Source organism: Telopea speciosissima, chromosome 8 (assembly GCF_018873765.1).
Source record: "Telopea speciosissima isolate NSW1024214 ecotype Mountain lineage chromosome 8, Tspe_v1, whole genome shotgun sequence".
Taxonomy (NCBI): Eukaryota; Viridiplantae; Streptophyta; class Magnoliopsida; order Proteales; family Proteaceae; genus Telopea; species Telopea speciosissima.
In genome coordinates, this window is record NC_057923.1 from 17,978,721 (window position 1) to 18,122,899 (window position 144,179).

Genomic DNA, 144,179 nt, shown 5'->3' on the forward strand with positions numbered 1-144,179 from the left:
AATGAATATGAATTTAATGGCCGGATAGGTTAAATTATTAAGACCTGCTTAAAGAGTTGGCTTAGACCAAAACTAATAAAGGTTGTTGGTTCTCAAATGAGGACTGATTTGGACTTTCCCCTGTGGAATGATTGTGTAGTAGGTTTAAAGGTTGTGAAAGCTGAAACTGAAGGATGTAACAAGACCTTCTCCAACGACAAATATGAATGGGGTAATGGATCACCAAATACGTTCCCTCCGTATTGGGAGTGAACAATAGGAGATTCCATCAATTTTCAAAATCATTCTAAAGTTGGGTTAGGTAATGAGACAACCATATGTGAAAGCCTTCAGAATGTAAACCCTATGTTGGGCCATGGACAGGTTAAATCCTGTAACCTAAGAATGACCAGAGTAGTGAAGGCTAGAGTGGTATCACCTGATCTGGAAGATCTAGACAACCTTTGTTCCTTGAGACTTAACTTAGTAGTTGGAACCCTATTTTCCTAGGGTTATTATGAACCACACCCTTGTGGTAATATGACATTGTAAGGAAAAGAGAATTGTGGAACCTGACTTGCTGTGACATGTAGGCATTGCCTCATCTTGACCCGACGGACTTAGTTTAAGATGTGGGTGACTTGGGATGTTGTTATCCAACAACCCTTATCACTTGAGACCCTAGCTGTCTCAAATTTCGGGGATGAAATTTCTTGTAAGGTGGGGAGGATGTTATACCCGCACCCTAGATCATAATTAATTATTATTTCTTCCTCATGATGTGTAGATACCGCTGCCATATATACTGGTGACCTGTTCTCACTGGTGGTCAAACCCAACTACAAAATTATTGACCACAGTACGGGTTTGCCTGTGAAGAAACTATTCGGGGTCATAGGGGACAAACCATGACGGCTAAGAAGTAAGTTCTAGCATTTAATTTTATTTATCTATCCTTTTCCTCAATGCCCTCGAAGTACGGACCAAGATTTGGACCGCCCAAGCTATTTTAGTTGAGTTGGGAATATTTTATTTATGGGTTCCACTTATCTCGAGAAACGTGTGAGAAACTTGTGTTCTATTATTACGTGGACCCCACCCTTTAATAGACTCCTTTGATAGACTTCTTTCCTATTTAGAACTAATTGGTTGACCCATTTAACTTAAGGTACCCAGTTAACTTGGGTGACCCATTTAACTTAGAGTACCCATTTAACTTAAAGTACCCATTTGGCTTAATGACCCATTTAACTTGGATCGATCCATTTAGCTCTTGACCCATTTAACTTAAAGGACCCAAAGCCCATTTTCTATAAATAAGACTAAAAGGGGCGAAACATTCATTTCTCTTTACTTCTCCCATTTAACCTAAATCGTGGAGAAGAGAAAGAGGGGAGAAAGGAGAAAGAAGAAAGAATAAAGAAGAAAAGAGGAAAGAAGAAAGAAGGAAGGAGAAAAGGAGGAAGAAGGGTGGAGAATCTTGGTTGGAGGCTTGAAGATCACTTCTTGGAGCCCTCAACGTGGAGCACCACTTCGTTGGGGTAGGTAAGCCATTAAAACCCACCTCTCTTCTTCTATTTTGGGTTTTGGGGTTTGAAAAATGGGAAAGACTTGACCTAGGGTTCTCTTGGAACCTAAGGAATCGATGGAATCTCTAAGCCTTGGTTATTGTGGAGTTATTTTACTCCATGGCTTGCTTTAAAGCTCTCAATCTCATTCCAATTGAAAGACTTAGGATTTCTACCCTATTATGTCCTAAATTAGGTTATCTTTGCTTTTTCTCTTGAATCCTTGGGATACATGGACCTAATGAGGTCTTAGGACCCTACTGGACCTAGGAGGAAGCTTTCTTGAAGCCTCCTTACTTTTAAACCCCTTGGAAAAGGAACCCCTGGTGAGAAATCTTTCAATTTTTGGTTCAGCAGGTATGTAGTTTTACATGTGGTTTCAAGACCTACGAGAAATCACCCTTGCAATCACCCCCTGAATAAGCCCCTGTTAAAGTCGGTTTTAGGTGCGGTTTCATGTTCTGAGACAAACCACCAGTAAAAGAGACCTTCCTAAGCCCCTGGTTAGCTAGGATTTACATGTGGTTGCAGGAATTGGGCATGAGACCACCCATAAAATCACCCTGTCTCTGAAACCTTATACTTAAATGATTTATGGGATACCTTTTAGGGATCCTTCCCTTTACTTATTAAACCTTATTCTCACTCTTTCTTTAGGTTTAAATTCCCATCTTGTGACGTGTTACTTAATCGTGGTGACAACTTGTAACATCGAGGCATAACATATACTGTGAGTGGATTTGGTTTGTTTGGGCTTGCTATTATTAATTACATATGTACTATGCTATTAGTATATTTTATTAAGCATGATTGTGCATTTTGCATATTTATAATGATGATGATATGATGATGTTATGGTTGCTTTCTTTTTCCTTATTGGGTTACGTGTCGGTGAATGTCGGTACTGGAACCCCAGATTATATATAATATTTTGATTGAATGCCATATTGAACTGTATGCGCCGTGTCGTGCTGGTAACCGGGCACTAAACCAGATGAAAAGTTGATGCGCCCGGATTACCTCTCGGGACGATAGGAATTGCATGTAGTATATCTATGGTCAGGACCTGCACCGTTATACTACGACCCTTACCAACAGGGATTTAGGTGTTGGATAATCAGTACACTGGATTCTGTGGAGGTGGGAGAGGCCAGTCATGGTAGTATTGGTTATCGGGGTCTGCCCCTGGGTGATTTTGGTGGCTTCGACCGGCGTAGGCCCCCTAGTGATAATTGAGGTTCATTGTGGCGATAAGTTAAGTGACCCACAGTGTTTTCTGAATTATCACAGTAGCATATACCTCTGACTTAGTTGTGATGTTAGGCATAAAATTTATTTAACATATGCATGCATCATTGGACTATGTGAATTGTGTGTTTATGTATCCCCATCCCCTCAGTGGCTCAGTGGAGCTAACCCCCTCGTGTACACATTTTTTTTTTAGATTATGATACAGGTACGGAGGAGCCGGAAGCTGTGTTAGAGGAACATGGTAGCGGGTGTCCTTATGACGATTGCACCTATGGTGTGAGGATACTTGGGACTTGGTCCCTTTTTTGATTATTTTAGGGCTTAAAGCCCATGTATAAACATTTACTGTTATACCCTTGTTGATAGTTATTAGATGGTAATGAAAAATGTATTAATTACAATATTTATCATCTAGTCTTTGAACATCTTGTAACTATTTGATTTTATACGCTTCCGTAAAATTATTGATCTTTTGGAATGTAATATTCTCTTTTCGCACTCTGCTATTATATATTACTTTAATATTGGTTATGACTGTGCGTTGGGACACTGTGTCAGTGATCCTGGCAGCTTAATAGGATGACACATGTCGTCCTAGTCACCCCTTGTATTGTATTATATTCCTTGTCTGGAATAGGGGCGTGACAAACACTCCTATGGGTCAATCTCTCTCCTCTCTATATGAAATGATACATTTGCCCCCTTATTTTGAAGAGGAGAGAGATAGACACATGAGAGTGCTGGCGTAGGCCACACTCCCGGACTGAGAACTACTTCCCAAAATAAAAATATAAAAAATGGAATGAAAAATGTGGCGGCTTAAGTTGGGTTAAAGAGAAAGATAAAGGGAAAAAGAGTGTTGAAAACAAAAACCCTATTATTGCATAAAAATTAAAAAAGAAATAAACATTAATCAACTAATGTTAATCCTGTAGGAGAATAAGTAATATTATAATTTTCGATTGAATCTTTGCCCTATACAATGAATCACTACAATACTATAAAATACAATGACATACCGTTCACCGTCGAGTCATTAGTTGCGACGAAACTTGATGAAGCCATTGCAGCGGTTTGATGAGAAGAATATCAAAACAAAAAGAGAAGGACTTCTTCTCTCAATCCTTCTATATGCAATTCTTTCAATGGGTAAAGCGTTGCTTGTGCGTAGATTAGGGGAGGGACCTTCTCCTCCTTAAATAGTCATAATCTGTCAATCTCCCATAAAGATTTAACAGTTAGACTAGAGGATTAATACTCCCATAATGTAGCCTAGTAATGGAACATGAATGATCAAGTTTAATGGAACCCATAACGGGAACCATTGAATAGGGATGGAGTTGGTCAATTGACCAATAAAAAATTTCCTATAAGCTTCCACTTGGACCATATGACCAAACTTATAACCTCCCAATTCATAACAATAATACTTGGATCCCATCAAAATATCCCATACAAAGCTTACACAATATAATACCTTGAATGAATAGTCTTATCAATGCGAATCATGGCGGTTATATGTCATTTATATCGACATAATATCTTCCATAATTACAACACCAATAAATCCATCCAAATAGGTCCTTAAGTAGGGAAACAAATAATAAACAGTCCAAAAGAAAAAAAAAATTGTAATATCTCACTCATATCGCAATAAATGTATACACAAAGATAGAGATGAAAAATGTTCAGGAACATCCATAAATATGATCATATTAAATAATAGAAGGTGTCTATAACAAAATGTGACCAATACATCAAGCTCTAGTAAGACCCATATCAAATACAAGATCTACAAAGAGCTTAGGCGCCAATGCCTTGGTCAACGGATCTGCAATCATCAGACTTGTTTTTATATGAGATACAGATACCTTCTGTTCCTGAACAACTTCCTTCACAAAGTTGTACTTCACTCCAATATGCTTAGCTCTGCTAGAATGCTTGTCATTCTTGGAGTAGTACACAACGACGACATTGTCACAATAAAGTCTTAGCGGCTTCATAATGGAGTCAACAACCCGAAGCCCTGAGATATAATTCCGCAATCAAATCACCATTGATGTGGCCTCAAAGCATGCCACGAATTCCGTTTCCATGGTGGAAGTGGAGACACAAGTCAGTTTCTTGGACTTCCAAGAAATTGCCCCACCAGCCAATAGAAAGACATAACCAGACGTAGACTTCCTACTGTCGAGGCAACTGGAAAAATCAGAGTCCGAATAACCAATCACTTCCAACTGATTAGTTGCTCTGTAAGTAAGCATGTAATCTTTCGTTCCTTGTAAATAATGCATCACCTTCTTGGCAGTCACCCAGTGATCCATATCAGGATTACTTACGTATCTGCCTAACATCCCAACTGCATAGCTAATAGCTGAACGAGTACAAATCATGACATACATAAGACTTCCCATAGTTGAAGAATAGGGAATGTCTTTCATCCGTTCTCGCTCTAGATCATTCTGCGGACACTGGTTCAAACTAAACTTATCACCCTTAATCATAGGAGCAACACTGGGTCTGTAGGTTTTCATACCATATCTCTCAAGAACTTTATCAGTGTAAGTTCTTTATGATAGCCCAAGTAGTCGGCAAGATCTATCTCGAAATATCTCTATGCCGATAACGTAAGATGCCAAACCTATATCTTTCATTTCAAAATTCTTAGAGAGAAATGCTTTTGTATCCTTTAACAAACCAAGATCATTGCTGGCAAGCAAGATATCATCTACATACAAGACCAGAAATATACACTTGCTCCCACTGACTTTTAGATATATACACTTGTCAAAAGTATTTTCTACAAATCCGAAAGACACGATGATGTGATCGAACTTTAAATACCACTGTCTAGAACCTTGTTTAAGTCCATAAATTGATTTATTTAATTTATATACTAGACTTTCCTTTTCTTGAATCCTAAACCCTTCTGGTTGATTCATGTAGACTTCTTCCTCTAAATCCCCATTCAAGAATGTCGTCTTCACATCCATCTGGTGAAGCTCCAAGTCATAATGAGCCACCAATGCTAAAATGATCCTAAGTGAGTCCTTCTTAGAAATAAGAGAGAAGGTCTCATGGTAATCAATGCCTTCCTTCTGAGTGAAACCCTTCTCGACTAATCTGGCTTTATGTCGTTCAACTTTACCCTTCGAGTCACGCTTGGTCTTAAATACCCACTTACAACCAATCGCTTTAGACCCTAAAGGTAGTTCAACAAGCTCCCAGACATCATTGTCGCTCATGGACTTCATCTCATTTTTCATGGCATATACCCATTTACTAAAATCATTATCATTCATAGCCTATGAAAAACTTAAAGGGTCATCCTTAATTCCTATATCAAATTCAGACTCCTGAAAATATACTATGTAGTCATCCAAAATGGCAGGCCTCCTCATTCTCTGAGGTCTACCCTGTACTTTCGACTGAGGTAGAGGTAAATCCACAGTGTTCTCAGTGACAACATCTTTATGGAGTGGTACATCCTCTGTAATTTATTATTCCATAGGATTATCATTAATGATGACTTGTGGAAGAACAACGCTATCATGATATACGGGAGTTGGAAGTGTAACCTGGAGCTCCTCAAATATCACATTATGTGGTTTATCACTCCCATTAATGTCGCCATCCTCTAGGAATCTAGCAGTTGAAGTTTCCACAATCCTGGTACTATGATTAGGTGCATAAAATCTAAATTCCTTTGACCATTGGCAGTAACCAATAAAGTAACAACTAATTGTTCGAGGGTCGAGTTTTCTTTTATATGGATTATACAATCTAGCTTCAGCTGGACAACCCCATATGTGTAAGTGTATCAAACTAGGCTTCTTTTCTGTCCATAACTTATAAGGAGTTTTAGGAACTGACTTACTGGGAACCTGATTAGAGATATACATAGCTATTTTCAAAGCTTCGCCCCACATAAACTCAGACAACGACGAGTTGTTTATCATACTACGAATCATATCCTTAAGGGTACGATTACGTCTTTCCGCAACTCCATTTTGTTTAGGTGTACCAGGAAGTGTATATTGGGGAGTGATCCCCTTCGATTTGAGGAGCCGGGCAAATGGTCCCTTAACTTGCCCTAGGTCTGTATGTCTACCGTAATACTCACCCCCTCTATCAGATCTCACGGTCTTGATCTTTCTGTCCAACTTATTTTTGACTTTAGCACAAAATATCTCGAAAATATTTATGCTTTCAGACTTTTCCTTCAACAAGTAGACGTAACAATACCGTGAGTAATCATTAATAAAGGTGATGAAATACGTCTCACCAATAATGCAGGGGTCAAATGGTCCACAAATATCTGTGAATTAATTCTAACAGTGCATCACTTCTTGTGGCAACAACTTTATTTGTCCTAGATTGTTTACCTTTTATGCAATCTATACGAATTCCGAAGTCACTGAAGTCTAAATTAGGTAATACACCTTCCTTCACTAATCTCTCCATCCTAGGTCTGAAGATATGACCTAGACGTTTGTGCCACAAGGTTGAGGAAACATTATTGTTGGATTTACGTTTAGTTCCAACATTCACATGCGGGGTAAGCAAAGAGTTTTCATAATCGGAGTCTAAATAAAATCTATAAAGACCATCGCATAAAATCCAGTAAATACTAGATTATTATCTTTATAAACTTTTAAAATATTGTTCCCAAATATAGAGTCAAAACCCTCAACATCAAGTTTAGACAAAGAAATAAGATTTCTGGAAATAGAGGGGACATAAAGGGTGTCCGATAAGTCGAGCTGGTATCTGGTATCCATAATAAGTCTGTAAGTGCCGATCGCTCGAACTTCAAACTCCATCCGATTTTCCATGTAGACGACACTCTCACTAGGACTTGGGCTCTGGGTTGAAAGGAATCTCTGTACAGAATTCGTAACAGTTGCACCAGAATTAATCCACCATGTATTACAAGGAACATCAACGAGATTGGTTTGAAAACAAACTATGATAGAATCATTACCCTTCTTTTCAAATCATGCTTGACGCTTCTGACAGTCCTTTCGAAGGTGTCTGGTCTTCTTGCAGAAGAAGCACTTCATTTTGTCAGACTTTTTCTTGTTCCGCTCCTATGGATTGTCGGTCTTCTTCTTTGTTGCATTGTTGCTCTTCTTTCCTCTCTTATGCTTATGTGACACCAAGTTCGCCACTTGCCCTCCTACTTGCTTCAGTTTCTGTTCCTCCTGAACACACTTGCTCTGAAGCTCATTCAAATCCCACTCATCTTTGTTAGTGTTGTAATGGATCTTGAATGGCTCAAACTTAGAAGGAAGAGATTGAAGGATCAACCCAACAAGAAAAGGTTCATTCAATTTCTGGTCCAACTTATCCAGCTGTGCAGCTAAGTTTGCCATCTCACAGATGTGATCCCCTATGCCACTGCTGCCATTGTATTTCAGGTTGACTAATTTGGACATAAGAGTGCTTGCAAGAGATTTATCTGCTGAAGAAAATTACCTTTTAACAGAGGCTAAATAGGTCTTTGCATCATCAGAGGCAGAGATTGAACCTTTGATAGTCTTGTTAATAGTCTTCTTAATGAACAAGTGGCACAACTGGTTTGATCGAGTCCACTTCTCATGAAAAGTTATCTCAGTCGGTGTACTCTTATTAGTAAGATTAGCTGGCTTCTCAGTGCGAAAGCAATAATCATGATTAACGGTAGTCAAGTAGTATATCAACTCCTCATGCCAATCCGAATAGTTTGAGCCAGTGAGGATAGGGATAGAATTAGGAACAGCCATAGGGGATGGTCCTATTAAAAGGAAACAGAAATACATGCTTACTTATCTATAATGCTTTGAATTTCAATAATACTAGAACTATAATTATAGAGGGAGCAACCTATTGCATCATTACAATCTATCCTTCGGGATTGAGAATGTAATAGGCTATTGATTCACTCGATGGATGTTGGAAGTCACCTCTTAGGGCTAAAAATCTATCTGCACAGTCAAGCAGAGTTGTGTGCCTTTGGACACTCCAACCCAACTATGAGACTAATGATTTATCATAATGCCATATTTTACCTTTAATTTGATGTTGTTACATTTATGTCTAGGGTTAACAGTTATGGCCATCATAACCATGATGAAGCGTGCACCTTTGGATACTCTCATTCAATCTAAATTGCATGACCTAATACCCTAAACTAGTTGCATTATATTTGGGATGATTTGTCATTTATATCTAGGGTTAATCAAATTAGGCAAGTAAAGATGTGTGTTTGCAGAAAGTAGTGCAAGGAGCAGCCATCATACTACTCCAGAGTGATTAGTATGATTCACCTGGTGAGGTGCAACAAGGATCACCCTCGTAGTATGATTACACTTTACACAACATAATAACATTTCCACCCAACTCGACTATGTGATAAACACTTATATCCTAAATTGGCTTATTATGATGTCTTTTCATTAATGATGGTTGGTTCAGTTATTTCAAGTTTAATTACCTTGAATTTTCATGACCGATCCGCTTCAGCGGTAATCAAATCACTATATATATTTTTTTAATCCTTGAAAATCCCAACATCTAGTCACATATGACATCAATAATTTATTATTTTATTTTTTTAAAATTAATACAACTAAGTTCATCAATAATTTTTTATCTTAAGATTTTTCTAAAATAACAAACATAAGAGAAGACGAAATTATAATTGGGTTTAAAATGAAGACAGAATGACAGCGGAAGCGGTTATGTAACAGTTCTGTCATACATTAATTTTTGTCGCTAAAGGTTTTGTTTCTGTTGCTAATAACAAGTTTCTGATGCTAATAATTTCTGTTACTAATAATAAGAAATAAACAGAAACTAATAGAAATAGAACATGTTTGTTTTTTAGAAATATAAATAAACAAGAATAAAATTCATAATACATATAATAGAATTCATAAACAGAAACAAACCAATTTCTATTTATAATATAAACAAAAAAGAAACAGAAAAAAAAAATTTAAACAAAATATTTTCTTTTATAAACATAAACAAAAAACAGAAATAACTATAAGTAGAAATTAATTCCAGAAACTTAAACAAATTAATTTCTGATTTCTGTTTTGTTTGGTTGATTCAATTATCGGACCATGTGGTCCGTTCATGGGCAATCTTAATGGGTCAATACACAATAAATTAGGGTCCATTTCTTCAATTAAAACCATCACATGGGACTTAAGCCCATGACTTCTTTTATTAAAGAAATGCCCAACAGAGATTTTGAAAATAATAATAATAATAATAATAATAATAATATAATAGTATAATACCCATTATGACCATTTCTTCAACTTTAGGACAGTTAAGAACAAAACATGCTTGTAATGGCAGTCACATGACACGACGACTAGGCTCCAAATCTCTGACGAACACTAAAATTGGTACGACGAACATTATGCCGATGACCATTGTCGGTAGAATCGAACCTAAATCCCATTTATAGAAGCTGGTATAAAATCCAAAATCCCTCTTTAATGGTTGATTCCAATGTCTCAACCCCCTTTTATTTAATGAATTAAATAACATACATCAAACCATCATTAATCTGATGATTTATTCTAGAGTTCCTTTTTCCATTAATTGATTTCAAATCCAAAGAAACAAACTACAAAACTCTTTGGTATTTAAAAAAAAAAAGTTTGGCATCCTCTTTATTAATATATATATTTTTTAAGCAATTATTTGGCAAAAGGAGTTCCATAGAAAGGAAATCAATAATGTGATTTAAAGCATGAGGGCTATAACCTTGGCTCTGATGCCACTGTAGGAGAATAAGTAATATTATAATTCTCGATTGAATCTTTGTCCTATACAATGAATCACTACAATACTATAAAATACAATGACATACCGTTCACCGTTGAGTCATTAGTTGCGGCGGAACTTGATGAAGCCATTGCAGCGGTTTGATAAGAAGAATATCAAAATAAAAAGAGAAGGACTTCTTCCCTCAATCCTTCTATATGCAATTCTTTCAATGGGTAAAGCGTTGTTTGTGCGTAGATGAGGGGAGGGACCTTCTCCTCCTTAAATAGTCATAATCTGTCAATCTCCCATAAAGATTTGACAGTTAGGCTAGAGGATTAATACTCCCATAATGAAACCTAATAATGGAACATAAATGATCAAGTTTAATGGAACCCATAACGGGAACCATTGAATGGGGATGGAGTTGGTCAATTGGCCAATCAAAAATTTCCTACAAATCCATTTAATTGACTAATGCGAATTAAAAAGAGATTAATTAATGGATTAAAGAAAACTAATTAAATAATTTAGTTACTTGAACTAATTAAATAATCTAGCTACTTGGATCCATTTGGGGTCCTCTCCGATGTTTGATCATGTAGAAATATTTTTCTATGTTGTATTATTTACCTTAAGATTGGTTTCAACCATCAAATAAACTTCTTTAAAGCCTTCTTTTGACTTGAAATTCAATTATTCATATATTGCTTGTAAATATATAACCATATTTTATTTAGAGAAACCGTATTGAACACATACTAAATGCGTACCGTATCATTGTCATCTGCGTTTTATTCAGCCGGATATTTATAAAGTATTATTGCTGTCTAGTTCGTTTAATTGTCGTACGTATCTGTACCCGTTCAATTGTCATTCTCAAACTTACTTACTATGGTTTTGACACGTTTAGATAGGCCCAAGCTAATCCTAGAGACCAAGACCATAGCTAGAATAGGATTAAACACCGGCTAAAACCCATCCCTTGACCATAACGAGGCCAACGCTGGTGTTGCTAGTTTACCCTAGCGAGCACCCTTCGTTTTGGATGTATCTTCATTAGGGGTGTCAATTCCAGACCCGGCCCGACAAAACCGACCAGCCCGTCCAATTAAAGCCTGGCCCGACCCGGCCCGACACATTTAGTAAGCAGACGGTCCCAATGTGGGGTTTTAGCCCGTCGGGCTCCCGATCGGACCGATCGATTCCAGGCCCGACCTAGCTTGCTCGGTTACAACCCGATCTAGCCCGACCCTTTAACTTTAACTACTAATTGGTTTTCTTTCTACTGTAAGTTACAGATTGCAGATGATATGAGACGGATCTTTATCCCCTCAATTTGTCTGTCCCTCAATTTCCTCAATTTCATCTAATAGGAGGTAGAAATGACCACCCTACCCCCTGCTCGGGTGGGGTCCACCTCACTCTATTAGAGAGAATTGAGGAAATTGACGGGCAGGCAAATTGAGGTGATAATTTTCCCTCTATCCAAGATCATTCCCAAATGGAAAATCATCCCAACCCAAGATATAATTGACCTCGCCATTAAAGAACAAGAAAGGAGAGATGAGGTAGTAAATACATCTGAACAGATAAATAAAATCTCAGTTTTTTTTTTCCTGCTTTCTTTACAGTAAATTAATCAATAAATAACCAACTTAAGGGGTTTATGGTATTTGGTTTATTAATAATTTGTTGACTCCTTCTTTCAAGTTCGCTCAAACCCCTTGTGTTACAAGTGAAAGCCACGCCTAAAAAGTGGTTTTGAGTTTCTCAGGGTCAGCTTAGACTTGGAAAAGAATCTTTACCAGGTCAGTTTTCACTTACCCAGTTAGTTTGATACTTTCAATCTTTACATTTTATATTTTTTTCCTATCTTGATTTAAAGTATTGTTTAGTAATCAAATTAATGTCTCATTACCATATGACAATTATCATATATAAACTATCCTTATATAAAGTTTAAAGTAAGTTTTTATTTTGATTTAACGGTCAGCTTTTTTCTTCAGCTCTATGTGGCTGCACCGTTTAGAGCCCGATTAAGGCTCGTTTAGAGTTAAACATACCCACAATCCGGTTATGACCCGATTATAACAGCCTGTTTATAGCCCGAAGCCCGAGTTAATCCGACCGAGCCCGACCAAGCCCGGCCCAAAAACTTAAACGGGAGGTCACGGTGCATGCTTTTAGTACCATGAGACCCAGCTAGGCCTGACCGAACCCAACCGAGGCCGACCGGTTGACACCCCTAATCTTCATCGTCCAATTACTCATGATAAGTCACTTTCTAATTACATACTGTTATGCTGCCCGATTAAAACCAGAACAATGTTTTGCTGATTGAACTTTTAATTAGCATCTAGTGTGACTTGACCACAACTACGACGTTTCAAAGGGGCGCATCATACAAGTGCAGATTTGCTGCCGGAAGCCAAAGGCTGTTCTATCTTGGAGCAACTTTTGAATTAAAATCCGTTTGCACCAAAGGGGGCAAATACTGACTTTAGGGGAATGTCAAGTGACATGTCTCAGCCTAAATCAACATCTTGGAACGTCAATTACGGTTCAATACACTCTCCTACCGTGTCAACACAATAGATAAGTCATCTCATATAAAGTTCTTACTCCATTTTTGTTACAAAAATCCATTTCCCTCCATCTTAAACTTGAAAGAGAAATACTAAGATAATGCTTAAATCCTAATTATAATGAAATTTTCTGGTAGATCCATTATTTGAAAGAGATTGCTTAGGTAAACTGTATTTGGACATGAAAATCTTTCATAAAGAGAGAAAATCCAAAGTAGCGAGTAAGACATGCATTAATGCCCCATAGAAATCATAAAAGGGGTAGTGGGGGTATGAGGATCTAGATAAATATGAGGTAACGTCTAGAATGCTTGGTTTGATTTCATCATATTTGCCTCTTGTCATTTGCCTTTTTATTTTTAGGTAATAACCCATCCAAAAAAAAAAAAAAAATACAAGTTCACATCCTAAGCCCAACTAATAATACGATGATCCGGATCCTCTACTTCTGAGCTGCCCCTACTGCCATGCGCCCCAAACATAGCAAGGTGGTAAAGAACAACTTACCCCCGCTTGGGCAGAGGTAGGGTGGTCTTTTCGCCGCCTTGCTGTGTCTGGGACGCACACGGCAGTAGGGGCAGCTCGGCAGTAGAGGACCCTGACGCTACATCTGTGCAGAAAAAAGAAATACTAGATGAAGGCTAAAAAAAGTGCAAAATGAGATTGAAGTCATGCACTAAAGCTTCATGCGTGCCTAATGGAGAAATCATATCTTCCACTAGGCCTTCTGATGATTAAAGCAAGAAACTCTTGTGCAAGCAGGATGGATTGGATAGTAGGAAAGGGGTCCTATGGCAAAAGGAAGGGACCCAACAAAAGATTTGAGGATGTTTTTTGATACTGGTTTGTGGGTTGTTGAGTTTGCTGGGATAAGGCTTTATATATTGAGTTGAGTTAGAGTTTGTGGATGAGGGGAGTGAGGATTTCTAAGGACAAATGATATCTTAGACCAAACTTAAATTTCTTATCGTTATTCTGAAATTTTATGCTTCCCTTCGTTGACAATTTCCGAGAGCAGCATAATCTTTTTCTTTAGCTGCTTCTCCTTGATGGGGGGAGTCTCTCATTATTCATGTTCAGATAACCAGTTACCTGAATAAAGCTCTGACTATCCACCTTTGGATCAAGTTAGACAAATACTAAGACACATTTGGAGTCCCTTTGATTTAATCTTAATAGAAAATGATCTCATCCCTAAGTCCAGATAGGATGACAGGAAAACAATGATTTCTTTTTTCCAGAGAAGATCAAGAATAGGGAAAATGAGAAAACACTAGGTTGATTCAGAAGAAAGAAAAGTTCTTACTTGATTCCTCCTCTTCAAGCCCCATAAAACTAGCTATGCGCTTTCTATAAAGTTCAGGAGTCGTCTCGACTACATGTTTGGAGCAACACTGCCCCCTTTCAAGTCTACCAGGAAGCCCTCCCCTTCTTTTTCTGGATCTGATATTTTGTATTGAGAATGGATAATTCCAAATCAACCCCCATCCCCAAAAGGAAAGGAAGTGAAGAAGAGAGAGAAGATAAGATTTAGACCAGTTGCCAAGTATGAACAATGCACATTAGGTATTAAAACAAAATGAACAAGAACCATGGCCTCTGGAAAAAAGAATAAGTCAAAATCATCACACAAACAAGAAAACCTTCAAATTTTTTCATTCAAGCCTCCTCACCTCAGTTGAGCTCTCTTCTTACTCCCTTGCAGTTTACACAAGATTGTAAGATTCACTCCACTGTCAACTTAACCTTTTTTTTTTTCCTTTTAGTTTACTATACAAAATCAACATATGGTTGATGATGAAAACATCTTTTGGAACTCAATCAGTAGAAGGTTTGCCATCTTGTAAGGAAATTACGGTTTCAAATGCACCCACCAATGCCTTGACCTTACTCTTCCTGGTCTCGACGAGCTTGCTTGCAGTCTCTTCAATTACATTGTTAAACAAACCTTGAGCATCTTTCTTTCCCTGCACATCTTGGTGTCTCAGAATTACCTTTTCAGATACAGGTTCAGTACTATATGTGTCACCATGAGTTACTTCTCTCCTCTTTAAGCTTTTCCTTGCAATGTCAACCTTACCATCATTCTCCCCTATCACTCTTCCTCGCCTGAATCTGAGTCTTCTTGGGCTATTGTTATCAGATTGAAGGTTAACTACCTGTCCTTTGTTGAAATTTAACTTTCGAGGCAGGCAATCTGTATTCTCAGGGCAACTAGATCCCCTTCTGGGCTTCTTATCTTCCACATTTGAAGTCTCAACTTGGTTCTCATCTTCAGTTTCATCATATTCAGAAATGGGGTCATCTGCTTCACTAAGCATAGACTCCGATTCCTCATTTTCAGCTTCATCAAATTCAGAAATGGGGTCATCTGTTTCAATAAGCACTGACAGCAATGGAGAGGACTGAAAGGATAAAGAGTTTAATGGAGATGACAATGATGATGAAGACGAAGATGGCAATGATTGATTTGTATGACTTCCATTTTGGGCCGGTTCCAAGCTTTTGCTTTCAGGCTGTTCAATGACATACAATGTCTTTTCTTGGACTTCGATGGATAGCATGGGATCAACTTTCTTAACCTTGTTCTGACTCTTCAGAGGAGAAACTGCTTTAATATTCCTATATGTCCTTGTATTTAAGACAGAAGGTTTAGGAGACACAGAAGCCATTGGTGTTCTCAACATTTTTTTTTCATCTATTCTGGAAGTCCCCATTTTCTTCACTGTCTTGAGATCACCATTTCTTTTACCTCCAATGCCGCCTGAAAATCCTGAGGGGGAAGATGGCTTTGCCACTATAAACTTTGGTTCCGAAGAACCTTCAGGATTTGCAGAAGCATTACTTCTCTTAGCAGGAGACACATTTTGTTTTGTAGAGGCTTCAAATTTCTTGGCAGGTAACAGAACTTGTTTTGGACAAACCTCTATTTTCTTGGCAGGTGACAGGGCTTGCTTCCGAGAGACCTCAATTTTCTTGGCTGGTGACAGAGCTTGTTTTGGACAGACCTCTATTTTCTTGGCAGGTGACAGAGCTTGCTTCTGAGAGACCTCAATTTTCTTGGCAAGTGACGGAGCTTGTTTCGAAGAGGCCTCTATTTTCTTGTCAGGTGACAGAGCTTGCTTCTGAGAGACCTCAATTTTCTTGGCAAGTGACAGAGCTTGCTTCCGAAAGACCTCAATTTTCCTGGCAGGTGACACAGCTTGTTTTGGAGAGACCTCTATTTTCTTGGCAGGTGACACAGCTTGTTTTGGAGAGACCTCTTTTGGAGAGACCTCTATTTTCTTGGCAGGTGACAGAGCTTGTTTTGGAGAGACCTCTATTTTCTTGGCAGATGCGGAAGCTTGTCTGAGAGAGACATCTATTTGTTTGGCAGGTGACCAAACTTGTTTTGGAGAGACCTCCTTTTTCTTGCCAGATGATGGAGCTTCTTGCTTGATTATTTCAGAATTTATTTCAGAATTGTTGGGTGACTGGGTTTTCGAATAAAGAAAAGGCCTGAGCTTGGTGGCGGTTTTCTTCTTTCTTTCTGATACAATAGCACTATTTACTGAATCTTCACCTTTGGCCATGGTGGTTGTAACTCTTCTTGGAATGTAATGTTTCCCCTTAGCTTCAACAGCATGTTTTCTTCCATATTTACAGAAATCATGGCAGGAACCAGTAGAAGCTCTGAGATAATGAGGGGGAAGGATCTTTTTGCGATTAATTGATGTACTGGTTTTCCCTGTTGAGTTCCTTATATTACTATTGTCTAACATGGTTCTTTCAGAGGTCACCAGGATCTCGATCCTCTCCTCAGCCATATATTTGGAATGGAGAAAATACTGCAAAAGAAATTAAGCGAATTCAGAATCATGCAAACCAAAAGTATTATCCAAAATGAGCATGTGTTGAGATAAGGGGAGGGAGGGAGGTTGAGAAGGGCACAAGACTAGAAAATTTTGGCCTTAAAAACTTTATGAGGACCAAGCAAGATATAAATTGGCTCACTTGAACTCATTTAAAAAACAGGTTCACTAATGACCACCTAATTTCCAGAAACCAATTATAAAGAAGAGAGAAAAATTAAACAGGATCTAGTACTTGGGATCTACAGAGGATTCATGTCTCTCACATGGATTTATATTTATAGCAAAGGAAAACACCTACCATCACGTTGAAGAAATACGAGACCAATACACTAAAACCAAAAGAAAGGGGGGGGGGGGGAGAACTGACAAACTTTTCAAGATACAAGAACTGATTTTCCTAGCTTAAAAAATTGAGACTTAAAGCAGTTGATCAGCATCTCAGTATCACAACTTGCTACAATAGAAAGAAGAGAAGACAACCAAAACTGAATGGCACCAATAGATATCATAAGCTTATAGAAAACATGAAATGTATGTCAAAATTCCTAGCCTATCTGTAAAATTTCCTTTAAAAAGCAGTCAAACCCTATCCTACCAGCAAACTATCAATGGAAAAAGGAAAGAGAAAAAGTTTAAAAGTATGAACAAAATCCCCTGTTTTCAGTTTTCTTTCACCCAACTTTCCCTTCCAATCCAGCACCCCCCCCCCCCAAAAAAAAAACCCCTTGCGGTTATAGCAGATCCATTAAATACTTTAACTTCTCCAGATATTATTTATTTGATATTCCCACAAATATCGAATTAAAAAAAAAAAAAGAAAGCACTTGTTTATGAAAAATTAATCAATAAAGGACGAATCAGTCAGAGGCTGTGGAGGCCAGGCAGGGCATGCCTCACCAGGCTGATTATACATTGTATTTTTAGTTTTGTACTTGTTTGCTAATAAGCCATATCTTCCTTTCTTTCCCAGGAGGGACTCGGAGGGGGACATAAAGATGCAAAACTTCTTCCCCATATATTTCATTACATATAAGGAAAACAGAAGAAAATACAACAAACACAAACAAAGAAGTAAACTAACAGATCTTGAGAGTTAGATAACATAGTTGCATAAGTACAAAACAATTACTTAATAGTTATTAGAAGGGAAAATGACCTCAATTATTTGATTTTCCAATAAAAGCCTCTTTACTACTTCCCCCAAAATAAAAAGAAGCTATCTTTCTAGTCAGATAACATTAATCAAACTATGCCCATTCATGCAGTTCCTTCTAGTTAATGTCATGAGTTCCATAAAATTTGTACAATTCAGCAATCAGTTGAAGTGAAAGCCATGGTAGGAAAATGCAATTGGAATGATTACAGCTGAGTAAAGAAGAAGATTCATATTTTGTACCTACTTTCTATCCTAAAATTCGCAATCAATTTATCAGTATGAAAGTTCGTTAAAATGAACAAATGATCTTTAAACACAAACTGAACCTATAACTTCTTGATAGTCCTCTGTGACACTAATTGATTAAAAAGGATGAAGACCATTTGACTGAAAGTTAGAGATGAAGGACTATGTATATCAATGATAAAGAGATGAAAGACTATGTATATATATCCATGATCATGACCCATTTGCCACTCTTCTTTTAAGGATAGAAATTGAAAGAATCTGTCCACTTCCCCCCCCCCCCAACTCCCCCTCTTCTGGTAAATAAAATAGAATAACTAAAAACAAACCCAAAACAGAGAGAGACAGAGAGAGAGGGAGAGGGGAAGAAGAAGAAGAAACTACTTTTTTCCTAATTCCCCAGCGACTCAAAGATCATTAAACTTAATAAACATAAATTAGTTAGATCTTTCATTCTGCAATCATATCAACAAAAAAATAAAAAAGAACAAGCCGATTATAAGTTTAATACAAAGATTTCATTTTTATTGAACAGAATCTGAAAATTAGAGAATCAAAACCAATTCTTTCCATCATCACAGCATCAAAAAATGTAGGACAAAATAAGCCTTCAAAATTATTTTAAAGAAATTCACAGTTAAAGAACATAGGATTTAAAACAAAAAAAAAAAAAAAAAAAAAGCACCTCTTTCAACAATTTCCGTTCACCGAAAAAAGATCACAAAAAAGCCGTTCCAGTTGCAACCCATGTCGAAGAATCAATTTAACCACCCAAAAATCACCAAACAGACATCAAGATCAAGATCCCATCTTCCTGCAATTCCTACATTCATACACAAATTACACAGTAATGGAAGTGATTCATTCAACACCCCATTTCAAGGGTTGAACAGGGATTCGAATAAACCCAGAATAATGGGAAATCGTTATTAGAATCAAACTTCCTAACGTACCTTTCTGCAACTTTCTTAAGACAGAAAGTGAAGGAAAAGCAACCCACAGAGGTCGAGCAGGTGAGGTATCTTTGAGAAAGAAAAAGCCCACTTTTGCTTTAGAGATCGTGCAAGCACGTATAGTAGCAGTTTCGGGTTTGGTTCCTTTCGTCAATTCGTTGGAGGGTAGGAGATTGCTTGTTCGTTATAGAGATAAAACCAAAAAAATATCGCACCATTCGAATCTCCGATATCAGAGGCCAAGAGAGAGAAGACATATAGGGAGTTGGGAACTAGAATTGGGCGACGGATTAAAGCATTGTAGCAGAATGACGAACGAAAGACCCCACCAAAAGAAAAAGGTCCGAAAGGAAATCAGCTATATTCTTGGAGGGAAACAGGTTTCTCCTTGGAGGGCATCGCCCAATGAGGCATCCAAAGATTGGGCTGTGCCATGACACATATTCCCATGGCTGATTCGGCATGCACTAGGATGTGTGCGGTACAATCCAACCATTAAATGCCTCATTGGGCACTTATTGGGCGATGCCCTCTAAGGAGAGGAACCCAATCCTGTATATATCTTAATCCTCTTTAATTCCCTAAATTATGTAGTGCGGTAGGGAAGGAGATTTTGACATGTGGTAATTCGAACATCCAATAGTCAAACTCATTGACTTTCATTTTATTTCTTTATTTTTGTTGAGCTTGGCATTGTTGGATGTTTGAGTTGCCACGTGTCGGCATCTCCACCCTGAACTACCGCACTGCACAATTTTAGGGAATTGGAGAAGATTATTTTTCCTCTTCTCCTCAAAACAAGGAGGCAGAGTTGTCTTTTCATATGGGGAGGAGAGAGATAGACTCTTGGGAGTGTTGGCGCCAACAGTCCCAGATAGAGTTCTTTTTCCATTCTGTCATTTACTCCCATGGGTCTATCTCTCTCCTCCCCATAAGAAAAGACATCTATACCCCCTTATTTTGAAGAGCAAAGAGATAGACACATGAAAGTGCTGGGGTTGGCCACACTCTGGGACAGAAAACGACTTCCCTTCTTTTTACTAACTGAAAAAGAGTTGCTTCTGTCACCACGTACGATCATTTTTTCTAAAGTGCATCAACATTTAGGCCAGCTTTGTTCGCCAAAAAATGAATAGGAAAGTAAAGTATATGAACCCGTTTGGTAACGCTTCTGTTTGCAGAACAAGTGTTTTTGACCTTTATCATTTTTTTTTATTTCTGTGTTAGAAACATGTTTCTGGGCTCTAAAATGGTGTTTGGTAAACTAATTCCAGAAACGTTTTTAGAACAAAAAAACAACACAATTCTGTTTGATAAAACCTGTTCTGAAATACCTTTGAATTATTACAGAAATGCCATTACTTGACTAAATTTATTTAAAATTAAGATGAAAACATCCACCATGATCATGTCATGTATGACTAACCAAAAAAGATCTTGGAGGATTTGAACCACCTTCCCCTTAGAACATGATTTAGACATGCTCATGTTCCAAGTGCTCTACCAATTTGGGCTAAAGACCCAACAAGTAGAGTATGAAGTTTACAAGTAACCCAATTCTTGTTATTCATTGCATTCAATTTACTTCTACAACTACATCTTAAGGAGACCATGGTTTTTTTTACGATCATAAATGAACATCTCTGTATGTTGTGCTCGGGTGTTTGAGTGTGTGGGCAGCAAGGGGTGTAGGTGACTGTGTGAGTGTTTGTATGGGCAGTTCAAGACTCGTCATCTCTCTGAGCTTACTGAGGTATTCAATCAAGGATATTTAACCACTATTATATAATCTCTCCTTAATCCTTCATAAAATTCTGGACCAAATGCTTCCACTTCTATTTCCAACAGTTCTACATAAGCTGCACGACTGGACAGAGTCCTTCACAAATTGGTTGATTCATTGACTTTGTCTATATGCAGCTCTATGAAGCCATGGAAGTTCTCTTGGTTATGGATTTTCAACCTCTCTCTTGGTTAATTTTTTTATCAACCTTTCCTTGGGAATTTTCTGTTGCCTTTCCTTTTCCTATTTTTCTATTCTGTAAATTGGAATTTTATTCTCAAGTCTGAAAGAGTAATCAGCAATAAATTTCTATACTAAGCAACTTCAAAGTTCAAAATTCAGATGCAAGTACACTCCTGCTTTGTGATCAAAAGACTGCCTAGGATGGGCTTTGGGAGAGAGGTTTTTGTGAAGCTTGGGGAGTTAAATATCGCAAGAAGCAGTTCGATGGGATGACAATTCTGTTTTTATTTCTAGAATTCCAACCCTCAGTTTAATTGTAGGCTTGTGTTCGTAGGTGAAGCATTGTAAGGGGTTTCACAGAGAAGATCTAAAGAGTATCAAGTTGACGGGTGAAGTTGCTGCAGGCAGAGGCAGGGGCAGCCTGTAGTTGCCAAGAATGGGCCATTAAGTACAAACTGAAGTTTAGGAGGGAGGATTTACATGCGAGCATCATAAAGAAGGAAGCATTCAGTAAAAAAAGCAGAGAACCCATAAATCTGTCCAACAACCAAATATCCATTAGTAGTAACCAAATTTTATTCCGTTTTGCTTTTCGCTCTCAGCAATTTGAATAGATAAATAGTCTAGAAAGTGGATTTGAGCCTCTCTGTGTTCAAACTCACACACTCACCCCCACCCCTTGCTGTCCCTACACACAGTCACACACTCACCCACCCCTTGCTGCCCCTACACAGTCCCTTGTTCTTCCATTTTTTTCCCAATTCTTCCATTAAGCAACACAATACAACTCAATCAAACAGATCAAGAACAAACATAATACAACTCGGTCAGATAGTAAAATTCTAAAAATAATCGCAGAAGAGAGCAATCAAAATTCAAACATGAGCCAAAACCCAGATCTAGAAGCAAATTAAAACCAACTTCGAGCTGAAAAAATCATAGAGCAAGCTAGAAACAACAAGCTGACCTGAGGAAGTCTCTGCTAATCACATGAAAGGGTTCTCTTGAATACCACGCCCATCATCAAAACCATCTGGCCCTTCTTTTCCTTTCACCGAAATAAATTGACCTAAGGTAAGTAGTATCTCTGTATACTCTAAACTAAAATCCTAAAAAAGAAACAAATGAAAACGAAAAATTCCTACAAATATCGACACCTTGGTAAAGAAAAACATCGAAGGAAAAGCAAAGAATGAAGCAGACGGAGTAACCCTTGAAATTTTAAATTTCTAGGGTTATCTCCGAATGCAGAGGGAAATTGCCAGATTCTTACACGCTCACATATGTACAGAGAGAGAGAGAGAGAGAGATTTGATGAGGCTGAGTTTTCATTTTGAAAGAAGGAAATAGAAAAAGAAGAAGAAGCAGAGGAAGAAGAAGAAGAAGATGAGGAAGTAGAAGTAGACATAGGGCCTTCACCTGAGTTCGCCGATGGTAAAGAAGAAGCAGAGAAAGCAGGAGTAGCATCAATGGGGGTTCGATCGGCCTTGCTGATGGCTTCGCTGGGTCTCGTTGGTAAGACGATGGCTGTGAGCTTTAGGAGAGGAGTGAGCTTTTGGAGACGAGAGCTTGAAAATATCGGGCACAAGTTTTTCTTTTTTCCCCCTTGTTTCATTTGAAGTGCTTCAAAAGTGAAAAAACAAGGTAACTCTTGTTTCGTCAAATCATGTTTTTTGTGTTTTTTTTACCCGGTTTGTTTCACTAACACATAAAAACAGACCAATGGACCCAAATGGTAGATTCCGTTTTTCTATGCCAATAGCACAGAAAAACGCCAAAAACAAGAAATATAAGAGCCCGTTTGGTAACACTTCTGTTCCAGAATAGGTGTTCTTGACCTTTATCATTTTTCTCTGTTTCTATGCTGAAAACATGTTTCTGAGCTCTAAAATAGTGTTTGGTAAACTTGTCCCAGAAACATTTTTAGAACAAAAAAAACAACACAAATCCGTTTGGTATAACCTGTTCTGAAACACCTTTTACCAAATTAAGGAATTATTATAGAAATACCATTACTTGACTAAACTTACTTAAAATTAAGATGAAAACATCCACCATGATCATGTCATGTATGACTAACCAAAAAGGATCTTGGAGGATTCGAACCACCTTCCCCTTAGAACATGCTTGAGACATGCTCATGTTCCAAGTGCTCTACCAATTTGAGCTAAAGACCCAACAAATAGAGTTTGAAGTTTACAAGTAACCCAATTCTTGTTATTCATTGCATTCAATTTACTTCTACAACTACATCTTAAGGAGACCATGGTTTTTTTTACGATCATAAATGAACATCTCTGCATGTTGTGCTCGGGTGTTTGAGTGTGTGGGCAGCAAGGGGTTTGGGTCAATGTGTGAGTGTTTGTATGGGCAGTTCAAGACTCGTCATCTCTCTGAGCTTACTGAGGTATTCAATCAAGGAAATTTAACCACTATTATATAATCTCTCCTTAATCCTTCATAAAATTCTGGACCAAATGCTTCCACTTCTATTTCCAATAGTTCTACATAAGCTGCACAGCTGGACAGAGTCCTTCACAAATTGGTTGATTCATTGACTTTGTCTATATGCAGCTCTGTGAAGCCAGTGGAAGTTCTCTTGGTTATGGATTTTCAACCTTTCTCTTGGTTAATTTTTTTATCAACCTTTCCTTGGGAATTTTCTGTTGCCTTTCCTTTTCCTCTTTTTCTATTCTGTAAATTGGAATTTTATTCTCAAATCTGAAAGAGTAATCAGCAATAAATTTCAATACTAAGCAACTTCAAAGTTCAAAATTCAGATGCAAGTACACTCCTGCTTTGTGATCAAAAGACTGCCTAGATGGGCTTTGGGAGAGAGGTTTTTGTGAAGCTTGGGGAGTTAAATATCGCAAGAAGCAGTTCAATGGGATGACAATTCTGTTTTTAGTTCTAGAATTCCAACCCTCAGTTTTATTGTAGGCTTGTGTTCGTAGGTGAAGCATTGAAGGGGTTTTGTAGAGAAGATCTAAAGAGTATCAAGTTGATGGGTGGAGTTGCTACAGGCAGAGGTAGGGGCAGCCTGTAGTTGCCAAGAATGGGCCATTAAGTACAAACTGATGTTTAGGAGGGAGGATTTACATGCGAGCATCATAAAGAAGGAAGCATTCAGTAAAAGAAGCAGAGAAAACCCATAAATCTGTCCAGCAACCAAATATCCATTACTAGTGACCAAATTTTATTCCTTTTTGCTTTTCGCTCTCAGCAATTTGAATAGAATGCAAGGTCTTAAATAGTCTAGAAAGTGGATTTGAGCCTCTCTGTGTTCAAACTCACACACTCACCCCCACCCCTTGCTGCCCCTACACAGTCCCCTGTTCTTCCATTTTTTTCCCAATTCTTCCATTGAGCAACATAATACAACTCGATCAAACAGATCAAGAACAAACATAATACAACTCGATCAGATAGTAGAATTATAATAATAATCGCAGAAGCGAGCAATCAAAATTCAAACATGAGCCAAAACCCATATCTAGAAGCAAAATAAAACCAACTTCGAGCTGAAAAAATCATAGATCAAGCTAGAAACAAGAAGCTGACCTGAGGAAGTCTCTGCTAATCACATGAAAGGGTTCTCTCGAATACCACGTCCAGCATCAAATCCATCTGGCCCTTCTTTTCCTTTCACCGAAATAAATTGACCTAAGGTAAGTAGTATCACTGTATACTCTAAACTAAAATCCTAAAAAAGAAACAAATGAAAACAAAAAATTCCTACAAATATCGACACCTTGGTAAAGAAAAACATCGAAGGAAAAGCAAAGAATGAAGCAGACGGAGTAACCCTTGAAATTTAAATTTCTAGGGTTATCTCCGAATGCAGAGTGAAATTGCCAGATTCTTACACGCTCACATATGTGCAGAGAGAGAGAGATTTGATGAGGCTGAGTTTTCATTTTGAAAGAAGGAAATAGAAGAAGAAGAAGAAGAAGAAGATAGGAAGTAGGAGTAGACATAGGGCTTTCACCTGAGTTTGCCGATGGTAAAGAAGAAGCAGAGGAAGCAGGAGTAGCATCAATGGGGGTTCGATCGGCCTTGCTGATGGCTTCGCTGGGTCTCGTTGGGAAGATGATGGCTGTGAGCTTTTGGAGAGGAGAGCTTGAAAATATCGGGCACAAGTTTTTCTTTTTTTTCCTTTGTTTCATTTGAAGCGTTTCAAAAGTGAAAAAACAAGGTAACTCTTGTTTCGTCAAATCGTGTTTTTTGTATTTTTTTTTACCCGGTTTGTTTCACTAGCACATAAAAACAGACCAGTGGACTTAAACAGTAGATTCCGTTTTTCTGTGTCAATAGGACAGAAAAATATCAAAAACAAGAAACAGAAGTGTTACCAAACGGGCTCAAAAAATATTCTCTTTCCGAGAGTGTGGCCTACGCCAGCACTCTCATGTGTCTATCTCTCTCCTCAAAACAAGGGGGCATAAGTGCCTTTTCATATAGAGAAGAGAGAGATAGACTCATGGGAGTGCTGGCATAGGCCATACTCCCGGAAAGAGAACTTTCTCCCTTGTTTGTTTATTAAGGAAAAAAATATTAGTTTCTTAAATTTGAAATCAACTTGGGAGTGGTGAAAATTGCTTTCCTTATATTCTCATAAAGTTTCTTTAATGAAAAAGTAATTATTCTTCAAAATTTGAAATCACCTTGGGAATAGTGAAAATTGTTTTTTTTTTTTTTTTTTTTTTTAATATTCATAAAGTTTCCTTCTAAAATTGTAAGATCTACAATAGAATTTTATTTTAATTTTTTTCTTATTAATTTCTTGCCAAACAAGCACAATCTTTTTGTTTTTCCCTGTAGGGAATGGAAGTGAAAAGCTCCCTCATTTGGACATGTTTTTGGACCGAGTTTCCCTCCACCCACGGTGAATAGGGTCATATAATATCAATATGAAAAAAAAATCAAATTTCAAACCTTCTTACACGTATATTTTTTTACATATTGATATTATGTGACAAAAAAAACACAGAACAACTTTTATTGACACCCCCTCAAGGTGTCAAATAATTTGTAATCTTAAAATTTTTTTTCCATTTTGGTATGACATACAATTTTTTTTACCAATGAGAGTAATTGTATCATTTCACATGCATGCTCATACAAAATGTGCACACCTTTTGGTATAATGACATAATGATATATCAATTTCAATTTATTTTTGAAAATCCTTTTATACCCTTATCTTAATTTTGAGAGTAAGACAAAGGACAATTAAAAAAAGGTGTCAAGTTCTAAATACATTTATAAAGGTGTCATTCAAATACTCCCTCATTCATCCCTCGCATGAATGATGCCTAATTATTACATGTGGTCGCATATTGAAAAAAAAAGTGTTCCACTCCATGAAAAGTAGAAAACCTCATATAGTTCATATAACTATTTGTATCATGTGAAAGAATGATGTGACAATTCTAATTATTGTATATGTAAAAATGTCTTGGATATTCTCCTTATCAAGTTCTAGACAAGGGGCGATTAAAAGAAGGTGCAAAGTTCTAAATACACCTATAAAGGTATCGTTCGGATACTCCCTTACATGAATGATGCCTGATTATTACATGTGGTGGCATATTGAATAAAAAGAAGGGGGGTTCTCTATAAAAAATAGAAAACTTTATTTATTTCATATACATATTTGCATCATGTGAGAGAATGATGTGACAATTGTTAATTACGAGCAGCCAAATGCAAAGCCATTGCATGAACCATGCAATGTGTAGGGAGTATTGCAATCACAAGTGGTTACTCAAGTATTATAATAGATAGTTATTTTAACTTTAATAGGAGCTAAATTATCATGTAGTAAGTGACGAGTATGGAGGTCAATAGTTTTCATCATTAGTTATTTTAAAGGCAATCAGTGTTTTATGCTATTTAAACTATTGTAATGAGAAGGGAGGTAAGATTTGAATCCTATAAAAGTTCTCGAAAGAGTAGAGGTCAGCTACCTTCCAATAGGCCAAAACGCACTAATTTCGTTTGTAAATCCAATTATCCTTAATTTATCTCTTCTTTACTCTCTTCCTATCTTCTTTCCCTATTTTATCTCAACTCTTTCTCTTGTTCGTATTAATTTTGCCATTACTTCCTGTTGCTTAGTTGTGTTCACACTACCCTCTTCACGGTTGTGTCACAGAACCATCTTCACAATAGGTAGACGAGGACAATCGGTGCACACATCATAATTCTAACTATTGGATATGCCACCTATCAAGTTCTAGACAAGGGAGAATTAAAAGGTGTGAAGTTCTAGATACACACTCCTCCTCTGCCCTTGGGGCCACCCCGCCTGAGAGGAAACTCCCTGGTGAATATGGGGCCCTAGTTTCTCCCGGTTCATGTGTGTTGCGGGGTTGTACACGAGCCTGGGGGGATTAGTTGGCCAAAGGCCATATACTTCCTGTTCCAAAAAAAAAAAAATTTCTAAATACACCTATAAAGGTGTCATTCAGACACTCCTTTACATGAATGATGCCTAATTATTACATGTGACCGCATATTGAAAAAGAAAGAGGGTTTCTATTCCATGAAAAGCAAAAACTTTATGTAATTTACAAAACTATTTGCATCATGTGAAAGAATGGCGTGGCAATTCTAACGATTGGATACGTAGAAATGTCTTGGGGATGCCACCTGTAAAATACCCTTCCTATGTGTGTCAACGCATCATAGTATCATTTGGTGGTCTATTTATTGGAATGCATCATTTGGATTTTGATCTTTTCCAATTCCTAAAAGTGTGCAATGCAATAGTTCAGGGTGGAGATGTCGACACCTGGCAGCTCGAACATCCAACAGTCTGAGCTCATTGACTTCTGTTTTTATTTTTCTTCTCGAGCTCGGCACCATTGGATGTCCGAACTGCCGCACCGCACTCTTGTAGGGAATTGGAGAGGATTATTTTCCGTATCATTTTGGCACTTGACCAGTTATATTTATCCTAAAACTTGACATGTGCATAGGGAACCTTGGGGCCTATTTGTCAACAAAATTTCAACATCTAACTTGCTACGTGGCAAGAAATGTATTCATTGTTAGTACTTATTTTTGGGGCCTATGGGAACCCCACTTCCATCAGACTTACTGGGCTGGAGGAACTGGAGACAGTGGACTTACTGGGCCTGATCAGAGAATTCATGTTGCAGAGAATGGGCCGATCCAAAGCCCCAGCTGCAGCCCCAATGCTTGATCTGAAATTAGAGGTCCAGCCCATAGAGCCCACTGCAAGCATTCTCGAAGAGTCTAGAATTTTCTATTGCAGCAGGCTTTGTGGGCTCCCACGTATCCACCAAAAATGGATTAAGGGTGTCAACTCATACTGCATACCATATGCCAACATCGAAATCGTACTGTTTATATTCGGTATAAGATACCTGTACCAAGTCGGTATTTGATATGGTATCGATATGGAAAAAACAGTAAAAAATGAATCATGCCGTATTAATACTATACGAAATACCTGTGTCGAATAGATACAATATGGTATCTGTATGAAATACATGTATCGATCAGAGTTTGATATGGTATTAGTATGAGATAAATGTATAGTATATCATACCAAATACCGGATACTATAGCGATTGACACCCTTATTAACTTGATTGATTCAGAAACTGGCCATTAACAGTCATGGAAGTACCCATCGGAGACCGAAATTCTATTAAGTTTCCTCACCATCTCTTCAGCATTGGTGATCAGAATAACTTTCTGTACTTGACCTATTACAATTTTACAAGTTTTTCCCCAGTTTAAAGTGTAGAATTTAAGCTTAGTGGACGGCCAAGTGATTTTTATAGTAATTGCTTAACCTCTTTAATGGGTAATGATTTTCGTAGTACCATTCTATTTCCCCCTTTTATGTGGGTCTCAAATTCTTTTGCCCGTTTGAACATTGATCTGCTTCCACATTTTATGTGTCTTGAATTCTTCGTACTATTCTATTTTTTCTTGTACATGTTTTTGTGTCTTGTTGTGTAAGCAAGTGAAACAAGTAAGATTTAGAGATTTTCAAGTTAGGGTTTCTGGGTGAGAGTTCTAACTCTCGTTTGTCATCTTTGTTTCCTCTATTTTGTTTGTTTGTGGTGTTTGTTTTAACACTCCCTTCCCCCGATTATCTCTTTATAAGTTCTTAATTATATTCCTCGTCTAAGATTGACAAATCTCTTTACAATTTCTTTTTTGGGGGAATTAAAGAGTGAGTTTTAATCTCCTTTTAAGCTCAAGTTTTTCTTCCTCTCTCCATCCAGATAAACTCTTTATAGATAACCATATGGTTCTTACTTTGTAATCATATCATTCTAATGGACAAATGGTACGGACACCCTGGTGGTTGTGCCCTAAGTGTCCTTTCCAAGGCCGAGGACAACGTGTCGGTATCAAGTCCTCCTCCCCCACAAAGTAGTGTTGGTCCCTTGGTTGCCACTAAGGGTGTTAAGATGAAATCGAAACTGGGAAACCATTTTAATAAAAGGAAAATTACATTGCTATCTACTGAGGTTTGTATTAAATACAGAACGACCCCTGTATTTCTAAATTATATAACTACACCCCCTGAGCGGTTGAGTGGACGGTGTTAAATAATATATTTTAAATATCAACTTTACCCTCAATTAAAATAATTCTATTCTAATTTTTTAATTTTCTAACATAAAAAAGTAGGACCCACCACTATTTCTTCCTCTTCTTCTTCCTTCTTCTTCTTCAACCACCGCCCCACCACCACTGCAACCTTCATCCCACACCTTACGATCTAGGGTTTCTAGTGCATTTCTAACGATTGAGAAGATCCAAAAGGCCTGGTAGTCATGCAATCGGCCAACAATGTCGATGGCATGCTCAAAGGTGGAGGTAGAATGTTTGTAGTTTGGGAGGCGATCAAGGGACTCAAAGAACTGAAGAGCCTTAGGGCCATCATTCCAGAGGTGTTTCAGGACTCGATCAACAATATCAGGGGACCATTGTACATCGATCACATTTTTCTAGGGATTTGGTTAGGGTTTCTAGTTTGCTTTTCAAGATGAGGTTAGTAATGTGGAGAAGGGAATCTTGTGATGGTGACAAAGGGGTTCTGATTGCTTGGTGGTAATATGAACATTTGATGGTGAGGGGGGCTTGGGTGGATTCACTGGGTTGAGAAAGTAGCAATGGTGAGGGGAGCTTGGGTGGATTCACTGGGTTGAGAAAGTAGCAATGGCAGCAAAACAAAACGGTTGCTTCTGTTTGGGAAAGTTGGCTTGCAGGGATGGAACATTTAAATACATTTTGCTTCATTTATGGTTGAGAAAGTAGCAATGGCAGCAAAACAAAACGGTTGCTTCTGTTTGGGAAAGTTGGCTTGCAGGGATGGAACATTTAAATACATTTTGCTTCATTCATAAATGAATAATAAAATTGGGACCTGCAAGTCTTGACATTATGAAAAGCGAACACATGGGAAGCATTTGACTTGCTCCAAATGAAGCAGTTACATTACTTACATGTGTCTTCGAGGAACCACTAGTCTCCATGATCCATGTGTCTTCAGTAATCATCCAGCCTCTATCATGTGATCTATTTGTTCCGTTGCTTTTATGATGCCTGAAAACTAGTCTCAAACTTCACATCAGTTCGTCTTCAACCCAAGAAGATAGTCCAGAGACTCGTTGGTTGCCGTTGGAATCAAATGAGATTATAGGAATGAAGACTCGCCGCTACAATCAACTTGGAATGTAGACGGAGAAGCGGAAGGAGGCAGGGGGCTCAAAACACTTACGGTTTCCCCTTTCTTTAATTCTGAATTTTCACAGAGAATGAAATGGGTTCGGTTCAGATGGCATGTGAAAAATGGAACTCATTGATTTTCCATCAAATGGTTTCCCCTTTCTTTAATTCTGAATTTTCACAGAGAATGAAATGGGTTCGGTTCAGATGGCATGTGAGTTTGATTTTTTTCCCACCTATTGTCTGCTCTTCCCTTTTCAAGCCCTTGTTCCTCTTCTTCTTAATAACGAATCCCATATCAGAATTCCTGTTTCTGCAGTAGGATCCTGAGGTGAGATGTGTACAGCGTGGGAGCTAGGGAGATGAGAAGAAAAACTCTGAAAACAATGAGAGTAGAGTGTGGGATTGAGAGGAAGAAGAGGGGGTGGGGTGGTGGTGGTGGTGGCGGCGGCGGTGGGAGGCAAAATGTGTTTTAGAAGAAGGAGAAGAAGAAGAAGAAGAAGAAAGAAGAAGAAGAATTTAAAAATAAAAAAAAGGATTAAATAAAGAAACAAAACCGAGGGTAGGTTTGAATAAAAAATTTTAAAACTGATGAGATAGGAATCGGTTAAGGGTATATTTGTCATTTTAAGGCATCAATGGCCAACATGTCAGCAACCAACGGGACTGCTCTAATAGAGTGGGGTTGAATATAACAAATACCCTAAATTCAGGGAGTTGGAGTATATATTTTGAAAACACAGGGGGTTGCACTGTATTTAATACAAATCTCAGGGGATATAATTTATTCTTTAATAAATGGTTGAATTATAATTTTAAAATTGAGATCGTTTAATTAGTTTAATTAAACAGTTTAAATCAAAACAAGACCATTTAACCAAAATAGAACCGTTTGACACCATTGGTTGCCACTGTGCCCCTTACCACCCCCACCCCTTACACACTCCGCCATGTAAGCCGCCCCTTGGGTGCCACTTAGTGGCCTGTGGACCCTTATGTGGAAGGATCAAGAATTAAAAAACAAAAGGACAAATGATTTTTTTTTTTGCCCTTTCTTTGCCACATTTGGAAAAGTTTCGTTTCCCGATTGGGGGTGGGGGTGCTGTTTGGAAGGATAAGGTAACACCAGCTCCCTTCCATCCCCCACCTCCCACCTCCCACCTTTTTCAATAATGTCAGTGATTTTTTAGGGTGTGAGCATCATGCCGTAGCTAAAGCAACCAAACAAAATTTGGTACAATTGATTAATCTAAAAATAAAATAAAAAAAAGAAAGAAAGAAAGAAATGTACCTTGGATTCTCTCCCCAATTTATAATTGAGATCAAAATAAATAATTCTCTCCCAATCATCTCTCTTTTTGAGAATGATTAGTTAAGTGGGTGACCCTTCAACCAAAAAGGCAAACTAACATATAAAATAAGGTCACCATTGTTTTTTGGGTTTTTTGCAAAATTTATGTTGTGTTTGATATGCATTATATGAATGCATCTTAGGTCGATTTCGCTTCTCGAACATTAAAAACAACCATTTTTATCATCCGAGAATGTATACTAAACGTTGTCTTAAATTTTTTTTTATACTAATTGAATTGTCCCGTATGCGGTATACCATGATAACTAATGGAAATTTTCGTCAATTTGAAAAATGCATGTAGGGCAATTAGAAGACCTGGACGGCCTGACCAACTGTTTTCTTTCTCCCACCAACTCTCTAACCACAATTCAGATCCTCTATGGCGTGCTGCCCGTAGCAGCCTGAGCGGCGCAGACTGAGCTGCGCATGCAATGACCGCCTTACCCCTGCCCAAACGCCTTGCCCAAGCAAAGGTAAAACGGTCATTACGTGGGCAGCTCAGTCTGCACCGTACAGACCGCTACAGGCAGCATGTCATAGAAGATCTAGATCCCTCTAACCATCGAGAATACAAGGCAAGGCATACAAGGCATTTTGATGATAATTAACTTGCACTAGGAATCCTAGCCGTTGGCTTCGAATGCTATGCTCCACTGAGGCACTGAGACAATAGCTTGGTATCCCCACCATTTGTTTGATCATTATGGACTTGATGATACAGTCATTAGTGCACTCAAACTTACTAGGTGTCATCAATTGGTATTGTGTTACTCTTTTTCACCCTTTTCCAATGTCAACCATAGTATAGTGTGAAGCTTTCTTATAATAAAGTAGGTAGGAAATCATAACAAGGGTACTTCAGCACTTTTTAGCTCTTCATGAAAGTTTTCTTCCTTATTGTCGGAAAGAGATGCATGAAAAAGTGAGCTTCAAGTACCTCTGAGTTGTCGATCCAAGGCTTGCCCTGGTGGTTTGCTACTCTCTTAGGAGAATTGAGTCAGGAGCTTGATTGGTGGTTCAAGTCTCCTTAGTGACACCGAGTCCACATTTACTTGTTTTCAAAAAAGTGGAGCCCATTTGGGAACCATATTGATCCCTTGTAGGTCTTCTCTTGCCTCCTTGAGGGGCCTTGATAGCCAATAGGCCCTTAACAACTGCACCAAAAAAATACAAAAAAGTACCTCTGAGAATTGTCTACTTTATTATTGTCTGAAATAAAAATAAAAATCAACAAAAATGAAACGATTTATTCCCAAAGATTGAACTTCAGTTATGCTAACCCAAACTTTATTTAGTGTGTGTGCTTTACCCTACTTCAAGTTGGGCTTGGATTGAGGTTTCAAATAATAACTTAGTAAAGATTGGCTGCATGGGCCCACCCACCAAACTTGGCTAACCTAATTGTCACACTTAGCACATCAGATAGAACTGAAATTTGGTGAACAGCTAGACCCCAAGGGAGTCTGGATCTCGTTGTGGGGACGGGGGCAGATCTCATACCCTCCATGGTGTAGGATTCACTAGTGCGTAGGACCCATAGGCCATGTAGGATCCGGATTTCGTCCCCATATGGGGACTGAGGACAGATCTCACGACCTCTATGGTGTAGGATCCACCTCTCATGCGTAGGACCCACACCCCATGAAGGGTTTGGATCTCGTCCCCACATGATGACGGGCGACAGATCTCACACCCTCTATGGAGTGTAGGACCAAACTCTCTAACCAAACCATATGGAATCATATAGCCTTTTCCACTTACCCTGGATGGAGCTACATTCATTGGGTCCTAGGTTCGAATCCTATGTGACGACTCATTTTATTCTAATACATATGTGAAATGATTTTAAACCCTCATTTTGATGGTATGATCCCAAACACCCCGCCGCCAAGGGATACTGAAAGCTCTCAAACTACCGCCTACACGGCGGATTGAACCCCACTTCGGAGGTCGTGGTACCCACAATTGCCACCCCCCCCCCCCCAAACAAAAAAAAGAATAAAAACTACCTTATTGTTGCATTCAAATTCCTCCCCGCCCCCACCCCAAGGTTTCGGCAATTTTTGTGGCCAAAACCAAAAAAATGCAAACCGAGGCCTTTCGTAGTGCGATCTCCACTCTGGTTATAAAACCACACTTCAAAGTATCAAGTGCCAACCCTTGAATTAAGTGAAGTAATATATTTTTCCTAAATTTTTTTTTATGAATGAAAATATATTAAAGAAAAAGAGCAGAATACAACGCAAGCAACATAGGGATCTTCAAGTGTAGGGAATGTTCACGTACATGAGCGTTCGTGAACAACTCACAGCCGATTAAATAGAATCTATTCTGTGGAAATGTTTCATCTGAAGAGCTGTGAGTTGTTCACATACGCTCACATACGTGAACATTCACCCCCTCAGGATCTCCAACTATCTAAAAGAAAACAAACAAAATTAAAGGATGACATAGCCAAAAAAAAAACAAAAAAAACCCAGAATATCAAAAGAATGATTTTCTTTTAATGCAAGTGCTTTGAGAATCTATATTTATAATTACATTGTCTTTATTGGGCGTGTCCCTTGTTTCCTTCTTAATTACTGCTAATGACAATGATAATTAAGATTCTAAGATATTGCAACACTTGCATATGGAGCCACATATAGTTCATATAGTAGTGAAAGGGCTCTATCTTTGTTTTGTGATAAAAAGTTGATTATTGAGCCCCTAAAGTCTAAGGGCTTAGCGACAACAGAATCAACTTAATGTTGGCCTTCTAATTAAGCCATCAATCAATCCAAATGGCTAAATATCAAATTATAGTTACATTGTTATTATTGGGTAGTGTCTCTTTAGAGATAAACCTTCTCATCTTTTTGCTTCTTAGTGCTAATTGTAATGACAATAATAGTATGCGCAAGAGATCTCTACTTGGTCGCATGGTCTCTACATAAGTGTTTGGGCCAATGGGTGAGCACACCTGGGTATCTACCCAGGGGTAGAGGAGTCATCTCATGGTGTCTTGTGAGAGGGCAGGGCGTAGGAAACACCACCAAATAGATATCTTTTCCTAAGGGCCCGTTTGTTTGCCGGATAAAAGTGGGATAGGCAAAAGGGGTGGAAAAAGTGTATTATATCCCTCACAAATTACCAAGGATGTGTGTGTTTGAATACACGGGGTGGGAAACTTCCAAACAAGTTCTTTAAATGCATTTATTCTTGTCTGGTGAAGTGATACCCCTCTTTTTCCCACCTCATTCACTTTCAAAATCCTACCAAAATTGGTTGGTAGGACTTTGGTACTATTCATGGAAAAATTACTTTTGAGTCCATCGCTCTCCTCATCTTATTTCCTTTCTTTCTCGTGGAATCCCATTCCATGTCTATTTCTTCTCTCTCTCACTAAATCCTACTCCACTACAAAATGCATATTCCATTATCTTCTTTCCTTTGCTTTCCTTGTTAACCCAACCCACAACATGTGAGTCCCACCTTTATAAATTTTCCACCCCTTTTTATCTGGCAAACAAACAGGACCTAATAGTATATAAAATGCAACACTTGTGTGTGTTTGGAACCACATCGTAACAAAAGGATTATCTTTTGTTTGGAGATAGACATGTCACTATATAGCCAAAGGCTCCGGACTCTGCAACTACAACTTGCATCTAACAATTCTTGATGGTTCATTAGAGATTAATTATAGTGTCAATATCTAACCACACACTACAAAATCTCCAAATAAGAGACTAATCATGGATATCAATATCTAACCAAGTTGTCTTGAAAGGTACCATTTATAGTTTTATTTTTTTATTTTTAAGTAGTCCCCAAAATGATCAACCAAGTTGTCTTGAAAGGTACCATTTATAGTTTTTTTGTTTTAAATTTAAATTTTTTTTTTTTAAAGTAGTCCCCAACACGGTTCTATGGATGTAGCAGATTGAAGCAATCGGCAGATCAAAGCAATCACCCAGATCGGATTGGTATCGATGTAGAGCAATTCTATAGTGATCCAATATCGTGGATCGATATGGACCGAGTGTAAAAAGGTAAAAAATTTATTTTTTTAAAAAAAATCAGGGGTAAACAACAGGTTTTGGGGTCACGGGTTTCAAACGGGAGCAAAGTGTGAGCGTGGATAGGTTGAGGTGCATGAGCACAAGTGCTCTGGTCACAGGTCGTGGATGATCACAATTGCAGGGGAAAGAGGACATTAATGTCATTTTACCTTATCAAAGTTATATTGGTCTTGAAATTTCTAAAACACACCTACTGTTTGTCACTACCGGGAACAACTATCCGACTAGATTAACTTATTCAATATTTTGAAAAGTAAGAGAGGTACATGTAAATAGTGAAACATCATGAATGCATCGATAATTAATCAATACCTCAACAGAGGCATGTGTAAATTTCCTAATAATAATTGAAAGTTCTACTAATTTATGTTTGATGTTTTAATATTTTGACTAATATTTCCTATAGTCCATTCCTAGATTAGATTTTTTTTTTTTTTTTGGTAACTTCCTAGATTAGATATTAAACATAAGCCAAAAATTCTTGTGAAACAGGGATTGTTACAATAGTGAGGATGAAAAGAGAGACATTATTGAATGTGTCTCCTAGTCTGTGACACCCACTACATACTATGACTAGTACGGTCTCATGTCATATTTTATGACTTTAGCAAAATCATATCTTATTCAACATCACACATCATTTCTTAATATGAATCCAAATATGTACCCATTAAAAAGGTTTGGTGTAGGCCAGGAGTTCTTCTTTATTGTTCTATATGATTCCTTGCCTTTTTGTCTATTTTGTCACACAGGATCTCTTCTGATCCGCTCAAGCATATTCATTTGGTATGTATTTCAAGTTAATTTCGTATTCTTGAATGATGAAAATAATTGTTTTAATCATTTGAAATGCGAAATTGACTTGGAATGCATACCAAATACAGTCTTAGTTTCATCAAACACATTGATACGATTTACATAGCCAAATGAACAACAATGCGAGTCAGGAGTCAGGACTCATGATTGGGTTTTGGTGAACATAAGGGGCATCCGAGTGGAAAAGCCATCTTGATGAACAAAGTAATGTAAGTCCTTATTGGACTCTTAATCAATCGGTCCTGGTCGGGTGGCCGTCGGGCTGGACCTTTGCATCAGGAATGACCAAACAATTCGATTTGGGTTTGAGTTCGATACGTTTAACAAATTGGTCAGGCCGGTTTCAAATTTTCCCGGTCGATCTTGATCCGGCCTGGAATTGACTCCCCTAGTGAAATGTAAGTAAAAATATTGATTGGAAAAATGGGGAAAAAAAACATGCTAAAGAGCGGGTACAGCTGTTTCAATGAAATATTTTTTTTTATTTCTCATGTTTTTCTGATGGGTAGAATATTCAAGGATATGCCCTTCTTTCTTTCTTCTTCTTTTACTCCCATTTTCTCAGCTTTAACCAATGGAAGAGGGTTTCCTACATAGGCATTACATGGCATTGTAAGAAGACAATCTATACACTACAATCAATGAAGGGTTGGAACATGGTATCATACATATGGGGCCTACAATCTGGCTTTGCTGGCTTTCTTATGGCTTTTCCGCCTAGTCGCCAGAGATAAGTAACATTTAATGATAATACTTAGCATGTCGAAAACCTATAGATGGGCGGGGGAGTGAGTTCAAAACCAAAGAAAGCCAGAGCATCTCTTCCTTTTCACCTTACCTCGAGGGTTTACGGGTCTGTGGGCACAGTTGAACAAGGCTCGTATTCAGATACTACACCTGAAGAAGAGGTTGAAAAAGGCCAGACCAAATTAAAAAATCTATTTGTTCGTAACTCCCGTTTGATACCCGATAAAGCAAATCTTGGTTTTTGTTTCACCCGTATGATCAATAAGAAAAAGATACATTAGTACTGATCCCATTGTTTATTATACGAGTACATAAAAGAATCTGTACAAGGGTAGTTGAATAATCTTCTTCCCTTGACCAATAATTGGAAGAGCAACAGAATTTTTTTTTAATAATATTCTCAACAATCAGATAGAGCTTATTATTAATGTGAAGTGCTGGCATGACCCATGGGAATGGGAGAATGAAATTTTCTAAAGACAATTCCTATGTGTGTGGTTGAAAGTGAGCTCATCATTTTCTATTTGTATATCTTGGAGATCACCAATAGCTATTCAATAAAGTTACCTCATTTGAAGAGGACTTATCTCTATAATCCATTTTTCAGCATGAGCATTATTGGTGGAAAATGATTTAGAGACGGCTGGGCATGTCCCATCGAGGTTCCACAATAAAACTTCCCCATCACCCAAACGCAATTTCCCTCACATAAGTCTTGTTTTTTTTTTTTTATATATTATTTTTTGTCTCCTATTCTGAATATGTGGGTCCTATGTACTTGGACAATCCATTCCCTTTTTTTTATTAAAAAAAAAAAAAATTTCTTGTCAAGCTGTGCATAGGGCACCAAGACACAGGACCACACGAAATGACCATCCCAATCCACCTACTCACCCCCGCCTGAAATGAAAACATCCCACACACATTGATGCCTTGTGTGCGCTCTCAATGGCCCCCCACCCATGTGCAAGGGCCACGCAGCTTGACAATGATCTTTTGCCCAACATTTTATAATTTGGGAAAAGTGTCCTCTAACCTAAAATGCTTCCTATACCTATCGCATAAAAGTTTTATACTAGTTTTTTTTTTCTCTCCTTAAAAAATGAATATAAAACTACATTGTGAGAGATTGTAGAAAATGTCGTACGTTTAGAAAACCCTTCCCCTTGTAGTTTTTTTAAGAAACTGCTGTGCACACTTTGGTAATATATATTACTAAAGTGACCGATGGTGTTCTCTACAAGGACAACAATTGCTGTCCTGACTCCTGAGACGTTGGTTAAGAAACATGTGGCAAACCATTCACCATTAATCTCTTCACAGTGTCCATCATTGGGTTGCATCTTACAAAAGGAGGAGAAGAATTGAAGTAGGTCGATCTGTTCGAAGAAGAATGATGAGGATGAAATGTTGAATAAAAAATTAATTAAATAAAAAAATTGAAGAAAAAACAAAAACAAAAAATCGAATGGAGTTAAAAACGAAAGAGAAAATAAGTGGATGGGTGCTTTGTTTTTTTATTATTTTAATGACAAAAATAGTAAAAACTAGAATAAGAATGGTAGGTTAAATAGATTAGCAGTTTACTAGGTGAAAAGGACGGACAAACTGAGGAGTTCGGTTTCTTTGCACGTACAAACAGGTGAACGTACATGTGAGAGCCAACCACCTGTCCTATTTTTGTCATTTATAAAGGAGGAGGGATAATTATGGAAATAAAATTAAAATGTGGTTGGCTCTGAGATCTACGTTCCCTGTTTGTACGTGTAGATGATCCATTTTTCAATGTGAATATTTAAAAACAAGAGAATAAAAGGAGATGTAAAAATTTAAAAACAAAGGAGAATCAGAAAAGAGGTTTAAGATAACGTAGTTTTATCTTATACGATTTCTTGATCGATACGGTTCCCTCGTGCCTCTCACAAGAGGAGGATAGACCCAATCCGGGCAGATCGTTCGATCAGGTACCCCGATTGGATCCCACCCTCTATTGTAAGAAGCACTAGGGACCGCTCCGTCAGAAAACCGTAGATGATAACAATTCTAGTTATAGTAAATTAATATAGTCAAGAAACTGTCAAATCAATTTCTTTCAATTTTTTACGTGGAGAAAGAAACGTGAGTACGTTGTTACATAGGGTGGAGGGGACCCCCTGTACAGATGTACGTTGTCCAACTGGCCGTACGCTGTGGGAAGGAAGAAGAACAGCAAGGTTATTAGGTCTGAATTAAGGCAACACCACCGATCTCAATCTATTTATGTACGATTAAAAGATAGAAATTCTCTCTCTCTCTCTCTCTCTCTCTCTCTCTCTCTCTCTCTCTCTGTGTCTTTGCCCGTGGGGGGTGATGGCAACATGAGCAGAGTGTAATAGAAGGGCGAAAGGGAGACTATGATGATGAGTTAATTTTGTTAGGTAGAATGGTTCCATCAGTTGTGGCGTATGTGTATGTCTTTTCTTGACCGACAAAGGGTTGAAATTTTTCATTAATTAAGGGTGCAACAGGGTTGAGTTGGGTTGGGCTGGGCTTTTTAAAACTCCAGGCAAACCCTAAGTTTCCTTAATTAGGTTTAAGCACAACTTGGTCCTAATTCAAGGGTTTGAAAAATTCAACCCTGACCTGCTAGGGTTGGGCTGGGCTGACCTTTACTGGCCTTGACAATGAACAACCTTAAGCATGAGAAGTACTAATCTAGGCCCTCTGAACTAGCTCAGTCGCCAGATTTTTTGGTTGATTAGAACTCACTAACTCAATAAAAGATTTATCAATTACAAATAAAAAAAATATTGGCACTCAAACATCTGCTAAACTGATCTACGCACCTCATGCTCACCCTTGGGATTAAAAATACGTATAAAACATCATAGACTTTGATATATCATATTAGAATTCAACAAGAACAATTGAAATTGAAATTAAAAGCCACTAGCATTATGCATGGCAAGGGTGCAAGATGAAATATGAATTTCTGGTCCAACTCTTTTAGGAAAGGAGGAAGAGAGATGCAAGGACTGGACTAGGCCGAGAAGAAGAAGGCTCAACCCAAGGCCTCAACTCTGGCCTAGCTTGGCCCTAACTCAGGACTAGAAAGTCTTGGCCCTGACCCACCCTTGGGGCTAGGGTGTTTCAGCCCAGGCCTTGTTCAGGTTCAGGGCAAGCTCAGGCCAACAGGGCCAAACTTGCACCCCTACGTGTCATCTATTTTCATCCTATGCTTCATTTACACTTTACGGTTTTCTTACCTGTCACTATGCGTAGTGAAGTATAACGCTTCACTATTTGTCACATGGCAATACATGATTAGTCCATGCAAGAGACGATTAAGCAAACATCTCATTGGTGCAATTTCAACTTAAAATGACCATAGGAAGTAGCTTAAAATTACAAAAGATTCTATTTTGTATTTTATATTCATCTCCATTTGATGGCATTTTGGTAAATTTACTAAAATTTTGAATTAGAGTTTGGGCAACTTTCCAATTTTACTTTATACTAAACTTCGGCTATTGAGATGTATGTGATGTCTTCTATCACATAGACTAATTCATGTACTACCAAATAACAAATAGTGAAATATTATACTTCGGCATGCCTAATGACGCTTAGAAGGATCCCTTTTTGGTCATATTTCATCAAAGAGTTTTTATTCCTATTAAAAAAAAATCATGATTTTCTTTGCTATATAATAAAAATTTCCTTTTACTGAAAACAACAAAAAAGGAAAAAGCTAGGAAATAGCCCGAAAAGGAAAGATTCGACACAAGGTTGGATATGAATCTCCGTACATTTAAGTATTTCTTAACTCTTACGCTAAGACTACTTGAATAATATTAGCAACCACTGAATAACCCATGAATAAGTATTTTTGTTTAACAATTATTAAGATTCCAATCCAATCAATTCATATGGCTAATAACTAAAATTTAGCTTACAATCGATGTGCTGTCAAGGTTGTTAAAATGTCAATCACACAGATCGATAATTCAAGAACACAACATATTAAAATTGGTAGTTAACCAAAATTGGCAGGATCATCTCTTTTTAAGCACACATTGTGTAATAAAAGCTTTTTTTTCATTAATAGTATTTTGGAAAGTTGATTTTGAGTTAGGTGGTATATACTTAAAGTATAAATCCCTCCATTTAAGAATCCTAGTCCCCCCACCCTCACACTAATCCACTTGGGCTCAAGCCTATATCGAATACTATTCAGTCATTCTCGGTGCAGAGGTCCAGCTCAATGGTCATCCGACTGGACCAATCGATTAAGAACCCGATAGTTCGACACGTTTAAAGTCCTTTTACTCAGCACGACAAGTTTAAATCCCATTTATAGATAAATGATTCAGTACCTCGTTTAAGGTTTAGCTTAGCGGGATCATTGATAGTCCGATTACAAACTAGTACCCGAGTGACCATTTATAAATCAAACTATTATGCAAGCCCAAATACTTATTCAGGTGATCATGGTGAAGGGGAAAAATGATGATGCCAATTAGATTCGACTGGTTGACACCCATTGGTGGAATCTAGCTCATTACAGCATTGAGTGTGAATTTTTATCTTCTCAAGTGCAATGCATTATCTAATGCATCTTTAAAATGTATCAGACAGTATGTAGTGGCTACCTTTCAATGCACTTTTAAGAATGCGCTGCACTTGAGATGATGAAAATCTAATGTTTTATGTAACTGCACCTTTCTTTCTTTCGAACTGATAGAACTTCTCAGGTTCCAGAATCTTTGTACTGGAAAGAGGGAATCAGATCTTCTCAGATCCTCTCCCACGTGGGTGCTTCTCCAGTGTACATCCGATGGCTGAGCTGGCATGATGTGCAGTCTGACATACATCCCGATGCACATCATACCAGCGCAGTCGTCGGAAGAGTGTTGAAGTGAAAAGAGAACGGTGAAATAAATTTACACGAGGAAATGAAATGACAGGAGTTAATAATCGGCGATGAGTTAAGAATTTAGGTATTAACGTTACGATGCAGTAGCATTTAATAGTGTTCCGTTAACACCTTGTCGTCGTTACGATACCGACACGAGACACATTCATGTGCTACGTGACAGAAGCAGTCAATAACCACAAACCATAAACTTCTCTCTTTTTCTCTCTTTCTCTCTATAAGGTATATTACATCACCTTCCTCTCTTCCTTTTTCTCTCATGCTCAAGCTTTCTGCTACTTTCCCATGGTTCGAATTCCACACTCCCAAACATGCCCTTACTTCCGGAACTCCAAATCTCCCTGCCAAGGTGGATTGGTATATTCCGATGGTGGGTGCAAGACGACAGTAAGAACCAGTCGGAAGATGGCAGAGGAGAAGAGGAAACAATTACAGAGAGCCCCAAGTCGCCGAATTCACCAGTGGAGTGTTACGCATGCACGCAAGTCGGTGTTCCCGCCTTCCACTCAACCAGTTGTGACCGAGTCGATTCGCCTGATCAATGGGAAGCTTGTGCCGGGTCATCCCTGATCCCGATGGGAAGCCGTGGGGGAAGCGCCTCCGCCGCCGCTTCGGGGTCGGAATCGAAACGAACAAGGCAGTCGTTGAGGTTGAAGGGGCCGTTAGGGCGGGTGTTGGACCCTAGGAGCAAGCGCGTGCAGAGATGGAACAGGACGTTACTGATAGCGCGTGGGATGGCGTTGGCCATAGACCCGTTGTTCTTCTACGCGCTGTCTATTGGGATAGGGAAGGAGTATAGTGCCCCCTGCCTATACATGGATGGTGGGTTGGCCGCCATATTGACGCTGCTGCGGACGGTGGTTGATGCGGTGCACCTCTGCCACTTATGGCTACAGCTCCGCCTCGCTTATGTCTCTAGAGAATCCCTTGTCGTTGGCTGCGGCAAGCTCGTCTGGGACCCACGTGCCATTGCCTCTCATTACCTTCGCTCCTTCAAGGGCTTCTGGTTCGACGCCTTCGTCATTCTCCCCGTCCCTCAGGTAAGCTTTTTCTCTCTCTTCAAATAAACGGTTGACACGAGGTTGGAAGATTCCTGAGTCACTCCTGACTTACCCGGATCTCTGAAGGAGGATTAATGGGTTAACCTACGCCAGACACAAGGGTGGCGAAATGACCATTCTGCCCCATGTTGATTTCATGAGTGTACGCACCCATTGACCTTACACTGACGCAAGGGTCATGACTAAGCAGACTCGGCTTAGGGTCATGAGAACATTCTCGTACTCCTGCAAGCCATCCAGGTGGAATCCGCTCTTCTTTTGGAATCCATCTGGATGACTTGCCAGCATTCTCGTACGGTCTCAATGAACCTGAGCCGGATTCTGATCAAGTAGCATTCTCTTTTCCATTAATTAATTACTTAGGTTGTCCTGATACATTCGTTTTGGGGCAATGACATCTGGCAAGGGTATAAATGGATGTTTACTTGGGAAGGAACATCTATGACCTCATTGTCGAGAAGGATGGCTGGGAAATGAGCGGACGACATGATGCATTTGGATGTCAATCATTTAGGAGGGATGATGAGAGGGTCCACTACCACGTATCCATATTTTAATATTTGGTAGTCATGTAGCACCTACACGATCAGTTTTGCTAGTCATCGATTTTGATACTGTATCGATAACATATAGGAGAAACGGTACGAATAAGGAAAAAAACAGTAAAAAAAAAAACCCCGATTTTAAGAAAATATCAAAGGTAAATTTGTCCGATATGATCGATCTATGCCAATACCGTATTGATAGTGTATCGATTTTGCAAGTTACGTGCACTAAAACCATGGTGCGGGAGGCAATAAGAACATGGACAAGGACATCAACATATGGGGTTTTTTATTTTATAAGGGGTGGAAAACAATTTCGCATGCTTCTATGTCAAGGCTTAGGGGTCACACAATCAGTTAGCAATCTTTTTCTTTTAATATTTATACTTTACAACTACTATAAATTGAAAAGTAGGATAGGGTTAAATAGGACATCCCAAACATATGATTTGGTGGGAAAAAAAACCAACTAGGGTTATTTATGTAGATGAGTAAATCTAAACACTAATAAGGATGGTTTCCTTTAGAATATTAATATGCACACGTGGGCTTTGTAAAAAGGGTTTCATAATTTGAGTAGGGGTCCCAGAAATGCGTCTTGTAAGGATAATCGATGCATTCCACTTTTTAGGTTTAAGGAAAAGAAAAAATAAAAAAATTTCATACAAAAAAATAAATAAATAAAATCAAAAAGGTATTTTGGTTGCTTTTCCATGGAGATTGAAAGTTACACTGAGAGCTGGATTAATGTATTTAAACTTAAAATATGATGACACATGATCAGTCTCCATCATTTCTGATTTAATTCGGAGTTGATTCATCACCAATAATCGATTGAAATTGGTTAGACTTGGGTTGAACTGGTTGGATTGACATTGATTTGGTCTAACTCAGTGATGGAATCGATCTGAATCGGTGTTCAAATTCAAAAATAAAGATTTTCTAGGATTTTGGATGTGAATTAATTGTGTTGGATCGGTGGAAATCTGAGATCGGACACGGCGGAATCATCGATCCGATTCTCCATTTTTAAAACCATGGGAATGAAGAAAACACAGATCTTTATACTCTCAGGTTCCCCTTGCCCGGTACAGTTCGTCCGATTCCTCTTATGAGGGTGACAATGACTATCTTATCTCCTGCTCGAACACACTGCCCGGGTGGGATCCATCCCTCTTTTATTAGAGGCATTAGAGAACTGTACCGGACAGAAAACCCTTAGAGGATAATTTTTCGAGGACACAGTAGGAACTTTGTGTGTGTACGAATTGAGGATACTCAAAGATATGGGTGATTTTGAATCGGTCGATCATTGATGGATGGAAAAGAATAGAAAATTCAATTGGATGGGCTCTAATTCAAATAAATAGTAGGTATGGGGTTCAATGTTCTGGTAGAAGAGTGGGGACTACATCTATCCACGCTTTGTTGTCTACAAATCAAAAGGGTTAGAAGTAGGGGTGATAGAGGGCTGGGTTGGGCCGGGTTTTTAAATTCCCAATCCAATTCTGAGTCTTCTTAGCTCAGCCCAAGCCCATCGAGGTTGGCCCAATCCTGTTGGGCTCAGTCCAGCGTAGCCCTATGCTGATTGACCCTGATTGAGCCGGATTGGTCCTCATTGTCCCTGATTTTTGCTAGGGCTAGGTTGGCTTGATTGATCCTAACTGGCTTTGCTCTTTCGCCATTTGCGTCCTCCTACGCATTAAAAAAAAGGGAAAATTTCTTAGATCTACTAGATTAAAAAAAGAATTACAAAATAAGTATATTTTAAATTAGTTTTACACCCATAAAGTTATATTTTAAAAAGATTTACCCAATCCCCAAATCAGTTAATCTCTGTCTCGTTCAAACTTGAAACTTCCTAATATACCCTTTGACTCAATTTTTTCCCTAAAAAAAAGCTAAAGATAATGTCTTAACAGTGTAACCGTTTGCATTAAAAGGCACAAAAAAAGAAAAACCAAACCGTTTGCATTTAAAAATAAATAAAACCACCGTTTGCATAACTTATTGAATTTCCTTTTCTATAGAGAAACTTGCAAGATTAATAGAAGTCGGTTAGATGCTTATTTATCTCTATTTTCTTATCCTTCTTTCACTAATCATCTTCACTTATCTCTATCTTGTTATCCTTCTTCCACTCGTTAATCATCTTCACTGGTCCCGGTGAGTATTGGCTCTCTTTCACTTTCTTTGTACCTGTTGCAATTTTTTTTTTTTTCTCTTCGTTGTAGAGGTTTGCAGGGAGAGGGATGGAGTCATAGACAACTAAAGATAAGAAGAAGAGGAGTCCATGAAAAACACAACTAGAGATAACACGTAGAGGAGTCCATGAAGAACACACTGCACACCTGATAGACACATATTTGCCACATGGATGTTTGGTTTTTTTTTTTTTCTTTTTAAAATGCAAACGGTTACACTATTAAGGCATTATCTTTAGCTTTTTTAAGGGATAAAATTGAATCAAAGGGTATATTAGGAAGTTTGAAGTTTGAACGGGATGAAAACTAACTGATTTGGGGATTGGGTAAATCTTTTTAAAATATAACTTTATGGATGTAAAATTAATTTAAAATATACTTATTTTGTAATTCTTTTATTAATCTAGTAGATCTAAGAAATTTTCCCTAAAAAAAATGAGACACATATGATTGGGAATTGGTTTGTTCTATAATTAATTGACTATTAAATTTTTCTTTAAGTTAAAAAAACTTAATCCAAAACTTAAAATTTTTGTTCAATAAATAATTAGATACTAAACAAAAATTGTAAACTGTAAACACTACATAAATAAAGCATAATCAAACACATGGTCGGCTGGGAGTGAACTGTAGTTAATTTTAATTGGCCATCTTTCTACTACTAAAGTTAGTTATTTTCTTCAATAGCCTTTATTTATGATCAAATGCTTTGTTTTGTGATTATATTGATTGGTATATGGCATGACTAAGGAGTTTGTCCTCCATATAGCGTGGGGCTCCTCTATAACGTGACACAGCATGTAGCGTACATCCGACAGTCTGCAGTATACGGGCACACAGTCCAACAACCCACTTGTGTGTTGGGCTGCATGCTCATGCACTGCAAACCGTCGGATGGTGCGCTACAGGCTGTGTCGCTCTACAAAGGACCCAAATCCCTCCATATATACTTCAAATTCCAAGTTCCAAGAGCGTGGGATATGGATCAAACAAGGATGCCATCAATGAGCTCATGCAATTTGGGCTTGGTATTGAGGTGTAAGGGTGTCAAATTGGAATCGAAACCGAAAATCAGAATCAGATCAAATAAGTCAAAGTGAATATAATCCAGATCTGAAATGTAAGAATCGAATCGATTCAATTAGATTCTGATTCTAATATAGGAACCATCGGTTCGAACCGAACCAAATTTAAATACTAATATACTATATTACTAATATTATAACCCTATATACTGTTGGAATGGGTTGAGGCTCTCAAAGCTTGTTTCGTCAATTCTGGGTCTATTTCATATGATGGGTGGGGGAGACTCCTAAGAGTGTTAAAATGGAATCGGAACCGATCATTTATGATCAAACCAAATCGGACCGCAAAGAAATTACTCGATTCTGATTTCATAAGTTACTATTTGTATCCAATTGTTAATATGTGGCAGGCGGTATTCTGGTTGGTGGTGCCCAAATTGATAAGAGAAGAGAAGATAAGGTTGATGATGACAATCCTTCTACTAATCTTCTTATTCCAGTTCCTCCCAAAGGTCTTTCACAGCATTTGTATCATGAGGAGAATGCAAAAGGTTACTGGTTACATCTTTGGCACTATTTGGTGGGGCTTTGGCCTTAATCTCATTGCCTACTTCATTGCTTCCAATGTAAGTGTCTCCCTCATTGCATATTAGGTCAACTTAGTTCAAATCTTTTTGTACTTAAAGTTGGTTAAAAAGAAGTTATAACCTTACTTTTTTTGATCGAGTTTCCCTCCACCCATAATGAATGAGATCCTATTCACCGTGGGGCGGGAGAAGGTGGGAGGGGTATTGGGAGGGCATTTTGGGAATATACTAAAATTCGATAGGGGTTTGTGAACCCTAAAATGGTGGGTGAATTGTCTTTTATGGGCATAGGGAAACTTAGTCCTACTTTTTTTTTAGTCCTAGTAAATTCCATATATACTAAGGTTAAAATCTTGTCATTTCACATGTACTCGAAAAACTTACAAGCCAATGATAGCTCTTGAAAACGACATAATAGTAAGTCACTTTCTAATTATTTTGAGGAAAAACAATTGTTACACTACCATTGAAAAGATTCCTTTATACCCTCCTCACATAATAAACAGTGGGATCCACACTGATATTTCTCTCTCCTATTGTGATCATGTAGGCCCCATGTAGGTCCCCATATGGATTATACCATTTTCCATCCTTTCATTGGTTGTAACGTGTAAATTCCTTCTTACATGCATATTGCCCTTGTAGGAAACCCCTCTCCCTTATTTTGGAAATCCTCTTTTACTAATGATTTAAAAGAACTTTTGAGAATAAGAAAAGAGACAATCAAAAGAAAGTTAAAAATTTTCAATTCACCACTTTGGTTACAACAAGATGCACCCTTTAGTTTTATAAAGATAATGCCAGTTAATCGCGTGAGGCTTACCACTAATACAAACATATGCTTCTTGTGTTAAATTTCAGGTGGCTGGGGGTTGCTGGTATGTCCTTGCAATCCACCGAGTGGCTGCGTGCCTCCAACAACGATGTGATGATAGAGGTAACAAGTGCAGAATATCTTTGTCTTGTGCAAATGAGATCTGCTACCAGCTTCCACTACCACTGGATATGATCAAGAAGAATCCATGTAGTATCAATTCAATGACAATGCTAACTGAGACTCAGAATGTGCCAGTTTGCTTAGATGGCAATGGACCTTACCGTTTTGGAATCTATAACTCGGCTCTCCCCATCGTTTCCAGCAATTCTGTTGTGGTTAAGATCCTTTACCCAATATTTTGGGGCTTAATGACCCTCAGGTACATTGTTGAAACCATACAGATCTTAACCATCTATAGTTTTGTTGAATCCATTAACCTAATTTTGATTTTCATTCTTGGATTACAGTACATTTGGTAATGATCTTGGACCTACAAGTCATTGGCTAGAAGTGATATTCAGTATAATTATGGTGCTCTGTGGCTTGATGCTTTTCACTCTATTGATTGGGAATATTCAGGTCAGTTATCTAAATTTTGTTCTTTGAAGAAAACCTCCATATTATGATAGTAAGACATTGAAGGAAATTGACATTGTTGTATAGGTATTTCTGCACGCAGTCATGGCAAAGAAAAAGAAAATGCAATTGAGGTGTAGAGACTTGGAGTGGTGGATGAGAAGACGACAATTACCGTCGCGTTTGAGACAAAGAGTACGCAATTTTGAAAGATACAGATGGGCTACCATGGGTGGAGAAGAAGAGATGGAATTGATCAAAGACTTGCCTGAGGGACTCAGGCGGGACATTAAGCGCTACCTGTGCTTGGATCTCATCAAGAAGGTAAAGAATGGATATTAAGTGCAGGCAGCTCTACTTAATAATCCCACAATGCACACAAGGATTTACGTGGTTTGGCAAGATTGTCTACGCCCATGGTGAGATGAGATCTGTTTCACTATCAATAGAAAATAGGGTTACAACCACTCATCCTCACACCTCTCTCAGATTGCATTATAGAGAAAGAATCCTCGCTACAAATTTATAGCAAAACCTTTGTTGATATACCCATACAGTCTTACGGCCTCTTAATGGCCGTTGGAATCAACCCATAAATCCAAGCGACAAAATACGAAACATCTTACCCACCCCCACCCCCCCCCCCCACACTAACTAATGTCAACAATGTTTTCTATCTAGGTTCCTCTGTTCCACAACTTGGATGATCTGATCCTGGACAACATTTGTGACAGGGTTAGACCACTAATCTTCTCTAAGGATGAAAAGGTACACAACTAAGACATCAGAGGCACAAGTAGTAGTATAGTTTTGATATTTGAAGTAGATTTTTCTTAATTGCTTCATGTTTAAATGGTCATAGATAATCAGAGAAGGAGACCCAGTGCAAAGAATGGTATTTGTGGTGAGTGGTCAATTGCAGAGTAGCCAAACACTAAGCAAAGGCATGGTAGCAACATGCAAGCTAGGCCCTGGTAGTTTCCTTGGGGATGAACTCCTTTCATGGTGCCTTCGCCGCCCATTCATTGATCGCCTTCCTGCATCTTCCGCGACTTTTGTTTGTGTTGAAGCAACAGAAGGATTCGGCTTAGATGCACAACATCTTCGATTCATCACCGAGCACTTCAGATACAAATTTGCTAATGAAAGCCTTAAGAGGACAGCCAGGTACTACTCTTCCAACTGGAGAACATGGGCTGCTGTGAACATACAATTGGCCTGGCGCCTCTATTTGAAGAGGACAAGGGGCCCTATAATTCAGGCACCGGAAAATGGCAATGGCAATAGTGATCGTTTGCTTATGCGTTGTGCTGCATTGTTCTTGTCTCTTAAACCGCATGACCACCTTGAATAAGTGCCCAAGCTGCCTTCATTTGTTGGTTGGGATTTGGGTTTAAGGTCAAGCTAATGTCCTTCATGTTGGATTTATACATCCTTCAAACCCAATTTAAAGAGTTAATTTAATTATTAATTTGCATTATTTTATTTTGGGCGATCTGTGTCCTACTTCATTGCCTTCCATGTAAGTGTCTATCTCATTGCACATTGGGTCAAATCTTGTTGTAATTAAAATTGATTAAAAAGAAGTAATAACCTTATTTTTTTGGATCGAGTTTCCCTCCACCCACAGTGAATGGGATCCCATTCACCATGGGTTGGGAGAAGGCGGGAGAGGGTATCAGGAGGGCATTTTGAGAACATACTAAAACACTATAGGGGTTTGTGAACTGTAATCTATGGTGGAGGGAAACTTAGTCCTGTTTCTTTTTAGTCCTTCTAGTATTACATACTAAGGTTAAAATCCTTTCATTTCACATGTACTTGGAAAAACTTAACAAGACAATGACAGAACTTGAAAACGGAAATTTATCCTCTCAATGGCAGTGCACCACACTTAAGAATCCACCCGTCCACCCAACACTTAAGAAGATGAAAAGACGCTACTGCCCATGTTTTTACGGTTGGATTCTTAAGTGTGGTGCACTGGGCAGTGCACCGCATGTGAGAGGATGAAAATCCCTTGAAAACAACATAATTGTAAATTACTTTCTAATTATTTTGAGAAAAAAATATTACTACACTACCATTGAAAAGATTCCTTTATATCCTCCTCACATAATAAATAGAAGGACCCACACTAACATTTCTCTCTCTTGGTTCTGGAAATGTGGGCCTCATGTACACCCCCCATATGGATGATACCATTTTTCACCCCCACATTGTTTGTAACATGTAGATTCCTTCTGACATGCATTGCCCTTGTAAGAAAGCCATCTCCTTTATTTTGGAACTCCTCTTTTACCGGCCACGACTTAAAAGAACTTTTGGGAATAAGAAAAGATACAAACAAAATAAAGTTATAAATTCTCAATTCACCACTTTGGTTACAACAAGATGCACCTTTTAGTTTATACAAGTAGTGCTAGTTAATCTCATGAGGCTTGACACTAATACAAGATGCACCCTTCTTGTGTTAAATTTAAGGTGGCCGGGGGTTGCTAGTATGTCCTTGCAATCCACCAAGTGGCCGGTTTCATGCCTCCGACATCAATGTGATAGAGGTAACAAGTGCAGAATATCTTTGTCTTGTGCAACGGAGAACTGCTGCCAGCTTCCATTACCACTAGATATGATCAAGAAGAATCCATGTGGTATCAATTCGATGACAATGCCAATTGAGATTCAGAATGTGCCAGTTTGCTTAGATGGAAATGGACCTTACCCTTATAGAATCTATAAATGGGCTCTCCCAGTTGTTTCCAGCCATTTTGTTGTGGTTAAGATCTTTTATCCAATATTTTGGTGCTTGATGACCCTCAGGTAGTTTCGTGGTGTTTGTTCTAACACAGGACATATCATGATTCTTGGGATGATCATAAACTCCTTCAAGTTGCTCGTTAAAGCCCTCATTTCACCCAACTCAGTTCTGATGCCTTTGATCAGTGAAGGCCATTACTAATAAAACAAATTTCACGATAATTCGACAATTTTAAAAAATATATATATAAGAGAAAAAAGATGAGCGTTAGAACACTTGCAATCTTTTGGTCAAGTTCAATTTTGTAATTCATTTCATATAGTTCCCATAGATTTTGAATGGCTACATATCATTCATTACTCTTTTTTGGTAAAACTACATATCATTACTATGACACATTTTAGTTTCTCTGTATTTGTGGGGTTTTTTTTTATTTTTTGTTATGCTACTCATTTATAAGGACTAATTTAAGTGTTGGGAAGGCCCATGACCAAGTTTGTATGATTTTATAGAGGATTATCATTAAGGCACTTGTAGTACCAATATAATTAGGAGTCACTTAGATCAGGCCTGTTAGTGGTGAAGCCTGATCTCAATTATTGGTGGCTAGGGGTTTGGGGTGGAAGCCCCAACTCAAATTTTTTAGAGTCGCTTATGTTGAAGGGTAATCTTGTACTTTTGGGAATTAGGGTTTCTCTATATTGTTACACATCAAAATGCAATATATAGGGTGTTACCTCGTAAAGAGGTGAAATTTATGATTTTTATAATTTTTTCATCGAAATAGTGGAATCTCTAGTTTTATTGCTCGACCGTGAGCATAGCCCGTTTTGTGTGAACCACGTAAGTCTTTGTATTCTGTATCTTTTTCATTTTTTGTATGTTTGTTGCATTGTTAATTCCTAACAAGGCCAAGAAAAATGAGTATGGACCCAAATCTATGCTTTCTTGGGCCCAAAGAGGTGCTTTCTTGACGGGAAAATGTCAGTTAGTGGTTCGCAAGTGCTCAAAATTTAATCGAGGTTGAGAAGAGAGAGAGAGAGAGAGATCCTTAATTACATTAAGGGAAAAAGTTCGCTAACCGGTCGCGCGACCCGTTGTGTACCTGTGCCCAGACATAGCCAGAGAGATTTTAATATCCTTAATTACACAAAGGGAAAAGGAACGCTAACCAGTCGTGCAGCGCATCGTGTACCTACGCCCAGACACAGTCGCACGCAAAATGACCGGTGCACCCCTGGTCCTTTTCGCCTTTCAGGGGGTGCGTCGATCATTTCACGCTCGGCTACGCCCAAACACAGTCATATGCAAAATGACCGGGGCACCCCTGGTCCTTTTTGCATTTCTAGGGGGTGCGCTGGTCAATTTTATGTGTGGTTGTGTGGGTACAGTAGACACCACACTGTGCAATCAATTAGCATTCTTTATCGCTTATATTAATTGAAAGAAGTGGGTTCTCCAAAAACCGGCATGGCCATGTGCAGATCGAGGCCAATAAAAGCGTGCGAGGCAGCATCGACTGAACGATTATTACTAGTCCAGATCTGCTCCCCCACTTGGGGACTGTAGACACTGAATTTTGCCACCCCCCGGTGATGATGACAACAGGACACGGACAGACATCGGTATCTCTCTCAAGAAGAACTCTTGTCCCTACATCTAAGCCAAATCATCCTAACATCCCTAAAATGACTTATAAGACCATTTTACCAAATGCTGAAAGAGGTACTGCTCACCTTCTCCAACCACGGCGGTCCCAAAAAGAGCAAAGAAGTCCATTTAAAGCCCAAAAGTGTGGGGAGTGACATATTCTAACCAAGGCACCATGGAAGCCTCCTCCGACGGCGTGGCAAAAAACCACACTGCCGTGGGAGGCTGCAACGTCATCAGGATGGCATCGCCCATTGCACCGTAGAGGACCCATCCGGCGCCGTGGAAGTGGGACACCCCCTATAAATAAGAGGATCCCCCTTCCCCCATTTTCATGGATTTCAAGCCTAGGGAGACCCTCCCGATCCGATTTTTGCTCTCTTTCAAGTCTTTGTAAGTGAGTTTTGAGTAATATTCCGAGTTGTGGGTAGATCCATCGATTACCCGCTTGAGTGAAAAGCGCTCACCTTCTAGTCAAGATGTTATTTCGTTCGCATACGGATAATAAAAGCCTCCTTTTATAGCCATTACTTTTTTGCATATAGATAACGAAGAACAACCCCCAGTAAGCCGCTATTCTGCTCGAAGAACCGATGAAGATTCATCTATCCGTCTCCACCTGAACCGTGGGACATCGTATATTTTGCATTTGATACATTTTTCATTTATTTCTTTTATTTCTTGACAGGTATTTGTCTCTTTCCTTTTTATTATTTTGGCATAATGTAGATAATTAAAGTAACTCGCTTGAGTGTATATAGTAAATGATTTTTCTTTCTTTGTCTTGATTAGTGCATCATAATTTAACCTTGCATATTAGTATAGGATATATTATTAAGGGGGAATATTCGAAAACAAGCATCTAGTAGAAAGACCGGTTTACCCGGACGAGGTGGGTGTCTAACACCTTCCCACTCTTGTAACCTGACTAATTACCCTGAATCTCTAACCAGACCGTATGGAATCACGTAGCCCTTTCCGCTAATCTCGGATGGAGCTGCACCCACTGGGTCCTAGGCCCTAACCCTAGGTGGCGACTCCATTTTTTATGAAGTGTGATCCCAATCCCCATGATGATATATCAGAATGATACGTCGTATTCATCAAAGGCTTCCTTGTCGCCATAAGGTTGAAGAACCTTCGTCCCAAGGATTGCGGTACTTACAGGGACAACGGGAATAGATCTGAACCCTCCATGAGGCATGGGTCCCACAGCCCATGGAGGGTTGGGATCTATCCCCACTGCTCCCAATGTGGATAGCTGATCCCAACTCTTGGTCATTACCACGCTTCAATCCTTCAAGAAGTGGGGCGGTCATTCCTTCCCCAGCCCCCCCCCCCCAAAGCCGTTTTATCCACTGTTGTGCCATCATGCGGCGCAGCAACGGCCATGTATGCACAACAGGCCCCACTATGCACACATGACCGTTGCTGCGCCGCACGATGGCACAGCAGCGGATAAAGGTCCCCACACTCCCTTTCGGAGTACTTTTTCCTCTTTAATTAAAAGTAGTGGTGGTTAACGGTTGGGAGTCTATAATCTTTGGCCATGGACATTGGACAAAAAGATCCTTTTTGAGTGGCCAAGGTGATTTTTGAGGAATGACGACTGGAGACCGTTATATCAGAGTGTATAGCTAAAAACGGATATAACGGTTTTTTGAAGTTTCCAACTCCCGTGAGCGCGAAAGCCCCCCCTGTCCACTAAGTCTGTCCTTTCGCTAATGGGGCATGATCTCATTTGATACCAATCTGACGGTCGAATTTGCCCTCATTAAGAATGGAATCCGAATGGAGCGTGGTAACTAAAGTTCCATTCCCTCCATTTACAAAGCCACAAAAGACTATTTGTTCCGTTTGCTTCGGCTATTTCTTCTCTAAAGTTAGGGTTGAAAAATGGAGCTAAAACTCCCTCCAAATTTAGCAGTGAACGAATTTAAAGTCGTTTTAATTCTGTCAATCGGAACATGGATATGGCTTCCTCGTACCTCTGAGGTGGCCAATTGCTTTGTACTGAGAGATTTCAAGCGCTTTCTAGGGTTCCCTTGCTCGGTTCTTCCCAATTTCTGATTTTGGTTCTTAGAGCAAACAAGTACCCTAGAAATCACGCTTTTTCTATGCAAAGGAGGAGTAATCGTCTTTCTTTCTTGTTTTTCTGCACCGGATTCTATGTTCAGCTCTTCTGGTATGTTTTTAACCCTCCAAAAACCCTTTACCTCTTATTTTCTTATCAAATTTGGATCTTTATATAGCTTGTTTAATGGGTGATGAATTAAGTTGTTTGGATAAATGGGTACGTGCAGAAGTGACCTTTTTATGCTGATTCTCTACAGAGTTCACAGCTATTGTTAGAAGAACTTTGGAGCCTGGAACTCTAATTTTTGGATGCTTTTTTTTTTTTTTTGGTGTGTGTGTTCTCTTCATAATTCGAGTTTTAATCATAGCTATGCACTCACAAAATTTGGAATAAGGAATAATGTTGTCTTTCTGTATGCTCTGAATCACTCAAGGCAATTATCAAACTAAGCAATGAAATATTTTAAAATATCAAAACTGTCTCTGGTTCCTTCAGTTACACACTTCTGAATTCCCAATAGCTGAAATCCATACAATATTGCAAGCAATGATTTTCCACAATAAGGATAATCAGTATATGGAATTCAACAGTCGTGAATAGAAGTGCGATAACTATTGTTTTCCACTCTGTGGAATTTGATGGAAAAGGCATGCATAAATTTTCTAAATTCATTCAGGCAAATATCTGAAGAATTTCTTAAACTGAAGATCAGAATATAAAATCTGAAAATGTTTTCCATTCTCGTCATATGGACAAGGTCATTTCCTTACTCTAAATTGACTTTGTGTGAAGAGAAAATGGAAGGAACGAGGAAAATTTTATTCTGAAGTATGAGTGAGGGGTATCTCTAAACTCCATGAATTGTTTGGAAAATGGTATCTATAACCAATTTCTGATTCTATGATCATGATAATCAACGGGGACATAATTCTCAAGGTGTCGCCTAGGCGTCCATACAGATTCTTTGGGGGTATAGGGGACTATCGCCTTAATGGTATCGAACCAGGTTTGGCCCTTGTTTATGCCAAATATCATTTAAGTAAATGATTTATTTCATTTACTTAAGGTATTATTCATAAATAATCAAACTCTTCCTATTTGAATCCAATAAAAATAAATTCTAAAAAGATAAAAAAAAAAAACCAACCCCCAGTTCAAAAACAAAAAGCTAGATTTTCGGTAGTGGTGAAATTTTCACCTTTCTAATATTGGGGTTTTTTCTCAAATCTGAAAATTTCATAAATCTTAGTATGGTAAAACATTGCTAAAAAAACAAAAGTGGTAAAATATTCATTTGTTTTGATATCTAAAAAATATATTTTCATTCAGAGCAATTTGACAGCATTCGCGCATACCAAATAAGGTTTGACCGGAACATAACTCCTTCAATATAAATCAGATTTAAGCAATATAGGATTTGTTGGAAAGCTGGTTTTGTGCTCTACCTAATACAAAAAGTCTCATGTAAAAATAAAGTCATTTGACCAGTTGAACTTCTTAAAGAACAAGGACATTTCTCAAAATTGAGAGCAATTTAATTACTTATAGATAAGATCATATTTTCTAAGAACAGTATAAACCAAATGTGAGACTAGGTACACCAGGACGATGACCAATTCCAAGAACAGCATAAACCGAATGTATGTTTTGTTTGTTTCAAACTTCCAATAGTTTGCTTCTTCAGTTCTGTTGTCTTCTAGTTTTATGTTGATATTTGATGACTTAATGTGGCTTAATGTTGATTTTTGATGATATAAGGTATATATTGTAGCATACTAAATAATGTTAGAAAAGAGGGGAAATAAGAAATAACACTTGGGTGCCTTGGTTGCCTAGGAAATGCTTAGGTAGCCGCCTTGTCGCCTAAGCGGTTAGGCACCCCTCCACCTTGGGTCGCCTAGCCGCCTTGACAACTATGAACGGGGCACATGGGAAGCAAATTTAAAGCTCTAGAACCTAAGCACAAGTGAAACTTGGTACATTGAAATGCTTTCTTTCTTTTTGACAAGCAATTTCCGGACTCTAAAATTTGCAAAGATAAGAAGACCAACTAGCCTTTTTCCTACTTTTTTTTCAACAACAACAACATAGCCTTATCCCAACTAAATGGGGTCGGCCACATGGATCCTTGATCTCTAATCAGCACTATTCGAAGTCATACATGATACGAGCCTAAGCTAAGCATGTCTTTCCTCACCACTTCTCCTATGGTCATTTTAGCCTGCCCTTGACTTTTAGTTCCTTCAATCTGAATCAAGCCACACCTCCATACTGGAACATGGTCATGCCACCTCAAACGACTCTCTTGAAGCTTATCATGAATCGGAGCTACTCCCAACCCGGTCTTGTTTTTTTTAAAGGAGCATAATATTGGGATCTTCAAAAATTTTATAATCTAATGATTCAAACCCTGAAAATCTGAAGTTTCGGTCCTTTCCCATTACTTTTCTGTAGGTAATCTTTCAAAGCAGCCAAAATGGGATTGAGAATATCAAAGCAAGTGCCACCAAAAGTTGCTGATGTGGGGGTGCTCAATGGCCATTATCATATTCTCAATTTTCTCAGCAGAAGTTTTTGCCTTCGTCATCTGGTCTCTAAGAAAAGGAGACGAATGCTTGTTGGAGGCTACGACCTCGACATGTCATATATCACAGATCGCATATTGGCAATGTCATTCCCTGCAGAACGCATGCGGGCAATGTACCGGAATCCTCTTTGGCAAGTCAAGGATGTGCTAGAAATGAGACATCTAGGACATTACAAGGTATGTGCCACCATGACTCTCTCCCATGTATCCGGTTTTTCCTTCCATGTTTATTATACTGTCAATTTGTTATATTATATAAAATCATGTTAAATTATTACGTGCCTGTAAGCAGTTCTCTCAGGGTAACATTGAGTCATAAATAGGTAAACAATATCATGGTCCTCAAATCTAGTTGCTCGGAGCCCAATTTACAATTTTATGGTGGTGGTGTACTAAGCGTATCAGACTTATCTATTTAAGCCCACATCAGTCCTCTTTGGTGAACTTCACATTTTATGTATCAACAAATGAAATCCATAGTCAAAATTTGGTTCCTTTGGTTTTGTTGTTATGAATTAATATAGGGTCCTTCTTGGCGTCACCATGCCTAGTGAAGCAGTTTACTTCACCGAGGGTTTTTTACCCTTACAAATGCTTTTGCTGAGTTGGAGTGCAGGATAATTCTTGTAAAATCCCCTTTAAAGGACCACTATACCAAATTCCTTTCCTCCTTTCTCTCTGTCTCCGGTGCCGGCTTCTTCCGTCTCCTGTGTCCCCTCCCCCTCCTTCTCCCTCGCCCCGTCCTCCCTCTGGGTCTCCCTCCCCCATCCCCTCCAGCTCTCTCTTCCCCTCTCTTTCCAGCTCCGGCTACCCCTTCCCTTCTCTTTCTCCTCTGGTTCCCCCTCTCCCCTTACCTCTTCCTCGCCCTCTCTGTCTCTCTCCCCCGCACCCTCCCCCGCACTCTCTGTCTCCCCCACTCCCTGCAACACCCCCTCCCCTGCCACCTGCTGTGTCCTCCCCCACTGCATCATGTTCACTCTGGGGTTATTGCGCTCAAAGATCCTGAAAGCGTTGACCATGGACTGTTGGAGCATTGAGAGCAAAATCCTTTGCCATGTTGATAAGAGAGGAGATGTACAGCTGCTCGGCGAACCAACTTCTATAACAAATCTTTTCTCTGCTGAGTTCAAAAGAACTCCCATTAGACCAGCGGCAGTGCACATTGCTCTGTTGCTCATGCAAGCCTTAAGTATTGCAACCAATCCTTTAACCATATGTGTCCTAGGCAACATAAAATCTGCAAAGTCACTTTCCCAAGGAAGCCAAGGAATCAGCTCTCCTGCTACAATGGCAGACCTGGAATTTAGCATCACACTAGGAGGGTTGTTGTCTTCATTATCATCAAAACATTCTACACCACCCATCGTGGCAATAAGTGAGTCTACTACAAAAACGGAATGCAATCAATTTCTTCTCCCCTCCCAAAAATCTCTTTACCACACACAACAGCCTTCAGTTTTTCCAAGCTTTCAGGTTTCCCCATGATAGCAGAATCCACAAGGTGCAGTTCTGGGGATACGTTTGGCTAACAGGTTGAGGCCGAGGTATTATGGATGATGCAACAGGGGAAGGATACCCAGCTTCTCCACAGAAACCAGAGGACGAATCGAAACTAGCAGCAGATGAAGATTGCTTGAGGCCAGGCCCATCTGATTTCTGTGAGGCAGCACTCTAACAAGGTTGATCTTGCATGTCAACAGCTAGATAAGTGTCCGATGCTTCTGCTTTTCCGGTATAACATTCTGAGGCCTCCTCATTTGCAGATGAATGCCTCCAATTATCTGAATTAGAAGATCGGATGGACTCCACACTGCCCTGAAAATCTAGCATACTCTTCTCTGTCTATCAAAGACATTGGCTCAAACTGGTACTCTCTGTCCCCTGTTCTGCTCCAATCTTCAAAAGCTGTGACTTACTATACTCATGGACTTAATCCTTGCAAAACGGGGTCATTTTCCAGCTCAGCCCCATCATCAGTTATGATATGCTCAAAGGGAAATTCTCTTCCTCTTTCACTTACACCACCGCCTCCAGGAACATCCACTTCCCTCTCAGAGCCTTTTCCAGAGAGAGAGAGAGAGAGAGAGAGAAAACTGGGGGGAGGGAGATGCAGAGGGAGGATGGACTGGGGATGGGGGGAGGAGTGAAAGGAAGCTGGAACCGGAGAGGGAGGAGGAAAGGGATCAGGTACAGTGATTCTTTAATAGTGATTTTACAAGTATTACCTCTCCAATCCCAACAGCAAAAGCATCATGAAGGTGAAAAAGTCAGTGTGAAGTGAACTGCTTCACTAGGCATAGTGATGCGAACGATTACTCATTAATATAAATAGCAAATATTCTCTATTTTTTACCAAAGAGAGTTTTGAAATTGTTGACTTATTTGGTGGAATTAAATTCTGAGATAAAATGTCATTATATTTCTATCCGAGTATGTCATCAAACCTTTTTCAAGTCCTATTTTTAACAGAGCAGACCTGTCCATTTATCCGGTTCCCAAAATTATTTTGTCCAATACCTCTTGACTGTGTCTGTCAATAACAGGCATGTATTAGTTTTATTTTTATCTCTTACATGATGTGCAACAGTTTGATTTTATTTCTGTCTCTGTAGATTTATAACTTATGTATAGAAGAAAATTATGATCCATCACATTTCCATGGGCGTGTGGAGGTTTTTCCATTTGATGACAACCATGTCCCATCTCTCCAAATGATCAAGCTCTTCTGTGAAAGTGTACATGAATGGCTTTCTGTTGATCCACAGAATGTTGCAGTCATACATTGCATGGTAAATTTGAAATATCTTGCTTTTCATATTTTAAGTTGTTCCCAGAAGTAATTTGTTAGACCATTTACGTGCCTCAGTACATATTTTACCATTTGAGGCTTTTGTTAGCGTATCTTTATTGTCTACACTAGACTTGTCTCATCCACGTGTGTTTCAGAATCACGAAACATTAATGTCTGCTTTTTACTTTTTGACTGACCTCTGATTCAAGTTTTCAACTGTCATTTTGGTATGGGCTGGACCAGCTTATTGTTTCTGAATCAGCTCAAGTTAAACGGGTTTCAGTCCCATAAAATAGACTTAAATCACAATTTATCAAGCAGCTACTAGAATTTGGGGAACTCAAATCAGCTTCCAATACCGACAAATTTGATCTTCCTCTGTAATCATCTCTTATATTTACAAGTTTCTGTACACTTTCAATAATAATATTTTGAAAATAAAATAGTTGATAATTCCTTAACTTTGGGTAATTAATTACTTAATTACTTTTGCAGTTTCAACTTAGTTATGATGTTTGTGCAACTTATCTTTTTGCAGGCGGGCAAAGGTCGGACTGGCTTAATGCTATGTGCTTACCTAGTTTACAGTGGCATGTCAGCAGAAGAAGCTTTTCAGTTGTACGCACATAAACGAACCACCAATAATGAAGGCGTAAGTATTTTAACGCACATGCAACCATGCCTTAGCAAATTGCCATGGTAGCATGTATGTTTGTTGCATAGAGTTTGCATAGGATGGTAGATTGGTGGTAGAGGTTTGAATTTGAATAAGTAGAGGTTTGAAGAATTTGGTAGGATTGGCATGTTGGGCTGAATTAGAATGAAACTTGGATAACAGGAAACTGATTTTTGTGATGAACCTTGATTGTTGAAAATCTGACAAGTTGGATGATTCTTAGGCCAAGATGGATGGTCTGTATGGAAAGTTAGCTTTCCTGTGTATCTAGATCATGGTCATCTCTATTTTTTTCATTATTATAACTTTATAATGTTCAATTACAAGAACAAATTCAATGAAAAAATAGCAGAGGTGAATGGGATCTCTTTTAAGTGGGTAAGTCAGAGTTCAGTAGGTCTACCATCTTTAATATCAACAAAAGAATTTCATCAAAACTGAACAAGCATATTGTTACTTTTAGTTGCTGTTTATTCATAAGTATATTCATTCTTTCCTTCAACAGGTTTCAATAGCAAGTCAGCGTCGTTATGTTGGGTACTGGTCTAAAATAGTGTCTTTTCCAAGGGGAATTGATAACAGACCTCCTGAAGTGAACTTACCTCAACCATGTAGCCGGGAATTACGGCGAATCCGACTTTATGACACAGTTAACACTAATTCAGTTTTCTTTGTGGTCACAGAGTTGCAGGAAGTAAGTTTGTCTCGGACTTTCTTAGTCAGTTATCTATTTTCTTTCTTCTTCTTTGTTGGGGTGGGTGGGGGGAGAGGGGGGAAGGGATGAAATAAATAGCAACATACTTCAGACTAGTAGAGGTTCTAAAGGTTTTGTGACTTGAAAAAACAGAATAACTTGGTCAAGCACTTGATTGCATTTATATGGTTCAAGCTCCTAAGCATTGTGTGACTTCTGTTTTTCCATAAGACAAAGGTCCCTTTGTGTTTCATGTGTCCGAGCTTGGCTGGTAGATCTATTTCCTCCGATGTCAAGGGTTTGTGTTGCCATTCTTGATCATTGGATGGAAATGGGATCCTCTGAATTAGACACATGTCAAATTTGTGCCACATAATAATATGGCACACCATGTATTGGGCTTTTCCCCTTATACTATCATCAGCCCAACCTATCAAAATATTGACTTTTTGATCATTTTCCAAAGCTTTAGTTGACATTTAAAAATGAATAATGTGGGCTATATGCCTGCAAATTTTTTGTGCCAATTGCCACATAGCGGGAAATAGATCCATCCAGCCAAGCTTAGATGCATGTAAACCCACCGAACTATGCCCTTTGTCATGTAATGGTAATAAGTTTAATGCTTACTCAATACATTTTGTAATCAGTCTAGTTCTTTTTTCTTTCTTATTTTTTTATCTTAGTACTTTCTTGCATCTACCTGATTGTGTTTGAATCAAATGGACTCTGAATTTACTTGGGTCTTAAGGCTTTGTTTTTCTAGTTGAAAAACATATAGTTGACTCATCTTGGCAGGAAAGTCCGACCTACTTTTCTGTTTAGCAGCCATCATAAGCATTATATGTTTTCTGTAATTCGTTAATCGGGAGCAAGTTATTTTAATTCAAAACATTATTTGTGTAACAATAACAGAACCTGAATTAGTACCCAGTCATAAGAAGAAAGAAGAGAAGAGAGGAGAAGAGAGAAATCGAATAGAAGAAGAGAAGATGAGAGAAGGTATGAGAACACGGCCCATGGTTAAGTAATGGACAGAATACACAAACCGTGGGTGGGAGATTGTCTTATATTGAATAAAAGAAACAAATTACAATAGGACCAGCGGGTCCATAACTAATGACTAGACTTAAGACTGGACATAAATGACTTTACACTTAAATAAGCAGACATTACAATAATACCCCTAAGAGTACCGACACACTTAACACAACCATATAACCAACACATTTAACACTCCCCCTCAAGCTGGATCATAACACCCTTGGAGAAATACATTTCGAAAGAAGGCTTTGGTAAACAAGTCTCCAAGTTGATTACTTGAGCTGACAAATGGAGTGAAAATCAATTTCTTCATTACTACATCTCGAACAAAATGGCAATCCATTTCAATATGCTTAGTCCTCTCATGAAAGACTAGACTAGCAATTTAAATTGTTGCCTGATTATCACAGAACATGTCTATATATTTGCTGACCAGAAAACCAAGATCCTGAACAAAGATCTAAGCCACATCAACTCAACTGCAGTGTGAGCCACTAATCTATACTTAGCTTCAACACTGGAACAAGCTATTATAGTTTGGTTTTTACTCCTCCATGTAACAAGATTTACCCTGACAAAGGTACAATATCTCATAGTTGACCTCTGATCACCATCAACACCAGCCCAATCAGCATTAACATTGGTGTGTCCATTGCAGCGATTAATAAGACCTTTTGCTAGAGCACCCTTGAGATATCTCAATCTACGCCATGCTACCTCCCAATGAACCTGCCTAGGTGTCTTCATAAACTGTCTAATCACAGCAACAGCAAATGATACATCAGGTTGGATAATAGTAAGATACATAAGTTTGCCGACTAACCCCTGATAGTCTGATACTGATGTTTGTCTGCAAATCCCTTGTCATAAGACCCTCCAAGTTTAACATCAGGGTCTATAGGAGTATCTATAGGCTTATAGCCTAACATTTCTGTCTCACTCAGAAGGTCAAGAACATACTTCCGCTGAGACAAACTAAGCCCTTTTTTACTTCGAATAACCTCAACACCAAGGAAATATCTGAGAGCACCCAAATATTTCATCTTGAAGTGTTGCTCTAAGTAAGACTTAACCTGTTCAATTCCAGACAAGTCATTACCAAAAACAATAATATCATCAACATAAATGACCAGTACAATAACTGTAGAGCCTTGACGTCATACGAATATAGAGTGGTCAGAGTTACATTAAGAAAAGCCACAACCAGCAACAACTATACTAAATTTATTAAACCATGCTCTTGGAGACTCTTTCAATCCATAATTTATCAGCTTAGAAAATTTTCTTAGCATTCTTCCCCTGAGTAACATAACTAGGAGGTTGCTAACCTCTTCATTCAAATCACTATAAAGAAAGGCATTCTTGATGTCTAATTGAAAGAGGCCAATTAAAGTTAACAGCCACAGATATCAAAACTCTCACAGATTTAAGGTGAGCACTAGAAGAGAAGCTCTCAAAATAATCAACTACATAGGTCTGAATATGGCCCTTATCAACCAACTGAGCTTTCAGTCTCTCAACCGAACCGTCAAGGTTATACTTAATGTTATACACCCAACGATACCATACAAGATCCTTACCTTGAGGTAGATTTACTCTAAGTCTTGCGAGAAAGCAAGGCATCAATTTCTCATCCATGGCTGACTTTCACCCAGGTTGAGGTAAAGCATCTTCAATGAGAGGTCAAATGTACGAAGGAAAACAGGAAGATGAGATATAGAAACATAATTAGTAATCGGATAGGCAACCAAAGAGTTCTGAGTACAGGAACGAGTATCTTTTCGAAGAGCAATAGTTAAGTCATCCAGAGAAGAACCTTCAGGCAAAGACTCGGATTAAGAGAGGTGAGAGATGACAACAACTGGCGAAGACTGCTTGGGACAGTTCTTGTATACTTAAAATGGTACCCTTGTGGATTTGGGTTAGAATCTTCAAGAGGAATGAGTTGAGGAATAGGTGGGAGAATAGGAGAGACACGACCTAAGTCAGAAACAACAACGCTAAAGTAGGGAGTATTCTCAAGAAATGTAACATCAACACTAGCAAACTGCTAACGGGTAACAAAATCATAGCAATGGTAGCCTTTATGGATGCGAGAGCACCCAAGAAAGACACACTTTATAACACAAGAAGACAACTTATCAATGTCAAGACAAAGATTATGAACAAAACATTTGCATCCAGAAATATGCGGTGATAGACCAAATAAGAGGTTGTTATGAAAAACAACAGAGAAAGGAGATATATTATGAAGAACAGAAGAAGGCATCTGATAAATCACATAACAGGCAGTCAAAACAGCATCTTCCCAATAAAATTTGGGACACACTAATGAAACATTAAGGATCTAGCAATTTCTAACAAGTGCCGGTTTTTCCTTCCAGGGGTGCATAAGAGCAGCTATTTTGATGGACAATACCATTATCAGAAAAAGAAAAAGAAAAAAGAAGAAACTTCACGCTGAGCAATCTCAATAGCATTACCAGTATGCAAAATTATCAAACAAACACCAAACTGAACTTTAATTTCATTAAAAAAATTGTTTAAAAACAAACAAACTTAGAAAATCATTTAAAAAATACAACCATGTCATGCGAGAGTGATCGTCAACAAAGGTGACAAAATAAGAAAAATCGGACCCGACTCTTAATCCTACAAGGACCCCAGATATCAGAATGATCTAAAGCAAATACGAGTGGCTCTTAAACACACTAAAAAATGGAAAAACAGTACGGTGATTGCTTGCCAAGATCACAAATTTCACATTCTATATGGGAGATAGACTTGCAACTAGAGACCATATGTTGTAACTTGGAGAGAGAAAGATGTCCCAGTCGGTAGTACCAATGTAGAGGAGAAGCGCTAATAGAGGTGACAAGATCTGTCATAGATGAGGAAGCAACATCCCATCCCTCTTATGCCCTCCACCAATCGTCATCTTTGTCTTGAGATCCCGTAAAACACATTGGGAACGGTAAAAGGTGATGGATCAGTTAAAATATTTCGTAAACTAACAGATAAAAGATTGACATAATTTAGGAACATGAAGTACAGTATATAATGAAAGAGATGAAGACAGAGGAATGATACCATCCCTAGTAGCGTTAGTAAAGGATCCATCTGCAAGATCAATTTGGGATGGACAATTAGACTGCTGTAAAGAAGAGAATAGATATGGCTTACTGGTCATGTGTGAGGACACACCTGATTCCATGACCCAAGTAGTGTGGAGGATGAGGAAGTGAGACATGTGGATATACCTGAATGAGCCAATGTGGCAGTCGATGTGGTAGAGGATATCTCTGTTAGAAAAACAATGCCCAAAAATGGGGATTTTGCAAAAGAAAACGAAGAAAAAGAGAAGACAAACACACAACGCCAGATTTTACGTGGTTCACCCCCAAGTAGGTATGCTACATCCACGGCGAGCGATAGAACTTTTTCACTACTTCTTTGAAGCAAAATTACAAACCCTCAGATCTCTCCCCCTCACAAAGAGATAAGGACACTTTATAAGAGAACCCTAACCCAAAAAAGTACAGAACTGCCCCTGCAGACCCAAAAACCAACCCAATCTGGTCAGACCAGAACCCAACATATGTCGAAATACATATCGATTTTAGGCCATTCTGGTGCGTTTCGAAGACGAAACAGCCCGCCGAAGAATCGCCACAGCACTCTCTGGACTGAGATCAGGCTTCACCAATAACAATCGCAAGCTACTTATCCCATTTTAGTAGTTGATTGAACATCTCATCACGAGATGAGACACCACCTCTAGACAAAGAAATCTGATTATTGTCATGAGATAACACTATTTCAATACTCCCATCAGGCACAATAGTATTAGCAAATTGTTGTAATGTCCATTGGGGCTTACCATGTTTGACCCAATATTTCTCAATTGTGTGATTGTTGCGAACCCAATGAGTACATAGTCTGACGAACTGATCTGATTGCTAGCCGCCTTGACCACCCATACCACATCCACGACCTCCCCCTAAATCACGAGCTTTGCTAGGAGATCTTGTGCACAACTGCGGCCACCATTACCATCAATAAAAGCAGAGTTGTCCTTAGAGAAAGTGGTGGATTCAAATTTAGACAAGGAGGGGTCACAATTCGTTGAATGCTGCAGTAGGCCTCATTCATAGAGGGAATCTTTTCACTGACTAATATTTGACTCTTAACAGGTTGAAAGTCAGAGTCTAATCCAGATTAAAATTTTGCAAGCAGAAATTCAGCATGTTGAGATTTAAGAACTTCAATAGCAGTAGAAAGAGGTTGGTACACATTGAGTTCCTCCCATATGCCCTTTAGAGCACTGTAGTAGTCGTCAACTGATTTTCCATTCTGCGCAAGAGATAACTTCTCAAATAAATCATATGCACTGGACATATGTTATCTTGAGAATAGCTTTCTTTGAGATCATCCAAGACACCCTTGGTTGTTATATGAATCATTATATTGGCAGCCACAAAAGGCTCCATAATCTTCCATAGCTTACAAAGTAATGTAACATTCTCTGTCGTCCACTCATTATACTCAGCAGAAGTTGGAGCAGGTGTAGATGTAGTCAGATAGTCTATGTTCTGTTTGGTAATGATATAAACTCTAAATGCCTGTTCTCAGAGAAGACAATTGGAAACCCCATCAGTTTGATGGATGTAATCCGACGTTGACATTATCCATGGGATGCTTAAAATCAGCCATAATGTTGTAGATAGTAGAATTCTTTCACAAAGAATAAACCAGATGCAAATAGTCACCAAAGGCATCATCAATAACAACAACTAACAATAGAACAATAACCAGAGGTACGAGGTTCAAAAACAACAGCCAAAAAACCCAAAATCAGAAAATCGCAGGAAGGGTTGAAACTCTTAAATCACAGATGCGAAACCCTTGAAATTGCAGATGGTTATGTTTGTCTGTTTGGTCTGAAATTGTGACCACTGACAGTATAGTAGAGAGGGAACAAGTCCAAAAAAGTAGGGTTTTGCCCGACAAATTAAGGTTTTGACAGGAAAAATGAAAATCTGATCTTCCACATCAAACAAACATAATCAGTCCATAACAAGTATTCACAATGATGTTTGTGACTTAGCAGAGGAGAGGAATAACCAGCATCATTGATCAAAACCCATACAGAGTCAAAATTCCATGTGCATAGAGAGAAAAATCCTATGCGTGTAGGTCAAAAAACAACAAACCCTAGCATGCGATTAGGGCACTTCAGATAAAGAGCTTCCCCCTCCATTAACTTCAGTAACAACAATGATGGAATCTTAGTCGTGCATGTTCAAGAAACTAGAGTTCTAACAAACAGAGGTTGCTGTACACCAAAAGGTAGGGAAAAACCTTAACCACTCTCATAACAGGATTAAAGAATCACAATTCACAGGTACTGAAATCAATGCTCTGATACCATGAAACAGTAACAGAACCTGAATCAGTACCTGGTCATAAAAAAAATAAAAGAGAGAAGTCAAAGAGAAGAAGAGAAGATCGGAGAAGGGAAGACAACACAGCCCACGGTTTGAGTAATGGGCAGAATACTCAAACCGATGGTGGGAGATTGTATTTATATTGAATAAAAGAAAAAAAAAAATTACAAATTTACAATAGGACCACCGGTTCCACAACTAATAACTAGACTTAAGGCTTAAAAACTGGACATAAGTGACTTTACACTTAAATAAGAAAGATATTACAATAATACCCCTAAGAGAACCGAAAGACTTAATAGTTTAAATTTTAAAATCATGAAATGTATCTTTTGATTTCTGAGTTTAAACATAATCTCTCTCCCCTACCTCCCAATCTGTCTATCTATCGATCTATCGATCTATCACTCTATCTTTTCCATCGGATGCATAATTGAATGGAGTTTCATCCAACGTTTTGAAACAGATTCCTGGTCAACTGTACAGTCCATCCATGGAGGTTGCAAGGAGTTGCTGCAGACCACTTAAGCTAGGATATCAAAGAAGTAACAGCCCAAGGTATTACCTCTCCTTCATTGACAACGATGAGGAAGGGAAGGAACCGGAAAAGGAGGCACCTCATGTTGTCGAGCAAATGGACACAGAGAAGTCTTTTATCTACCATGAGAATTGTCTTGAATACTATTTTGATAAACCCTTACGAGTAAGTCCCTGGTAATAATTCACATCTAATTATTTTGTTTCCATTGTTAAATTTGATTGCATAATATCAACTTATTGAAAAGGTTACCGGAGATGTGCGTGTGATATTCTACCAAAAGTTGAATGGAGGGCGTCTTTTCTATGCCTGCTTCAACACAGCCTTCATTACAAACAGCTTGTTACAGGTATCTTTTCCTCTTCATCATGGAAATTCAATTGCGCTTTCATTTTTGCATCTATGCAGTAAATTGAAATGTCAAGAGACTCAAACTCAAAGAAAATTGAATGCAGCATGCATCCACCAGTGGTACTGTAGTGCACACCATATTTGTGCCCTGATGGCCGAGTGGACAGGAGTACACAGTAGGTTTGCCTCCTCCTGGACCATACAATCACAGAGTTGTCTACCTTTGTCCCAACCTTCTTTTCATTTTTCAACCGCATTCCATGTTTCTAGCCTGACTTTGGTTTGCAAACATTTCATTTGGTTTTACTATTAGTGTGGCAGCCAAGAGGAGTACCACAAGTTGAACATTTAAAACAGTGACAAACTATTACTTTTTATTTGGAAGGAGTGATTCTCTGTTTTTTATCAATTGAGTCTGGTTTACATGGTTTTCTTTTATCCAACCCCAGGGGGACCCATCCTTATTTTTGCTCTGAAATCCTTGCAGTTCTCTGTGCGAGATTTGGATAAAGTCGGGTACAAGGGTAAATCTATATGCAGCTCTGCCTTCTGTCTGGAGTTGCTCTTCGGTCCTGCTAACTCAAAATATCCATTGTCACCTCCAGTGGATGACAATGAAGTATGTGAAGATTGGTCCTGAAGTCCTTGCTGTAGGTTCTGTTTCCCTCCCTTCTTCATCATAGGTTTGGTTGAAGAAATGTTTTGTTCATCGTAAGGCATATTAACCATAACCCCGACTTGTGAACTTCGAGAAAGTGGTCCATTTAATTACCACCCAAAAACTAATTCTGCTGTTTCCCCATCTTGTTTTTGTTGTTGGAGGAAGGCACCGGAAAAGAGTCTGCGAATAATAACAGCTTTTATGCATAGATTTGGGAGCACTTAGCAGGAAATTGAATATTGTATCTTCATTTTTGATAGATGAAAGAAAACTAGTTTCTGTTTTGGTTCCTGATAATGTGAAATGGGATAAGACAATTATCTCATTACAATGTTCTTTATTTCCTGGGATGCTGTTCATTAGAAGCAATTTAGTCTATCTACTTCTCCATTAGTAAACTGGGATCAACACAAGACAGCTCACCCGATGAGAGTCACACGATGCATGGGTCATTGCCACTTACAGAACGGCCTTCTTTTGATTGATGGAGCTCAGTTTTGAGGCTTCATGACAGTAACTGCCAGATGATATCATTGATTATGAGAGGGTTCATGAAATGAGCTTTGAGGTTATGTTGGGGGTTATGAAAAAATGTTTCATATACACCATTCTCCTAGCTATTGTTATAGCCTGTTAGAGGTTATTGTCACTTTCCACCAGGGGAGGCCCATGATCAGTTGCATTGATGTTCTCTTATCATTAAGTACTTGCATGGTTCATTGCCTTGATCTTTAATTTTCCCTTTTTGAAGATTTTTACTATTGCCGTCTTTTGTGTAGAACAACATCATCTTGTAGTTGTTACAAATTGTAAATTGCTCACCAGTTGCCATTCAAATGAATGAATTTTGTTTAATATCATGGAGCACATAATTGAATAATAGCATGTATTAATCCAAAAGCCTCATGTTAATTTTAGTAATTTCTTGCCAATCTTGAAAGCAACATTGTGCATCAAATAGTGAAGGTGACTTCCAACTCCCAAGAACTTGGTGATAAACACTTCTAACTCCCAAGATGAGCCTTGTTACACAATACATGGTAGAAGCTAACATGTACATGGCTCTCAACTGCCTCCACTACTATGGCAATAAATTCCACTTTATATACATATAAGGATTCACCTAGTTCGTTCCACTCATTCCGGGGAACCAACCTGAGTGATGATGATGATGATGATGATGATGGCTCATGAATCTCTGGCTCAACAAATTGGCACAGTTGTGCTGATCTTCCTAATCGTCTTCTGTCAAAATGAACCAGGAAGGTTATTTATGTTTGTCGACTCTCGCCCATAAAGTGCGACTGTAATGTCCCCTTGCAAGGGTTGCATGAACTGCAGCAACACTATTATTGCACAAGAAAATGCTTGTCTAAAAGCTGTGTTTGGAACTATGAAGCCAAGGATCCCAGTATCTCCTAATGTGTTTGGAACCATGAAGCCAAGGAACCCAGTACCTACATCCGGACCAAGCGGTAGGATCAACTAGCATACTATGCATGGTGCATTAATTGCACTATATATAGTTGTTCAGCTTACTTATTTCCTCTAGTTGCATGTTCACTGCTGCAGCAGATCATCAGTACTGTACGGCTTAATATCAACTTTAAACTAATGGTTAAGTTTGATTTTCTTTTCTTTTCAGCAGGTTATAGGCAGTAGGGTTGGTTTGTTCCATCTATTCCAATAGCCATTATTTTATGGGATTTTCTTATTGACATCTCTCAAAGTGTCAAATAATTTGTACTTTTTTTTTTTTTTTTTTGCCCTTTAGTGGGACACAAATTTTTTTCCAAAGTAATCTCACATGTGTACTCAAAAAATATGCATGACAATGATACAATTTGGTAATGAAATATTGATATGTCACGTTCAAATTATTTTTAAAAATCCTTAAAGACGAGTTTTCCTACTCCCACAATGAATGGGAATCTATTGCCTATAGGCTTTAGATGGGCATGGGTGGGTACCCTAAGGGTATTTCGGGGAAAATAGTTGAACCTTATAAGGGTTTGTTAACCCTAGGATTGTTGGTGTGGTGAACCTTTTCGTAATGTGAATAAAAACTCTCTCTATGTTTCTATACAAATGATTTAAAAAACTTTTGAAAATAAGACCAAAAATTAAAAGGAGACGTCAAGTTCTAAATACACCTATAGAGGTGTCATTCAAACACTATCCTTTTTATCTGTTGTAATAGACTCACAGTAGATAGATGTTGCTGGTGGCAGTCAATTGGTTTAGCACTAAATTGATACTCTCGATTGTACTTGTACATATCATTGATAGATGAAGCAGTAGCAGTAGTAGCAGGAGCAACATATTCCAATTTCCAAGCTAATCTACGATTAGACACTACATGGTCTTGTAAAGGAATGCTGGATGGGGAAAGGAATTACCAACCCCTTAGCATCTTTAGGCGACACATTACACATTTGATGTAGGGAGAGTCGAGCATACGACCTCCCCCTGAACTTAAGCCAATGCTGTACTGCACAGCCTGCGCTAGCAGCCACCACCACACCAAGAGATGCTTTCCTTGGATTGAAAATTTGATGAGAAAATGAAGATATTATTGGAAAAATAATTCTTAACACTTACGAGTGCTACCTTCCATTGATCAAATGTGCCTAAAGAGGTACGGGGGCAGGTTAACTTCTCTCGCCAGTTCCTGCTTGGGGAGAGGATCCGGACTGGTGATTCAAGAGTCCACAACTATCTAGGGACTGGGATTGCAACTTTAGGTCAGGAAGGAGACCCGATCATGTCCTTGTACAAGTACCATCCAAGACCCTCTAGGGCCACTCACATGAAATCCTGTCTTCATTTCCTCATGTGGGTTCCGCAGTGGATTCCATGTGAGTGACGATCTCCCCACCACACCCCAGCATCGTTGCGATCTGGGGGCGCCATACCTATGCCCACAACAACGCCGCAACCAACCCCTGTGAGCATCAACCTCTCATACCCGACCGCTGCTACCCATTTGCAATCCCTCTCATGTGCGTAGCTCCTCATCTACCTCCATATTCCCCTGAAACCCCACAACCCAAACACGCATACTCCAGCCTCACCAAATCACCTCCACCACACGTAGCAAGCTTCTCACCACCTGCTCTACATTTTCATTGTTATATCAATACAACAATCCGTGCCCCAAAAATACAACCAACACCACTGCTAGTTTGCCAACCGCCACCTTTAACTCTCGTGCCCTGAACCTTCGTCAAACCGTGGCCCCATCTGCAACCCCAACACCTGTCGCCCCCCATCTACGACCCCTAGCACCCACCGCACCATCTACGATTCTAGTACTCATCGTACCATCTACAAGCCCAGCCCCTCTAACTACCCTCTTCACTGCAAGCCCTACAACCTCTTTTGACAATCTTCCCCTAAACCTTCCTGTGAAACCCTCTTCTAACCAAAGCTTGAACCCAAAACTTGAATTTGTTCCCTCAGACAACATTGCAGAGTGGGGGATCAGGAAGTTGAAGAGGAAGTGAGTGAGGTGAGGACGAGATGCAAGGGAAGGAGGAAACAGGGTGTGATGCCAGAGAAAGGAGAGAGAGTGATAGGTTTTATAAGATTCGTTGGAATTACCCATTTGCCCTTGCTTTTGGAGTTGTTACAATGTATAATTGTATATTCCTTTCGAGCATCTTATTCGCAATCCCTTCCTAAGCAAGGATCACAAAAAGAAAAGATTAGAAAACCACGAAGCAAAAAGAGTCTACCTAGCTACATGCCCCGCAACCCTCACCCAATGCTCCCCTTGCCCAGCTCTCCTCTACGGCTCTACCGCTTTGCAGGGATGAATTGACCACCAAGCCCTCCAAGATGCCAGTACTTTCATTGGTTACTGCGCACATGACCCCTACATTACCCCACAGAGAACGCTTTCCATTAATGACTAACGCATAAATAAAATAAATGAATTTATTTTAATTTATAATAAATAGAAGTATCATAATCATACCAAACACCTACAAAAATAGAAATTAATCAGATAAATACAAATATAAACCATAGCAAAAAAAACCTAATTTGAGTCAAAATCTAAATTAAACCAAAAGTGAAGAATCAAATTGCATTCCAATTTTACCACCGTCTTTTTTCTAAACTGCCAGAATAGGACAAAGAGTATTTCAATCCAGTAAAATTCGGTTACAAAACCCAATGACACCAACAGAGGTGTCAATCAACCTTGCCCTTATCCTCCATTGTAGTTCACCCAAAATAAAATTTCTTTAACATTAATGCTCCTCTTTTGGCTTATGTACAAGGTATGATGAACAAAACAGAATATATCATCAACATATAAAACTTTATCAAATTCTTTGCGGAGCCCATGACCCCCTGCCAACTTCTCCACCCCTCCCCCCAAACCTTTGCCCCCTAGGATCCACTAGTCAATCAAAGTCATTTCCCCAATTGACTACTTGCATTTTTTGTCTGTGCTTTGCATGTTTACACCTTACCCATGCTTATTTATTTCTTGAGACCTGATGAACTCTTCGATTCTTGCCTTCAATTCAACATTAGAAATGAGCATGTCTTGAGTAAGATGGGAACGGTTGAATGGGTCGGTCTGTCGTTCATGCAACAAATTAGCCCAACAGGAGAAAAAACATAATTGTAGTGAAACAATTACAAAGGAATTTACATTATCACTCAGAAGATGCCTCTGGATGACAGGTCGATCTACCGTGATTCTCGAAGAAGGCAGAATAACAGGATCCTTCATTAATGTATACTGCAACATTGAAAATGGGGGTGACAGGGTTCAACAATGGTTACTAGTACAAATAAAAAGAAATGGTGTCTTATGTCGCCCTACCTGCTACGCCAAGGCAAGAATGGCTGTAGTCCAAGCCACATATTGAAGTAAACATACCTGAATTGGATCAAGAAACTCATCCGGTATCTCTCCTAGTGCAGTTTCAGCGTCCATTGCCTCGGAAGCTGCAATTTTTGCCTTTTCACCCAACTCAACAAATTCCGTTATCACTCTCCCATCTTCACCTATCCTTCGTAGAACATCTGCTGCAGCAGTAAATAACTGGAGAACATTCGAAACTGTCAGAAAATATAAAGTTGCAAAAATCCATTCAAGGGAAAGGGGAGGTGGGGAGAAGAGAATCTGTACGTTCACTGTCGAGTGAAAAAAATAATCTTACCTGCTCATTATATGATCTACCATCTCTTGAGATAGCAGCTGGGAAAACCTTCTCCTTGTCTCCCCTTGCCAAGTGGATGTAAATGTGGACAATCTTCCAATAAATCATCCACGAAATCAGTAAGAGTGACACTTTCCTTTCAAACTAATCAATGAACAGCTTATAGATGGTAATCGATTAGATAGTGGCAACAGTAAATTATAACAAAAGTTCATGCCATTAGTATTCGGAAGCAGACCTAAATTGTGAGGATCTAGCAGGCACAAAAAATGCACGGTACGATCAGCACTACTGGATAGCCCCAGTCTAGGAGCTGAACGAGTCCATTGTGAAAAATAAATGGATCCAATCCATTTCAAATCATTTTGACTGATCAAAGTCCATTGACCTTCCTCTCTCTCCCCGCCCCTCCCTTTTCATTTTTCTTTTCCTAATGTGCCCAATGTGCCAAATGTATATGTTGTAATATGGAGTATAAGGGTAGAATTGTCCTTAGGGTTTTATGTTGTGTTGCCCTAGGGGCTTTACTGTCTTTGTACTCACATTCTTATTATTGTAAATAAAGGAGGGTTGTGTCTCATAGACTCAAGTCATTATTCCCAAAGTCTTCAGTATGGATTGGTAAATGATAATTATCCAATCAAATTAATTTTTAACCATTAAGGTGAGGTGGCACCCACTCAACCAGGTGACTCCAACAACCTAGCATGTTCCCTATGTAATGATTAGCCATTTTTTAATTGTGTCCAGTGTATGGAAAGCCTGTCCAAACTAACTGGACATTTTTTTTTTCCTTTCAAAAGGTGGGATTTTTTTTTTTTTGGGGGGGGGGGGGGGAGGGGGAAATAGGGACAGAAGAACTTGCCTGCAAGGATTCATATTATATTTCTAAGGCTGCTGTTATCAGAACACCTGAATTTGTCTGTGTCCTTGTTATGTAGGTGGGAACCATCCATAATATTTCAACTATGTTTAAGCCATCTGATATTTGCTTGTGGACAGACCACCATATAAAGCAGCGATGCACAATAGATGCTATGCAATATACATGAGAGAGAGAGAGAGAGAGAGATTTAACCTGCTTGAGCAATTGTTTTGGCCGGAACTCATACTTTTCAGGGTCTTTAAGACTAAGAGCTCTCCGTTGAGGACCCACAAGTTGTAACAAAAAGTAGTTCAACATGCTAGCCACTCTTTCAACCTGGAATGAGGAAGAAATATTCAGCAACGGCTAAAAGGAAACTAACAGGTTCTGCCTGGGGAAATTTTGAACTTCCTGGATAGTAAAATAAGAAAGATATACATGTCCGAGTAGAATAAACTATAATTGAAAAGACAAAAGAAGTCACCATCTCTGGAAGAAGGAAAGGAGCTGTAATCTGTTCCGAAGAAAATTCCAGCATACCAACATCTTCATTTGCCAATTTCATATCAACTCGGATAATCTACAAAACCGAAGAATGTTATTTTTATTTGATATATTGAATTTTGGTAAAATTTCAACTAGCAACCAAGAAGAAGAAGAACTACTACTACTATTACTACTCATCCTTTTCCCAACTAAATGGGGTCGGCTACAGGGATCCTTGCCCTCCAATCAGCTTTATTCAAAGTCATACTTGATACAAGGCCTAAGCTATGCATGTCTTTCCTCACCACTTCTCCTAAGATCATTTTAGGTCTGCCCCTGGCTCTTTTAGTTCCTTCAATCTGAATCAAATCACTCCTCTGTACTAGAGCATCCAAAGTCTCGGTTGAACATGGCCATGCCACCTCAAACGATTTTCTCGTAGTTTATCATGTAGCGGAGCTACTCCAAATCAGCTCTAATATGATCATTCCTTACTTTATCCTTCCTAGCAACTAAGAACATTAAAACAAAATAAAACTCACATTCTCTTGGGAATGGAAAAGCCGGGTTCTTTCTTCCCTCTCTTGGGCAGGTCTTCTCTCCCATTCAGTGGTATTTGACATCTCAGCTTCCAGCTCTTTGAGTTTAAGAATTTTATTAAGACTTTCATCAAGAAGAAAGATGCTATCATTGATTAGGAAGTTCAAAAAGTTCAAATAAACCCCCTTTTCCTCTTCTCTAGCTATCTGAAATGGCACATATGAAGTTAGTTAAATACGATCATAAGAGAAGCAGTGGACAAGTGGTTTCATAAGGCTTAATTTTGGAAGCCATGAAATAAGAAATCTCAAGAAAGAAATGGGACCAAGGATTTGTCTACCTGTCTCCATGCATTTCGATGACTAGGAACTTGCCACAGGTATTCGAGAAGTTCGGCAATATTGTGACGTATGTTGAACTTGTCATAGAACTGCAGGAACATAGACACATCTCAAGGAAGAAGCAAAGAATTGATGGTTTGTGGTCTTTATGGATTGTATCAGAGGATTGGTCATTGGACAAGACCATGATCAATCGATCATCATAAGGCAACAGAAGTACATTAAACCCATAAAAGCGGAAATTGATCAGGACATCTATGCCTCGGAATGCAAGTATGGAATACCTAGTATACCTGAAAAGTCCCAACAATCTTAATGTTAACCCCATTAACATGGTATGGTAAACATGGAGCAGAATACTGCACAATACATCTACCATATAACCTTCTACTTTCTACACTTATGGTTTCATTTATATAACTCCAGTCGATTTTCTTATGGCTACGCCAACATATGGACATCAAGTATTATATTACAACTAGGTGTGGCAGACAGATGGGTTTGAAAATATTCAACTATGGGAATATTGGGCTATATGCTTGGCCGGAAGCTGCCCGATTATTAAACGGGGCACGAGTTAGGCAAGCCTATGCCCAGACCATTTATTAAACAGGGCATGGGCTAGGCATGCCTAAGCCCAGACCATTTACCGTTGCGGGCCTGTGCAACGGTAAGGTTGCTCCATTGCCACATGTTGGTAGCGGGTTTGAATCAGGAAACAGCCTCTCCGCAAAGCGGGGAAAAGGCTGCATAAATATCTGCCACTCCCCATACCATGCAGTGATAGGCCTCATGCCCTGGGTATGCCTTTTTATAATTTAAAATTTTTTTTGTTAAATAAAGTTTTTTAATTATCCAATTGGGTGTGCTATGCAGTTTTGGGCTCAGACTGAAGGGGGTAGAGAAGCCATTGTATCCAAATAAATGCCTGAACGCAGTCCATTTAATAGTCAGGCTACTGCGCGAAGCCAAATAATAGCATCTAATTTATTAATCATGCCAGTTCAAGTGAGATGTGCTAACACTTACAGACTTACCATGCCCAATCATAGAGGAAATCTCAGAGAAGACATATGATATGTTCCATTTAATCACCATGATATAAATATTAACAAATATAATTAGCTCAAATCTATTAAACTAAAAGGCTTCCATTAAGCTAGCCATTAAAAAAAGGTTCTATAAACAACGAATCATTATCCCCTCCAATTCGTTGCCCACTCCAATTCCTCCAATTCCTCACACGGAAATGACCACCCTACCCCCTGCCCGAAAATACTGCCCAAGGTGGGATCCACTCCCCCCTATTAGAGGAATTGGAGGTGATAATTATTCTTAACCAACTGGATCAGATGGTTATATCTTTATCCAGGACAGTGATATGAGCCATCCTTTTCAAAGATCCAAGAGAAGGAAAGCATTGCCAAGACCCAGCACATGATAGGATAACAAAACAACTAAGAACCGAGTAAGCTCAGTGATGACAGGAATACAATCATTTGTTTAGTTCTAACAAAGTTACAGTAGGAATTGTTTAGGTTCTTGAGTGAGTAGAAAATTACATAAACACAGCCTTCCCTGACTCTTTGGAGCAAACAATGATAAAATATGAGTCATAACTACCTGTGTGTGAGAACCTGTGAACTCAATGTCAACATAGAGCTTCAGAAGATTCCGGACAAGATATTCAAGAGACAGTGTATGGCCTTCAAAAAGGGAAGTTGTCACAGACGAACCACTGAACAAGCAATGAAAACAGTGAGGTGGAAAAAAAAAATTGACTTCATGAAATAAGTGGCAGTGTTAGCCTGATAGGAAAGTAGAGTTATCCCACTACCTTCTACTGGGCATCCAGCAATTCAAGACTTCTACCATTTTCGCTCTTAGATATGGGTTTCTAATAAAATTTGGACTTGCCATGAACATGATAATAAAATTCATAAAATCATCCTGGCATAAGGAAGAGGAAAGTGAGATGAAAAAATGGAGAAGGTTCCATAGAAAGGACTGAATTTCAACCATAAATAAGGGAAAGATTATGAGCCCATCTACATATGAAGCGTGCAAGGGAAAAATCTGGGCCTACCAGCAAGACCCCATCCAATGCTCTAGGGAAAAAATGGAGAAGGTTCCATAGAAAGGACTGAATTTCAACCATAAATAAGGGAAAGATTATGAGCCCATCTACATATGAAGCGTGCAAGGGAAAAATCTGGCCCTACCAGCAAGACCCCATCCAATGCTCTAGGGATCCGCGAAGAAAAAATAAGCAATTCCATTGCATCTTCAATGAAGTGTTCTGGCATACATGCAAATTCCATGGGGCAACTTGATGGCAGAGGCATTTTAAATCCTCCCAGAAGACTAACCAGCCAAACCACCATTAATCTATAGAAGGTTAGTCCACGTTGAAGTAGTGCTTCATCCTTCAAACATAAGACAAAAATTAAGTTAGAAACCAACTTGGGTATGCCTAGTGATGCCCAATAGAAAAATTAAAATATAAATGTTGCCTCCATTCTGAGATCTCTCTCCTTTCAAAGCATTAAAGCAGCTCATTCCACTCAAAGAATTGTAATTATTAAATTCAAAAAAAGAAATTGAATTAAAAGGAGTTCCATAGTGACCTTAGAGATTATAAGGGAGGATATTAATGAATGTAGATATGCTAACATGTAGCTTCATTATCCTTGTTTTCTATAAAATCCCTTTCCATCTCTCAAACAAGCGGTCAATTTAAATAAGAAACATCAACATAAAACAAAAATGGGTCTCAGATAACACTTGCAACATATACGTAGAAACTGAAATCCATGATCTAGAAAACACAATGTAACAGAGAAAAACAATCAAGCAACCACAACACAAGGATATACGTGGTTCAACAAGGTGCCTATGTCCACAGAGAGATGAGCAGTTTCACTGGCAATGGAGAATAGGGTTACAAGCTCTCTTCCAATGTTTAGGGAATATCAACTGGCCCAGAGCCAAACTAGATCCACAAGCTAACTCTAACATTGACTTTATAAAGATCAACCCAATTGAATCTCAATTTGCCCAATCCTCACAAAATTAGCCAAGAATTCACTGATAGACCCAAGCTGTTCCTCAAATTGTTTTAACAAAACCTCTAGTCTTTGAACTTCACAAATTGGACTAGTCTTGATGCAGGAGCCCTTCCTTGGACCGGCACAAACCCGTTGGGAAGCCTAGATGGAGATGAACCGGGTCCAAATTTAGTTTTGGTCCAGTAGGATATGAGGGATTTATCTACTTGGGTTATTATTGTAATTGTCACTTTAATTTTATATAGGGAATTTTTAGATTGGTTTAGATAATTAGGAGATAGAGTTATATTTTATTTCTATTTCAGTTTTAGACTACAATTAGGAAACTTTCAATTTCTTTTTTATAAATATGCCTTGTAGTCCAACGATGGAGAGTTGAATATAGAATGAAGTTTGAGTTGGGTTTACCTCCCTCCCGGTTGCGGAGTTGTGTATGACCAGGATGGTCAAGTGTGATCTGTTCTTCTTCCTTTTCTTCACTTCTTTTCCCTCTAGTTCCAGGTACGAGCTTCTCTCCCTCACTCTCAGCCTTTCGTCCTCCACTCCCTACCCCATTGATCAAGTACCCCTCCTTCTCGTGTGAGTTCTTTTCTCCTTCTTCCTTATTTCTTTCTATTCTCTTTATTCTCCCTTTTACTTTTTCTGTTTGCTATTGTTTGTTTACCCTAGTTATTTTAAGCGCCCAGTTTCTAGCGGTGCCAACAGCCTTCCTTTGTTGAGTTCCATCTCCCACAATCCCTCTCTTTTCTTCTTAAGATTTGGGGTGAAAGTGCCTTGGGTATAGGCAACTCAAACCCTCCAGATTCAGTTCCTAAGTCTGCTGTGCATGTGTTGTCATTGTTGGCAACCATACTGGCACACACACTGTTATCTCAGTGATGCGGTGGTCAGACAATATGTGAGGTGTCTGGAATGCTGGTGACTATGTACAGCTCAATGGCAGTGAGATAGGGCAGTGAACAGAATGTTAGGGATTCAGAGGCAGTAGTAGTGGCTCAATGGCAGTAGAAATATGTTATGGCAGTTATCAAGGTGGCAGCAGCCTACAAAGGTGTAGTATGGCCTATGATGCTCCAGGGACATGTATACATTGTGCATACAAACAAGGGTAACTTTGAAGAAAATTTTAGCTGGCAAGATGGCAGATTTGGACGATGGGATGAACTGAAAAGTTGTCGAGCTCCGAGTAATGTAGTCCTAGATTGGTAGGAGACCAACTAGGAGCCAATCAACCAGGATCTGTTATGAACAGGTGAATCGGCTAGGTCAAAATAGGGTTTTTGGTAAAATTAGGGTTAGGGTTTGATGTATGGGTTATGTCAAATCAAGGTAGGGGAGTCTATCAGTGAAAGATCCTGATGTGTTTTAATGGATGGAAGTATGTAAACTTGAATGGGCAACAACTTAGGTTTAGGGTTTCGAGTTTTTGAAAAGAGGAAAAGAGAGGAATTAAGGATTTGGTTGGGCAGAAGTTAATCAAACTTGAATGGTTTTCTTAGGAGGGTATGAGGGATAATCGCTCAGATTTGTAGACTGTTCTAACGGTTGGTTTGGTTTGGGCATAAATTAGGTTATGGGAATGTTGTTCAGTGATGGATGGGATGTTAGGGTTTGGTGGTTTAGAGGATTAGAAGAAGGACGGGGATGCTTCCAACTTACTTGTAATGGCAGAAAATTATTGGCAGCAGCTTGTTGATGGAGGAACTTGAACTAGAACTTGAAAGTAGATCTTCAAAAGAATCACTTGGGCTTCACACCGCAAGGTGTCGATTGGATCAAACACCAATCCCACCAATGAACCACCTAGGCTTCCCGCCGCAAGGTCTCAATCGGATCAAACACCAATCCCACCAGCCATGATCAAAAAAACAAATCTTCAATGGAGAAGAAGAGCAGTAAAAGCTTTTCATTAATATCAAAATTCATGTTCAATAATTGCGCCCCTCACAACCTTGTATAAAAGACTTAAAAATAGACTCCTACACTAAAAAGGAAAGGCCTAACCCAATCCTTAACCTATTAGGTAAGTTAGACTTACTAGGAAACCGAAATAGACTCAAAACAGTCTCCTAATCCAACCCAACTAAGCACTTGAAAGAAAACTACTAAAATCACTTAAATTGAACCATTGGTTGAACCGGTTCAATTTATGAACAAAAACACCAAAATAAAACTGTATGGAACTAAAACAACTAATCCCGTATGTAACCCTATTACCCATACTTTAGGACCATAAAAGTGGCCTATTACATAGAAACCCATGGGATCAAAGGTCCAACATATATATAACCTAACCCTAGACTTATTCCCATTAAAATAAGCCTCATTTAGTGATGTATCTGCATCACCGAGTCATCTTCCAAATGCAATAGGAATCGTTTCAATCAGACATTGGATGAGAAAGTTATGCCCATTCTTGTATGGACACTCAAAAAGGCCCTAAGTGTTCAATGAAATTTCAAACTGAAGTGGTACACACCATTTTGAAGTTAAGTGGGATCCATTGATGTGTTGGCATGGTCGAAAAATGGTTTTGTTGTATTTATTGTCGTGGCACAATGCCACTTGTCCTGGTGGGGCCAGCCCAGCCTGCCATGCATGCCAGCCTAGGCCATTTCGCAGGCAACGCAGCCATGCCCACAAGCTAGCAGGGACCTGTGCAGGCAAACCGAAGCGCATGATGCACAGCCCTGCATGCATGCAGCTGCACCCGCACACCCCGTGCAGACCGGCGCGCATGGCATGTCAGTCTGCAGCCTGCCCGGCTCATGCGATTTAGTCTCTCCTGCGGCTAAGTACCAAGACGCACACAACGTGTTCGACGCACAAATGAAGTCAATACACTCCAAGCTCTCGGTGAACAGGTGTGCCAAATGTAACCCCATTCCAGAATTGGGTCCATCATCCGATTGGCATCGTGGGAGGATCGGCATCTAAAGGCTTACACAATGCACTAACAGGAGTGCTCTGGAGATTCTCCTGGATTACCTTTCATTGGCCATGGGTATCATTAATTATGATCCGTGCTACACTGGATCGAGACCAAACGATAATAAGCATGTGCGCTTAAATCTTTTTAATGATTCCTTTTCGTTAAATCTCAGCCACTTATCTCTGATTTAAATCCAACGATCCAAATCAGAGATTCCAGGATCCTCCAATCGACAATCGAAACGTAGATGCTTTTTTTTCATGTGACATATTGTTTGTCACGAGCAATGCCAATCTTAAGGTGCTGATTGATCGTGCGTACCTCAATTTACGCCAACTGGTCTACACCGATCCGACTGCCTACATTTTGTTTGTGCTTTATGGTTCTGATCGCATGGCCCATACACTCCCCATGCTCCGGTGCTTCATTCAAAAGATGACTTATACACTGGTAGCAGTATATACAGTCCTAAACATTAAAAAACTTGATTCACAACACCTATTCAGTTATGTGCATATCTATAAAGCTGCCTATTACATCCATTAGTCTATATACCATCCAAAATCAACATTATTCTTATAATCCAAATTAAATTCCCAAAAAAAACCTCAAGTCCTACTCCAGGTTCTCAACCCTCAAACCCTGGAGCAGTGTATGTTTCCTCTCATGTCTCCTCTTCTTAAAACATCAACATATAAAAGGGTGAGCTAATGTCCAGTGAGGTGCACATGGTCATATACGTTCAAGCATTCATAAGTACAATAAATAAAATGGAAACAGAAGTAACAGTTATAAATTTCATTCTTTATTTAACTAGGTCAAGTCATGGTCATTTTGTGAACTACCATATGTGCACACATTAGTTGAGGGTGGTAGTCGACCTCGTATCATTATTCTACTGGAGTCCCAGGCTCTGCAGCCTTGGGGAGGAGGATACAGTAAGCATCACAGATGCACTCTACTCCAACTATTCAGTCACCAGTAGCACTGGGGAGGATCAGCATTTGGCATAACATCTCACTAAATCACTTATCTACTCCATGTATCCAGTCACCAGGAGCATTGGAGAGGGCAAGCTCTAGATTAAACATAACATCATACTAGACTTACCTACTCCATGTATCCAGACACCAGGAGCACTAGGGATGGCAAGTTCTAGTGTCATATAGGTTGTGTCTTCACCTTATTCCAATCACCAGGAGCAGTGGGATGGACACCGACCTACTACCTTTTCTTTAAGGCCCTCATCCAGCACGTAACCCCCTACTGGAGAGGGGTGGTAGTCACAGGGTTGTTCAATTTACATGTCACCATCAATCATATCACATTTGTCATTCTTTCATTTATTCTTTGTGCATTTCTTTTATTTTCTTTCTTTCTCATCCATTCAATCTTTCCTTTCCATTTTCATTCACACATAAAGATAACATTTCCATAAAGCTCATAAGACATTCCATAACATACTCTACATCATACATTAAGATATTAAATCACATTCCAAAATACTTGTCAATTCTATAGAAAACCTAGGACCTGTAACCAGTAACTTGAGAGAAGAGAAAAAAGAGAGAATGAGAGAATAATAGCTTGTTGTTTTCATTGATAGGAAAGCCCCTCTATTTATAATAGAGGGAAAATTACAAATAGAAAGGGGAACTCCTAATCAGATTAGGAATTCCTAATCATGATAGGATTCCAAGTTACAATAGGAAAAGAACTAGAACTAACAACTCAAACTGAAACTAAGACTAACAATTCACAATAGAATTAGGACTTGACATAATTAGAAACTAGGACTCCAACTAGGACTAGGAAAATAGAAGATACACATATCAACCAAATCACTGTTCACGTGAACAGTGTCACATGAACAGTACTTCAACAAATTCAATATTTCGTGTATCATTACATGGCATACATAACCAAGCACCCATGTACTATCATTTTAATCGTTTAAAACAGTAAATACATGAACATCATTCATTTCATTCATACATCTTAAATACTTTCCTATTCATAGATCATAAGTACATTGCAATCACATAACATAGCCATGAACCCTCACAATGAAATATATGAACATTCCTTCTTCATTAGTTAAGGTATCATTTCATTTCAAGCATAACATGTATTTCTTTCAACCTAGCATAGCACATATCATAGCCATTTACATTGTCTCATACCATTCATTCTAAACTATTGAATACATAAACCATATACTCAAGCATCATGTAATGTAGCACATCATAACACACACAGTATATAAACATGTTCCCTCACCTTTATGTCTCTAATGCTTGACTCAACTCAAACCCAAAGTATGTGTATTCTCCAATGGTTTCAGCAGCTCTAACACCCACTTTTAGTTTGAATTTAAAGCATAATCCCTTCAAATCATCAAATGTAATAACAAACCAAATCAACTACGTAACCAACTTTCTAAAATCTAAGCAATCTCAAATAAAATATGATTCCATACTTACCTTAAAAGTTCAACTCCATTTGATTCCAGCTCCCCGTTTCCTTTTTTCAATCTCTGAACTCAAATACAACCCTCTTTTAATCAACTTTCTCTTCAGATAACAGTGGTGTAGCACCTCAAGAACCCAGATTTGATGCAAACCCGAAAAGGTAAGCAAGACAAGATCGAATCTGGAAGAAAATAGGGGTAGGCATAATGAAGATAGATAGACAAGTTATAGATGAAGATAGATAGGTGGCAGCCTAGAGTCCCACTAGTTGCCCAACCATCAAAGTCCCACCGAGGTCACGATCAAAGGAGTCCCACCTTGATCCCGCTTGAGTCTCACAAACCTTCTTGCATCTCACAAAAGGAGTTGTCATATTTCAGATTTTCCTTGGAATTTCTTGGATGATTGAGAGCCTACCCATGATTTCAATTTATAGATGAAGGAGGCTGAGCCTCAATTGATTACATCCTAGTCAGCATTTGCAATTCCCAAACAAAGGGAAGACTTCCAAATGTTGGATACATGAACAACAAAAACATTAAATGGTCTTTCGGAATTCCCAAGACATGGGGGGAGGCTTCCAAAGACAATAATTACTTAGCTAGGAAAAACTAAAAGACTAATTAATACTACCTAAGAAAGTAAAACTCACTACATTAATTAACCTAGGAATGAAAGTAAGCTACTACTAAGCCTAATCCCGTATACCTTCCTAGTACCCACATTTTAGGCCCATTAAAAAGTAAACACGTGGAATCAAAGGCCCAATGCATACATAACCCAACCCAAGGCTTATTTCCAATGAAATAAGCCCATTATGTGACTTATCTATCTCAATTCTCCCCTGCTTGAAAAAAACTCGACCATGAGTTTTACAAAATGGAGGAATCAACTTTGTGTGGTGAACATCCGTCTTCAAACCATAACAATACTCAGGCAGCTCATGGATGTTAGGAATTTAGTCTCCAAGGCGTGGAACTTTCTCTTCAAAAAATTCAGGTGGGATCACGAACTCTATGTGATCAACTTCAATATCATCAGTCATGTCCATGAGGTTGTCACGAAAGTGTAAAGTGTATTCAACCTTCTCCGCTTCAAACTCTAACTCTTTAAGTTCTTTGTCGTTCACAGTCTCCTCAATGGTTTTTCAACCACCTCGTCAACTGTAGTGCCAAATTCCACATCGTCCACTGCCTCAAATTTGCTTGTATAAGCCTCAACATTCGAAACATGAAGGACTGGCTCTTCCTTGACGACAAAGATTGCTAGACCTTCTTCAACATTAACCTCAATTTCAGGTTTTGGTTCCCTTATTGGAGGTTTCTTCTCTTGTTGCTTTTTGGGGTAAAGTGTTTGAAATACCCCAACTCTGCTCAATTCGAGTCAACCGAGTATTCAGCTAGTTCATCGACTCATGTATCTGATTCATTTGTTCTTGTTTGTGACGTTGTTCCATTCTCGTCACTCGATCAGTCAAGGACTTCAAGTAATCCGCAATTTATTGTAAAGTAACAAATTTACTTCCTTGTGGTATAGAACTATTCTCGTTTCCAGCCATGCACTGATTAACAATTGATGCAGACCCAAAAGGGTAAGCAAGCCAAGATCGAATCTGGAAGAGATAGGTTGTAGATGAAGATAGATAGGTGGAAGCCTAGAGTCAAACTAGTAGCCAACCGTCGGAGGCCCACCGAGGTCACAATCGAAGGAGTCCCACCTTGATCCCGCTTGAGTCTCACAAACCTTCTTGCATCTCACAAGGAAAAACTCTAACAAAAGGAGTAATCATATTTCAGATTTTTCTTGGATTTTCTTGGATGATTGAGAGCTCACCCATGATTTCAATTTATAGATGAAGGAGGCTGAGCCTCAATTGATTACATCCTAGTCAGCATTTGCAATTCCCAAAAAAGGGGAAGAATTCCAAAGGCTGGATACATGAACAACTAAAACATTAAATGGTCTTTTGGAATTCCCAAGACATGGGGGAGGCTTCCAAAGGCAGTAACTACTTAGCTAGGAAAAACTAAAAGACTAATCAATAATACCTAGGAAAGTAAAACCCACTACATTAATTAACCGAGGAATGAAAATAAACTACTACTAAGCCTAATCCCGTATGGCTTCCTTGTACCCACATTTTAGGCCCATTAAAAAGAAAACACATGGATCAAAGGCCCAATGCATAATTAACCCCACCCAAGGCTTATGTCCAATAAAATAAGCCCATTATGTGACTTATCTGCATCAAGATTTTCCTTTAATTTCACATAATCACAGCAACTCAATTCCAAAATCACAGCTTTCATTAAAGAAAACCTACAACCAATACCCATACCATTTCAATTACATATCAATCTCTCAACATTTAATATCTAACTTCTACTTCAAAGAGTAATCTAATTCGTACTCATCTTCATAATTGGTTTCAAACTCAGCTCTGTTCCCTTCTTAATTACTTGTGAACCTAGTTGTTCCTTCTTCTAATCACATAGGTCCTTTGAAATCTTGAGATTCAGCAGCCTAGAAATTCAGAAGTCCTATTTAATTCACACACTCACATCAATATCTACTTCTTCTTCCTCCCTCTTTCTTATTCTTCTTCTTTGTTTCCAAGTACTCCAACAAGAGCCCAACTGAACCAGCTTAGTTCTCTTAGGATCTCTTCAACCCAAACTCTAATTCCCAAACATTTGAACACCACAGCAACCCAGATTCTGATTGTCACATACCTTAGAAACTTGGTTTAAATTTGACTTTCAGCTTCCTATCTTCTTCTCCCAATTCTAGAACCCAATTGGAACTTTATTTCAGCCCCAATTTCTCTTCAATTTTCACTGATTCAGCATCTCAAATTCACAGATTTTCATTTAGTTTCACGAGGACACAACAGCCTTTAGCTCAATTCCCACCTTCCCTTCTTCTTTTTCTTCTTTTCTTCAAAGTCTGAATCGGTTTTGTTTGCTGAGAATGGGTGCTAATCTTCTTTTTTTTAATCTCCAACCATATATATATATATATATATATATATCTAAATGGTCACTAATTATATAATTAAAATACTAACCATGACTACTTAATATACTAATTAGATCCACTAATCCCATATGATTACTTAACACTAATACACTCTTAACCTTCCTTTAACATGGTCAGGCCATGATTTAAACTTGATTACTTGCTCTCATGACAACTCACCAGCCCATGCTAGGTGGCTTATCCTTGTATTACCACTACAGCACAACTTAGTTATGAAGCTGCCACATATAATCCACTAACTACGATGTTGATGATATACGTCCATTATCAAACCTTGTGACAATACATACCACCATGCTAGGTGGCCTCATCCTAAGCCACCACCACACCTAGCCAAATATTTGATGGCTGCGCATGTGGCCTACTAGGGTGCTACCACCCTCGAAACCTCCACTAACTCCTATTATCCCAGTCAAATCTTCAGTATAATCCAATTATTTGGACTCTTGACACCTCAACAGCCATGCTATGTGGTTGGGCTGAAGAATGCCAATACATTTCAACTTAACCAAGTGCTGCCACCTATCTTCGACTAACATCTAAACCCCATTATCCCCTAAACCTTGTTAAATCCTTATTAAACCCCTTTTAACCCCTCATTACCATAACTACAGCCAGCTCCTACTTCCCTATTCATACCAGCTTCACATTCAATTAGCGTATAACTTACATACATATATATATAAACCTTAGTGTATAAGTACATTCCTATAAAATGAATATCTTATAAGAATAATTATTAGATAATATAAGTTACCTTAAACATTAAGAAATAGTACATCTTATAATTAAATAATAATAAATAGTAAAAATCAGAATACAAAACATTACAGAAGTTTATATCCAATGCCACTGATCGTGACAAATAATAACAGTCATGCCACCACACCATAACAAATAATAAAATAATATAACAAGATCATATAAATTAATTTAAATAACAATAAAAACACTCCCATCATGCTGTCAACATTAATAAAATATTCACAAAAACATTAAAATATTTGTAACCATTCCAACAGAATAAATAAAATAATCATAACACATAAATGGGATGTTACACACTACTCCAGGGATGTAGGCATATTGCCGAATCTCATAAAAATCCATGTGTTGCGGATGTCTTTATTGTTTGCATCATGGAGATATGAAGTGTGTTTGCTGCAGGAATGGTGCACACAGTGGAAATACCTTGCCACAGGGTTGAGTGTGCCTGTGGTTGGGAGGCCAGGTGTGTCTCACGAATGTGTGTTTGTGTCTGTGCAAATGCAGTTCAGTGGTAATTAAGAAGGCAGGAATTTATTAAGGGAAATTGATTCACCCCCCCTCATGACAGCCATAGATCAACAAAGTCCTCCATTATTGGAGATTTGAGCTGGGTTTCAGGTCTTAACCTGTAGGTACCACCAGTTACAATTTCAATGATTGAAATCTATGTCAGTTGATGATCAATGGAGCTGCTAGGGCCTGTATTCAGTGGAATATTGAAGTAGAATCTTACTCTTGAAATCTCAATTCGATTGGTGTCTTCTAGAGAGAGTTCTCTCATCCGAAGAGATCCTGGTTTTCTGCCCTTGGTTTGCGCTGGATGTAGGAGACGATATCCCCTACCCCACGATTCTTTTGTTCTTTTAATTCCCTCATTGCCCCTCACTTTTCTTCTTCATCTTTGTCCTTTATTTTACTTCCAAGTCTACCCCTAAACTATAATTCTGAATACATGTTATGTCCTCTCTCCTTTACCTACCAAATTAAACATTGGAAAATCTGGTTTATTACGAGTTTGCCATTCCTTTCTAGTGCTTAGATTTTTGTGAATCGTGTGGGCCCGTAGCAAACCCAAATAGGGTTTTGTGACCTGGGTTCTGCATCAAGTCTTTTCCTTCATTAGAATGTAGTCCTAGATAGGTAGGAGACCTACAAGGAGCCAGACATCGAGGACCTGTTGAGCTGCTGGTTCGATGGGACAGAATTGGAGTTGTAGGTCAAGTTTAGGGTTAGGTTAGGGTAATAGACAGGTATCTTATATGGTAAAGCTGGGCAGGTGTAGGGGAGTCTAATGAACTAGGTTTTACGAGCTTTGGATGGGTAGAAGTAGGTTAGATGGATCTGGGCAGCAACTACGATTAGGGTTTTGAAAGGGGGAAGATGAGGGCATCTAGGGTTATGATAACAGGAAATCAGGTGGTTGAATGGGCTTAATATTTAGGTCGAATGTGGGTAGGGTGGAAGGGAATATATGCTAAAAGTTACAGCTAAATCAGATGGTTAAATCTGGAGTTATGGAGCTTTCCTAGTAGCTATAGGAGAGGGGTAAAAGTGTAATTTCAGACAATAGGTTGGGTGGATGGTACTGAAATTTGGATTGAGTCTCCCTTAGGGTTTGAGGAAGATTCGATCAAAATTTTAGCAGGTTCTAACGGTTAGATTTGGCTGGGCAGAATTCTCGCGAAAATCACCTTGCATGTGACCTTCTAGAATAGAAGAAGAATAGTTGCAGGTTTTAGGGTTCTAATGGATCTATGGTATTAATGGTGGATGAGGAAGGTAGTAAGGATTGAGTATTAGCAATGGGGATCGATGGGGCTGGGTTTAGATGATTAGGAGAAGAAGGGTGTGGGCTAAAACTGTAAACTACCTACTTGAATTGTAGGTCTTCAATGGCAGTAGCTTGAAGAATAGAAGCAGGTCCTCCCGATCTACAAGATACAAGGAGTCAATTGGAGGTCCACCAATCCCTTATAATAGATCTTCCCGGTACTACCAGACGCAAGGAGTCAACTGGAGATCCACCAGTCCCTTCACCTTGATATAACTCACAAGGCAGCACTCAACAAAGCAGAGCAGCAGCTATGGCAGCAAACAAAAGCTTTTTCATTAAACAAATTCGTGTTCAATATTTGGCCCCCTTACATCCTTATATAAAAGATTCAAAATTAGACTCTTACAATAAAAAGGAAAGGCCTAACCCATTCCTTAACCTACTAGCTAACTTAAACTTACTAGGAAACTGAAATAGACTCAAAATAGAGTCCTAATCCAGCCCAACTAAACAATTAAAAGACAAACTACTAAAATCACTTAAATTGAACCACTGGTTCAAACCAGCTTTGAACCAGTTCAATTAAAAACATGAAAATAAAACTAAGTATAGGACTAAAACATCTAATCCCATATGCAACCTAATTACCCATAAAAGTGGCCTATTACATAAAAAACCCATGGGATCAAAGGCCCAATATGCATATAACCCAACCCTAGACTTATTCCTAATAAAATAAGCCCATTTCGGTGATGGATCTGCATCAAATTAGCAAAGCATGTTCTAAAGACTTAACAAAGGTCTATTGGGTTACAAACATTGAATAGATGAAACTCTATGAAAGGAAACACCACCTTAAAGTGGCAAGTGAATCACAAGAGTTGACAATACCCTAAGCATTTGAGCTTCATAACATAGCTTCTCTTGTGTATACGACTCAATATCTTTCTCAAAACGAGCTATATCCAACACTAGTTGTGGAGAGGGTGTTTGTCCCTGCATGGCTTTCAAAGTGGACAGAGTATCTTCACACCTGCTCAACTCCTGAAATTCATTTCATACAGAAAAAAACATGAGAGCGAGAGAGAGAGATCATTAAGACATATGTATTAAACATGTCTCACCAACCTGAACTAGATGTTTAAAATCAGAAAATGCTTTTAGTAGCCCCAAGTTGAGCACCCTGGCAGTCATAAAGAAACACTCGCAGATAAATGAATATTTAGGTTTCCCACCACAGCTTGACATTGGTCTGGCATTAGAGAAGAGCAAAGGTCCACCAGCACTACTGCCAGAACTGGTGGCTTCTTGAGATTGTAATAGACGATTCTCATCGTCACTCTTTTTTTCAAAGGGATTATCTTTATTAATCCACTCTGTAATTTCTTCTGATGATGCATGGAAAGCTGTTAAACTCCTAAAAAAACCATAAAGGTGTATTGCTGATAATCAGTACTGAACTAAGGACAAAAATGAAGAACAAAAATAAAAGGGAGAGAAATAGCTAAAGGCCAATAAAGTTAAAGGAACTCACCATAAATCCAAACGTGTACCATGGAACACATATTTTGGATCAATTTTGTCCCTTTTGGTCAGATTTGCATCTAAGAAAGGCTCACAGAGTCGAAGCATGACTGTACTGAGATTAACAAACATTCCTGAACTTGCACAAGATAATGGATCAACCTGTGACCAACATGTGGGGCCAACAAAAGGTTAAGATGGAAAATAGAACAATGGCTTGATATTTTTCGTAGGACATCCCACTGACGCAGGAACCAAAACCATGTCCAACCATTGACAGATGCCATCTGAAAAACATTCACCTGCATTTGAGACCTTGATGAGTTCTTTTTGATCACCTCAGCAAGATATTCAAGAACACTCTCCCGTGTATCAGTTTTCTTAAGGAGAGTGAGAAGAACTTCTCCAAGGCCATCATATAAGTTATTCATGACAGTCTTAATAGTTGTGAAAGAAGATAATAAATCAGCAGGACGACGAGTTGAAGCTACTGAGAAACACTGCTGCCTGGTGTTCCAAAATACACAAAAAAAAATAAGGTAAGCAATGACAACTGCATAAGGGAAGCTAACTGGAACCATATCCTTCCAATCCTAGGCTATCAGATCAAATAGAAGACATCGAAGCCTTTAAGGAAAATATGATGGGAGATAAAGCGTATAAAAAGTGGAGTTTTTTTTTTTTGGGTAATAAAAAAAGTGGAGTTACAACACATAAAATGAGAGGAAAGATATCAACCATCTCCTTAGGCTCTAAATATATATTCCCAGAATCTCCCTGACGCTGCAACTTTCCAATGAGTATCTAGGACAGAATTCTGCTTGCTTATCCAACTGCAGCAAGATTATCCCTATCCTCCCTTACACAAGAGACAGAAAAATGGAAGAGAGGCAATCAAAGGTTGCCAACTTCACAACAAACACGTAACATCACTGCATACTTTGGGTTTCTTTCATATCTTCAATCATACAAATATTCAAAAAGCACACAGAACGCTGCAAAGCAACTAAAGTACATAACATATGGAACAGGATACAAATTTCAAAAATTTCTGTCATTTCGTTTCGGTATTTCGCTCATTTCGGCATTTTGCACCCCAAAAATGGCCAAGCAAAACTCATAAAAAAAAAATAAAAAAAAAAACATGCAATGTTTCGACGAAATTTCGGTCTGGCCGAAATGGCCCTAAATAGCACCATAGCAGAAGACCATCCTCTGGATTGCAGATGATCCACAATTAGTACTTTATCAAGGGCCAGAATCCATGCGAATGTGTTAATTCTAGGGGCCGAATGGATTTCCATTAGAACTTCTTGATATTCATATTCAACTCTCTTGAGAGAAACTGGCAATACAATGCTCCTTTAAACAAACCTTATGATCTCCCTGTCCAAATTCCATTGTCATCCCTTTCCATATTTATCTAACAGCTGTATAAACTCTCCTATCATTTAGTCTACCACTCTAGCATGTCCCTTCTAAAATTAGGGGCCCAAATCACTGAACCTTCTTGCACTTCTAAGCATTAATTGGTATTCAAAGTTCACTTGATATTTAAATACTCAAATTAACTTTACTGCAGCACACACACAGAGTTAACATGTAAACATGATTGACTAAAGACTAAGGAGGAATGTTCAAAAAGATAATCAACCCATAATGTGAGAATGAAGATTCAACTGTTCATATCTTCATTATTCACCTAGTTTTGAAATTATCAAACTGGTTTTCTCTCACTGATCCTCGTAATATTCCTCGTTATGAATCTCCATGAAACAGCAGATGGGGGAGACACATACACATATGAGATGTGTTGTGTTTCCACTTCTAATTTCATTTCTGCCCTGCATAATCCAGTATTCAAAGGGTCCAACTATGATAATTCGACACCAATTGGAAAGTCGCACATCCTGCAAGCTTTTGTTTCTTAAAAACAAATCCTGGGCTGGAGGTAAGTATACATTCCTTTCCATTACTTATAAATTAAGGGGAAAGAAAATGTATTGAAATCCATTAAATTTATAAAGAAAATAAAAGAGATTAAATAGTAGTGGCAGTAGAAGTTGAGTAAAAAGAAGAAATCAAACTCACCCAACATCAGGCTCACTCTTGAATATAGTATTATCAGGAAGAGCACTGACATGAAAGAAAGGACCTAAAATGCTGGTCATCTCAATGACACGACCGTTGACATAGGCCCCCTTGGGTACCCACCAGGGATGATTCACCAGAGCCTTGGCACCACTGGGAAAGCTAACAAACATCAGTAACGCCCTCAAGGGTTGCTGAAAGTTTCCAAGCGCAGACACTTTGAGAACAACACCCCTCAAATCCTCATACAAGCCCTTTAGGATTGGCTCCAAGCTATCATAATCAGCGTCCCGGAAAAACTCTTCTAGAAACCCGGGAGGGCAACTCAGTTCACCACCAGTACTACTTCCTCCAAACCCATCGACTGAGCTCGAAACTTCTGATAAAATCAGAGGCAGTAAAGGCGAAGTAGTCTTCTTATTGGCCAGGCTGATTTCTGTGTTGGGGAACATATCTGGATTACCCAAATGAATTCGGCAATAGGAAACGGCCAATTTCTTCGCCTGCCGAACAACGGATTCCAATTCGGATCGAAAAATCTTATTTTTCATGATTGTAATCTTCTTACCCTCCTCATGAGCACGACGATAGCACCCAACCAAATAACCGAAAGGCCGCTCCGAAGAGGGGAACTGAACGGAGAGGCGATCAATGAGAATCCGCTCCATCAAATCACTGGAAAGCAAAAGGGGTTTACCTTCACTCAGAATTTCAGCTGCAGTCATCTCCAAATACACTATTCTGGAATCATCCTCCATAGAATCTACAAGAGAGATTAAGAAAATCTTCCGAAGGATGACGTCTTCTACCTCTGCTGATCTCTGAGGCTTCTGAGTCGCCATTGCATGTAATACTAACCGATGATCAAAAATATGAACAACGGAAAAGAGAGAAAAATAATTTATGAGTACAGAAAGTTATAGATTTTTAGATGCCGACATGACTGCGTCCAAAATCCATTTTGTCACATGATACTTAGGGTTTTACGAGAGAATGTACAGGAAGACGGGTGAGGAATACCAGATAAGAAGAAGACGAACAAGAAGAAGAAGCCATTTGAAGATAAAGAATTAAATCTGCCCAACAATAAAAAGATACATAAATACAGAGACCGAATGAGAGACGAAGACTAGACTCCATTGTTAAGACATAAGTTAGCAGAAGATCCAGCACTTCTAATCTGTAAATCCAGGCTACCAATCACATTGGTTGAACCTCCTATTTGGAAAACGGGGGAGGATTCCCTCCAACGCCGTGTGCAGTTTCGAGCGTTACGGACCACGGGCAAGGTGCTAAAACTCAGGTTTCGACCAGCCTCGGTCGAAACCTAGAACTTTTTCAAGCTAACTCGAACCATGGTTTTGAAGCCCAGAAGTTGTTTTTTTGCCCAAATTCTTATTGTGTTACCTATTTTTAACATTTTAAACTCAATTCATGCATTAATTTGGAACATAACTGGAACATAACTCCTTCAATATAAATGAGATTTAGGCAATCTTGAATTTGTTAGAAAATTTTGTTTTGATAGCTTTCCAACAATACCAAGATTGCTTAAATCTCATTTATATTGAAAGAAATTATGTACTGGTCAAACTTTATTTGTTGTACACGAATGCTCTCAAGATCGCTCTAAATGAAAATATATTTTTAGACATCAAAACAAATGAATATTGTACCGCAATTTTGATTTTAGCAATGTTTTACTATATTAAGATTTTTGAAATTTTTTGATTTGAGAAAAACTAGAAAATTGAAAATTGCACCTATTGGCGAAAATCCAGTTTTTATTCTTGAATTGGGAGGTTAACTTTTTTTCTTTTGGAATTTGATTTTTTAACTATTTTTATTGGATTCAAATAAGGGTATTTGCTTATTTATGAATAATGTCTTTAGTAAATCAAATAGGGGGTATTCCCCCTAGTTTCGATGGGCATATGTGTCGAAACCAATCGAAACCCAGTCGAATCTAGGGATTTTATAAAATCCCCCTTTAACTCGTCTCAAAAACCTACGAAACCGAGTTAACTCGGTGGTTTCGATAGGTTTCGACCGAGTTTTTCTTCCATGACCACGGGAAACACATAAATAAGGGCTATTTATGACATTTTAAATAGATGCTACAGTAATTTGAGTCGAAGGGGCAAAATTATGCTCTCAGGTTCCTGCCTGGTACAGTTCGTCCAGTAGCTCTAAAAGAGGGGGTGGACCCCACCCGGTCAGTGTGTTCGGGTAGGGGGTAAGGTAGTCATTTCCACCCCCTATGAGAGAAACCGAACGAACTGTACCAAGCAGGAACCTGAGAGGATAAAGATCCGTGGAAGGGGGTGCACGCGGGAAAATTATCTGCTCCATTTCCCCAAGTGTCTCTACTAGGTATTTTTATCTGCTCCATTTCCTACCCACTCCATTTCCCCAAGTGTCTCTAATAGGTATTGTTATCTGCTCCATTTTCTGCCCGCTCCATTTTCCCAAGTTTCTCTAATAGAGGGGGGTGGACCCCACCCAGGCAGTGTGTTCAGGCAGGGGTAGGGTGGTCATTTTTGCACCCCTCTATTAGAGGAACTTGGGGAAATGGAGTAGATAAAGGTCCCTCTAATAGAGGGGGGTGCACCCCACCCGGGCAGGGGTAGGGAAGTCATTTTTGCCCTCATATTTCAGGAACTTGGGGAAATGGAGCTGCTCGGGAATGGAGCTGATAATGATCCAGTGCACGCATGCAATTTTGGAAATTTTACTAGAAAATTTTTACTTCAAAAATTTTTAGATGTAAAATTTAATTAAATGTTTTTTTTTTTTTTTTTTGGGTGAGAAAAAGAAGAATTATAACTTAATATAAAGGAGTATAAACAATGTTCTTGGCTTGTGCATGACGCGCCAAGTTAGTAGCTATCGCTATACAAAAAGTGTCTCCCTGATCCTGAAATCAAACATCAAAATATGAGTCCAAAATATACAGCAGATCTTTAATATGTTTCTAAGGCCAGGTGAATTTGGTTGGAGATGGAAGAACATCAGTGATCTTAGGTAAGAACACCACACTTCTTGAATCTTCAACCCCAAAACTGATGCATGGTCCAGGCCGGCCCGAATACTATATAAAGCAGGTTCCCAATGTGAAGAAGCAGTCAGATAACCTGCAACAAAAAAGGTAAATCTTCCTCCTGTCAAAAAGATGTACAACCATCCCGCAGTACTCAACCTTGGTATATAGTATCCTGCACAGATTAAGACATGAAAATCTAACTTTGGTAAGCCATAGGAATGAGGGGATGGCCAATATATGTCATAACAATAATTTGCATCAGAGGATGAAAAATTGGGAGGGGACAACTTTAAATCGGACAAATATCGCATGATTAAATTCATTACCCGAGTTGGGTTTGGTTTCCTATGCCAAACACAACATTGTTTCGAGCATTCCAAATGAAATAACATGTGATAATAAAAACATTAAAAAACCAAATTAAAGATTTTTTATCTAAATTGGTATTGAAAAAGGTATCGATGCAGAAGTCTTGCAGATTTGGAAAGACCAGAAATTATGTTCTCAGGCCCAGAGGTCCCGCCACCCAAAGATGCTTTAACCCAATCACAAGATATGAATAAGTGCCAGTATGATTCGGCACAATTTCCACAAAGAGCATAGGAAGAGTCGATCGAAAGCCATTTTGAAAGAGAAGCCTTGACTGGGAGTCCTGCATTCAGAACACGCCAGAAGAATGATTTAAATTTAGGATGAAGATTGAGTTTCCAAAAGAATTTCCACTATGCAGTGTTAAATAGATTACTATTCCTAGCATTAGAAATCAGCTTAGTGGCAACTAACTTAGTACTAAAAAGGCCCTTTTTGGACTTCGTATACCACCACAAATCATCAGAATGTGAAAGATTGATTAAGGATATTTGAGAAGTGATGCTTGAGGGCAAAACCTGGTTTAGAGATTCGGTATTCCAATTATCCTCCAACCTAAAATTATCAATTAATCGAGTACAGTTTTCAGAAGTTAGAGGAACTAAAGAGAGTGTACCTGAGACAGAGGGGAGACATCTATCAGTCCAAAAAAAGGTGATTTTGCCATTTCCTACTATCCTAATTACTGATTTTTCGAGATCTGGAATAATGGGAGCAATGCTATTCCATGCCCACGACCCCTTTTTCTTCCTGGTCATAGGTCAAAGAAAGGTTTTTTAGGAAAGTACTTGGCTTTGAGGATTTTGGACCAGATTGAAGAATTTTCAGTGATTAATCTCCAACCTAACTTCATAATGAGGGCCTTATTATGGTGTTCGGCTTTTCTAAAACCCAACCCTCTATAAGCTTTTGGGAGACACATCTTATCCCAAGAGATACGACAAATTTTCTTCCGCTTACCATCTGAACTTCCCAACCAAAAATTAAGGCAAATTGAGTCAATCTGGTGACAAACTTTGAGAGGAAATAAAAAACAGTTCATTAAATAAGCCGGGGTAGAGGCTAATGCGGATTGAATTAAAACCGAACGTCCTGCATAAGAACTATTAGATTTCCAGGAGGTCAATTTGCGTTTCATCCAGAGGACAACCCCATTCAGTTCTTTTACTTTGGACCTGCAATGAAAAAGGTTAGTACCCAAGTACACAGAGTCCCTGGACATTTCATTAATGCCAATGTGAGAACAGAGGGAACGTCACTGAAATGTATTTCACTCTTGCTAAAATTTATTTCTTGACCCGAAAGGTCAGAAAAGAGATCCAAAATGGCTTTTTATTGTTAAGAGGTCCTCCTGCTCAGCCCGACAAAAGATGAAAATATCATCAGCAAAGAATAAATGGAAGATTGCGGGAGCCGACCTGGAGATCTTAAGTCCCTGGAAAAGATTAAGGCCACAATAGGTAGTAAGTAATCTGGAGAGGACTTCCATGGCAAAAATAAATAAATAAGGACTAAGAGGGCATCCTTGTTGAATACCCCTCGAAGCCAAAAAGTTTTCAAAAGGACTCCCATCTAGCTTGATGGAAAAATTGGTGGTGATCATAAGAGTGTTTATCAAGGAACACCACTTCTCTCCAAAACCAAGAAATCTGAAGAGGGAGGTTATCAAACCCTACTTAATTCGATCATAGGCCTTCGACATGTCAATTTTTATTGCAACAAATTTTCTTTTACCTCTGGTATGATTTCAAAAATGAAAAATTTCTTGGGCCACAATAACATTGTCAATGATTTGTTTACCAGGCACAAACGCAGCTTGGAAAGGAGAGATAACAAAATTTAAAAAAGGTTTCAGTCTATTAGCCATCAATTTTGAGAGAATTTTATAAGTAACATTGCACAGGCTAATAGGCCAAAAATCCCCCACCGAGACAGCATTTTCCTTCTTGGGTATCAAACAAATGAGGGTATGATTGAGGCCATGAGGAATGGTCTTATCACTAAAAAAGGAAGAAGCCAGGTTTAAGAGGCCAGGATAAACCAGATCCCAACATTTCTGGAAGAAGACAGCCTGGAAGCCGTCAATTCCAAGAGCTTTCAAAGGCCCTAAGGAGAATACCACATTTTTTAGTTCATCCAATAAAGGGGGTGAGCATAGGGTTTCAGAGTCATTCAAAGAAAAGACCTGGGGAAATAAGCATTCGATGAAGTTGGCCTCAAGGGGATTCGAGGAAGTGAAGACATCCTTCAAATGGAGAGCAAAAAAATGAGCAATTGCTTTAGGGTCCTCCACTTTGTTTCCCAAAGTAAATGAAATTAATTCTTCTTTTTTTTAGATTGGTCTTGGCTACAGCATGGTAAAATTTAGTATTCCTGTCTCCATCCTTAATATAAAGATGTTTAGACTTTTGAATCCAAAATACTTCTTCAGCATCAAAGATCCACCCAGCCTGCTTCTGGATTTTATACAACAAATTAGAGTCAGGGTTAGTACCTTCAGAAATGTTAAGGAAGTTATTGAAGAGTTGGGACTTGAGGTTTGTAATATGGCCGAAAATGTTTTTGTTCCAGGATCTCAAAGAGTTGCCCAGGGAAGAAAGCTTGGTTGTGATTTGGTCATGGTGGGAAGTATTCCATATGTTATCCCAAAAAGATTTAAACTCCGGGTGGAAGGTCCAAGCATCTTGGAAATGGAAATTTTTTTTGTAGCAAGGCTTAGAACCAGATGTTGAGAGAAGTAGAGGGTTATGGTCTGATCCGATAGCAGCCTCAGGAAAATTGAAAAACACAAAGGTGGGGCCATTGCTCGGTCCAGGCATTCTTTAATAAGCTTAGGAGGTTTTTGTTTGTTGGACCAAGAAAACTTGGGACCATTAAATCTCACATCATCAAGAGAGAAGGAAGAAATAATTTCCAGCAGCGCAAGAGTGCCAGGGGTGGGGTGGAATTGGGTCCCACCAATCTTTTCTAACCCATCAATAATTTCATTAAAATCTCCAAATAAACAAAAAGGCTCCCTCAAGGAGGAAAGAAACTCCAACAAATCCTTCCAGAAAGCAATCTGGGTCGGCAGTTAAGGGGGGCATAAATGCAAACTAACCAGAACTTGAAGTTATCACAGGTACTAATAAGCATAGCAATCATATTGGCATTAATCTCCTGTTGTAAAACAGTAACAGATTGGATAGCTAACAACCATAATCCACCTTTTTTCCCTTTTGTCCTGATGCTATTTATAAAGCTGACAGAAATGTTGAAAAGTGTTCCAATGTTTTTTTTTTTTATGGAAACAACAAACATTAAAAAATTTTACATTTACGAAATAATTTTGCCACGTAAAATGTTACCTGCAAACGGAGATTGTTGAGTGAGACCTTGAACATGAAGTAGGGAGAAATCGGTATTGATGGTATCGGTTTAATGCCAATTCAGATCCGGATCAGTCCATATCGGATGAATTTGCTCCTAATTTCATTTAAAAACCAATTTTTTACCATTTTTCCTTTCGTTCATACCTATCAACGGATATGGGATCAAAAGATGTCGATACCAATACAAATCGGCCAATCCATATTCAAACCATGAGTTGAAAGGGAGCAAAAGAATCACTTAGGCTATGTTTGGTAAATGTCTGAACAAAGAACGCCCGTTCTTGACTAGAAACGTTTTTTGGCGTTTCTGGTCTGGAACGGCGTTCTGAGACCGAAAATGACTGTTTAGTAACGGTCTCAAGAACGCTGTTCAGAACGAAAATGGTGTTTGGTATAATTTGTTCTTCCTATTTGGTGTTAATTACAATAATGTCATTCATATAAGGAAATAAATGTCTCTCTTACATAACAAACTAAAATTTAAAATCTCTTATAAAAAAAAGTTAACATAAATTAAAAGTATCTAATAAAGAACCAACCTTAACCTAAATTAAAATATGGTGCCTTATAGTTAATTAAATCTGAAATTACAACTTTAACAATCTAAAACTTGTATTAATCTTTTTCCTTCTTCAAATCTAACTTCGTAAGACCTTCAAGGATGTCTTTAAACATCTTAGTTTGATTCTCTGAGGATGTAATTGCACTATTGCAATAACCTTTCAGAAATTCCGATGAAGGCATAGCCGATATAGCTGTTGAGCCTGAGGGACAAACCCTTGAGACATTAGTCTGTTGGCTAGAAGATGAGGTCGTGCCTGCTTCTATCCATTGGAAATATCCACAGCCTCGATTACCATTCTATAAATTCAAGTATGTTATGCGTATCATATATAATATATAAATCAATGATAAAATATGTAAAAAAAATGAAATAATCTAATTGCATGGTAATCGTACCGCAGTTGAATTTGGACAGCACCAAAATGAGCAACCACAGTTTCTTTCTGTTTTCGCTGTTCTAACTTTACATTACCCTTATGCACATGCACACCATATCAATTGATTCACCCAAAGCAAAAATGAACATCCCATAAGACCTTTGAAATAATCCCTTCCTCTATTATTTTCAGAATTAAATGTTCATATCATGCATTCTCTTTCACATTTCTCGCATTTTGCAACGGAATGTAAATTCATATTAGTAGACATCTGCACGTTGAATATGAACGATCTTAAATTGCAATGTGTTGATGCAAATGTCAGTTTGTAGGACAGTTATAATTAACATCATAACAAAATAGCTGAAGCTTATAAAAATTCTGCATACAACCCATCAACCTCTAGAAGTGTGTCATAACAAATTCAACATAAGTTACATAAACTATTCATACTTTGGTCATAAACTAACAAATAAACTCATATAAGTCAGATTCCTACCATCCTACAACTTCTGGCCAAAAGATTTGCAATGTGTCTCCGCAAGTTATTCATCAATCTTGCACTATCTCTCTGGTTGAGAGTAGACATAGATCCTTCATACGGCTCGAGTTCAGGATTTAATGGATCTATAACTATTTTGTCGTCCTCACTTAAGTCAGCAAATATTTTGTCCGCCTCTTGTTTGTCACGAATATAATTATGCAATCCACAACATGCGATCAAAATGTATGTCTGCAGTTTGATATTATAACAAAGCATATTTCTTAATATTCTGAATCTATTTTTCAGAATCCCAAATGTACGCTCAAATACATTCCTAAGTGAAGAATGTCTATAGTTGAACAACTCTTTAGCGGTCTTTGGGTTTCTCCTAGCTCCCTGGTAGTCGGGAATATGGTACCTCTCACCTCAAAATGGGGTCAGGTATCCAACTTGATTTGCATACCCAGAGTCTACAACATAATATTTGCCTACACAGACAAACCATTGTAAGGAAAAATCCAAGTTAGCAATTGAAATACTTCATACCAGTTGATTTAATTTATCAGTAGCCTTGAATGGGTTTTACCTTTAGGTGGGTGTGAGAATTCTAACGAGGGATGTCTCATTGCATGTTCAAATATGCGACAATCATTAGCGTTGTTCTCCTAACCCGCATAAACATACTTGAATCGCATTTTAAAATCACATATACACATCACGTTTTGTGTGGTAATGTCCTTGCGATTTCTATAACGAGTAGCGTCTACCTTTGGGACTATGGCACTAATATAATTATCATCGATTGCTCCAATAAAATCGTAAAAACAAATTTTAAATAACAAAAACATGTCATACATAAATAAATAAAATTAGGAAAAATATTATCCCCCTCCCCTCTAAGTTTGCCTAATATCAATCCAATACCCAAGTTTTGAAAAATATCTACCCCCTCCCCTATTTTATAAAGATTATATCAACCGTACCTTAACCGTTAAAAACGACCATTAACTAATGACGTGGACAGGTCTAATTTATCTAAAACCCAAATTACCCTTAAGTTATTTTAATTCCAATTTTACCCCTCCAATCCCAAAATCCCCTTTTTTTTTTTTGGGAAAATATCATCCCCTCCCCTCTAAGTTTGCCTAATATCAATCCAGTACCCAAGTTTTGAAAAATATCTACCCCCTCCCCTACTTTATAAAGATTCTATCAACTGTACCCTAATGTTAAAAAATGCCATTAAGGGATGATGTGGCATGTACAAAATTTGTAAAACCCCAAAATACCCTTAACCCAACCCAAGTACCCAACCCTAACCTAACCTAACATTCTGTCTCCTCTCTCACTCCTCCCCATCCCTCGTTTCTCTTTCCTTCTTTCTTCTCCGATGAATGCCACCACCGTCACACCTGCAACTCTTCTTCTCCAGCGAAACCATTGAAAGAATCACATAATCAAAATAAATAGCAGCAAAGTGGAAGTCCTAGTTGCATTTGAAGGGCCTCTGAAGTAACCAGTTGCAGAAAATAAAAGTAAACGAAACTGAATTTTGAATAGTTAATTAATCCTCTATATCCAGTTCGTGGATATTCGACAACGAAATCTCAGGAGAAAAGTTAGACAGTGCAGAAAATCTATTGTTTTTTTTCCAGAATTTCTCCTCCGTTCTATAGTTCTATTACGAACAGTTGGATTTTCAGAGAAAGAAAGACTGTTTCTTCCCTTTTTTTCTCTTACAAATAGTTTTCTCTCCGTGGATTCTAGAGAAAGAAACTCTACCAAAACCCAAATGACCCAACTGGTACAACTCCATCCAGACACTTTTCTTCTTTTTTTTCTTTTCTCTTACAAACAGTTTTTCTCTCCGTGGATTCCAGAGAAAAAAACTCTACCAAAACCCAAATGACCCAACTGGTACAACTCCATCCAGACACTTTCAGCTTCAATTCCCGCACAAAAATTTTCTTTCTGCTCTGTTTCATCATCAATTTGGAATTGACAGTTTCCCTCTTCCATTGCCCTTTCTTGCCTCAAATTTCCATTTCTCTCAATCAGTCCATCCCTTTCTTTCCCTTTCCTTCTCTCTTCCCTTTCAGATTGGTGACCCTTCTTTTTCTTTTTCTCTAACCCCAATCTTGTTCTACTTACAGGGGGTGGGAAAAAAACATTCTTTTAAGTTCTAATAAGTGTTGGTTGGGCTGTTAATCTAACTTTGTAGAGTGAACAAGAAGAGAAAGAAATATCAGGGATTGGTGAAACACACCAATCAACAGTAGTCCTTCCATTGGATCCAGTACTGAAACATGAAGAAAATCCCAAGATCGGGATGACCACCATAGCTCCTCCTGCGGCCGATGAATTGGAATCCACCCCCGTCTTTGTCGACGCTGCTTCTGAAGAACAATCATTGAAAGCCGCAGCTGTTGATCAGACACGAAACATAGAGAATTATCAGAAGGACGAGAGAAAAGAAAAGTTCTAGGTGTGACGGTGGTGGTGTTCGCCGGAGAAGAAAAAGGAAAGAGAAACGAGGGATGGGGAGGAGTGAGAGAGGAGAGAGAATGTTAGGTTAGGTTAGCGTTGGGTTGGGTTGGGTTGGGTTGGGTTAATGGTATTTTGGGGTTTTATAAATTTTATAAATGCCACATCATCATTTAATGGCATTTTTTAACGGTTAAGATACGATTATATAATCTTTATAAAGTAGGGGTGGGGGTAGATATTTTTCAAAACTTGAGTACTGGATTGATATTAGGCAAACTTAGAGGGGAGGGGGATGATATTTTCCCCTTTTTTTTTATTGTTTTTTATTTTATCGTTTTTCCCTCAAATTCAAATCCCATTTTCTTCTTCTTTGTTCACAGGTTTCTTCTTCGCTGCAGGGAGTGCTTCAGGTTTCTTTGACTTCTTCTTCTTCTTCTCCGTTCACAAGTTTCTCCGTCTGGGTTTCTTTTTGGAAGATCCGGATCTAGGTTTCCGTTTATCTTTGAACGAAACCCAACCAAAACCAAAAGAGCCATGGAGAGGAGAATGTGTGAAAAGCATCGTGTATGCGGGCCTCGACGCCATTGTCACCTGCTTCGCTCTAATCTCTTCCATCAACGCCATTGTCACCTGTTTCGCCCTCATCTCTTTCATCCCACAACCACCGCACCTGGAAAATAAAAGACAAAAAACCAAACTTCAAAGAGGGCGTCTCTTTCTAGTTTCTACACCTCCCCTTATTCTAGGTCTTAGTTGGGAAGTTGGGACCTCAGCCTTCCTCAGCCCACGTTGATTCCATCCCAAACCCATATGCCTTCCATTTTTCTAATCCAATCTATTATTCAGATTTCTAGATTTTCAAACGGAAAAAAATTGCAAACTTATATTAAATAATACACAACTTCGTCACTCGAGCCAAGCACACCGCATTCCAGCTAGCAACACCAGGAAGTTGCAGCACCTTCAAAGTTCAAACCCCCGACTTTTTCAGAGGAATCTCTCCTTCTTTCTGTCACTTCCTCTTGAAATTTGACAGATCCATCGCGCCCAATAGATTGGAAGGCCAAACAAAGGAAGAGAAACAAAACCAGGAATCTAAATCTTACGAAACGATTTGAGGGAAAGGCTGTAATTAAAGAGACAAAAACCAGATTAATTAACCTCCTAGTTGTAGTCACCAACCTTAAAGAAAAGAAAAGCCAAAAAAAGATCGAATGGATCAGAGTTCGATCATTCAACAATCCGGCGAAAGGAAAAGATTTTTTTTTTTTTGGTAGAAGTAAAAGGGTAATATAGTCTTTTCATTAGCAAGGGAGAAAGACATATGCTTTCAATAGATATTAAAAAGGGTAGTTTTGTCTTTACACAGGTTTTTTTTAACACCGTTACATGCTTAGGGTACGGTTGATATAATCTTTATAAAGTAGGGGAGGGGGTAGATATTTTTCAAAACTTGGGTACTAGATTGATATTAGGCAAACTTAGAGGGGAGGGGGATGATATTTTCCCATAAAATTATAATAAAAATATGTTATAACTTTTTGTATTGTTTGCATATTACCTTAAAAAAGGATAGAATTTAGGTTTTGCACGTAAATCCTCTTCAATTTTGGCGATATTTGGTGGTTTGATCATTTCTTTTGCCAACTTTTCCATAGTTATTAACACCTTCTTGAATGTACGACTAATGGTCTCCCCGGAATGTTGAAAATTCTCTTAAATTTTTCGATTCGAATAATCCTTTCCCAACATCATCATAAACATACCTATTTGCTCATTCACCCTTAAATATCGAATATCTTTCAACCAATTTCTATGTACCATCATTGTACATAGATTTTGAAAGACATGTTTTTTCATACAGAACTCTTGATAGCAACGATCTGCATGACCAGTCAAAATGTCATGAACCTTTATAGATCCTGTATGTCTACCATCCCTATAAGGTTCTCTAGTGTATAAAGATTGTACCGCCATTAAAATTATGGCTATCATGCTCAAATCATCCTCATCACTTGATGAATCATTACTGAACTGATTTATTATTGCCATAACTGTTACAATCCATAACAATATGTAAAGTTTAACACAATGACTTAGCACAAACATATATATCGAAGCAAAAAATTGTTCAACACAATCATCCACACAAAGTTATAACATATACTTCCTAAATTAAACACCATACCATATTCAAATAAAATATAAGTTCTAACATCAAACCACACAAATTAAACATAACAGATTTAAGTTCAATCAAAACAACACACTAATCTAACTCCTCCAATAGCCACATCCTCTTGTCAGGCCTACAACTAATGAATGACTCCCTCCAAGAAGCTGACTCCCTAATTTGTTTTGTGGCCTTCAGATACATGTCCTTACTTATATCAGGTATTTCATCAAGGACATATGTACATGCCAAAATACTCGTGTCGATGGAAGCTGTTGTACCAAATCCTGAAAGTGCAGAAGTAGCTTCAGTACTTGCAGCTACCTTCTCTATCTTCATCTGACACAACTTCCCAACATATCCCAAAGCACTTGAGAGATTATTGGTAACACTCCACTTCCGTTTAGCTGTTGGAGTTCTATCTTGGTTATGGGTTGAAGTATGTATCCCTTCCTCAACCTCATTGACTTGTATGTTATCTAGACTTGTTGGAGTATCATGGAGTGGTGTAGATATTTTCTCATCAACCTCTAGATCTTCAATCCCTATTGTCACCCAGTCTTGCGTGTTATCTACTCTACCATCTCCACGGGCATAAGAATCTTCAAATATAATTTGGAGTTTATGCCAATGTGACAAGCCTTAATGCCTAAACTTTTTTCATCCTGAATTGACCTATATACAATATAAAATAAAATATTAGATATTTACTACATAATTACAAACATAAGAACAAATATAATAGTGTATATCAAAATAAAGGAAGATATTAGTATAGTATTTACGGCTATAGCTTTATCCCAAACACTGTCATCGTCAACGGTAACCGTGTTGGTGATTGAGTTCCATCCAAACCTAGTCAATTGAAGCAATGATTTGAAACTTCTATACTCTATCCTCATCTTGTTGAACTTGTTCCTTATCTGTTCCCTATCAAACACCCTACCAAGCGTGGCTTCTAACCAGGTATGAATGTCATCCCACCCATTCTTGTTAAAGGTTGCACCAGTCTTGTTGCCAGACCTTACATTATCTACCATGAACCTAACTAGTACATCAACCTCATTGTTGGACCAAGTGACAGAATCTACTTTTGTTTTTCCTTTTGCTTTTGATGAAGTAGCCATAATATCTGAATATAGGTAACAAACATTATAAAATAAAAAGACTACATAGAATTAAAGGGAAGAGGAACTAAATTTCTGGTTGTACTTCAGGCCCATAAATCATCTATAAACAATTAGCTATATATGAAAATAAGAGCTTTATCAAATAATTAAAAACAGATATCTACCTAGATTATCCAAAGTTCAACATTTCAACACCAAATCATATCTTCCGACAGAAAGATCCAAAGGTCAAACACCCATTATTAGCAAATCAATTAAAGGAAATAGTTTGACTAGAAAGATGTAAATGCCCATGAACCAGATGCATGAAGGCCTCACCTTCTTCCTACTTTGTTTAGTTTTGGAAGTTTCATTTCCTGGCAAATCTAATTCTTCAAAATACCCTTTTAAGAGATATCCCATAATGCAAGATGAATGGATTGATGAACATGTATAGAAGAGCCATGTATTCTCCTCCTAACATTATATACCATGCAAATAGAGAAAGAGACAGCCATAGGGAAGGAAATGTAAAGCCCTAAAATAAAATTTCTAAGTTGCCCCTTGTTGTTCATTGATGACCCAAGGAGTGGAATCATGGTTGTTCACAGATTATCCAAAGACTCATAGGGCCTTTTGCCTTATAGTTATTAATCGGCAGAATTTTTTTCAAAATGCCCTCTATTAGCACAAGTATACTCAAGGTAACATAATACACCAAACAATACCTACCACCTATTTGATTAACTCTCTTAAAACCATCAATGGTACCATTACAAGGGCAGAAAAGTCATGGGGGGAAGGGGATCAACCATTCTCCTTCACCTGTTCCTCTCTCTGATCACAATCCCTCTCCTAACCCCAAATGGGTTCTTTTCCTTTCTCTATATTTCCTCAAGAACAACAAACTATGATTCTACTTGCAATTGACAAAGAGGACATTTTCATGAACTGATTCAGCACAAGGCATGCCATCACTGCTCAAGTTACATGGTGAGAGCACCACAAATGCACATAGAGTCACATCATTGCAACACACACTAAAATCCCAAAACCCCTTAACATCCATACCGAAAAAACAAACAAAAAATTAAAACAATATGTAAAAACCCTAAAATCCCTAACATTTATTCCTACAAATCAAATTTGCTCAATTAATTCCATAAATCCCATACCTTTCGGTTGAATCCTTCAAATTTTAGGGATGTTGATTCTATTCCTGAGACAATGAGAGATAAAAAATGAAGAACTAGTTAGATCTTCACAGAACAGGGACAATCGAGAGGGAGAGAGAGAGAGAGAGAGAGAGAGAGAGAGAGAGAGAGAGAGAGAGAGAGAGAGAGAGAGAGAGAGAGAGAGAGACAAAGAGAGACAGAGAGAGCGTGAGGGAGAGAGCGAGATATAGAGAGACAGAGAGAATGAGAGAGGAAGTGAGAGCGAGAGAGGGAGAGAGAACGAGAGAGAGCTAGAGAGAGATGAGAGAATGGTACCTCTGATCACCTTCAAGGGTGCAATTGCAGTGACGCATCTCCTCCTCTGGTCCTTCTCTTCTCCTTCTTTCTCCTCCTCTTCGCAAGTTTCTTTCTCAGACCTTCAACAGGTTCTGCTCGATTATTTGCTCAAGTTTTCATTTTTGTTCTTTACAGACCGTCTCGAAGACGGTCGATAAAGAACGTTCTTTGATGGAAAGATTCCTCCGGTTCGTTCTAAAAGAACGAAAAATTGAACCAACATGCCAAACGTTTTTTCCTGTTTTTTTGTTCTAAAAGAACGAAAGAACTGTTCTGAACGCCGTTCAGACATTTACCAAATGTAGCCTTAATACTCGTTTCCCTACTCTTCTTTTTTTCTCCTCTTTTTTCTAATAGCAATTCCCTACAATTAGGTGGAGGAAAGATGGTTTTTACATGTATTGCAGCAAAAATGAATTTGGATGGACCTGATGCTACTATGGTATAAAATTTTATGGTTTCATATGGAATAAAAGGTTTTTTTTTTTTAATTTTAGTAAACATTTTGAAGAAAAGGGTTCAACCGTTGAAAATATGGTGACAATCGAACAAAGGAAAATTTCTATCACTCCCCTAAACTTACACTATATTTACTCACACTCCCCCAGTAGAAGTCTTACCTCTGATTCCAAAAAAGAATTGAACTCTTACCACATCTTCTATCATGCTATTTTGAAATGACCAATTTACTCATCCTATTAACCTATTAATCGATTCTCATTACTGGTCTCTCTGTCTATTTTTTAAATTTCTTTTTCCTCCATGAAATGCAGCGACAATCCCCCTCCTCTTCTGACCGCGCCCCAACTTACCCTCCAAAGCCCACCCCTACCCCACCTTGTGAATCTCGTCTACCCCCACTCCACCCCACCCATGAGAATGACATTTGTTGCTTCTAAAAATAGATGGACTCTTTTTACTAATGGCCACTGACTTTCATTTCTACCTTTCACACCCAAAAAAAACATGGTGACATCCATCCACCACTAAGTGATAGAGAGAGAGAGATGAACACCAGAGACCATACCCCATCAACCAATAACACTTTGTTAGAAAATAATCTTTGGAAAGAAAATGCCGATTTTAAATCATACAGTGAACCCATAACACAATGTAATAAAACATAGAGAAGATATTGAGCGTACATTACATCCATCGTATGTCAATGACGAATATTCAAGAAACCTCAATACACTCAACTATAACAACTTGGACCTGAGTCTTCTACAGCTTTCTATCAGCCCTTGTTTCTCTTTTTTGTGGGATAAAGAGATGACTGTTGAACATAGACTTTAGGGATCCATGACCACAGTATTATAATATTGTCCCAATCTTAGGTCACTTCCACAATAAATAGGATTGGTTTATCTCTAAGAGTGATGGATCGAACTAGTTCATGCATGTAGACTCCCACCAAACTATTAACTCTGTAATTAATTAAGCCCACTTTATTGGAAACTCTAGCAGTCTCCCACTTAGACTACATTAATTACAAAGTCACCACAGAGTGGCATGCCCCATGGAATCACATTACAAATAACTGTTACAAAACTTTTATTCAATCAACAAATATACTCATGTTAAACAACAACAAAAGAAATGCCTCAATATACAACAAACAACTTTCTATCATTACGAACAAAAGTTCATTTATTAACATGAACTGTCTTAAGATAGTTATCATCATGAAAATAATATTTTCATGTAGGTCATTTTATTTGATTTTACAATCATCCTCCTTAATAATATCCTTCTAGAAGTAAATTTGGATATTAGCCATTACTTGGGCAAACCGCCTTTGGCTATTACCACCATAACAACTTTGGTCAGATAAAATCATAAAAGAATTACCAAATAATATGAACAATGGAATAATTCTTCAGAAACATAAAGGTAAACATTATAACCAATGTTAATCAAAATTATGACAAACAAATAGGTTAAGGTTTCAAATGTAAATAAAACAATCAATATGATACAAAACTCCCACTAACCAAGCACAACAAATACTCAACTACACTCATGCTAGAAACATGACCTTTGAACACTCTCACTAACAAAGTTTTTGTAAGAGGATCTACCAACATTTTGTTAGCCACAATGTGTTCCATTATGGTATATTTTTTGTCGACCTTTTATCTTACTAGAAGATACTTGATCTCAATGCGTTTGGAATCATTGAATTCTTGTTGTTTTTCAAAAAGAAGACAACTGAATTGTTATCACAGTACAACATCATATGTCTTGAGAGAGAGTCTACAACTCTCAACTCAAAAATAAAACTCCTCAACCAACAACTTGTTTAGTAGCTTCATAAAAAGCTTACATATTCTGCTTGCATTTTCCATTTTTCCATCTTGTGATCTTATCTTCTGCTTTGCTTGTTACACCCGTGCCAAAAAAAAAATCCGGGCTAGTTTGAACTTTGGTTGTAAGTCCAAAACCCGAACCCTGATCCAAATTCGATTATAGATCTGGAACCCGAAGTCGTAGCATCAGGTACGTTATGGAATTTTAGTTTAGTGTTTGATCGGGTAGATAATGAAAAAAGAACCTTTACGGTAATGCGTCACATACCAGTAAAATGATGGATACCTCCCCTGTGTAGTTGCAAGACCCATCGACAGATGTACGTATCATGGTAGGTTCTACTAACTGACAAGCATAAGCCGTATTTGATATTTTAAACTTAAATATTTTTTGCGAAAATGTGTTAAAGAAAGTGGGGAAGATCCCCAAAGAAGAATCCTAGGATTTCATAAGCAAAAAGCCATAAATAAGGCATCGGAGGCAAGAACGGATGCAAGCAGAGTCTTGGGTCCAGTCTTGAGTCCGGTGTGGGCTGAACAATGGGGTACATCGGAGTCATGCCCGGATTCACACCTAGGCTTGGATCCGGCCTTGTATCCGATGCGGGTCGGATATGAAATTTCAAGAATTCTGTGTAGTACATTATTATATGTTATTTAAATAGGATTATATTATAATAATGTTACTATATATTAAGATGTAATATAATATTATTTTAATATAAGTTACATACAATATAATAATATGGTGTTTATGTTTATATATATATATATATATATATATATAGTACATGGGTTATGTTGTATTACTTAATTAAAGAGTGAAGTAGAAGGTGGCTAGGAAGCATGAGGTGGCTTGTTGGACAAATGGAGAAGTAGGAGGTGGTTAAGGAAGAAATAATGGGTTGGTGGACAAAGCCCTATCCTTAATGAGATTTGGGCCAATTCTCCTATCTAGACAAAAGACTCAAACGGTTGAATCATTCTATACTACTAAAAAAAATAAGAAAAGGAAAAGAAAGAAGAAGAACAAGAACTTGGGAACTTAATTTTGGTTTTGTAGGTAAGAACCTCATTCTCTCTTCCATTTTTGTGTAAAGCCCCATGGCTGATTTGTCAAACCTATTCTCTCATCCAATATTAATCCTTGATAGTTCCTTTAGAAATCTATGGAAATTAAAGCTAAATTATCTCTATGATCACTCTTGACCTTCCATTTAACCTCTCACTTAAATCTAGGAATTTTAATGGCAAACTGTAGATTTGAGTCTTTTTGAATGATTTATTCATTGAACCCAACAAATCTTTTAATAAGAGTAGGGTATTATGACTCTAGATGGCTTAGTGACCTTTTTCCCCAAACCCTTATGGCTTAAAACTCAAGTGAAATCAAGTTGGGAAGCTCAAATCTTAGAAATTCGGATTCAGCAGAGGTGGACTCACATGTGGACTCAACCCAGAATCCATAATAAGAGCCTGCACCTATTCTGTTTTCAATTGGACTCAGAGGTGGACTCAGACCAGAATCTATAATAAGAGTCTATACCTATTCTGTTTTCAGGTGGACCCAGACCAGAATCTACAACAAGAGTCCACACCTGTTCTGTTTTCAGGTGGACCCAGACCAGAATCCACCCAAGAGTCCAGTTCAGGTTTTTGGGGCATTTCACCCCGATTGGACCCAAGCACTGTGCCTCCACATAAATGGGCTAAAATTCCATTTCAAGTTAGGTAGCATGTTCTGTCTTCTATTCTGGGAGATTGATCCCTGTTTAGTAAAATGGTATGACTCCATCATCCGAACTTCATTTGCTCTGATTCTAATTTTTATTACAAACTAGATTCATAGGGCTTCATTTTGTTAGAATAAACCATTGCCCAATTCTGCCCTAAGTGATCCAAAATTTTCATACAAAATCTCCCCTTTTCCCTTTAAATTCTTATAACTACTGTTAAACCTAAATGTGTTTCTAAACCTATTCCAACCTAACCCTAAAGCTACCCTAGGATCCCACCAACACTCAAGCATATCCTAATACTTGTGTATGACTTAATAATTATAGGGAATAATCATTTGGTCATCGAAACTTATCGGCAACCGTCTCGAGGACTATTTCAATCTCGAAAACGCAAGCATAACAAGGTAAATGGGGGTAGGCTTTGATTTCTTTTAAGAGCATTTATTTCATTCTTAGACGTATTTGCCAGGAATCATTTGTATATTTAAATTCATGTTTTATTTATGATATTTATTGATTTCATTGTTTATACTATTGGTTGTGAATGATATGATGTGGAATGGTTGACAATATAAATTCTTATGATAGATTAGATGCCGTAGTCGGCTTGGAAACGAGAAGTATGGTGTGTCATAGTATGGGATGCTGGAGCACCGTACACCTCGTACTATGCCATTTAGACTGCATATGGCTAGGAATGTCATTCCTTAGTGCTACAACCCTTACCAGCAGGGATTCAGATGTTGGGTGATCATAGCTCCCTGTCACTAAGGAGTGTGAAGGATGCCGGGATGGGGTCCTGGTTATGATTATCGGGGTCTACCCATGGGAAGGTATATCATACCAACGACCACTGTGGGCTCCCTACAACAGTTGAGGTTACGTCTCAGGGCGATTAAGAAGGAACCGAGAACGTCTCCCGAATTGCTGTCGTGGCACAGACCCGACTTAGGCATTTGTGTGTTAGGTGGATTTAATATTAAAATTGAACCCATGCATTTAGGATGCATGCTTGTGTGTGTGGTCTATCCTTTACTTGCTGGGCTCAGTGGAGCTCACCCCTGTGGAATTTTCTCTTTTTAGATGATCCTGCAGGTGAATGCGTTTGTGGCAGAAAGGATTATTTGGAGAATAGGAACTGATGACGTGGTGTTACCTTTTTTATTTTCTTTTGTTTAGTACTATCCTTTTTGGTGGAAGAATTTCCACTGTTTATATTTTAGAATAGTGGTGTGTTGGCTCGATGGTCGTGAACTTGAGAACATCGTGCTGTTGGGACTTTCAGTGTAAATAATATATATAAAACTTATAGCACTTTACTTTCCCTGCGCTCTAATCAATGTAACATGTGTTATCTTAAAATTGTGTTGTGCTTGTGACGTGTATTTACTGCATCTGGATCCTGGTGGTCTCCGAATACACCGGGTATTCGGGTCAACCGTCGAATCCTCCCAGGGCGTGGTTTCGGGGTGTGAAAATGCTCCTATCAGTAAGAGCATCAGATTCTGACTTTTAGAGAGCCAAATCTAGGTCAAGTAACCCTAAACCCACTTCAGGTCTTCAATCCATTTTATATAGTTATCGACAGTGAGAGTAGGAATGGAAGAGAGAAAATTCTCATAAATGAACATCCTTAAGGAGCAATAATCAAGACATAAATTATGCTTTAATGATACAGAATAATCAGGCTAGTAAATGACATAACTTGTACGTCTAGAAAAATAAACCAAATAAGGGTTACAAAACTGTCACTACATTCTTATCATTTGGGATAATAATGCACTGGTCCTCTTATTAATCCACATTTACAGTGAAAAGACAATAACTTTCGAAAATCCCATTACATTTGGGCAAAAAGAACCCCTAGGTTACTTTCATTCCCAAAATGTGTATTTTTTTTTAATTTATATGACATCATCTTTGGGCAAATGTCACCAACTTTGTTGCAGAGGTAAAATAATAAAAGAATAAGATGTGCCATTTCGATGGATTCCACCCACTTCTTTCATAGTTTTTCATAAAATATATCGTGCAGCTAAACATATGCGGAAACTCTTATTATATAAGATAAACATCTAGTTTAATTTCAACCTTAATCATAGAGTGTTCCAAACATGGCATGCAAGTATAAAATGCATGAATTTTCTACATATTTTTAGTCATGATCATCTTTCCAAACTCATGGTAATCATATACCAATTAAAAAATAGGTATAGACAAAGTTGTTTATGGGAACACACATTTAAAAGTGTCTTTGACATAAACAAAAAAAAAATAGTGCATAAACTGGTCAACGTCAATAACAATCGTTGTTGGAGACAAACTTCCAGCAAGTATTGACCCGGTGGGTCAAGTAACCGAGTTAGCAGCTCAATCCGATTTCCCAAATTGGTCCGGTTTGGTTTGGCCGATTTGCTTTCCCCTTTTTATTTTGATTTTATTAAACGGATTGATCATTCAATCCCAAAAAATTGATGGCAACATACAAAACATCAATTCTAGTCCTGTATGGTATGGCTCTGATACTAACTGTTTGAAAATAATCTTTGGGAAGCAACCTCAATCATAAACCATAAAGTGAACCTAGAACACGATGTAATAAAACAAAGATAAGCTATTAGGTGTACATTACACCCTTTGTATGTCGATAAGAATATTCAAGAAACTTCAAGATACTCAACAATAACAACTTGGATCCGAGTCTTCTACAACCTTCTGCTAGTCCTTGTTTCTCTTCTTTGTGGGAGGAAGAGAGGAGTGTTGAACATAAATTGCATGGACCCAATACCACAATATTTATAACATTGTCTCAATCCTAGTTCACTTCCACAATAAATAGGATTGGCTTATCTCTAAGAGTGACGGACTGAACTGATTCATGATGTAGACTCCTACTAAACTACTAGCTTTGTAACTAATTAAGCCCACTTTATTGAAAACTCTAGCACACTTGTATATTTAATTAATTTAACTGTCCCCTTGTCTTTTTCTTCTAAATTTACGTGGTTCAGCTAACAACTCGTAGAAGTGTTTGTTGTTGTAGCTTGGTTGTTTTGGTTCAATCGTTCGTTGAGCTCTCCCTTTCCATTGTTTTCATGTCGTTGGTTGTTGCTTTCCATTATTGACTCCACTGGAAGCAACTACTTTCTTCTTCAATTCCTCTCTCTCTCTCTCTCTCGTGGGTTTCATTTAGTTCAGCTCAATTCTTCCCGGATATCAGCTAATTAAGCAAATATGTTTAGTGGGAATACAAATTTGAATTATTTTTTCTTTGAAGGTGAGTTTGATATATTTATGAGAGAAAATCTAGGTTATATGCAACTTATGAGAGAGAGAGAGAGATAAAAGGGTCTCATTGTGCGATACTGTACTAGGGCTTTGGGTTGTTTTCGCTTTCTCAATGCCCTAAGATCTCTAAGGGAGAAGTCTCGTTTATGGGGTGACAAGGTTCAAGGTTGGCTTCCCACTCTTATCATTCTCTGTGCTCAATTTGGGAATGTTTTGATGCTTATACATATGTTTTCTATCAATTTGGAAAACAAAGATGACAACTTCATATGTCATATTGTATTCTTGAATCCTAAAAGTGTTATCTTGATTGTTTGACAACAACAAAGCGGATTCTCTTATTTGTTTAGTTTTGGTTATTTAAGGTGTTGGTTCTTAGCTTGAGTTTGTAATATGTGCAAAAAGATATCTTAGGTAGATGGAGCAGAGGAGGAGGTGGGGTTGTAGGATTTGCAGGGTGGATGGGAGTTGATGCAGAGGGGGTAGTGGAGGGTGAGGGTGGGGACAGGGTGAGATTTGCAAGGTGGGTGGGGCTGATCACGGGATTACATTAGGGGTGGAGATGATCACGAGGTTGCATCATGGGTTGGGTTGGGTTGGGTTGGGTGGGGGCGGTCAGAAGAGGAGGGGGATGGTTGTTACATTCCACAAAAGAGGAGGAGGAAGAAGAAAATGAAGAAATTAAAAAATAAAAGGAGAAAGACCATTGATGAATAGTAGGGGAAAAGAAGAGGTAAGATTTCACTTTTTTTTTTGGAAGAATCAAAAGGTGGAACTTCTAACAGGGGAGTTTGAGTAAATAAAATGTAAGTTCAGGGGAGTGCTAGAAATCCCCCACAACCCCCCCTCCCACCCAAAAAAAAAAAAAAAAAAAAAAAATAAAAATCTAACTATAAATAGCAAAGGATATAATTCGTTTACCCAAAAAAAAAAAAAAAAACAAAGGATATAGATTGTCCCATGAACTTTTAGTATTTTGTACATCCGCGATGGATGATTTTCATCAAACCATAGGTGTACGCGACTAACAAAGTGATGATTTTTCTTTTCCAATTGTGATGTGTATGATTGTTCACCCATCCATATAATTTGCTACAAAATTCTCATGGTACTAACAAAGTTATTTCTCTTTGTACTCCATGATATGTGTTTGTAAAGGGTCCAAGAGAAGTGGGGTAGGGTTGGGGGATGAGGATGACCAAGAATCATTTGTTCAAAAATGCTATAGATTCTAATAAAAGTTTTAGAGCTATATAATATATGGGAGAGGGTTCCTTGAAAGGTAGTGAGACTTATGTATCAGTGCGACGGCCAATGGGAGTGTTCACGGAAGCATCAAAAGGGGTGGATTTCCACCTTTCATGGGGGTGGGGTGGTAATTTTGTGTCCCTGTGTGTCTGGGCGCAAGGGGCACATTGCCTTTCATAGTTCCTTTTTCTCATAATATATTACTATTTCGATTTATATAATATATTATATAAATAGTAACCAAACGATTATTACTTATGGGTCATAATTTATTATTACAAATGATTTCTCAAAATAAATACAAATATAAATTATACCGAAGAGACCCTAAGTTACTATCTTTAAGCCAATCCCAGTAGGTTCCATGCAGCTGATACAATCTTGAAATCGGGCAGACCTTCAACAACCAAGCAAACGGAGTTGCTTCTGTTCTTCACAACATTCTGAATCCTCTCCTTTTGCCATTATCTTTAGCTCAATCATCCAAAGGTTCCTGGATGGAACTTCTTGAAGTGGTCTCATGGAAACTATCGGTTGTTTCCCGCCAAAGTGCACGTAACCATAAGATCTCGATGAAGCTCTACTTCAAGCTATAATCTTGCATGTATCCAATGGAAAAGATAAGAGGGAAATCAATAACCAAGGCAGAAAGACCAAAATGTATGAATTTTATTTGTTTTTAATAAGATTCAAAATATTATTTTGTTTTATAAATGATTTGTTAAAGGTTTGAGTCATTTCCTAATAGACACTCCTATTGGAAGATACGACTCAACTCTACAACCTTCAATTTTGGTAATACAAGAAGACGTATTTTGTTGCTGACTCATCTCTTTATAAGAGTCTCTCTCCTCTCTTTTCTCATTCCTACTTAAATATGCAGGTCATCTTCTCTCTCCTCATTAAATATATAATTAGGAATAAAAATTCTTTCCAGGAGTGTGGGTAGAGCATCCCATTGGTGGAAATATGTGTCCATCAAATCGAATTATTAAATTATTGAATTTAATTTGAGCTTATAAGAATATTCCATAGGTCTTAACCTAAAATTGATTTAAAATGAGAATGGGACTAGACATTCCGTTTGTAAATGCTACATCATCACTTAACAACTTTTTTCAATGGAGGGCATTATCATTATTCAAAACTTGGAGGTGGGGTTTGATATTTTGGATACTTAGAGGAGAGGGGATGTTATTTCCCCCATTTTGCGCCGAGGTATTTGCAGAAAACCAAAACCCTGAACCCAAAGCCGGAAAACATCGAAGGTGGCATGGAGATGGAAATAGATTCTCCAAAACCGGAAAGCAACGATAATCAAATTAAGGACGATGACCTCTTCCGAGCCGCAGAGAGAGGAGACTCGGCGATATTCAAAGCCCTTTCTCAAGAACAGTTTCAAAGGGCTCCTTCGCTGAGGAACGATGACAGTCGATCCCTTCTTCACGTCGCTGCGGCGTCTGGTCATTCCGAGGTCATTCCATGAAGTCCCTTTTTGGTTTTCTTTCTTTCGGGTTCTCATTAGACCGTATAGGAATCGAACGGGACATTGATATCTGTGTCTGTGGGTGGGGGTGGCTGGGTGGGTTTTAGGTTTGTAGGATCTCTTTTTGGTATTTAATGTCAACTTCCCCCCCCCCCCCCCGGTTCTTTTTTCTTCTTCTTAGTTTATCTCTGCAGAAAAATTAGCATTTGCTAACTCTTCCTTCAAGTTATAGAAAAATAGTTCAGAAGAGTGAAGATTGCTATGCCCACTGTATGTTGTAGTTCCGTTCCTGTCGTTCCCTGTTTTTTGATTAACAAATAAAGGGAAAAAGGGAAAGGATTTTTTTTAAAAATTTTTTAAACTTATTTTGTGTTGTAACATGAATGTAAATAAACTTATCTCTTTGTAGAAATAAATTTTGTTATGTAACAGTAGTAGAACCTTATTCAGTAGTTGCCTCCAAGCACTTCCCTGTTGAACACACGAACACAGTGAATTGAAACACCACGAACAGTGCGGACAGAATCAGAACAGGGTTGAGTTGTATTGGATATTCTCTTTAAGGTGTTAAAGCACCCCTATTAGTGCAATGCGGGTTACCTAACGCTTTTACCTCCAAGATAAAATAACCCCCTAATTACAAAGGTAGCACTCCTAGTTGTGATTACAGAGAGAGTCCACAAGCTATATTCAGAAACTCGAACTTAGAATTTTTTTCCCATAAAAAAACTCGAACTTAGAAACAGATCAGAAGGAAGGAAGAAATAGAATAGAAACGTTCTCACAGAATACTAGTAGGAAGGAACAGAAATACAATACAGAAAACTCTCTTCACTTGTTGCAGAAGTATTCCCAGAATACTATCACAAACGTACATATTCTGTCTGTATGTATGTATTTATAGAGGACAAAATACTTGTACAGGAGTAGACATACCTGTACATCTACATGTATACCTCTAATAGTGTACCAACGTATGTACATGTCTGTATGTGTCCCTTGAGTACTTATGTATAGGTGTGAATGTGCCTTTTGGTTTTTGAATTTCAAATACGAATTCACATGTCCCTTTTGGCTTTTGAATTTCGAATTCAAATTACATTCAATGAATATTGGAGCCAAAACTTTTGAGTAAAAAGAAAGGCATGTTCACACCCGTACCCGACCTCGACACGACCACGGCCACAGTCCGGTCCGGTTTTGTTGATTGAAAATGCACTCCGGACACCCCACACATGGGTGAATAGAGGGTCTCTCCTCTAGAACCCCATATCCCTTGTGGGGGTATGTTATCTGTGGTGCACATTGTGGCTAACCTAAGTGGATGTAGGGGTAAGGCCGCCGACCGATGAGGATTTAAAGGCGAATTCTCTAAACATCCATGAGACCAAGATAGGGGACAAGGTTGGTATAAAATGTCCATACTTTATAAAAGGGATGTCATGGAAGTCGACTAGTAGGATATGGATGGTGAGCTTGTCAGCTACATAGAAGAGGAAAGGTTCAATAAGTCTAACTTAACCCGTACTCTGTAGCGAAGTTCATTAGACCTAGTGTAGTTTAAAGTCCTGAAGACACCTGCAACAATGTGTCTTATTATGTTTAATATACTCAGTTATTAGTCCTGTAGTTTCGATGTTTTGAATCTTGTGAGGGATTGTTGGGGTTATTGAATTTTTCGAAGCTTTAAACATTTCTCTTCCTTTTTTTTGTTCTTGTAGCTCTCTTGTTGTTTGGTTATGAAGAGCTCCTAATAACTAATAAGTATTCATGTGTCCTACAAGGGATATAGGGTTCTAGAGGAGAGATCCTCTATTCACCCATGTGTGGGGGTGTCCGGGGTTCTTTTTCAATTATGTGAGCTCGTGCCGAGCCAAGCCGGACCATGACTGTGACTGTGGCTGTGGCCGAAGTCGAGGTTGGGTATGGTTACGAGTGTGAACATGCCTTTCTTTTTACTCAAAAGTTTTGGCTCCAATATTCATTGAATGTAATTTAAATTCAAAATTCAAAAGCCAAAAGGCACATGTGAATTCGTGTTTGAAATTCAAAAGCCAAAAGGCACATTCACACCTATACGTAAGTAGTACTTAAGGGACACACACATACGGACAGGTATAAGCACATACATGTACATACATTGGTACACTTAGAGGTATAATTGTAGACATACAGGTATGTCTACTCGTGTACAAGTATTCTGTCCTCTATAAATACATACATGCAGACAGAATTAAAATATACAAAAACTTAGTCTGTGTGAGAGTTCTGTACGTTAGTGATAGTATTCTAGGAACACTTCTGCAACAAGTGAAGAGAGTATTTTGTATTGTATTTCTGTTCCTTTGTACTAGTATTCTATGAGAACGTTTCTGTTCTATTTCTTCCTTCTTTCTGATCTGTTTCTAAGTTCGAGTTTTTGAGTATCGCGTGCGGACTCCCTGTGTAATCCCAACTAGGAGTGCTACCTTTGTGATTAGGGGGTTATTTTATCTTGGAGGTAAAAGTGTTCCCGGATTGCAATAATAGGGGCCACTTTAACACTTTAAGGAGAGTATCCAATACGACTCATCTCTGTTCTGATTCTGTCCACGCTGTTTGTGGTATTTCAATTCACTGTGTTTGAATGTGTAACAAGGAAGGACTTGGAGGCGACTACTGAATATGGTTCTACTACTGCTACATATCGAATCCTTTCATACATTATGTCAGATATCAAGCCAAATCTTTTCTGGCTTCAAGGGGGACTCCTCTTATGATGAATAAGTGAAAATATTACCTTGTTAATTTCTGGTCTCAGCCGAGCAGGATCCATATAAACCAATTATCCAATAATTCCCTTGATTTTTTGGACGTAAGAGTAAGAATTTACATTCGATAATTTCAGATTGATCTGAATTAATACAAATCAAATGGATGTAGCGAAGAAATAGAATTGGGGTGCTATGCACACGTAAATTATATATCCGTATACGTAATTTATATGTACATATATATATTACAACATTTTATTAGTCTAATATTTATGGTTTGCTTCCTGATGAGCGGGTTTGGGTCTACAATTGACAAATTAAGAATCGATTATGTTCATGGAAACAGGTTGTGAAGATACTGTCTGCTGCCGATGCATCAATCAGCGGAGTAAATAGCACAGATGAGGAAGGGTGGGCTCCGCTTCATTCAGCATCAAGTTGTGGTCACGCAGACGTTGTGGAAATTTTGCTAAGCAATGGTAGGCATTTCACAAAATTTTCTTAGATCAGAAACTTTTTTCATCTAGGTCATAGGTTTTTCTCTCGTTAAGTTTTCTCTTGAACACTCAAATGTTGTTGTTTTCTGAATTAAATATTTTGGGATGAATGCAGAATTAACATATCACATGGGGTTCATAATCACTTTTTTCAAAGTATGTATCAGCACCCAATAAGTCATATTGTCCACATACACACGTTATCAATTATTTGGATGGCAAGCCAATAACCGTGAGATTGATTATCAATTATTTGGATGGCAAGCCAATAACCGTGAGATTGATTCTTTGTATAGAGAAACTTTGCAGATTCTTGTGTACAGAGAAGGGTGGTATGGTACTACATTTGGACTGTTCAGTTGATATGCTAAATCATTCTGATTATTCCAACTTTCCCTTGTAAAAACATCTCTCCAAATCATCTACCACTTGCTTCAACTGGCTCAGTAACTTTTACTTTGAGATGATTCAAGTATCCAACATATATGATTGAATTTTATGATGATCAATATGGTGGTGGTCTATGGTGCTTAGCACCAGCGATTCTTTGGTGTGTTCGTGTAAATTCCTTCATTCACGCTGGTTGGTTAGATATAAAATGAAGTAAAATAATTTTTTCATTGGTGAATAACATGGGACCAATGAATGTATGTGAGTAAAATTAAAGAAAATCAGCACATTTTTATTGAAAATAAATCTCCATGTGTTTAGTTGGAATGCAAATCCCACAGGACTTTACTTCCACCCAAAAGCCCCGTGGAAAATTTTCTTCTATATTTCTGTTAAGATATATAACATGATAGGGGGAGTCCCCCTATCGTGGTTGTTTTTTTTTTTATTGTTTTATGTCTTTAATTGTTAGTTTCCTAGTCTAAGTAAGTTTCCTGTTTAGGCTTTAGGCTTAATTAGGTAAAAATTATATTCTATTGGAATATGTACACCAGAATATCGTGGGGGTATTCTGGTTCTTTTGGGGTATTTTAATTATTATTTCATTAGGTATAGCCTTGTCTCTTATAGAGTCGGCTAGTGTAGGGGTATTTCTGTCCCCTTTGTAATTTTCCCTTTATTATAAATAGAGGTCTTGCCTGATCAATTAGATCATTCAAGCATTCCATTAGTTTTTTGTTTTGTTAACATGGTATTAGAGCAGGCAGGGGTCACGGTATTGAGTCCCCCTGGGAGCGGGCAGGTGTTGAAATTATTTATCTACCCGTGTCTCCCTTTGGATAGTCCACCGTGTTAGAGCTCCTGTTTGATATACATATTGTTTCCTCCCTTTCCTACGAGGTCGGCCTTTTAGAAGAAGTGATTCCAACATGGTATCAGAGCCTCCTAATCTGATCTAGGGTTACAGAACCCCCCCCTCACCCTCGTTTCTCTTCTCCCTTCCTTTTTTCTCTCTCTCGGCTTCTCCTTCTTCTTTTTTGGTTCTCATCCTTGTAAGAGGACAGCACTAATGAGGTGATCCAATGATTTAGTAGCTGCCCTCCAACCTACCTATCCTTTTTTTCATAACCAAATTTCTGCTCGATAGCTGCTAGAAGCTTGGAACCATCTCTGCGATATTGGAGTTTTCCAGAATTACTATGAAGATCAGACCTCTCTCCCTATTGTAGGCTGATCTTCCATTGTTGGAGCTTCCTCAACAACCATACCCAGCATCTATCTACATCCCCTTTCTCTAGCCTTCTGAAGACATTCACCCAATCGACGATCTCCTTTTTCATGGTTTTTTTCAAAACCCTGACTCCAATCGATTTTAGGGTTACAGGTTTCAGCTCTTGCTGATTTTTGGAGGGTTTATTTCTTCTACTTCAAGGAACACTCGACCTCCATATCAGTACCTTTCCAAGTTTTTGAAGACCCTTAACCTCAGTCGATCCTTATTTTCAGGGTTTTACAAAACCCTGACACCAATCGATTTTTGGGTTAGGGATGTTTGCTGCTGCTGTAGTTCTTTGGAGGTGTTTCTAACATCAAAAGTGACACTCTACTTCATTAATTCATGGCTTGAAGAAGTTCTATTTCATGCGATAGCTGCTGCCCTCTTTTTTCTGCAAATTTTTAGGTGTTTCTTCCTCTTGAAGATCAAGTCTCAATCACAACAAGAGATTGATTGTTCGTATTGGAGATCCATTCAAGCAGCTGAGGACAACATCTACTACAAGTCATCATCAACAATTGAAGCCCCCTTTCCCTATATCGATCTCACTTTTAGGGTTTTCCAAACCCTGACTCAAATCGATCTTAGGGTTAGGGTTGTTCTATCTTGCTGATTTTTTGAGGGGAGTCTTATACATAACAGGGAAGCACTTGACCCTAATTCAACATTATTATTGGAGTTTTTTTTATGGTCGATTTCTCCAACTATCAACCTATATTTTTATAGTTCCTCTGTGGCTGGCTGCATCAATTTCTGCTGGATTTGCTGAGTTATTTGTCTTCTACTTGCTGATTCTATTGAGCTTTAATTCATCCCTTGCTGGTTCTGTTTATTGGCTTCTATAAGCATGACTGGTTAAGATATTACTGTTGCCTTCATGAGGACTACTGCTGCCCTGGTCTTGAGACTGAGTCTGCCTACTATTGGATATCGAAGTTCTTTCACCTTGTTGAAGAGTCGAATCTACTACCCTGGAGATCAGTTTCTATTTAGGATTACAACAGTTTGTTCCATGGTTATTGGTTGCGACTTCAAATCTATTCAGTTGTGAAGCTTTTCTACAGGTTTATATCCAGCTTACTCTGGGAGATTGATCCAAGCATGATCATTACTCTAATTCATATCTGATCCAAGTTTTCTAAAATGTTATTACTTCGATTCAGCCCATATATCTTCATCAGTTCTGTTCAGCATTGGGAGCTTATAGATAGGAGTTTTTTTGGACACTAGTTCTTCCTTGTGTGAGGATCAATCAAGTTTTGAAGATTGGAGCCTTTTCTTTATTCCAAATCAGATCTGTTTTTTCCTTATTTAAATCAGATCTGATCATTGGAGTTTGGTGTTCAATTCTGCCCTGCAGGAGTTTCCATCTCAGAAGTTTGTTTGATCGATTGAAGAAGGTTGAAGATTGATGTGTTGCGTAACTCCATGACTCTTTATCCCACTGCTTCTTTAATTATCCATATCCCATACCTTTGGCGTTTACCCATAACAACTTTGGAAGTTTATGGTAAATTCTAATTTTGCCATTCCTTTTTTGTTTTCCCATTACCCATAGCACCTTTGGAAAATTCTGGAACATTATACTTTTTTTGTCATTATTTCTTACATCATCTCCATTATTTGTCCATGTGTATTATTACACCTGAGGGGGAGATTGTGTACAATACACTTGCGGAACGCAAAACTTGCAAGAACGTTTGTGCAAAACATAGAAGATCAGTTTTTTCCACCATTGCCATTGGGTATCTTTAGTTATTGGGTTGAACTTGTCGTAAGGGGGAGATTGAAGTATTGAAGATATTTGGTTGTTGCCTATTTGAGGATTTACAGTTGGATTGATTCAGATTTTTCCTCTGCCTAATTCAGTTTTTTCCGCTGCTTGCTGCCCTAGTTGTTTATCTTCAAGATTTTATGTCACTATGACAATCCGAGATTCATCACTGGACAGCTATTGAAGATCGTTGAAAGCTTTGTTGATCAAGTCTGTCTAGGTTTTGAAGATCAATTATTTCAAGTTCTTGAAGATTTATTATGTCCAAGATTATTTGGGAGCTTCATTCATCCGTTAGTGTGTCAAGATGGACACAATTGCAACTCTGTTTCTTCCTATTTTTGTTCAAGTTGGGCATTTGTGCTTTATAAGCACCAACTTGAGGGGGAGTGTTAGAATGTTGGAGCGTTAGCACTTATTTTTCTTATTAGTTCAAGCTGCAGCTTCCTTTTGATATATATATACTCCAGCTTGAGGGGGAGTGTTGGAATATGTACACCAGAATACCGTGGGGGTATTCTGATCCTTTTGGGGTAGTTTAATTATTATTTCATTAGGTATAGCTTTGTCTTTTATAGAGTCGGCTAATGTAGGGGTATTTCTGTCCCCTTTGTAATTTTCCCTTTATATAAATAGAGGGCTTGCCTGATCAATTAGATCATTCAAGCATTTCATTATTTTCTGTTTTGTTAACATATTCCTTTTGTAATTCTGTTTTGGCTTTAATATAAATATACGTTGGCTGGTACGATAGAACATACATTCTATCACACAGCCTTTTCTCGTATCATTCTCTCTTCTTCAACTTTAGTCTCTTTCTATCTTCTCTCATCTCTTTGCCAAGCACTGGTTACAGGTTCTGGGATTCTTTACATGGTATCAGAGCTGTTGTAACCAGTACTTGATTCTCTCTGTAATAGCCGTTTTGAGAGTCATTTAGTGTTTTTGGTTTGAAGAGAGAAACCCTAGTTCATAGCAGAAGAAGAATTAGGGTTTCGTATACTGTTTTGCTGATTTGCTACATTTGATTGATGAAGACAACTATTGCTGATCGAAGGAATTGTTGCAAGGTTTGAGGGCTCTCCTCGATTGTCTGCTGCCTCTGTTTGAGAGTCGTGGTCCGCTGGACTCTCTTTGTTCTCCATATTGGTTACCGATTGCGGATTTGTGGTCTCACTGCCTCTGATTTGCTTCCGGATTTTGCTGATGTTGAATCGATTTGCTAAAGGGTTTTTGTTGGGTCTGAGAAGACCACCTGCCACTCCACCATGCTTGCTGGTTTACTTTATTTGATTCTCGTTTTCTAGCGGAGGTTACAGAACCACTATCATCTGCTACTGCCATCATATATTGTTGTTGCTGTATTTTGACTATGACATGGTTCATCGATTGCTGATGTTGAATCACTGTCGATGTTTGCTATCATTTGCATCTATTCTTTAAAATTCTACTGGTTGCTACATGGTTCTGCAACTGTCTTCTGGCTGCTGGCTACTATTGCTGATGTTACTAGCTATTGATTTGCTGCCTCTGTTTCATGAGGAAGAAGACTTCCTCTTCATCGTGGCCATTCACTGCTATCTATTTGATGCTGCTACTTCTTCCATGGTTCTTCTTGAAAGTTGATGGGTTGAAGACACAATTTCTATTCTGGTTTCTCAGTTGCTAGTTACATGACTGTGAGGAAGACAGTCGCGATTCCTATTCGAAGGTTACCACCTTGATTTCCGCCGGATTTTCTCCTCTTGATCGAAGGATTGTAGAAGGTTTACCCCTTGGTTTCCTCTTTGTTTCCGCCGGTTTAAAGCCCTGACTGTCAAGAGGTAGAAGACAGTCAGGACTCTTAACTTTTGGGATCAATTCTTTGCTTTTATGAGTCTCATCTTTATCTTTTCCCATATTACCCCTATCCTTGCCTTTTATTCCCCCATGTCCCTTACCTCAAGTTTGCTTCCAAGTATACTCATGGTCAATATTATTAACCCCTTTCATATTCTTGGCTCTTTGTCTTACCTGGTAACCCTTGAAAAATCTGGTTTATTTTAATTTTGCCTTTGGTTCTTAAACTTGAGCCAATTCGTTGATTTGGTGAGCCCATATGTGATCCAAAACGGGTTTTTGGAATATGGAATTGCATTGTTTGGTATATTTTCTTGGGTGCTTCCATTAGCATGGTCAGAATTTACTGAATTTGTCTTATTATTGCTTTGGTGATCCCTAGATCACATCAGTTGAGAATTTGCATTTTATATCTGGGATTTTCTTGGCTACCGTGAGGGGGGCGATTGGAAATTATTGGGATTTTATTTGTTACCGTGTGGGGGTGATTGAAGATTAATTTATTGAGATCTTATTTGCTGGTGCTCTTGCTTATGAGATTTGTTGTGATGTCCGTCCTTTGAGATGTTGATCATTGGTCGTTTTTTGTTCATCTGTAATGCTACACGTGAGGGGGAGATTGAAGATGTCTACTGCAAGCAATTTTATCTGAGACTTTTTTACGTGTTTGGGACTCAGGAGTGAGTCTGATTGTTGTTGGAGTGCCTTCCTCGAGATGGACTTTTATGTAGAAATTGGAGCTGCACTTTTATGGACTTTTGTGTAGCCACTAGGGCTACACTTTTATGGACTTCTGTGTAGCCACTGGATCTGCACTTTTATTTGTCTTTGTTTGAGCAGGTTACTACTTGCATTTTGTTGCCTTCATTGGGAAGGACGTTTGATGTAGTTGTTGGGTACTGCATTTTGTTGTCTTCCTTGGGAAGAGCTTTTGGTGTTGGCGTGTTGCTGTTGCTGATTGGATTTGTTTGGGCTGCTATTTTGATGGATTTATGATAATTGATTGGAGTACTACTTTGAGCTCTCTGGCGTCTTTTACTACTACATGTGTTCAAGACTGGTGCTGCCTTTCATATCTGTATTTGTTTGTCCAAGCTGGAGCTTTCCTTTGATATATGTATACTCCAGCTTGAGGGGGAGTGTTAAGATATGTAACATGATAGGGGGAATCTTCCTATCGTGGTTGGTTTCCTTTATTGTTTTATGTCTTTAATTGTTAGTTTCCTAGTCTAAGTAAGTTTCCTGTTTAGGTTTTAGGTTTAATTAGGTAAGAGTTATATTCCTTTTGCAATTCTGTTTTGGCTTTATAAATTACATGGCGACCCCCTGGGGTTTGCCCAATACAATACGACCCCCTATGTTTCTAAAATATGCACTACGACCCCCTGAGTTTAGGTTACTTGTTACTCTCAACCCCACTCCATTAGAGCATTCCCATTAGTTGCTGACATGTTGATCATTGATGCCTTAAAATGACAAATATACCCCTAATGGGGTGTGAGCTTACCATTTTGCCCATAGGGAAGCCCGAACTTCACACTATCGTCTCTGCTATCTTTCTTCTTCTTCCTGCAAACTCACTTGCCCCCACCCCTTTGCAACCCCATCTTCTTGCTTTGCTTCACTTCCTTTGCCTGGATTGTTATCAGAGGAAGAGTGGGCGCAGAAGGAGGAAAAACTGGTAGACAAGGCTTCTAATCTAATGGGGCATCTTACATATATAAATTTCCTACTTGCTACCAATCGCTTTTTTGTTTCTTCCTGGTTCTATAATCTACTGTCAAACCTTTGAAGTTCCAAACTTTAGAGAGAGAAAGAGATGGTGAAAGGGATCTGGCTCGAGGAAAAAAAAGTCCAGTAGCAAGTGGTAAAGTACAATTCTGGATTTTGATTGTGAAGAAGGAACAAAATAAGATCAAATTAAGCTACATGTTCGAGGGAAGATGAAAAAGAAAGAAACATAAAATTTAGAATAAAAACAGGTGTTGGTCTGGTTTTGGTCACAAAGTCTCTGTTCTCACATGACATGTAAGCATCTAAATCTTTAAGTATCTAAGATCAACAAGCTATGCCTATAGGTGTTGCCGGCTTGCCGCTGCTGCCATCGTAGTTACAACAGCAAGTCTTGCAACATCACGAGGGAGCAAATGTCCCTGAGCCATCATTGATTTGTAGATCTCAACCATCACCTTCTCATTGTACTCCTTCATTGTTGCGGTTTTTCCCATCCGAAACCCACCACCTCTACCACCGCCGTAGCCAGAGATGAAAACCCTGGAGTTTGCAAATCCAAGCAGCATCTTCACATACCCATCCCTAAGTCTCTGGAAGAACTTCTTTGGTGAGTTTATTCTGACGAAGAACAGGAGCTTTGGTGTCACCTTGATTTGCTAGAAACGAAACCTCACTAGACCCAATCCTTATCTCCTACCACCGCCTCCGGCTGAGTCCTCTTCCATTGTCATTGTAGGGTTGTGCTCGGCATCAAGAGAGGGAGGAGTGAGAGAGGAGAGAGAATCGGGTAGCTGGGGTTAGGTTAGGGTTGGGTGGGTGAATAACATGGATTCAAATCTAACCGTTGGATTAAAACCTGCCAGGTGTCGGTTTTCTAAGGGGAGATGGGGAACTTGAGAGGATAAAAATCTGATTTGGAGCTGTTTTAATTGAAAGGCAAAATTGCCATTTAAATTTTATGCTTAACACCGTCCACTTAAAGGTGCCGAATGTATATTTAAAAAACACAAGGGGTCGTACTGTATTTAGAGCTAACCTCAGGGGGTCGCCGTGTAATTTACCCTTAATATAAATATACGTTGGCTGGTACGATAGAACGTACATTCTATCACACAGCCCTTTTCTCCCATCGTTCTCTCTTCTTCTCCCTTAGTCTCTTTCTATCTTCTCTCTTCTCTTTGCCAAGCACTGGTTATAGGTTCTTGGAATTTTTACATTTTCTATTTATTTGCCCTTTTCTTTACTTTAGCAATGAAAAATTATTTTACTTCATTTCACATCTGACCATACAGGGAGTGATTTACTATAATTTTGTTCATACATCCATATTATGTGCAACACTGTGGACTTGCCTTAATAGGATTACTGTACAAGAAGTTACCAGGTACTTGGAATGACAGTATATTTTCTTTCAAGTTTTTTAGTTGTTTTAAGCAATCTAGTTAGTCTGGAAGTTCTTTGGGCACCAGCATGAGTCTCTTATGTTGACAGGGACACTAAATTTGTGACTTGAATCTCTCATAAACATAAACATAAAGATGCAAAGATAGATTAGCCAATCCCATGCTCATGTTGATCCTTAAGGCTTTCTTTCTTTTGAGTATTTCTGGATTGATTCAATGTTCATTATTTAGTAACATATTTAATTCCTTACCATAAAGGATGAGCTGGTATTGTTACAAAATACCATAACTAGAAGTCATGGAATGCTAGACTAGTCATGCCTTTGCCTTTTTAACCTTGTACATTGAAGAGTCGAGTATTATATCATGTGGAGTTCCTAATTTATGTTGCAAGTGCATTATTTTATTCTATTCTGCCTAAATAATTTATGTGTTCAGCATCCATGGTGAATGCATATATTCTAGATTGTTAGTAGTAGTTAATGTAAATTCCTATATTACTTCTATAGATAATATCTCCCTGTACACGTTACTGGTGCCTGATTTGTGGAAATCCATTATAATTGAGTCACTGCATCTTTAGATTTTGGGACCAGACAGTGTTGGGGGGTTGATGGGATAACCTCCCGGACCAAGGTTCGAAAACTCGGGTCTCGGTGCCAACTCGGACCCTTGAAAAACCGAGTCGAGATCTCGGCGAGATCTCGCCGAGTTGTTGCACTTTTTTTTTTCTCGATTCGAAGCCTCATCTCGGTGGGTTTTAGACCTAGTTTGGGTCTGAAACTTGGTATTCAGCCTATTTTAGGCCATTTAAACACAATGACACTATCAGATTTTGCAAAAACTAAGTCCAAATAGGAGTTTCAGTTAGTAGGAAAGCAGGACAGACACTTACTTATGCCAGAAACCAGGACAGAGACAGGACAAACACACTTTTTTATGCCTAATATCATTTAAGTAAATGCTATTGCATTTACTTAAGATATTATTCATAAATAAGCAAATACCCCCCTATTTGAATTTAATAAAAATAGTTAAAAAATAAAATTCCAAAAGGAAAAAAAGTCAACCCCCCAGTTCAAGAACAAAAACTGGATTTTCGGCGGTAGGTGCAATTTTTAAACTTTCTAATGCAACTGGATTTTAACAGCATTCGTGCACACCGAATTAAGTTTGACCGGTACATAACTCTTTCAATATAAATCAGATTTTAGCAATCTTGGACTTGTTGGAAAGCTTTGTTTTGAAAGCTTTCCAATAAGTCCAAGATTGCTAAAATTTGATTTATATTGAAAGAGTTATGTACCGGTCAAACTTAATTCGGTGTGCGCGAATGCTGTCAAAATCGCTCTGAATGGAAATAATTTTTTGGACATCAAAACAAATGAATATTTTACCGTACTTTTGGTTTTTAGCAATGTCTTACCATAATAAGATTTATGGAATTTTTAGATTTGAGAAAAACCCCAGCATTAGAAAGTTGAAAATTGCACCTACCATAAAAAATCCAGTTTTTGTTCTTGAACTGGGGGGTTGACTTTTTTTCCTTTTGGAATTTGATTTTTTAACTATTTTTATTGGATTCAAATGGGGGGGATATTTTCTTATTTATGAATAATATCTTAAGTAAATGAAATACAAATGATATTAGGCATAAATAAGTGTCTGTCTTGGTTCCTGGCATAGATTCCTGGCATAGATAGGTGTCTGTATACCAAGAATTTTCAGCAAGATCTCGAGATCTGGCACTCATGTAAAGGACCTAGATGGGCATTTTCCTATGTCAAACCGAGATCTCGGAGATCTCGCCGAGAAAATGCACTTTTAGAATGCATATGTGATCTCGACTCGAGATTTTGAAAAACCGAGAAACTCGGCGAGATCTCGCGAGTTCTCGAACCTTGTCCCGGACAAGATCCCAAGCAAACATGACTCAGATAATTAACCCAATATTTGACAGGAAATTCAACCTTCTCAGATGAAGGTCAAATTATAGGAATCAATCACAAATAAGAAGAAGAGGGGTATTTTAAAAGAAGGGATTGATTTAATGGTCAGATTAAAAATAATTTGAAGCATATAAAATCTGAAATAGAAGATTTGCAGGGATAAGGAGATTTTCAATAGCAGCAGTTCAAGGCCTCAGAACCACCTCAAACTTGGGTCAAGTTCCTCTCTTCGGAGGGTCTTGACAACCCCAAAAATTTGACTTAATCTGACCTGCAGATCAGTATGTGATAGCCAAGAGATTAGGTTGGAAAACTGACCACAAAACAGGGGTTGCGCCAATGAACAAAACAGGTATTATAGATGTTTAAAATACACCAGGAATTGATCAATATTAAACACAGTTCTGAGAATGAAAACCTAAAGCAAATCAGAGATTAAAATCTAAGATCAGAAGTGTCAATCGATTAGTGACTGAGTCAGTGCCTGAATCAAGTAAAAGAAAGTATGATAATAGAATGAAGATAACCCACAGGATAAGATTCCCTCTGTCCTAAAAGCAGAACTAGAACAGGTACAAGGGCTTCAATTTTTTCGCTTATACAGACCTTGACTGCCGCAAACCCAGTCTTATACGCACTATAGATATAGATGAGTAAAAGGGAGCTCCCTGCTTTTTTGTTGTTGTTGTCCATAGGAAGAGAGGGGTCAGCGAGCAGGTGTTCCCCATCTTTGCTAAAGGCAGCCCAGGCCCATCGAAGGGGTTGATGACCCCCGATACAGGAGTAAGCAAAAGACTCATTTATACACTTCTGATGAGCGACTCAGTACCTGAATCGAGCAAAACAGAGTATGATAATAGAATGAAGATAATCCAGGTTTCCCACCCACGGGATCAGATTCCCTCTGTCCTAAAAGCTTCACGGCATGCTGAATCTCAGTAGTTGCTGAAAATAAGCTTCAATTTAATCAATAACGTGTTGGAAGGCTTGGCTCTAAATAGATTAAATAGAAAAGCATCAAGTCTATTCCTAATCTGAATAGGAAAACTAATCCTCATCAAACTATTAAATTATCTTGTTACTGATTACAACCAAAACTTAAAAGAATCATAATCAAACTAGGAAACTAAATAAGCAACTTAACTAACAGCTACTAAGCCTCAGTTGGGCTGGACCTAGCCCACAAATGGGCTGGAAAACAGCTTAGCTGAGCTATGCTTCAGCTGGCCCTGTTCTTCTTGTGGGAGTATGTTAAATACTCCTTCCCTGCATCGGACAGATACTGATTATTTAGAGCTATCGGTCCATTCATGAATCATGAATCCATGTTGCATATACCAATGCCTCGGGCCCTCAATCCTTGAATGAGTTTTCCCAACTTGAGGTATTGAAAACCAAATCCTAAGCTGAAATTTTTTTGGTTGGGTAAGTCAAGTAGCTGAAAATACCTTGAACTGAGTTACCTGTCATTTTAGGATATTGGGGACTAGAGATATATTATCTCAACAATCTGCATATATATACACAAGTATAATCTTATGCATATCCATTGACATGGTAATAAATTAGTTTAGTTGTCTTACAATGATAGCCTTTTTCCAATATTTAGTACTCAAGTTGTTGAGCTGCTCAGCTGATGTATGCATTGTTTCATGTGTTGGGAAACTTTTGTGTTATACTTGCTAGTGACATACACACCCTATCAGTCTTGAAATTTAGCATTTTTGGATAGTCGGCAGCTCAGGATGCCACAAACCAGTCTTTATTCTGATTAATTTGGCTCTTGTGGATTATCGAGAAACATATTTTCCTGACCCTGCATCGTGAGATGCTTAACTGCCTTGCTAGAATTGTTAAGTTGAAAGATTATTATAGCAACTACCCATCTTGGAGGTTTTTATGTTTTTTGATTATCTAGAAGGAATAGCATGCACCAGTTGGTCATTGAAAGGCAAGGCCTCATTATTCACAGTGAAAAGCCACTACCTCCACAATATTTCCTCCTCCTGATAGCTTTATGAAAGATTTTTATGTCTAACAGACCCATTTTCAGTAATGTGACACCTCGATCTAAACTGAGGATAACTATGAACAGGAGCTGATGTGAATTTGAAAAATAATGGCGGTCGCACTGCTCTTCACTATGTTGCCAGCAAGGGATGGTTGAAAATAGCTCAAATTCTGATCGCGCATCGTGCAAAGCTTAATCAGAAAGACCAGGCTTGTAACTTCATGCCAAACTATTTTCTTTTATATAATTCTTAGTTTTGATAGTTGCAATTCCATACCAGTTTGCTTTTTCTTTCGTTTGGAGCCCACTTTTGATACCCAGTCTAGTGAATGCCATTTGTTGATCTATGTTTGAGATGCACACTTCTCTTCCATCGTTTACATTCTGAAACACATTCCATTCAGGTTGGCTGCACACCATTGCATCGGGCAGCTAGCACAGGGAACTCTGAGTTGTGTGAATTCTTAATTGAGGAAGGAGCAGAGGTTGATGCTGTTGACAAAGCGGGGCAAACTCCTCTGATGAATGCAGTAATATGCCATAACAAAGAGGTAAGGTCTGTTAGACTTTCCTAAACAGCAGGGTATCTGCAATATGTCTAGCCAAATCTCAAGCAGAAAATTATTTTAATCACATGGATGAGAAGAAGCATTACGTATTCTTTTTTTGTTTTGATGAATCATACTCGCTTTCTTTTGTTAAATTCTTATTCTAATGTAAGGGTATGATGCCCTCTACTAGATCGATTTCATGACATAAATAGACTAAACCTGTAGTGGAAACATTTTTAAGGGGAGAGGGATAGGCACACTGCCTGTGTGCGGTAAGCTAGCGGACGGCACCAATGGTAGCGTGGGATGGGGTATCATACAGGAGGGGCAGGGGGGCATTTCAAAAAGGAGGGGGAGGGGAGAGAGAGATAGGCACAGTGAGCGATGGCTTACGGTACACCGGCTGTGTGCCTAGCCTTTTCTCATGTTGTAGACACAAAATTTTTATATGTTTGATGTATCATCTGATTCCATTTATTTTTACGTATGAGGTCACTATGTGTGGTCTTGCAAAGTGAGAGATGATATCGCACAATGATACCACTGATCATGAGTGCCGTGATATGGGCTTTTGTTTTGCTACATCATATTTGTTATGTATGGTTGGAACGAGGTTCTTGTGTAAAAGTTATACATTATTCTCTATCATTCATCTCCTTTCTGGTTTCTGCGTCTAAAATGTTCTTATTGTATTATATCCATTGTGAGTGTACACTTCTTAATGTTATAAAGCAAGACATATTTTGGTCAACAGGTAGCTCTCCTCCTGATAAGGCATGGAGCAGATGTGGATGTTGAAGACAAGGAGGGGTACACTGTACTTGGCCGAGCTTCAGATGATTTCAGACAGATACTGATTGAAGCTGCCAAGACCATGCTTGAAGGTTGAATGTTTGGAATAATTCATGAATTTAAGATGGGTCGTGCAGGCATTGGGGTTTGCATATAGGATTAATCTTAGCTGGGATTCCTAAAGAACAGCAGGTGACATTTTTGTTTTCCAATGAGAACCATTTGTCTTATACATCTGTTGCACCTATTATTTCATCTGTTTAGTGTGACTTTCAGTTCCTTGTTTCGCACGGAATTGTTTTGCCTGTGGTCATGATCAAGTGAGTTAGGGTACAAGAGTCACATCACAATGGGAAGAACTTAACATGTGCAGAGGATTTCAATTATTATTATTATTAGGACAAGAGATAGCTATCCGGGCATGTAGCGCCTGCACCAGCTCGGGGGCCAATGAGAGCACGTTGGAGGATCAGTTGAAATGGGATTTTTGAGTTCACTGCAGGCTGAACAGTAAAAGGAGAACCGCACACAATGATAGAGGAGCGGCTCTATGAGTGGGAATCAGAGTTTCGAGCTCTACAGGCTCCCTCTAAATCTGACACTTTTCTTGGAAAAAAGAGAGCACTACAAACATGGAGTCTATGTCTGGGCATAGGAATCACGCGACCGGTGGCATTCTTTTTCCCCCAATATATCTTCCTACCCCCATCTTCATTTCCTTATTCCAACCTTGATTTTACCTTGGCTAAATATTCTCATTACCCAGCCCATTACTCTTGTTGATATATTCCACCTAATGCTGCTGCCTTATAGCTTGGTGATGTCCTGCCAACCTGTTTGTTATTCGTCTTATATGTATTACAAAACACTACTGGCTATATCCATGGGGGATGGAAAGTGATAGCAGTATACAAAGCAGCTCTCTTGCAGGTATGGTCTCTAGTGCAGGAATAGGTAATCTGACTCTATCTTTGCATTGCTCTATCTCTTCTTTGCCGCATGTACAGCTACACTCTTAACTGACTACCAGACAGTAACCCTATCTCTTCCTATCCTCTCTATTGTACGTCCTTCACTTTCTGCCCACATAAGTCCGTCCCATTTTAGGCTGTCTCAATTTCTGTGTCAGCGTTTCAAATCAAGTAATGAGCTTTTGTCGAGTTTACTAATGTCCCTCTTTGCATTTATTACCATATTTATTGTCCAATTTTAAAAGACTGGGTACGCTGCTATGGTGTCCAGCATCAGTCACCCTCTCTTCCCACTTTGGAAAAGACTCTTCCGTCCAACCCTCTCCCATATTTTAATAACTCCTTAAACTTTGGGCTTTTGTTGAGCGAGGGGGGGGGGGGATGGGGCAGTCATTATTGGACGAAGGGAGTATGATGTTAACCTTTTGCATTGCTCTCATATTGCTATTGATCTCTGCCTGCCCAACTGCATCCTCTTCAAATCCGGAGCAAAAATGGTTGTACTTTGTGCTTACTTCCCAATTGTTGGTGATACCCAACTAATGATGGCAATGATGGTGATCTCAGTATACATGCTGGGTCCTTATCGCACGCAGTACTGGGGGTGCTGTGCGCATCGTGTGGCGTAGCACTACCCATGTGTGCACGGTGGGACCCACTGTGCACACATGGGTGGTGCTACGCCTCACGATGCGCACAGCACCGCCCCCAGTACTGGGGGCGATAATTTTCCATACATGCTCCGAGTATGGAAAATTATTTCCTCCAATTTCCTGTCCGGTCCAGTTCTCCTATTAGGGAGAGGGATAGGCACATTGCCCGTGTGAGGTAAGTTAGTAGGCGGCATCAATAGGGAGCAGAATGGGGCATTATATAGGAAGGGTGGGGGAGTAGAGAGAAATGGACATAATGGGTGCTAATTTACACCGGTGGTTGGTCTAAGGGTGTCAAAACAAAATCGAAACCGAACCGAACCGTTTAAATCGGAACCGGCAGACCGTTTAAATAAATGGTCGGGTTATGGTTTCAGAAATGCCATCGTTTAGTTAAACGGTTCGGTCCGGTTTTAATCGATTAATCCAATTACAACCGTTTATAACTGTTTAAATCCAACATCAAAAGATTCAAAACCTAGCAATAGCTAGGGGTGTCAATGGGTCGGGTTGGGCCGGGCTTGCCTAAACCCTGACCCTGACCCTAGAGGTCTTAACCTAAACCCTGACCCTGACCCAACCTTGGCAGGGCCAAGAAACCCTCAACCCTAATTAATAACTAATTACTAATAACTTCATAATTAATAACTAATTACTAATAACTATTTAGTATTATTACATAGAAGGTAAACCGTTTTCTACCCAAAAAAAAAAAAGGGTAAACAGTGATTGAAGGTACAACATTTTCATGGGATCCATCGTCCATTGAAGGTATTTACTAATTAAAAGAGATGCACTACAGGTTATAGTCCATTTTCTATTAAAAAACGTAGGAGGTTTGATTTGAAAACTATTAAACTATTTAGTAAATCAGGGATGTTATTCATAATCGGCTAACCCAAACCGTGTAGAGCCATTTAACCGAAAATCGTGTAAAACCGTGTATAACCATTTAACCGAAACAATTTAAAAACCATACAACCGAAACCGTTTACTAAATAGTTACGCTTTTGGATATGCAACCATTTAGCTAAACGGTCTGGTTATGGTTTCTATCCTCAAACAGTCAAAACCGAACCGTTTAACACCCTTAGGTTTGTCCAACCTTTTTCCTTCATAATAGCTTTGATGGATTGGAGCGAGAGTCCATCATAACACATAATAATTGTATGGTTTTCGATGGTCTTCCATTGCCACTAGTGCTTGCAATCGGTCCACTAGAACCATACTAGAGATTTTCATCCTCTCAAGTGCTGTGGACAGTGCATCACACTTAAGAATTCAACCGTAAAAACATGTGCAGTGACGTTTTTAAGCTTTCAAGTGTTAGGTGGACGGTTGGATTCTTATGTGTGGTACACTAGGTAGTGCACCACACAAGAAAAGATAAATTTCTCCATATTAATACAAGCAAGGATCGTTGCTCTTTGGCCGAACCCATATCGTTACTAGATTAGTGATTGCCAATGGTTGAGGGCTCATAGATGAGAGAACCCTTTTCACTATAATAATAATGAGGAATAAAAAAATTCAAACGGTTTTTTTTTCATACTTATCAAAGCTTGACATGTCACATATAAAAAATATATTTTTGGGATAAAGAATGCTACCTAGTTACATGGCTTGTGTGGTTTCTATACCTACACAGAATTGCATGGAAATATTGCTCTGCCCCATTAAATAAACAAATGGCCTATATGTTCATGTCTCTGTGTGTGTTCTCATTGGGCCTATTGTTGGTGCAGATGCTACACTCCTGACAAAGATCTCTAGCCCATATTTTTTTATATGAATAAATTAACTAGGGTTTTCCTTAGGGCTTGAACCGTAAACCCGGGCAAGTTCAAGGGTTTCCTCATTAACAAAAAATAAAAAATAAAAAATCAATTAACCTTCAATTTATGTTACACATGTGCAACATCATCTTGGTGACAAGCTACGTATAACCAACTATGGTCACACCAATCGTAACCCTTTTTTGTGTCCTCCCATATCTGCATGTTATTTAGGTGAGAGCGGAGATTGGTTTAACGGTAAGGTTTCTCCATTGTGACCAAATGGTCACAGTTTGAGTCTCAGAAACAGCCTCTTTTGTAAGGGTAAGACTGCGTACATTATGACCTGTCAATTGATCCGGTTCTAGGCTATCGGTCTAGATCCTTAGCGGTTCTGGCTATAGGATGTCAAGACCATAACCGGACAAATAAGCTTACCGGATCCAAATCTGAGACCCATGATCGTTAACTAATGGGTGGTCTGATTCCGGTTCCTAATCGGTTCCAAACATTATTGAGCCCAAAACAAGGACAATGCGAGTTTCTCTAGGAAAACAGGAGCTTCATCATACATAAATATGATCTTGTAGAATCCAAAATAAAGACATTGATGCATATATAAATACACAACTTTAAGAGTTCATAATTTCCATTTCAAACTCAAATCATATGCTTATGACTTAATGAGCAACAAAAGAGCATCAGTTAAAAATCCCAAATAATGTAATATTATTAACAGGTTAGGGTTTAAAGCCTTTTAGGGTTTTAGAGATCTAATTTCCCATTCAATTTGTTTACATATCATCATGTTCCAATAGTTTCGGTGCTACCAAGTCCTTAATGGGCTATTGGTTTTAGAACCGTTGAAAGACCCAGATCAAAATCGACCCAGACCAATAGTATATCATTAGGACCAGATCCATCCCAATAATAAGCTATTGGGTGGTCCAGTTCCAGTTGATATCAGTCCGGATCGTTTCTAGTCCTAAATTAACACCCCTACTCCCAGACCGGCAGACCTCGCAGTGGTGCCTTTTGTCTTTTTGGTAAGAAGGTATTGGATTTCCACCTAACATATTACTAGAGTGCAGCAACCCTTCTATATTCAGATTTATGTCTCCTTATATAATGGCACCTAACTCTCTTTATTGTCGTTTCTCCCAACTCACATGGAATTCGTTTTCTTTATATAACGATGCTTCAGTTTCAATTTAAAAGCTACACCAGCTACCCAATAAAAATCTTCAACCCACTCACTGTTCGAGAGTTGCTCCACCAGAAATAATGGCAGATTCCGGTGACATTCAAACCCAACCTCACATAGCTTTACTCCCAAGTTCTGGCATGGGTCATCTCGTACCCTTCGTACGCCTCGCTGCTACCCTTGCCGCCCACAACTGCCGAGTTACTTTTATCACCACTCACCCAACCGTCTCCCTCTCTGAGTCACGCCTCGTTAGTCGCCTATTGTCGGCATTCCCTCATGCGGTCACTCCAAAAGAGTTCCATCTCCTCCCTCTCGACCGATCTACCGCCAACTCCAAAGACCCTTTCTTCCTCCAATTCGAAGCCATCCGCCGCTCCGCCCACCTCCTCTCTCATCTCCTCACTTCCTCTGCTCAATCTGATCCCCCTCTCTCTGCTCTCGTCACCGACGTCACCTTAGCTTCAGCCGTCATTCCAATCACCCACGATCTTTATATCCCTAATTTCATCCTCTTCACTTCCTCCGCCAAAATGTTCTCTCTCCTTGCCTATTTTCCTGCCCTCGTTGGTGTTACTCTTAGTGATGAAATCAACATCCCCGGCATACCGCCTCTACTCAAATCATGGCTCCCACCGCCTCTTCTAGATCAGACGAATCTCTTCACTACCCAGTTCATTGAAAACGGTGAAGCACTCGTGAGATCAGACGGGATTCTCATCAACACGTTCGAGTCACTAGAGCCTGAGATGGTGGCGGCGCTGAACGAGGGCAAAGTAATAAATGGGCTACCGCCGGTGATACCGGTCGGTCCACTGGTCCCGTGCGAATGCGAGCCGGAGCGAGGTGAATCATCGGTAATAGAATGGCTGGATTGGAGGGAGAAGGGTTCGGTCGTGTTCGTGAGCTTTGGGAGTCGGACGGCGATGTCGAGGGAGCA

The 144,179-nt window shown here is 38.6% G+C and overlaps 7 protein-coding genes across 8 annotated transcripts in view; 4 read left to right on the forward strand and 3 right to left on the reverse strand.

Moving 5' to 3' along the window:
* Positions 1-4,843: 4,843 nt before the first annotated feature.
* LOC122672100 (secreted RxLR effector protein 161-like) lies at positions 4,844-5,332 on the reverse strand. Its single transcript, XM_043869599.1, has one exon. It carries the CDS (start codon positions 5,330-5,332, stop codon positions 4,844-4,846), a length of 489 nt encoding a protein of 162 aa, XP_043725534.1.
* A 9,577-nt stretch (positions 5,333-14,909) lies between these two features.
* Positions 14,910-19,533, reverse strand: LOC122672101 (neurofilament heavy polypeptide-like). Its single transcript, XM_043869600.1, has 2 exons — positions 19,360-19,533; positions 14,910-16,977 (listed from the first exon to the last, which is right to left on the reverse strand). The coding sequence occupies exon 2, from the start codon at positions 16,954-16,956 to the stop codon at positions 14,968-14,970; it is 1,989 nt and encodes a 662-aa protein (XP_043725535.1). The 5' UTR covers positions 16,957-16,977; positions 19,360-19,533; the 3' UTR covers positions 14,910-14,967.
* Positions 19,534-43,204: 23,671 nt separating this feature from the next.
* Positions 43,205-51,132, forward strand: LOC122670407 (cyclic nucleotide-gated ion channel 2-like). The gene is made up of 7 exons (XM_043867270.1): positions 43,205-43,981; positions 48,187-48,402; positions 49,225-49,559; positions 49,648-49,759; positions 49,844-50,080; positions 50,438-50,524; positions 50,619-51,132. The coding sequence occupies exons 1-7, from the start codon at positions 43,253-43,255 to the stop codon at positions 51,108-51,110; spliced, it is 2,208 nt and encodes a 735-aa protein (XP_043723205.1). The 5' UTR covers positions 43,205-43,252; the 3' UTR covers positions 51,111-51,132.
* Positions 51,133-56,016: 4,884 nt separating this feature from the next.
* On the forward strand, positions 56,017-71,327 carry LOC122670484 (phosphatidylinositol 3,4,5-trisphosphate 3-phosphatase and protein-tyrosine-phosphatase PTEN1). 2 transcript variants are annotated; one of them, XM_043867377.1, is made up of 8 exons: positions 56,017-56,349; positions 58,696-59,005; positions 61,441-61,617; positions 62,158-62,271; positions 62,801-62,989; positions 69,947-70,183; positions 70,266-70,367; positions 70,857-71,327. In XM_043867377.1, the coding sequence occupies exons 2-8, from the start codon at positions 58,718-58,720 to the stop codon at positions 71,007-71,009; spliced, it is 1,260 nt and encodes a 419-aa protein (XP_043723312.1). In that variant the 5' UTR covers positions 56,017-56,349; positions 58,696-58,717; the 3' UTR covers positions 71,010-71,327. The 2 variants fall into 2 exon arrangements, with proteins under 2 accessions (XP_043723312.1, XP_043723313.1); XM_043867378.1 differs by having other exon boundaries at positions 56,017-56,256.
* Positions 71,328-75,506: 4,179 nt separating this feature from the next.
* LOC122670381 (probable ubiquitin conjugation factor E4) lies at positions 75,507-96,966 on the reverse strand. Its single transcript, XM_043867231.1, has 16 exons — positions 96,110-96,966; positions 94,321-94,525; positions 94,029-94,180; positions 93,623-93,911; positions 93,386-93,538; positions 80,665-80,868; positions 80,280-80,392; positions 80,066-80,180; positions 78,442-78,531; positions 78,104-78,307; positions 77,560-77,655; positions 77,289-77,411; positions 76,211-76,303; positions 75,928-76,092; positions 75,697-75,786; positions 75,507-75,621 (listed from the first exon to the last, which is right to left on the reverse strand). Exons 1-16 carry the CDS (start codon positions 96,949-96,951, stop codon positions 75,508-75,510), a joined length of 3,048 nt encoding a protein of 1,015 aa, XP_043723166.1. The 5' UTR covers positions 96,952-96,966; the 3' UTR covers position 75,507.
* Positions 96,967-121,401: 24,435 nt separating this feature from the next.
* On the forward strand, positions 121,402-138,923 carry LOC122672702 (26S proteasome non-ATPase regulatory subunit 10). The gene is made up of 5 exons (XM_043870172.1): positions 121,402-121,655; positions 124,767-124,899; positions 137,378-137,502; positions 137,698-137,844; positions 138,599-138,923. The coding sequence occupies exons 1-5, from the start codon at positions 121,455-121,457 to the stop codon at positions 138,731-138,733; spliced, it is 741 nt and encodes a 246-aa protein (XP_043726107.1). The 5' UTR covers positions 121,402-121,454; the 3' UTR covers positions 138,734-138,923.
* A 4,368-nt stretch (positions 138,924-143,291) lies between these two features.
* LOC122672102 (UDP-glycosyltransferase 708G1-like) overlaps positions 143,292-144,179 on the forward strand; it is a 1,453-nt gene continuing 565 nt past the window's right edge. Inside the window, exon 1 of the mRNA XM_043869601.1 lies at positions 143,292-144,179. This exon is cut by the window's right edge and continues 565 nt beyond it. Within this exon, the coding sequence (XP_043725536.1) occupies positions 143,320-144,179 (860 nt within the window). The 5' untranslated portion in view covers positions 143,292-143,319.

Bases quoted from the DNA above. Each gene is read 5' to 3' on its own strand.
- LOC122672100 (XM_043869599.1), bottom strand. From the start codon at position 5,332: ATGAAAACCTACAGACCCAGTGTTGCTCCTATGATTAAGGGTGATAAG.
- LOC122672101 (XM_043869600.1), bottom strand. From the start codon at position 16,956: ATGGCTGAGGAGAGGATCGAGATCCTGGTGACCTCTGAAAGAACCATG.
- LOC122672702 (XM_043870172.1), top strand. From the start codon at position 121,455: ATGGAGATGGAAATAGATTCTCCAAAACCGGAAAGCAACGATAATCAA. The intron at 121,656-124,766 runs GTCATTCCATGA...TCATGGAAACAG, and splicing joins CGGCGTCTGGTCATTCCGAG to GTTGTGAAGATACTGTCTGC. The intron at 124,900-137,377 runs GTAGGCATTTCA...AACTATGAACAG, and splicing joins GGAAATTTTGCTAAGCAATG to GAGCTGATGTGAATTTGAAA.
- LOC122670407 (XM_043867270.1), top strand. From the start codon at position 43,253: ATGCCCTTACTTCCGGAACTCCAAATCTCCCTGCCAAGGTGGATTGGT. The intron at 43,982-48,186 runs GTAAGCTTTTTC...AATATGTGGCAG, and splicing joins TCATTCTCCCCGTCCCTCAG to GCGGTATTCTGGTTGGTGGT. The intron at 50,081-50,437 runs GTAAAGAATGGA...TTTTCTATCTAG, and splicing joins GCTTGGATCTCATCAAGAAG to GTTCCTCTGTTCCACAACTT.
- LOC122670381 (XM_043867231.1), bottom strand. From the start codon at position 96,951: ATGGCGACTCAGAAGCCTCAGAGATCAGCAGAGGTAGAAGACGTCATC. The intron at 94,526-96,109 runs GTGAGTTTGATT...TTGGAACACCAG, and splicing joins AAGAGTGAGCCTGATGTTGG to GCAGCAGTGTTTCTCAGTAG. The intron at 93,912-94,028 runs GTGAGTTCCTTT...TGGTTTTTTTAG, and splicing joins GGTACACGTTTGGATTTATG to GAGTTTAACAGCTTTCCATG.
- LOC122670484 (XM_043867377.1), top strand. From the start codon at position 58,718: ATGGGATTGAGAATATCAAAGCAAGTGCCACCAAAAGTTGCTGATGTG. The intron at 61,618-62,157 runs GTAAATTTGAAA...ATCTTTTTGCAG, and splicing joins TTGCAGTCATACATTGCATG to GCGGGCAAAGGTCGGACTGG. The intron at 62,272-62,800 runs GTAAGTATTTTA...TTCCTTCAACAG, and splicing joins GAACCACCAATAATGAAGGC to GTTTCAATAGCAAGTCAGCG.